This window comes from Prinia subflava, chromosome 5 (genome assembly GCF_021018805.1).
Source record: "Prinia subflava isolate CZ2003 ecotype Zambia chromosome 5, Cam_Psub_1.2, whole genome shotgun sequence".
In the NCBI taxonomy this organism is placed as follows: domain Eukaryota; kingdom Metazoa; phylum Chordata; class Aves; order Passeriformes; family Cisticolidae; genus Prinia; species Prinia subflava.
In genome coordinates, this window is record NC_086251.1 from 60,927,559 (window position 1) to 61,049,454 (window position 121,896).

The 121,896-nt window shown below is 47.3% G+C and overlaps 2 protein-coding genes across 4 annotated transcripts; both read left to right on the forward strand.

Moving 5' to 3' along the window:
- The first annotated feature begins 55,849 nt into the window (after positions 1 to 55,849).
- Positions 55,850 to 121,526, forward strand: DDHD1 (DDHD domain containing 1). Of its 3 annotated transcripts, XM_063399664.1 has the most exons (13): positions 55,850 to 56,614; positions 70,085 to 70,258; positions 74,374 to 74,475; positions 81,759 to 81,887; positions 83,645 to 83,792; positions 96,550 to 96,656; positions 96,971 to 97,077; positions 107,255 to 107,517; positions 108,863 to 108,938; positions 113,592 to 113,741; positions 115,503 to 115,755; positions 118,163 to 118,342; positions 120,459 to 121,526. In XM_063399664.1, the coding sequence occupies exons 1-13, from the start codon at positions 55,933 to 55,935 to the stop codon at positions 120,638 to 120,640; spliced, it is 2,553 nt and encodes an 850-aa protein (XP_063255734.1). In that variant the 5' UTR covers positions 55,850 to 55,932; the 3' UTR covers positions 120,641 to 121,526. The 3 variants fall into 3 exon arrangements, with proteins under 3 accessions (XP_063255734.1, XP_063255736.1, XP_063255735.1); XM_063399665.1 differs by lacking the exon at positions 74,374 to 74,475 and having other exon boundaries at positions 55,851 to 56,614; XM_063399666.1 differs by lacking the exons at positions 70,085 to 70,258; positions 74,374 to 74,475.
- LOC134551722 (uncharacterized) lies at positions 115,763 to 118,156 on the forward strand. The gene is made up of 2 exons (XM_063399667.1): positions 115,763 to 116,199; positions 116,240 to 118,156. The coding sequence occupies exons 1-2, from the start codon at positions 115,813 to 115,815 to the stop codon at positions 116,864 to 116,866; spliced, it is 1,014 nt and encodes a 337-aa protein (XP_063255737.1). The 5' UTR covers positions 115,763 to 115,812; the 3' UTR covers positions 116,867 to 118,156.
- Positions 121,527 to 121,896: the final 370 nt, after the last annotated feature.

Below are 121,896 nucleotides of genomic sequence, written 5' to 3' on the forward strand. Positions count from 1 at the left end.
CCCCACACCACAATTTCTCCATCATCTTTCTGCCCCTCCCTTCAGCTCCATTCCCCTTTCATCTCCTGTTTCTCCTCCCTCACGGGCTACCTTTGATTTTCAAATGCTCATATTCCAGTCCCTCCTTCTCTGGTGGAAACTTTAACAAATGCACCAACATCTGCTACAGTTAGTCATCACACTTAATGTACAGGATATTCCAGCTGGCTTCACTCTCCTTTTATTATGTATTGGAAAGAGGTTTCATCTGTGCTGCTCTGGCTTGGCCAGACACACACCCAGACTCACCTCCACGTGGTGTGGACACAGCTGGGGTAGCATGGGGTGTCCCTTGGCCACCTGCCCACGGCTTCCCCCAGTCCAGCACCCCACCCGCTCTCCTGTTGCCCACAGTGGGACGTGTTTGGGTTGTAAGGACCCTCTTTGAGGAGATGTGATGAAGGCAGCCTGGGCTGGAGCAGCAGTAGAGAGAGATACCCACTGTTCAAGCAATTCCTGATGGCTGGAGATGGCACCAGCCTGCGTGGCAAGAGCTCCTGGATTGGGGTTGGGTATGGAAGTTTGTGATGCCTGCAAGCTCTCCAGGCAAATCATTGAAAGCTCACGTTAGCAGGAAATCAGTATTTTTCCAAATCTGAGGGCAGAACAACCACCCTCCATCCCTAACCCAGGGAAGATGTCCCGTGTCTCCACGAAAGAGATCCAAAATGGAAGAAACCCCAGTCCAAAGGCCTCATTTCATGGAACAAAATAAACAAGAATGACCTCAGACACCACCACAGGGACTTCATCCACAGCAGACTGAGAACACAAAAACTGCACAGCTGCATTGTTGGGAGCTGGGGTTGCCTGGAGCATCAGGCAGGTGAGGGCAGATGGGAGGACAGCAGAACAAATATCTTAAAAAAAAAAAAAAAAAATCTGGAGTTTGGGTTAAAAAAACCCCATATGCTCCCCTTTTCCTTCCAGCAAGTGTTCACCAGTTTTCTTACGGCACCGTGGTTAAGCACTGGCAGCCATGGAATGCTGCATGAATTTCGTTCAGAAAAACGCATTACTAAAGGAAGTTGCCCCAAGATAAGAGCAGAAAGCAGAAATTAAAACACAAGAAGGCACTGAGGATTTAAAGACTTCAAGGTGCACGTCCTGACGTGGGGGCCTGGCTGGAGAACGAGCAACTGCAGAGCCCTTGAATGACGTTGGTCCCATCAGGTGTGCGCTGAAGAAAAACACAACAGCAACATGCTGAGGCCATGAACACCCCAAAACGGGGCTTGCAGCTGACTTCACACATGATTTCTGTCCTTGGGAGCTTCCAGCTAATTCCCTTTGCAAGACGAGCGGTTTATTTGCTTTCCTAGATAAATACGGACCCACGTCATGCACTTGTTCCCCCGACAACACTTCACAAAAGGAGCATTTTTCTCCAGCGTTTGATCGTCCTCAGAAAAGAAATAGCAGATGGTTAACACAGTTGTTGGCTCTCTCTAATTGTAGGTGAAATCCCCGGGTCAGGAGGATTTCCAGCTGCTAATGGATTTTCCTCATTTTGGTGTGAAATCAGTAAGCGTAGAAACTGTGCTGGCAAACTTCGCTCTATGCCTCGGTCTGGGGTCTCTAAATGTTATCCTGGGTAAATAAAAGCTGTGTTTTTCAGCAGATTTGATGGCAAATCTGTATATTCCTGCTATAAAGAAAAAATCAGTCATATTTCCTTTCATTGCCCAAGAATTTCTCATCTCCTTCAGAGACCAGCTGGTTACATATTCTTCCCTGTGAGGGCAGGGAGGCCCTGGCACAGGGTGCCCAGAGAAGCTGTGGCTGCCCCTGGATCCTGGAAGTGTCCAAGGCCAGGCTGGATGAGGCTTGGAGCAACTTGGGATAGTGGAAGGTGTCCCTGCTATGGCAGGGGGTGGGACCGGGTGGGCTTTAAGGTCTCTTCCAGCACCAACCACTCTGGGATTACATGATAAAATCAAAGACAAGGGTGATAAGAAATCATTATTTTTAGTTACCAGATACAATTCAACCTGCTGAAAACGAGCAGGCAAGAGAGAGACTCCTAGAATTGTTAAAGTTGGAAAAGATCTCTAGGAAAATTAAGTCCAGCCGTCCCCCCATGTTCACAATTAAACCATGTCCTCAAGTGCCACATCCACATGTGTTTGGAACATCCATTGCAGGGATGGTGACTGCAAGACTCCCCAGTCTGTTTTAATGTTTTACAACCCTTTCCATGACAATTTTTTTCCTAATGCCCAGTCTAAACTTCCCCTGGCACAACTTAAGGCCATTTCCCCTTGTCCTGTCCCTGTTGCTGGAGCAGAGCCTGACCCCCCTTGCTGCACCCCCTGTCAGGAGCTGTGCAGAGCCACAAGGTCCCCCCGAGCCTCCTTTTCTCCAGGCTAAAACATGTGGTGGGATCCCTGTGAGGTCTGGGCTCACACCCTGGATCTGTGCTGGGATTTGGGGTGCAATGGACGGGTACAAAGGAGGAATTTCTTGGCTGAGCTCAGACTGACGTGCAGAACGGAGCTGGAAGAAATCCCATTTCTTTATTCCAGAAGACTGAGCCTGTGGGACAACAAAATGATGGAGCTTATCTCTGTGATCGATGAGAAAGGAATCCAAGTGGAATCCATTTGAGGTTGAGCTTGATACTTCCCATTTGAAATATTGACACTAAGTGGAGGAGTCATTCCATTTAGAGAGAGTGACATCATCACAAATGGGGCTTGGGATGTGCTCCATAAATTTCTCTGCTTGCTCCAGGTGACAGGCATTGTCTTCTAGGAAATGGAGGGTGTTCAGGGAAGCTGTAAATAACTCCTGCACTGCTATAACCACGAAGTTTGACATGACAAAACATAAAAGAGTCCAGAGAAAAATCGTTGGGAAATGGCTGATTTACCCATGAAGAATTCTAGATACTCCTTCAAAAGAGGAAAAAGTGTTTGAAACACGTCATGGCAAAGAAGATCTTCCAACACATTGAAATTCAAAAGTGAGAATAATTTCCATGTGGCTAAAAAGATGTGGGAAAATAAAGAGAATTCCACCAGAAGAAAGATTTATCTGTTCTGAACTCATCTGTACTATGAACATTGTCTGACACTTGAAATTTGGGAAATGTTTGGCAATTATCCAGTTTATTTTGGAAAATTCAGGATATTAATAATTCAGGTGTGCTGCAGTAGTGCTTCAGGTGTCATGATGTGCTTCACTTAATTTCCTGCTTTAATTTGGTGCTGGAATATGCAAATAAAAGCAAAGAGAGTTTTATTTTTACTTCATAACACACTTGAAAACAGGTTGGTGACTTAATGCTGTGTAGCCAAAATGGATCTATTTAAAAAAAATCTTAATATGCTTAGTCTATATCACTACCTAAGGTCTGGTACATGGTAGAGCAAATCACAAGAATATGAAGATTTCTAACTTCTTAAAAAAATAGGAAGTTGATAAAACGAATGACAAGTGTTCATTTGAATCTGTTACTACACAAGTTGACAGATTAGCTTTGCTCCTCTCCAAAAAGAAATATTAAATCTTATATAGAAGGAAGCCTTGCTTATTTAAAAAAAAAATACTGTAAAACTTAGCACTGTAGAATTAGTTTCTTCTTTTAGCAAAAACTGCCCAGTGAGGCCTGGGAGAATGACAAACCCAGGCAGGTTTGGACCAGATGAGCTCTGAAAGTGCCTCCCAAGCCCAACAATTCAATTCCAGGTCTGGAGGGGCAGCAGAACGGGCTCGGACATTTGCTGGTGTAAATCAGCTGCTGATCTGCACCAGCTCCTGCCTCCTCCCTGCACTGCCATTGTCTGCACGGACACGCTGTAATTTAAGCCAGCATGTTACTGTAATTAAAAAAATACACAAATGACAGAATTTGACTCAAACCCCGCCATTCTTCATGGTTTACATTTCCTACAGAGGGAGTTAACTGGTAAGATGTACATGTTTATTGGTTTCCTTCTTTGTGCTTTTACAAGTATTTTTCTCTTTGATGATCTAAACCATATGGCGAGGTACTTTGGAGGATTATTTTATCAGTTTCTCTGCAGTATGAGAGAAATACCAGGGCAGAGCCCATAGGTTTGCACACATCCAGGCCACTAAATCATCCCTCGTTCCCGAGCAGCCCAGCTGCCATATTGATAAATAGTCCGTGTCACATTAATTTAATTCTGAATCACTCTGAGGCATCGTTTTGTTACAAATATAAATTTTGTGGTGTAATGGAATGTGTTAAGCCTTTAACAAATGAACGTTTAATGGCCGCCCATGAAAAAACATAAATAATCAGGAGTAAAATTAGCAGGGTTGGTAATGAGAGGAAGGAGCAGCGTGGCCTGGCCCTGGGACCTGGGATAGGTGGGAGCAGCATCCGTGTTTGCTCCTTCCCCTCGGAGGCTTTGGCAGGGATAGAAATGCCTGAACTTGACATACAAAGTTTTTTTAACGAACTAAAATCTAAAAAATAATCTGCCACCCCTTTTTTGGTAATAACTGAAAATTTCTGTCCTTCCCTTGATTCCTCTCTACCTTTATTATACTGTACATATTATTGTATATTATATTATTATGCATTATTTTAATATACTTTCCAATAAATTCTATTATGTTATTGCATTATTATTATATTATTACTTAGGGATATGGTTTAGTGGTGGGCTTGGCTGTGCTGGGTTAATTGTTGGACTTAACAACCTTTGAGGGCTCTTCCAGCTTAGATGATTCTACGATTCTACAATTCCATGTTGCCTTTCAATTATTCCCATCCACTGAACCCTGCCAATATCCCACAGTCAGAAAGAAATTAATATTCTCGTTTTATATATATGAATACATATATAGGTATTTACTCTCTTTTTCACTGGATAACCTATATCAATCTTTTTTTATTGAATAATGATTATTTTTTATTGAATCCTTGCAGCCAGTACCTGTTAGAGGCAGTGGCCTCCCAGCTGCTCCAGCTTTACTGGACTTACCCACACACCATTTTTGGAGGAAGCCACAACCTCAGCGGGCAGGAATGGGGATCCAGTGGTCCCTGGGTCAACTCGAGGGCAAGATGTTAAGCACAAAGGTGTTGCCTGATTAGTGGCAGTCACTGGAAAGAAGTTTTAGCATCTGTGACTGTAGGCAGTGTGTGGATTTCAGCCAAAAGGTTCTCTTTAAATATCAAAAAAGTATCCCTAAAATTGCAAGCCTTCAGAGACCATGGTGCTGCACAAAGTGCCAAGAAAAACAACACATAGTGCATAAATCTGGAACAATCACTTACTCCAGCCAGGAAGGGACCCAACGACAAAACACTTACCTAAATGCTTTTTATTTGCATTAACATTTATTCAGGAATGATCCAAGAGCCTCGGTCACTTTGCCTTTATATGTGTGTGTGTGTTCAGGGTTCCTGGACGCTCCTGGATGGGAATTCCCATCTGTGGGATGGTGGGGTTGGTCAGACTCATCACTTCTGGGGGTAGGAAAAAGGGACAAAAAAGGGGACATTAAACCACCCCTTGGTTTCTCTGCTATTTCTCTTCCCACCAGGGATGGCAATTTGCATGTGGCTGAATCCATTCCCTGGCCTTAAACCTGAACATCTGAACACTGAGGAGATCCCTCCTGGTTTTTAATTCATAATGATGAAAATTCACATGTGTTTGAGTTGGAAATCACCCCGGTTCTAATTCCAGCCTCTGTTTGTTTGGTACCATCCTCCTCTGTAGTGACCTGGCCAGAAAGGTGGTCCTGGTCCTGGTCCTGGTCCTGGTCCTGGTCCTGGTCCTGCTCCAGGTGAACACCCCCAGCTCCTGCTCTGTGTTTTCCTCGCTGGAAGCACGGGATGGTGATACGTTCTCAAGCTCCACTGTAAATCAGCGAATCTCTCTCCCAAGGATTTGCTCACGATTTGAAAATCTGACTTGAAACAATCCCCTTTCCCCCAGGGTACCATATGCAACTCCAATATATTGGTGGCGAAGGAAAATATGCTGTGCTTGGCATTTACAATTCCCACTCCAATTTACCAGACAGGTGTTTCTGAGGAACAGCTCATCTGGCAAGGAGAAGGAGGGTCACTGGGTTGGGGATTATTCTTTCCTCCCTCGTATTTTCATTAAGGGGGCAGGCTTGCAAACAGTTGGTAGAAGGAATTGCTCTGGGGAATGTTGTCCCCCCACATGAATGGAGGCTCAGGAGAAGATGGCTGTGCTTGCTCAGAAAGGGCCCAGCCAAAATTCCTGATTTTTTATGAAACATCTCCCTCATTATCAGAGGTGACTAGTGAACCAGACTGGCTCCAGGGAGCACCAGGATCTTGCCATTCTCCTGAGAAGCAGCCATTTCTTGAGGTCCTCTCCAGGATGAGCAACAACTTTACTGGTCCCGAAACTTGTGACTTGCATTCCTGTCAGCCAGCCAGCAATTTCTTCCTTAGAGAGAAATTAAAAAAAAAAAAAAAGAAAAGGAGGAGAAGAAAAAAAATTCAGCTAAACTAAATGAATCCTGTTCTGAGAGCTAAATATGGTTAGGACATCTGTGACCTCCCCCGACTTCACCCTGGCTGAGCGAGGACAATAGCTGCCATGTGCCACCCTTTGTTGTTGAGCCTGGAAAAGATTCCTAATCCCAGAATAACACACGCGTGGACCCACGCACGTAGGCACACACAAACACACACACCAGCGCTGCTAAAACTTGGATTTCTCATCCAGCAGGGAAGAGCTGGCAGCAGGGCAGCGCTGGGGGGATGAAAGAGCCCCCCCTTTGCTCCATAAAACCCGTGTGTACACCAGGGGTTTCCTTTCGTCTACAGATGTCCATTCCTAGTGTTACAAGGTGCAAATTCCGAGGTTGGGCAGGCGCTGGGAGCTGTGTTCTCATGTTGAAATGCCGGTATGTGGTCCGCGTGCCTCTGATCTCCAGAGTTTCCTAGCATGACATCTTTCATCATCATCATCAAGCCGGAGGATGCGGATACATGTGGCCACCAGATTCCCTTCCAGCGGGAAGACAGGCCGCGTCCTTCACCTCCCTTCTTTCCCCCGTCCTTCAAAGCTGCTCTTTCCCGACTTTGCGGGATACCTGGGCTCACGGCACTGAGCCAAAACCTCCTCTGTTAAGGGCTGGAAGGAGGTGGCTGGGGCCAGCACAGCTCTAACCTCTCCCTGCTCCTTTGAAGGGGATGGGCAAGGGTCTCCCCTCCATCCCCTGCTGCTCAGCTCGCCTCCTCTTGCCCCATGTCAGGAAACGGTGGCCTTTTCCTGGTTTTTTTTGGAAGGAAGTGGTTAACTCTTCCTTCACCGCCCCACGATGGGATTCATTTGCAAATGCCCTCTTCAATCGAGAGCAAGGCGACCACAGAGATGGTTTGTGTGGGAGGGAACCAGGCTCTCTGGGAAGCCTGTGGAGCGCGGCCGTGACCGCCCGCAGCGATGGCCCCCTACCATGGGCACTCCCTGCTAAACCATCTCTGCCACCCCACTGCTCCTGGTCCCACAGGTGCAGGGTTCCCTGTGTGGGAGATCTCCCTCCAGGGCTATCACTTGCGTTCAGGGAATGTTTCTGATTCACATCAAAGTGAAAGCTGCAGCAAGCGTGCGTCAAGTCAGCTTTGGCAGGACTTGTGGCCCTCCCTTTTTTTTTTTTTTTTTTTTCCCCTTCCTTTTTCTTGTTGCTGCTCAGCTCTGCAGAATGTAATTAGAAAATGAGCCATTTATAAAACAAATGTTTCCGGGAGAAACTCCCCTGAACGCCCGTGTCATAAAATTATTGAACACAGCGTCTGAGAGCGTTCAGGATCCAAAATTTCCTCGGGGCTCACCCTTATCCATTATTCTGTCACTGCTTCAGCTGGGCGGTGACATTTTACTGGCGGCACCCTGTTCCCCTCCGAAAGAATTTGGTCTTTTGGCTGTTCTGCTCAACCCTCGGTGTCCTCCTCCATCTGCTAAAACCTTGGTGGGGATGCAGCGAGCCTGGGACCGCCTGGTTTATCTCTCACTCCCCTTCCCAGAACATCCAAAGGGAGAGAGAGGGATGATGTTCCCCCCTCCACCCCACATAATGGTGGCATTTCAAGGGCTGAGCAAAGCAGCGTGACATCCAGCAAAGCTGGGATGTCCTCTCCTTTTAAAAATGCTCATAGCTTTTGCTCAAGGTAAACACTCTGGGCTGGAACATCCCATATTTCACCCTCCACTGGGACCGGTTTTGCCCAACGCCTCAGTTCCCACCGGAGCACCATATAACTCGCCAGAATTTCCAACACATTCTACAAAGTGCTTTGAGATCTCTGCCAGCTCCCTCTCTGGTCCTCTGGCTCAGTCCAAGCGGCAGATATTAATCTTAACAGCTATATGCTGGCTGGGCCCTGGTTGCCTAAGAGATTCTCCCTGAATTTATTTATTTGGATTTATTCAAAAGAGCATAAAAAGGAACACTCCTCCCAGACTCCAGGCTCACCAGCCATAAATTACAAAAACAACTACAATGAAACCACCCACAGCACCTCCCGCCCCTGACACGTCTGTTTTCCTCCAACACCCGGCCCTGCAGCAGCAGCGTCCAGCTTCCCTGCAAGCCTCAGCATTCCTGCCTGGAGATGTTGACTGCAGGTGGCCCAAGAATTGGTGCTTTGGGAAGCCCCGTCCTCACTCCTTCTTCAGAGCTGCTGGGGTAGCACTTATGTGAGATGTGGAAGAAGCTGTTGATGTGATTTCCAGAGGATAGGATGAATCCCTGGCACTTTCAGATGTCCCCATGGACAAAGCAAGAGGGAATTCACATGGGACAGGGTTTACCAGAGAGACTTCAAGAGGTCCAATCCCTGCAGGTCTCATCCACCAGTCTGTCCAGACACATGGCTAAATAACTTGTTCTTGAAAACCTCCAGTGATGGAGTTTCCACCTCCTCCCACACTAGGAATCCTGGTTCTCACCCTTGGAAAATGTTTCCCAAAGTCTGACCTTGGTCACCCTTGCCCTTAGCCTAATCATTTTATCTGCTGGCCCCAGCAGACACAGAGGAACTGCTTCCTATCTCCCATCCAGTGGGGAAATCCAAAATACTTGAAGGCTGTTATCATATTTTCCCTCAGTTTTCTCCTCTCTAGACTAAACAACCCCAAATTTCTCAGTGCCTCCTCACAGGTCATGTTTTCTAGAGCTCTGTTCCCCTTTGTTCTTCCCCTCTGGATCCTCTCCAAGGACTCCGCATCTTTTCTCAAGTGTGGTGCCAAAAGCTGGATTCAATATCCCAGCCGAGGTCTTCCTGGAGCTGTGCGGAGCAGATGGATAACTCTGCATGTCCTCCTGCAAGCCTGATGTGTGTTTTGCTCACAAAAGGCAGAGCACTGCTGGCTCCTCTTTATCCTGTGATAACCTAACTCCCTTCCAGTGCACCCCAAGAGGGTCTGGACTGTTCTTATCAGCAGGGTCCTCTCTGACTGAAGGGTTTTTGGCTCTTTTTGCTGCTCCTGCTGAGCTTTGGCACTTTCAGCGATGTGGGACCAGTCCCTGGACGTTGAGTGTCCCAGGGCCATGCTCCTGCTGAGGGAGGGAAGACAGCCTTTAAGCATATTGTCACAGATTCCCATCAAACATTCCTTGGAGCAACCTGGTTTAGTGGCAGGTGTCCCCGGCAGGGCAGTGGAACATGATAGTCTTAAGGTGCCTCCCCACTCAAAACAGTTTTTTGCTTCAAAACCCAAAAAGATTTGGCCCAAGAGGGTAAGAATTTTCCCAGGCCTGGTTTCCTTCCCTGGTGCAGCTGTATCCAAATCCCAGAGAGATGCTATGGATGCTATGCTGGCTTGATTTTTGAGGCTGTGCTCATCCAATCCAAGTTTTCCATGCCAACACATCTCAAGGACTACCTTCAGCCCTGGGATGTGGAGACCCTTTGGATTCTGTCAGCTCTAGGTGGGCATGTGGTCTGGAAAATTATGGAACCAAAAAATCTTTTAGGTTGGAAAATACCTGAAGATCATCGAGTCCAACCCATTGTCTGATAAAAACAAGAGCATCAGGAGGTCCCTAATCTGAACTCTTAGCTAACCCAGACCTTTATCCAGTCAGTCTTAAAAACTTCCAAGGATGGAGACTGCACAACCTCCTTGAGTCACGAGCACCTGACTCTCCTCGTCATGAGGAAGGTCCTTCTGTGTATCCAAAAATTATATTCGTGGATCACAGTGTATTCTCTGTGTGATTTATTCAGTCCTCAAACCTAGACACAGGCCTAAATGACTCCTAAGACCTCAGTTTTACCTCTACTGACCCTTCTGCTGTCACTTTTATGCAGAGCAGAGGCACAAAGTGGGATTTAGTGACAGGTGGGGTGGGATGTGCATGGTGCAGTGGGATCCAAGTCACCAGAACAGCAGAAGGATGAAGCAAAGAGAGGACACTGAAGGGATGCTGTGCCTGTTCTTCCACAGTGGGGTCTGTTCCTGGGGGAGGTCTTTGGATTCTGGGGCCCTGAGCAAATTGATCAAGTGGGAGGCACCTTTGGCCATGGCAGGGGAATTGTAACAAGACAACCTTTATGGTTCCTTCCAAGCCAAATCGTTCTGTGATTCCCTAATTTTGTTGCAATTTTGAAAAATAAGTGGTGTTAAACAGAGATCCAGGCTGAAGTGGAAGGTGCAGGTGGAGTAACACCATTACAGAGATGTTGGACTCATCCCAAGCCCCAGGAGCTAGGGTCAGAAAAATCAGAATTAAATTGCAATGGGAAAGAAATCCAAACCAGTCCAGGGTGTGTTCATTCAGGATATTCTTTCTTTAACTCTGCCCTACAGTCAAGAAATAATGACGCAGTTATAATTTGAGCATGGTTGTGTTTGTAGCCCTTGATTAGATTCAACAAATTAGATTCCACAAAAATTTTTCTTTCTCTCTTCTGTTTTCCTTTGTGCTCTTCTAAGTTACAGTGTCATTTTGGGCAGATGAAGGTTGCCAAACTGCTAATAAACCAACCAGCAAATTCTCATAAAGATCAGCTTATTCTGCTGTTCCCAGAGCTCTGGGGAGGTGGAGCGGGGCAGGAACAACCTCCACCTTCTTGCTGACAGCATTGTCTAAATCCCCTGGATTTGTGTCTGGGTTTAATGATGCACCCAGGAAGTTAATTGCTTTTTTTTTTTTTTTTTCGTGCTATGTGATGTTGTTACCCATTTTTGGTACCAGAGTCCAAGAAGCTCAGGGCTGGAAATCCCAGCCCCACTGGATCCAAATGCAGAAATTGCCTGACCCTGTCTGACCAAGGTCTCACCTTGGTGAAATTAAAAAGCAAAACATGGTCCATAAGATAGAAAGGGGAGGATACTGTCTCAAGAAAGCCTCTTAAGCAACCGTGGCTTCACTTTTTATTCAAGAGAAAAGCAAAGTTCAGGAGAAAATAAAAACACCTCAGTGTTTTGCATAGCTGATCAAATACATCTGGAAGATTTAGAAGAAAACCCAGCAAGCTGCTGTGATTGATAAAAAAAGATTAGTGCAGAGCAATTTTCTTGGAGATAGCCAGGAAACAGCAGAATACCAGAGAGCAGAGGAAGGGATCCACCCTGAGGTGTCCCGTCCATATCCATGACTGACTCCAACAAATCCAAGAATATCCTGAGCTGGAAGGGACTCACAAGGATCATGAGTCTGACTCATGGCCCTGCACAGGACATCCCACCACATGTCTGAGAGCCTTGTCCAAACACTCCTTGAATTCCATCAGCCTTGGAGCTGTGACCATTCCCTGGGGAGTCTGTTCCAGTGTCCAACACCCTCTGGTTCAAATCTGATGAAAACTTCACCAGGACAGAGTCCAAACTCAAACACTAAGGAAAGTCAGGAGACCCCTTGGGAATCAGAGGGTAGCTTCATACACCTAATGTCACAGCAATAGATCCATGATTCAAAATGGGCAGTCATCAATGCAAGATAAACTAATTATGGGAGACACAAATAAGTTGAAGTGATATAAATTGAGGATTTTGATCTCACTGAAAGGTGCAATGTCCACAAGGTTTCAATTCAGGATTCACAGGAAGAAATGTTAGATTTCCTAAAAGGCCAGTTAAGGTTTTGGAGGAGGGAGTCCACCAAGACCTCCAGAAGTAGGAGAGGGGCTGAAAGGATGAAGTCAGCAGGGACAGAAATGGGAGAAAAGCTGTACTTGCCAAGGAAATTCCAGAAGCAGTGATGGCAACAGCAGCACTGGCTCCAGCTTCCTCAGCTACTTCTTTAAGGTGGAAAAGGAGGAAAAGGGGGAGAAGATGTTCTTAGAAGAAGGGAAGGCTTTGTACTAATGGGGCTGTGGACCCCTCACCTGAAACTCCCTAAAACTGTGACACTGGCTCAAACAGCAGCATTTTTTAAAAGCTAATTTCCTGGTCTTGATAGCAAAGTTTTAAGTCTTGAAAGTGACCTCAGGCTTCACTCCTTATCTGAGAAAAGTTTTTACACAAACACTGAAATTTGACACAAACACAGTCACATGACTCCAAGAACTGAGATATAAGGATAGGTGTTGAGCACTCCTTGATTCCCCTGGATCATAATGTATCTTATGATCAGATTAATAAAGGAGGAATGGATTTAGGTCCTGGCTTGAGGTCAAAATTCATTAATATTTTTGGATGTGGATGTTGTTGCTGCCCCATCCCTGGAAATGTTCAATGCCAGGCTGAATGGGCATGGAGCAACCTGGGATGGTGGAGGGTGTCCCTGCCCATGGCAGGGGGTGGGACTGGATGAGTTTCCAGGTCCCTTCCAACCTGAATCATTCTGGGATTCTGTGATTCCATGAACAGGTCCACACCCACCCTTACTTCAAACAAATCAAGTAGGGACAGGGGTTGGCAGTCCCCAAACAACAGTGGGCATGAAGAGATGAAGCTGGCACAGATGAATTGAGCTGCTTTTCCCAGAAAGAGCAACGAGGGGGATTCTCAGCCAGGACCAGCCACAGAGGGACGCCAGGTCCTCCCTGGACGAGAGGGTGAATGCAAACAAGAGGCGTCACACATTCCTCTGTGCATCCCTCACCTACAGCTGGGCCCGAGGAGTGGCCAGCTCGCCGCCAAAGGGAAGGGTGTGTTTGTGCAGCATCCCAGCTTCCATGAGGGCCATCCCAGAGCCAAACTACTGTTTGATTAATCAGCCCTTCGATCCAGCTCCCTGCCTCCCTCCGCGTGCAAGGAGCACGATCCGAACAGCACGCACCGCTGGCCTTCGAGGGCTGGCTGAGGCAGCTCCTGATAGCGCTGTTTATACAGCTTCCCGATGGAAACAATGTGGATTTTATTAAATGATCCCATTAGTGTTTCTCCATGCTGTCATTGCAGACTTCAAACGATGATTTATGTTGGCTCGTAGGTCTTTGTCCTCGCACCGAGAGCGGCATCCAAGGACAGAGTGTTCCGGGACAGGGCGGTGGGAGCCCCGCTGCTCCGGCTGCGCGGCCGTGCCGGGGTCTGAGCCCCCTGTGCCACACGTCAGGCAACAAAGGGGACAGCTGGCCAGCCAAGGACAGTGACACGAGGCACACGGACACCTGGGACTGTCCTTTGTGGTGTCAGTCTCCCACACGGATGGCTGAAAGGGGGAAAGGCACAGCCCGTGGAGTTCCAGTCACAGGAAGGTTTTTTACGCTATTTGAAGTGGGACAGATCCTTTTAGCCCAGAAAAATTGCACCTGTTTGTCACCTGCTGGTTCTTAGCCCTAAGAATTATATTTATACTGCCAGGCTGGTTTGCCCACTATTTTTGCCATTTTCCCACCCCATCATTCCCTGGCTGATTTTATCCCCCAATCCAATTTTGGTCATTTTGCATGCATGCCGGTTTTCACCTTGGGAGTGAAGCAAATAATCCACTCTGTGAAGAAAGCACAGCTATGGAGTGGAGGACTGTCCCCTTTGGGACACAAAAGCCACAGACATTCACACTTGGACAAGGCAAGCAGTGGCAATGCCAGGAGTGACTGTGCAGTCAGAATGGATGGAGCCAGGAGGACATTCCCCAGGGAATCCTTTACATGAGCTTTGAGAGGTGTCAAAAATGCAAAGCCCATTCTTTTGAGAATGTTGTTGCTCTGGTGTGTGCTGAGTTTGTGCTGAGGCTGTGGGAATGAGGCAATCCTGAGATGTATCTTCCCATACTAAAAAAATCCAAGGTTTTTGCTGGCAGGCACCACTTTTGTGTGTGTGTGTCCAAGGGCTTTGCTCTCAAAGCTCACCCTGAAGATCCACCAGATGACTTGGCCACTTGTGCCTCTGCCAAGTGGGCAGAGGGCTCAGTGGCCTCATGCTCATCACCTCTGGGTGAGGGGGTCACAAAAACACATCCAGCAACTCCATGGCCCCGTGAGCTGCTGAAAAATCAGGCAAGAAGTTCTGAAGCTGCTTTTCATGCACATGGGATGGCCGAGTGAGCCTGCTCCTCACCCTCCTGTTCAAACACAACCTCTGCCCTCAGCTGCTGCGAGAGTATTTCACCCTGTGGGAGTCTCCCAGGGAAGATCTTCCTCTTTGGGAAGCTGCAGTTGGAGTGGATATTGTGAAGAGGTTCAGACCTCCTCTCTCTCACCCAGTAAGGTCACTGTAACCACTGTAAAACAGAGCTTTCAAGTTTTTGGAGCCTAGCCTGTGACTTTCCCACTGTTTTTGTCAGCACCTGCACACACCAAATGTTTCTGTGCCTAAAACAGCACTACTGAGAGCTGCAGAGTGATGTTGTAGAGAGGATTTGGGGAGAGCCTGTGCAGGATAGCAAAAGTGCAGCTGAGTTTCTAGCATACTTTTGGTTTAAAAATCACCACATGCTAAGAGCAAAAGTCAGAATTAAAGCAAACAAAAATGCATCTTATCATCCACAGGTAAGTCTAAGCTCCTGCAGCATCAAGAAGCTTTCCTTGCCCAGCTTTGGAAAGATCACATCTCTGGGCTAAAACCCTTCTTGTGCTTTCTGTTTCTTCTTTATTTCTTAATTTCTTTTTTTTTAAATTCTCCTCAAGTCTTCCATTTCCCAAGCCATCATCTAGCCAGGCAGGATTTGACATCCATAGCACTGCAACAAAGCTTGGAGCAAACTCCAGGAGCTTGTGGCAGTGCCCAGAGCAGCTCTGCAGGGACTGGCTCACAAGCACTGGAGCAGGGCTGTCACCTTGCAGAGGACAGTCACCAGCACAGAGCTGCCCTGCTGCCCTCCGTGCTGGCCACTCAGCTGGGTGATGTGTTTCTGCGCCTGGCTGCAGAGAATGAGGGTCCAAAATTTGGCAGCAGTAACAAGAAAACGGAACAGCCTTGCCTTTCTTCAGGATGAGGCCTGCTGTGTCTGGATTTCAGCAGCACTTAAAAGACCACCAAGCCAGCACATTTCCTGCCACTCCAGCGGGAAATGGAATGAAAGCCTCAGGTGTCCACATGGACATGCCTGAGCAGGGACAAATCACAGAATCACAGAATGGTTTGGGTGGGAAGGGACCTTAAAGATCATCTCATTCCAACCCTGCCATGGCAAGGACACCTTCCACTATCCCAGGGTGCTCCAAGCCCCATCCAACCTGGTGTTGGACATTTCCAGGGATCCAGGGACAGCCACAGCTCCTCTGGGCAACCTCTTCCAAGAGCTGTATCCAAAAAGGTCACAGAGGTGTTCACTTGCACTTTGCAGGTGAATCTCTCACCTGGGCAAGGAGATGAGCTCTTCTCTGGTGGGTCATGCAGGGAAATGTTTCCCCAAAGACAGCATAAAGTCTGCCTATGTTACTACAGGCTAGAGAAACCCCTACAACAGCGAAATACAGCTGAAAGGGAAGAATGTACTGGGAAGGGAATCATATGGCTGGCTGGGAAACGCAGGGCTTTGAACGGGGATGGGGCGGGACAGGAAGAACATTCCTTTCTCACTACAAACGCCTGCAGCCGCTCGGGAAGCACCCGCCGAGGCCGCCCGCCCGCAGCCCGCGGCCGCAGGCTCAGCCCAGACCTCCACCAGGGATGGAGAGGGATGAGGTGCCCGAAGGAGGCGGCCTGAGCCCCAGATGCCCCGGCCGGAGATCGCCACGTGTGTCGGGGGCAGGTGGCAGCAGGGTCACCCTGCGCTGTGGCCGCCGCGCATGGAGAAGGAGGGAGAGGGGAGCGCTGCCGCAGGGGGTGTTTGGCAGTTCCATGCGGTGCTCGCTTCCCTCTTCCCTCGGAAGATGAGGAAAACTGCGTTTACTTCGTGCTTTCCGCTCAAACGTAGCTTTACAGCCCCCTCCCCACCTCGCCGAGTGGCACTGAGGACCAGCCTCAGAGTAGGGCTCCTTTCCACCACCCCGTTGCTCATCCCCCGTCCCTGCATCTGCTTTGCCACGCTGTTTAATCGATTTGTCTGTTCTTCCCCAAATCTCTGAATTATTATCAAAAGCAGGGCTTGCGGACACATGGAAGTGAAGAATTAAACCCCTGCATCTGCTTTGCCACGCTGTTTAATCGATTTGTCTGTTCTTCCCCAAATCTCTGAATTATTGTCAAAACCAGGGCTTGCAAATACATGGAAGTGAAGAATTAAACCCCTCTTCTGCACCTCAGGCTAACAAAGCCATTGCTTGGGATGTCAAGGCCAACCCAAATGACCAGATGAGAACAGGAACTGCTGAGCCAGCCCCTGGCTCCCCCTTAAGCAGCACAACCCCCTACACTGACTTCTGCAGACACCCAAAAGAGGGGACCAACCCTGCTCCCCCACTGCTGCATGTAATGCCACCAAAACTGGCACCAGGACAGACCCCATCCTGCAGTGGGTTGTTTTTTCTGATTATTTACAAAGTGCTGGCTCTTCCTTTTGATAATTATCAGCCACCCTTTGAAGTCATTTTTCTCCACAGATGTTTGCTGCTGCCTGGAGACGCGTTACTGTCCCAAATTGCTGAGGACACCCATGAAGAGTCATGGTAGGGAAGTAAGCCCACTGCCTCCTCCCTGGCACTAATCCACATGGGAAAGGTCTCCGCTCCTTCCTGAACTGGGACAAAACTCCCAAGTGCCAACAGAGTTTGTGTCCTGCAGCAACAATATTGTGAGTTCTTCTTGTTGAGAAAACATTAATGTCCTGAGCCCCAGGAGACCCTGAGGGAGAAAAAGAGCCTGATTGCAGCAGGAGTGAGAGCAGGGTTTCATGGATCAACACCAGCTGGGGCTGAGCTGGGTCCAGCATCCCCAGAGCTCAGCCTTTCCCACATCTGGAAAAAGGCACTGCAGAAGGTGCAGCAGCCTCCAGCGGGGAAGCAGACAGAGCACATCTCACCCTTGGCAGGCAACAGGTAGGGCGCAAATTTCTCCTTTTCTTTACTCATCCTGACCAGAAAGGAAGATTTTTGGAGCTGGTAGGAGAGGCATGATAGTCTAAATCAACAGTTTGCTGTTAGCACTGCAGAAGCCTGCTCTGCACATTACCTGGTAAACAAACTGTGCTCTGAGAAAGAAAGGGCTGTTTATAAAAGCTCCTCTTGACATTTGCCTCCTCAAACATAGCAAAACATGTGCTAGGAATAGATGCATGAATGATCGTGTCTGTTTTGAGTCTCCTCTCTTCAACAACCAAGGAAATCCCTATGTACAAACATTTAAACTGGAACATCTGGAGCGCAGTAATTTTATCTTGAAGATCCACATCAAACAAACCTGCAGCTCAGCCCAAGAAGATCTACAAATACTTCCCCAAGGAGACTCCAGTCGTACAACTTGGGTACCAGGAGACCTCAGATTTGAAAGAAAGATAATTCAGCATCTCTTTATCCACACCTGACAAGTATTCCTTAAGAGGGCATTAGCATGAAATTATCTCTCTTAGTCAAACCCAAAGTGAAAGAGATTTGTCCCAATTATCTGATGCAGGCCTTGAAATACCTGCTTTTAAATTTACAACCCAGAAAGCCCCATGCATCATTTGCAGGCAGAACTTTACCCGAGAAATCTCACTTTGGTTGCACTTTTTCTGTGCAGCTGAACTGCTAAAATAAGCACCCAGCCATATATAGCACAGTACGTTGGCACTCACAGCGGTGGGGAATGACTGGATTCAATTTTCCATGGAAGACGACAATTAAAATTGCTTTCTTTGGTATATCCCATCCTTTCTGTTGTTTTTTCTGTTCCCTCCAAGCGCAGAGTAAATTTAGGACTCCGAGCTCCTTTTCCTTCAAAATCTCACTTCCAGTTTCCATCTTATTAAAGACATGACTTAACTTTAATGTGTGTAACATAAACGGCATCGTAAAGAGGAAGAATTAAAACAGCATGGGAACATTGGTGGTTTCAGGAGGGGGGAGATGGCACAGCTTCTTTCCTTTTGGGTTGTTGTTGTTTACCTAGTGGATAAACCTCGGCATTCTCGCTCCTACCGAATACTTTGCCTTGCAATAATTGGGAATTCCACGTTTTGCAAAGTTGTTACATTATATCCACAAATAATCCATCTTGTCAAGTCCATCTCGTCCGTCGAAGATAAAGTTGGAGCTGAGTCACTGCAGACATCTGGAGAAGGTTCATTACTTGTAATTGCGAGCCCCTCTGTTAATGCACCCCATGAGAAAGGAGCTGACAGGCTGCATATTTCTGCAAACTGTTCCCAGAAAGAACCAATTTCCTGACTTCCATGTGGTGTCAATAATATAGGCATGAGATGGAGCAGTGCTTATGAAATATTAAATCTGCTTACAGGACCCAGCTATAAGCAAATTCAGACCACCTGGGAGATGGAGGTTTGCACTGGGTATGTGGAGTTTGGCACTCACCTGGTACATGAGATGGGCTCTAATCTACACATTTTGGCTTGTTTACCACAAAATTTCCTGACAGTAGTGGGGGGGGGAAGGGAGAAAAAAGGTAGAGGGTGGAGGGGGTAAAACACATTTCTTCACGTTTAGGACTCAAAACTTTCAAATCACTGACATTATTAAATTTACTATCACTTGCAGCCAGAGATCTTATTATTCATCGGCAAAAAAAAGGCTGATATTTCATGGCTTTTGAGTTAGATCATTTTGGTTCATGCCAATGAAAACAAAGCATTAGCGTTTTGATGTTTTAATATAATGATTTAATTCTCTCATTGATATTAGAATCCAGAAACACAACAAACACGAAGACCCCTTCAAAATCCTTGAGTCAGAGCAAAGGCTCTTAAATCACTTCAGCACTCTGATCTCCTGTTTCACAGAGTGTATTTTATGCCAGGCACTTGGAGAAGAAGGGGTCCTTCCCAAACGTGCAGCATGACAGTGCTAACCTGCCTTCGGCGAGCTCGCCTGTGTAAATTGAAAAACATCTGGGCTCTTTTTGCTGGCAAAAGCAGCAGGTCCTTGACCTCAGAGCAGAGTCGTCAGCTTGAGCTGCAAGCGGAGCCTTTTCAACAATTCACCCCCAATTTTCCACCCCCTGGGTACTGCTACCCAGGAGGAAACCCAGCACCCCTGGGCTGGGAGCAGACATGGAGATACGGGCATGGGGACAAAGAAATTTTCATGGCATTAGTCCATCACCTGTGTTTCACTCCCCAGTGTTCAGGGCTGGGGATGAAAAGTGGTCTCCATCTTCTCCAGCAGGTAATAAAAGATAGTTTTCCTCCAAGGAAGATGAAGGGAAGAAGCAGAGCAGGAGCAGGCTTTCAGCAGAGCAACAGGAAGATGCCAGCAGGCCTAATGGGGACATTTTGCTCTGTGCTACAATAGAAAATCATAAAATCTTAAGATCATGATCACAGAATGATTTGGATTAGAAGGATCATCTCGTTCCAACCCCTTACTATGGGTAGGAACACCTTCCACTAGCTCAGGTTCTTCCAAGCCCCATCCAACCCGGTGTGGGACACTTCCAAAGATGGAGCAGCCACAGCTTCTGTGGGCTCCCTGTGTCAGGGCCTCCCCACCCTCACTGGGAAGAATTTCTTCCTAAAATCTAACCTAACCCTGCCCTCTGTCAGTGTGAAGCCAAAAATAAAGGTAAAACATCACAGGGGAATTACTAGAAACACCTTCCAGGAGGAGAAACTCTCTGAGATGATGGGGGCAGGCCCCAGGCCCCAGAGGTGGTGGAAAAGGAGAGACGCCCATGGTGCTGCAGGCGAAGATCTGGGACATACAGTGGATAGATACAGGATCAGGACAGGTTGGAATCTTTGCAGCAGCCTTGCCACATCCACCCCCTTCCTGGGAGGCCACAGGGAGCGCCCCTTTCCTGATGCTGAGCTCCTCTGCTGGGGCACAGCACAGCACACAGAGGTGTGGGTGCACGTAGGCCTTCCCATCTATTCATTTCATGTGTGAGGGAAGGGGCTATTTTTGGGTTGCAGCCTCTTTGCTGCAGCCAGGATCTGTCAGCGGGACGTGACGTACGGCGCCGTGGGACAGCTCTGCTCCCTGTGCTCCCCTCACACAGCAGGAATGTCTCTTGTTTTCTCTCCTCCAGACCATGTCAGAGCTGAGAGCATCCAGCCGGGACAGCTCAAGGCACGGGGAGATCAGGCAGCTGCCCAAAGCAGCCAGGGCCTCCCTGCCTGTGCTGGAGTGCTGGAACACCGCTGGGCTCCTGCCACTGAGGGAGGGCTGGGAATGAGCATCCATCACTTCCTGCACCAACAGCCACCAGGGCAGCACACAAAGGTCTTCTCCCACTCCCCTTCCTCACCCTGACTCTCCTCCTGAAGGCCAGCAGCCACTGACTGAGAAGCTCTGAGCTGGATTTGTCCCTTGCCACACTGCTTAGACCTAAAGGTCTGGTGCTGCATGGTGGATTTTTGGGGTTTTCTACCATGTCCATGTCCTTCCTCCTCCATACACTGGTCATTTCTGGATGTAAAGCATAGAGTATGTTTGTGATGAGCAAGGCTAAAATCTCTCCTATGTCACATAGGCTGAGCCTGGAGTTGGACCCTACTCTTGGCCTGGTACAACTGGGTTAGACAGAGCTGGTGCAGGACCTTGTCCAGCCCCTGCCTCAGGCTGTGCACAGGAGCAGGCACAGGTCAGGCTTTGCTGGGGCACTCTGGTCCCCTGGGCTCGAGGTGGTACTGGAGTGAGCACCTGCAGCTTTGTAGTCACTGGCATGCTCTTCTCGCTTGCCTCATCCCTGGGTTTCCATGGAAATTCCACTGACATCATCCAAGACCTGCAGTGAATGGCGCTTGCTGGGGCTTATCCACCAAAGTCTCCTCTTTTTCTATAATGATCATCTCAATCCAAATGACCAGCGTGTTCCCCAAAACTGGATTTGTTTCCATATTTGCCTTCACCCTCCTGCCACCACATTTTCCCAGCAGGACACAGGTGATTGTCCCAGCCCTGCCTCCAGCCCTTGTCTGCCCAGCAGGGCTGTCTCTGCCCAGGCCTCAAAACCAAACACTTCTGGCCCAAATTCCATCCGAGGTGGTGATGCCTCCTACAAAGCAGAGTTTTATCTGGTGAGGACCAGCACTGGTACCTGAAGTCTGGAATGGATGCAACATACTCATGGAAACAGTCTGTCCCAGCCTGTATCAAGCCAAAGGTAGAAAACACAGGAGCATGGCTTTGCCTCATTTTGTGTTTTTAAAATCAAAACATGTACAAGCAGAGTTGCTTTTACCCAACAGGGAAGCTCTGGCCATGACCTCAGTCACCTTCTGTGTCTGTGCAATGCCTCCCTCTCATCTCTTGCTGGTCACTAAAGAACCTGAGCCTGAGACTCCCACATCTCCAAAAGGAGATTCAGCATTTACATCTCATTGCAGGTGCCACACTCTGGTAACATCTAATGTTTCATGCTTCTCATGCAATGGGTGTCCTGCACTACCTAAACAAGATTATTTTAAAATGCTAATAAAATGAACGAGTAAGGTCCTTTATGTTCCTCAAAATAATAATAATAATCAGAAAAACAAGTTCTGGTTTAATGAAAGGTGGAATCTGTTGCTTCTGAGAGTGAGTATTCATAGCTGGAATAAAGAGTGATAAAGAGTGTTGAGCCCAGCTGTTTCTACTATGAGGCCGTATTTCATCTCCCCCTGAAGGTCCTTCATGTTTCCACAGACAACTGTCCTTGTACAATCCAATAAATTCCATCACCTCAGCTGGCCAAACAACCACCATGGTCGGGTGGGGTCTGACCAGCTTCCAGGATACCAGCCAGCTTCGGGAGCTTCATTTTGCCTCCTCTTCTCCCAGTGAATACCCAACACAACCATAACTATGGATCACTGGCCTGGCCAGCACAGGGCTAATTTTTGCATCAGCCAGGAGGAGCTGCTGTGCCTGGCTGTCCATCTCAGCCTCAGCACTGTGACCCCAGACCCCTCCGTTCTGGCCCAGTCCTTTGGTGCTGAGCATAAAAAGTTGTGCAGACAGAAATAGGGCGGGAATCTCGCCAGCCATTTATCACCTCAGCAACACGAACTTGGCAACAGGCTGTTATCTTTGGCAGAAAGCAGTGGCAGAAAGGAGACACCAGATCACCAGCCCCAGGTCATGCCCCTGCCGGGTGTCCTTACCAGTTATCAGTGTCTGCAGCTCTCCAGGAGCTCAGGGAACAGGGATGCTCCTCACCACCTGCAGATCATCGTACCCATCCACTCAAAACCACAGCCAGCTGCAGGGCCAGGAGTTGGACTTGATGATCCTTGTTGGTCCTTTCCAGCCCAGGATATTTTGTGATTCTAAGGCTTTGGCCAGCCCAGGTTTGAGCCAGCTCCCTGATCCATGCTGATTTACCCCAAAACAGGGCTTTCCTCTGTCCATTCTCCCAGTGCAAGGAACGTGTTGCATCAACCCCAGCCCCCCGCTTGTATTTGATGGATCATGGTGACCTTTTCAACATATTTCTTGGAGTATCATAAAGCATTATCTGACAAATAAAAAACAACAAACTAGTCCAAACCAAAGCAATTTGGGTAACGATGGCCTTTTGTTCCAGTTTATCCTGCACCAAACTCCATAGATGGCAACTCTGAACATTTCCCAGACCTTCACAGTAGAGCTTGGAACTGTCTCTCTGATTTATTGGTTGTTTCATGACACATGCATTTCTCCTATATAATCCCAGTGTTTTGCTTATAAGCCATATTATAACTGTGAATCAATCTTCTTTATTTGAACATCTAGGACAGATTCACACATCATTTCCCCATTAACTAGGATAGACTCAGCCTTGCAGATCTTTCAGGTTTCAGGCCTGGCTGTGTTGTTTCAGTTCTTTGCTGCTGCCTGTGTTTTGTGGAAAAAAAAATTTAAAAAAAAATTAAAAGCCAGACTTTGGGGCTTTCTGTTGCGGCTTCAAGAAGAACACAGGTTGTTTCATCACTGGTTGTGAGACATGTGTTACCCGGCTCATTAATTCACAACAGTTCTTGTTTTCTCTGCCTTTTTCATGCTGATGTGATACATTTGTGAAGTCCAGGGTTGTACTGCAAGTGATTAATGCTGCAGTAAAGTCTAATAAACTGAGATTCCAACAAAAAAGTGTGAAAAATGTAATCTCTAAAGTTCTGAAAGCTCACATATGACAAAACCCATAAATCACCCCAGAAGCAGTCATTATGGTGAGTTACTAACTAGATTATACATTATACATTTGTCATAATTTCCCATTACGTAGAGAATAAACCTATCAGGCTGATTTATGGCAGAGGGCTCCACAATATGGGAACTGGGACCTGTGCTGTTCTGTGGAAAACGATGAGAAATGTTGTGTCTACTCAAGTGCTGAATGGAAAAGGAAGGAGGGGAGATAACTGTCATTTGAAGGCACTGATTCAGGGACAAAGACTTCAGAGAGGAGTCAGGCTTACAGCCATGGGATGGCAGGAAGAGTATCCACCAACCTCTCCCAACACCACCAGCAGCAGCAGAGTGCACTGTCCACAGTTTGAGGGAAGAGAGGAGATAGGTGTTTTGAGGGGACCAAAGTCAGTCATGGGGAAATCATAGAATCCTAGAATGGGTTGGGTTGGAAGGAATCTTAAAAACCATCTCGTTCCAACCCCTGACATGGGCCAGGACACACTGAAGAGCTGAATGCCCGGCTACTCAAGGGATACTCAAGGTTTTGGATTCCATGATTGTAGATCTACCTTGGAGCAGCCTGGTCTGTTGGGAGCAGATGGCATCCACCTGACCTCAGACCACAGGCAAAAAGATGGGCAGATGTGGGACACAGCAAGGCAAGGGACATCCCTGCAGAGCAGCCCTCTGACAAGAGCAGCAGTGTCCTCCTCTCAATGGTACTGCAGCCACTGAAGACCATGGCAGCTACACAGATGCTTTTTGCTCTGCAATCCCTTTGTACTCAAAGGCCATGCTGGGCATTTCAGCTGGGCTGGCAGGTCTGGCTGGGTAGGGAACAGGCCAGAGGCACTGCTGTTGTGACCTCCATGTGTTCACTGGAGACCCAATTAAGATTCTGTTCATCCCAGACACAACAGGAGTGGCCAGTCCCTGCTAACACAGCTGTGTGACTCTTGTGCAAAGCAGCTCAAGTTCTCTGCCAGAATCGCCCCTCTGCAGCTTCTTGGTCTGAAGTAGACTGGAGGTGGTTTAGCTACACTTCCTTATCTCTGATGTCCAATAATGGGAAGGTTTCACAGAGGTCTTGGAGGGACTGGAACCAGGCATAGTCAATCAGGAAAAACTGAGTGACCCTCACCCAACCTCACTCATAGAAGAACCAGTCCCATTTCAAAAGCAGCTCTGGTGCTTACATAGTTCATATTCATGTACCATGTTCAACATTATTGATTGTATTCTTTTCTCTTTGACAAGAGGTCAGGGGGCCTCTGCCTGCACTGGGGCCCAGTCCCTCCCAGAGGGAATTTGTGAAGTAACTTGCCACGTAATTTGCCACGGCTTTCATTGCTGGGCCCACTCGGAGCCCCTGAGCTGGGGTGAGGACGAAGGGCAGGGCTGGCCTGGCTGTGATGCTTCTGGCATCTGTGACATCAGGGGAAGGTGTCACAATGGGGGCAGCTATGAAAGGTCCCCGCAGGTATCGCTGGCCCAGCACAGCCCGGGGAAGTGGTGAGTGTGCACGTGCTGGGGAGCCTGGGCTGGGCCCTCTGCAGGTGTCGCTTCAGCCACCACAAGCTCCCTTGGCAGCCCCACTGAAAGCCTTGTCTCTCTCCTCCTGCAGACCATGGCGTACAAATCAGTCCTTGCCCTGGTTGTGCTGCTCCTCTTCCAGTTCCCACAGCCCGTGGAGAACGGTTTGGATGAGGAGGAGCAGATGAGCGCTGAGAACCTGGAGCAGGCGACCCCGGAGCCAACTGAGCCTGGATGGGGACCCGTGCTGGCGGCAGCCCTGCAGCAGGGGACCTACTGGGCTGCTGCTGAGCTGCTGTTCCTGCCTTTGTACCTCTGGTTCAGGCACACAAGGACAGCCGTGAGGCAGAGAGCAGTGGCCCGGCAAGCTGAAGCAGAGGCGAGAAGGCGCAGGAGAGAAATCGAGCAGAGAAGGCTTCGGTTTAAGAGGACAGCCAGAGACTTGAAGGAAATGTGGAGGATCGTGAAAATGATGAAGAGGAAAATGTCAGGCTGATTGGAATGAGTAGGAAGGTGAGCAGGATGGGGAAGGTCAGCTGGGCACGCTTTTGGAGGAGCACAGACAGCGGCCTGTGTGAAGAAAAGCCTCCTGCTGGAGATGCTCTTTGGGCTGGCCAAGGCGAGCCGCACATCTTTGTGAGCAGGCAGCGCACAGAGCTGTGCCGGGGCAGAGGCTCAGGGCTCCTGCCAGTCCCTGCCCCTCTTCACTGCATCTCTAAACTGTATCTAAAGTAACTGCATCTATTACTGCTTTTCCATGCAGAGGCCTTGCACTTGCTCAAGGATGGAGCCATTTGAAGGAGGATTGGGCGGGATGGATGGAAACCGATTGAAACTCTTGATTAGTTTAGAAATCATTTAGATATTTTAATTACTTTATCTGAAAGTCACTTTAGGGTATAGTACAACTATTGGACAATATAATTGTTATCATAATAGGAACTAATATTGATCCTATTAGAACAATTCTACATTCTACGATATCATAATTAGAATTCATAGTAATAATTACTGCAAATTCTGTGGATGAACCACCGTTGAAGTCTGTTAAATTTTTATCAGAACCAAGTAATTTTTCATAATCTTCTGTATTCAATAATCTTCATCATTGTATTAATTAATATATCTTTTCTAACAGTATAGAAAAGAATTGTTAATATAGGGATAGTTCTAATTATTATTTTTATTGGAAATTATTCAAATACATGATTGTCTTTACAAAATGACATTGACTGCCCTCCCTTCCTGGGAGACTCAGTTCCCTCTGGGACCTTCAGTCAATGCAAAGTTCCAATAAAGGCGGTGCTGGAATAAACGCTGTGTCTGAGTCTCCACAGTGACCTCCAAGGCCATCCAGTTGTACCCCTCTGCCATGGGCTGGGACACCTTTGGCTAGGCCAGATGGCTCCAAGGCTCATCCAGCCTGGCCTGGAACACTGCCAGGGCTGGGGCAGCCACGGCTTCTGTGGGCAGCGGGGCCAGGGCCTCATGGCCCTCCCAGCCAAGGCTTCCTTCCCCACAGCCCATCTCAGCCTGCCCTGGGGCGCTGGGAAGCCACGGGCCCTGGAGCTGTCCCTGCAGGCCCTTGGACACAGCCCCTCTGCAGGGCTCTGCTGGGCCCCTGCAGGGACTGAAAGGCCGCAGGAAGGGCCCCTGGAGAAGGCCTTGGAGAGCTCTGGGGCCAGGAGTGGCACCATGAGGGCAGCGAGCGGGGCCTGGCGCCTCCGTCCGTGCACAGGGAGGGCACAGGGCGGGCGCTGAGGCCCTGCCAGCCGGAGCAGGGAGCTCTGGAGAGCGGGCGGCAGAGAGCCGTGGGCTCCCGCAGCTCTGCACCCCTCAGGGCTGAGGCAGCTGCCCAGGCACAGCCGGCTGGGGACACGCGGCCACCCCGGGGCCACCCGCAGGGGACCCTGCTCTGGGGCCAGGCCAGGCTGCAGCAGGGAGCGCCCCATGGGCTGTGCCCAGGGACAGGGCTCTGGCAGCAGGGACAGCAGGGACAGCAGGGACAGCAGGGACAGCAGGGCTAGGCAGAGCCAGAGAAGGACACACGGCTGCAGTCACAGTCAAGGGCAGAGAGGAGACTTAAGGCAGCCTTAAGCATTACACCAGGGCCACTCTGAGTGGCTGAGCCAGGGTGGGGACAAAGCGTGGGGCTGGCTGGGTTGTGATGTGCTGTGACACCTGTGACATCACGGGGGACATGTCACAATGGGGCAGCTGGAAAAGGCCCCAGCAGGTAACGCTGGCCCAGCACAGCCCGGGGAAGTGGTGAGTGCGCACGTGCTGGGGAGCCTGGGCTGGGCCCTCTGCAGGTGTCGCTTCAGCCACCACAAGCTCCCTTGGCAGCCCCACTGAAAGCCTTGTCTCTCTCCTCCTGCAGACCATGGCGTACAAATCAGTCCTTGCCCTGGTTGCGCTGCTCCTCTTCCAGTTCCCACAGCCCGTGGAGAACGGTTTGGATGAGGATGAACAGATGAGCGCTGAGAACCTGGAGCAGGCGACCCCGGAGCCAACTGAGCCTGGATGGGGACCCGTGCTGGCGGCAGCCCTGCAGCAGGGGACCTACTGGGCTGCTGCTGAGCTGCTGTTCCTGCCTTTGTACCTCTGGTTCAGGCACACAAGGACAGCCGTGAGGCAGAGAGCAGTGGCCCGGCAAGCTGAAGCAGAGGCGAGAAGGCGCAGGAGAGAAATCGAGCAGAGAAGGCTTCGGTTTAAGAGGACGGCCAGAGACTTGAAGGAAATGTGGAGGATCGTGAAAATGATGAAGAGGAAAATGTCAGGCTGATTGGAATGAGTAGGAAGGTGAGCAGGATGGGGAAGGTCAGCTGGGCAGGCTTTTGGAGGAGCACAGACAGCGGCGTGTGTGGAGAAAAGCCTCCTGCTGGAGATGCTCTTTGGGCTGGCCAAGGCGAGCCGCACATCTTTGTGAGCAGGCAGCGCACAGAGCTGTGCCGGGGCAGAGGCTCAGGGCTCCTGCCAGTCCCTGCCCCTCTTCACTGCATCTCTAAACTATATAAATGTATCTTGTGCATCTCTAAACTGTATCTAAAGTAACTTCATCTATTACTGCTTTTCCATGCAGAGGCCTTGCACTTGCTCGAGGATGGAGCCATTTGAAGGAGGATTGCGCAGGATAGATGGAAACCGATTGAAACTCTTGACTAGTTTAGAAATAATTTAGATATTTTAATTACTTTATCTGAAAGTCACTTTAGGGTATAGTACAACTATTGTACAATATAATAGTTATCATAATAGGAACAAATATTGATCCTATTAGATCAATATTTGATAGAACAATTATTAGATCAATATTAGATAGAACAATTGTACATTCTACTATATCATAATTATAATTCATAGTTATAGTTACTGCAAATTCTGTGAATGAACCACCATTGAAGTCTGTTAAATTATTATCATAACCAAGTAATTTTTCATAATCTTCTGTATTCAAAAAACTTCATCATTGTATTAATTAATTTATAATTTAGAACTGTATAGAAAAGAATTGCAAATATAGGGATAGTTCTAATTATTATTAGTATTGGAGATGTTGCAAACACATGATTGTTTTTACAAAATGACATTGACTGCCCTCCCTTCTTGGGAGACTCAGTTCCCTCTGGGACCTTCAGTCAATGCAAAGTTCCAATAAAGGCGGTGCTGGAACAAACGCTGTGTCTGTGAGTCTCCACAGTGACGTCCAAGGCCATCCAGTTGTACCCCTCTGCCATGGGCTGGGACACCTTTGGCTAGGCCAGGTGGCTCCAAGGCTCATCCAGCCTGGCCTGGAACACTGCCAGGGCTGGGGCAGCCACGGCTTCTGTGGGCAGCGGGGCCAGGGCCTCATGGGCCTCCCAGCCAAGGCTTCCTTCCCCACAGCCCATCTCAGCCTGCCCTGGGGCACTGGGAAGCCACGGGCCCTGGAGCTGTCCCTGCAGGCCCTTGGACACAGCCCCTCTGCAGGGCTCTGCTGGGCCCCTGCAGGGACTGAAAGGCCGCAGGAAGGGCCCCTGGAGAAGGCCTTGGAGAGCTCTGGGGCCAGGAGTGGCACCATGAGGGCAGCGAGCGGGGCCTGGCGCCTCCGTCCGTGCACAGGGAGGGCACAGGGCGGGCGCTGAGGCCCTGCCAGCCGGAGCAGGGAGCTCTGGAGAGCGGGCGGCAGAGAGCCGTGGGCTCCCGCAGCTCTGCACCCCTCAGGGCTGAGGCAGCTGCCCAGGCACAGCCGGCTGGGGACACGCAGCCACCCCGGGGCCACCCGCAGGGGACCCTGCTCTGGGGTCAGGCCAGGCTGCAGCAGGGAGCACCCCATGGGCTGTGCCCAGGGACAGGGCTCTGGCAGCAGGGACAGCAGGGACAGCAGGGACAGCAGGGACAGCAGGGAAACAGGACAGGAATCACAGCCGTGCTGCCCTGGGACAGCCCCGACATCCAGACAGGATGCAGGGCAGGGCAGGGTTCCCCATCCTCTCTGCTCACACCTGAACACAGGGACATAAGGCGCAGGGAGAATAGGGACATAGCAGGCACCTCTCCTCTGGGAATATCCCACCTCCCCAGGGGTTCTGACAGAATGCAGGGAATGAGAATCTGCAAGGGAAACCCAAAGGTGGGGAGGATGACACCGAGGTTATATCAGGCCCACACTCTGCACACAAACAGCTCCATGGAGGAGAAGACCAGAGCGGCCTTGCCACAGCACATCCCTTCTGAGGGAAAAGTATGTTTATTCCTGCACATGGGTGTCCCTTCTGCACTGCTACTGAGGTGCTACACAACAGAAGCAATGAGGCAGAGAGCCAAGGCCAGGAGAGCTCAAGCTGAGGCCAGGAGAGCTGAAAGCAGAGGACACGAGAACTCAAGCAGAGGCTTACAGGAGGAAGTATGAAACAGAGGCAGGAGGACTTTTGCTGAATAATAACTTACTAGACAGGGTGAAAATGTGAAGGTACAGGCCAGAAATAAGACAGAAGGCAGCAAACTTTAGGCAAATAATCAACAATAAGACCACAAAGATGAAAAACATCTTTCCTGGTCTTTCAATAGCATGTGCTCTTACAGAATCTAGATTGTGCAAATTCTTGAACTTGATCAGACCTACGGTGCTGAATTGCTTCTGATCTGAAATTAAGCCAGTTTGCACCCAGCCCTTCTGCTCCCTAAAGAGTGGAAAAAAATTGGCAAAGGGAGGTGGAAGTGAGACCATGCTGCCACTCTTCTGAAAATAGGAGAAGGTCTTTCAAGAACAATCCCTGAAGCTGTGACTCGCTCTAGTGACAGTGAGACCAGCAACAGGCAAGTGTAACCTGAGCAAAACACCTTACCCCTGTGACACCTGGAAGGCGACTTGCGAGATGTTATCACTGAGCAATACTTTGATCTACCAGGTGGGAGCAAAATGAAGTGATGCCACTTGTTTTTCAGGAGATTTCTGCACTCCAAGCTCTCCTGGCCCACCCGAGCCCACCTGTGACATCCAGCTCTGTCTCAGATTCCCATCCCAGCCAAGCAGCTGTGGAGCTGAAATCTACCTTGAAAAACAACTGAAATAAGCTCAAGCTGAAGAAGAAACTTTCTTTTGTGGCAGGCAGAGAGGTTTGGCCAGACAGCAGAGCCCTCTTCAGTCCAGTGATGGGTAGTGAAGAGCTGGTTGAACCAAAGTGACCTTGCAGGCACTGGCAAGCTCCCAGCTGGGCCAAACTGGGGTTTATCTGGTATAAATTGGGTACAACAGGCACCAGTGTGTACTAGACAAATGCACCCAGTCATTGCAGCTCTCACTGTAAGTAGGAGACAAGGATCTGTCAAAGCCAGAGGGTGGGAAATGCATCATATAACTACAGATAGCAATTCTTGGAAGAAGGATTTTTGCATGGAGAAATTTGGGGTGGAGAAGGACAAAAAGGGAGGAAAGGGAGGGAACTCACACTGTAAATCTAATAAATAAAAAAAGAATCAAGTGATTTGGCAAAACACGTTATCATGTGACAAGGTAGTTTCTCTTACAAACAGGTGCACCACAGTTTTAGAAATATTAAATCTTGAGAGGTTTGCATTGCACAATAGATGGCAGCCAGAAAGCATGTTGATGTTTTTTGGCAGTGTTTCATATGTCATGGTATTTTTTTTTTTCTTTAAAGCTTCCATCAGCAGGAGGCAAAGCCGTGCCAAGGAAAAGGAATCAAATCTGGATGCAGCAAGTCTCGCATTCAGACAGAGGCTCCCTGCCAGATGCTACGGGGCCAAATCGGAAACAACCACACTGAGTTCATTATGAAAACTGCATAATCAAAAGCCTGCAAAAAGGCAAAAAAAAATCAATTTAATACTTAGCTAAATTCTCAACTGTTGAAATAGATTTGAAGAAAAATTCATCATAATCCCCTCTTCCTTTTGAGGAATTCCTCCCTGTTCATGAGATGTCCATGAGATGGCAGGAGTGCACTGTCTTCTGGAGGTCCAAGTGCCATCACAATGGTGACATTTCCACACTGAGAATCTCACTTTGGCTGTGGGCACTGCAGACAAAACACTGATTTATATTTCTGTTTATTGTTCATGGAAGGAGAGAAGGAAATGGCATCAATGGGCACATCCTCAGAGAAGAAATTGACTGGTCTGGTTTCCTGAGGGTGAGAACGACTGTTTCACAGAAAGATTTGGATATTGGAAAGGACCTTAAAGTTTATCTCATTCCAAGTGGAAGGGTCATCTTCCACTTGCCCAAGTTGCTTCAAGCCCCATCCAGCCTGGCCTTTCACTCCTCTTGCTTTCAGCAGCCTCTTGCTTTGGTTGACAGAACCCTGCTCACTGCAGACCCTGGATCTACAAACTCATCCCATCTGTGCTCAGGAATTTGTGACCAGGCACTGCAAAACTGAAAGAGTGCAATGAGAAAAGGACCCAGACATCTGCCAGAAAAAAAATCTGGAGGATGGGATTTAGAAATCATAGCCCTCATATTTATGGCTGGTGATGACTGTGGAAACAAACCCTCAGGGGTGTCCCAGTTTTCAGCTCTTTTGATGATCCTGAGTTCTCCACACAACTGGGGCACAGCTGTGAGCCTGCTCCTGGTCAGACAAGGTCCATGGCAGCCCAAGTTCTGTGAGCTGGGCCAAGGGATGGGCTGGCAAGTTGTGCAAGTGCTTCCCTGAGCCAGACTGCAGAAGCAACATCCCAACAAGAGATGGATGCTCGTGTCTGAAGAGGTCTCAGCTGCCTCAACAGCTTCAAGAGAGCAGGTTGCATGATGGAGCTACTCTTTGCATGCTCCTGGTCTTAAGCCAGGACATCTTCCAAGCTTTTGTCCACACTGCCTGGGCAGGAAAGCAAAAAGAATCAGAATGGTTTGAGTCAGAAGAGATGTTAAAGATCACCTAGTTCCAGCTCCACTTCCATGAAGCACTCCATCAGTCTCACACTGGATCTCTAGCAGAGGTTATAATTGGGATGTTACAGCCCACAGCTCTTCCCACTCGCTGCCTCTGCCCTGGGGGAGCAGAACTGGAGCAGTTTTGCAGTGCTGGGAGCTCCCACCTACAGGCACTGCTGTGATGGAACAGGTCTGCCTCATACTGAGCAGGGAAGGGGGGCTTAGGAGCTGCTGAGGGACACCCCAAAGTGTCACTTGATGTTTTAGCACAGCAAAGGCCTTTCCACAGTGTCCCACCCCACAGCAAGCCAGGCATTCCCAGTGACATCACTGGAGCCTGCAAACAGCTCTGCTGCAGGGAGACACTGCCCTCTGCAATAACTTTTCTCAATGCATCCTTTCAATTTCTTGTAGATGTGGCACTTGGGGACAAGGGTCAGTGGTGGCCTTGGCACTGCTGGGGAAACCGTGGGACTCAATGATCTTAAAGGGCTTTTCAAACTTAAGTAAGTCTATGATTGCTTGCTTTCAAATTTTCAAAGCTTTACTGGCTTTCAAATTCTGCAGTTCATAATCTCTGATGTGATCTGTAAGATCCCTTTTCTGTTTTTTAATTTCCTTCTTCTCCTGCATGTGACATCAAGGGGTATCCCAGCTCCTGATTTCACATCAAGACACACAGACCCAATGCATTCCATTGCACAGGTGAACTATCTCCAGAAGCTGAAGTTTGTCTGCATCCCTGGGCAGTTGATGGTTACGGACAATGCTCTGAAAGCAGTGGGACAGGAACAGAATGAATCCATCAGTGTGAGACCTGATCAGAAAGAAATTTTTCCCTGTTAGTGTGGTGAGGCCCTGGCACGGTGTGCCCAGAGAAGCTGTGGCTGCCTCAGCCCTGGAAATGTTCAGTGCCTGGCTGGAGCAATCTGGGATAGTGAGAGGTGTCCCTGCCCATGGCAGAGGGTTGAAACAGTCTTTAAAGTCCCTTCCAACTCAAACCACCCCATGATTCTGTCATCTGACTACCGAGAGCCCACAGAGCCCCAGGGACAGCAAGGGATGTCACTGGGATACAAAAGCTTTGAAGATGAGGGGAGAATGGGGTGGGAATTGTTCCTTCCTCCTGAGGACTGCAACATTCCAAAGGTTAGTTCCCTGTTTCTAAACTACATGTAAATCCACAGGTCCTGGCATTCTTTTTGAGTGCTAATCTTGAACCCCTCAGCCTGACTTGAATCGCTGCTGCTCTCTCCAGTGTTGAAATAATTAGAAAACCTCTCCCAAATGCATAAATCCCATCCTAATGCCCTCTGATGTCAGAGGGAAGGAGCCTGGTAACATTGCTAGTCCTTGGATCAGGCCTCAGAAAAGCAGCTGCAAGATATAAACCCGCAGGCTCTGAAATTCATCTTTGCTTTAACTTGGTCTAAACCTTTGTAAATGACTCACAATGGGTCAGGGGAAAGAGAATTGAACAGCTCTGATCTGGCAGTGTTCCCCTGTCCTATAAAATCAGCTTACGCCCTTCAGAAAGAGGAAAGCTCACTAAAATTCACCCGCAGCAGTGGCAGCTCCCATCCCACAAACCAAACTGTTTGAGAAGTGCAGAAATCATTGTGAGGTTTCTTCACCTTTTTCCAGGACCCATAACAATTTCCTCCTTGCTCTGCTCAGCATTCCCCCTGCAACTCCTTCCTACCGCCTCCCTATTGCCAAGAAATCCCTCCTGCTGCTGTGAGAAACATGAGAGTTCCTAGGAAATATCTCCTCATGGCATGTGAAAACAACAGGGGAGAGGAGCAGGGAGGTTTTCTTCTAGCAGGAGACATCATGGGCATTGTGGTCATCTTGGGGGCTATCAGGCTTTAGGGGTTGGGTCTGTCCTAGCTTGGAATGTGGGTAAATCATTCCATCTTCCTCTAGCTCCAGTTGTGCCAAACAGCACAATAACAGGAATTACAAATTGAATACCATTTTCCTTTGTTCTTTAAGGTGGTTCTGAAGTGGCAGGTGCTGTTACCTGGCTCAGCTGAGAAACTGCTCAGCTTTTGTCATGATTATCAACTCCTCAGCTGGGAGAACAACAGCTCAATGGGGAATTACAGAGCTGGAAGGGAGTAAAGATGGGCAGTGATGGCTGAACACCATGTGAAGATCTCCCACAGGCAGAAATATGGAAATTTTAGCATGTTTTCCATTATGCAAAGGGCAGAATTCCCGTGCAGCATTGGCATATGCAGAACAGCTGGGGAAGGTGGGGATGGAGTGCACCAAGCTGTCACTTCTGGGGAAAGCAGCCAAGTGCCTTGACACTTCTCATGTAGGCTGGCTCCAAACCAAATGGCTTCACAGCAGGATTTCCAAATTACTACCTTGACCACGCCGTGTGCTTCTTCCACGGTCTTAAAATCCACCTATGTAAGTGATCATTCCTTCCTTCTTACGGGATAATTAATTTCTCCCTGAAGTGCCACTTTCCAGTTCACATTTCTCTGGTCCCTGTGGGGACCTTAACAAGGCTGAGAAACCTCAGGCCTCACAGTGCCTTCCTCGAGGTGTTGTTCAGCTGCTTGTGAATCCTCTCTCAAATCTTGGTGGGGCATCTCCACCAGAGCTTTGCAGAGCCCAAGCAAATTGCATTGCAGGGAGGAAAGGCATCCAAGGGCTTAAGATGCTGCTGAAATGTGGTCACACATCATCAGCTATTTAAATCAGCCAGCTCCAGAAGAAACTGCAGGCAGGAGTGGTGGTGGCACGAGGTGGGCAGAGCATCTGGCTCTGGCTCCTTGTTGAATTAAGTGTTAGGGCAAACTGGATCCTAACAGCAGTGTCAGACCAGAGGCACTGCTGTTTTCACATCAGCAGGGATTATGTTGCTTAAAACCATTTATTTGATACTGACTAATTGAGGAAGGCTCAGAGGAGCGGGGAAATGAAAGGGGTAATCAGATATTCCAGAGCACACCGGCAAAATGTTCAAAGCCTACTCGGTGCAGGTGCGTATTCCCAAATGTGGACTGGGTTGGCAAGTGGCTCGGTTTTCCATAGGAGCTACTGTGTCTGCACAGGACTTCCCAGGCTCCAGCTGCCATCTCGTGGTCGCACAAGACATCTGCCTATTTTTTTTTCCTGATTACCACCATTCACGGCTCAAGCAGTACTTTTTCAAGATGGTAAAAAATTTCTGGGAAATGTTTTTCCCAGGAAAGCCCCGGTCGGAAGCATTATATTCCCAAATTGCAGTGGGTTTGACCTTTTCACCACGCATCAGAGAAGATACTTTATTTTCCATTGTGTGGAAAGTAGTGATGTTTGGAAAAGGGAGACATCAAGGGAGGGGGCGTGTTTAACATCCCTCGTCATGCTTGAAATCTCCAGGGAATTTCAAGCAGTGAAACACTCTCAAGTTTGAATTTTGCTGCTGTCTTCCCCTGCCTCTTGCCCATGCCCCAGGCAGGGGGGCTCTGGAGGGGTGGAGGATCTGCAAAGGCAGCCACAGCAGCCCCTCTGAGCTGGAGTTCTGTCTGTTGGCTCCTTCCTCTGAGCACTTGCTCCAGCCCTGCTCCAGCAGCACATCCCAGAGCCATCTGCAGCCCCAGGAAAACCAGCGGGGCTTTGAAGAAGATCAGAGGTGCATCTGCCCGGAACAGCTTGCGATACAGAGAGTCCCAGGGTAACATCCTGGCTCTGGGGAAGATGATGGGAGTTTGGCTGGGTTTGCAGCAGGACCAAGAATTTTCTTTTTCCAGCTTTGTTCAGTGTGACTCAGAGTGTCAGCAGGACCTACAGCTGCTCTGGGCATAAAGCAAGGCACGTTCCAAAAGCTGCTCTGGTCCAGAAATTACCTAGTGTGAGTAAACACCACGTGGTACTCTGCTCCCTTGTCATGGAGTCACAGAATGGCTTGGATTGCAAAGAACCTTTAAAATCCATCTCATTCCATCCTCTGCCATGGGCAGGGACACCTTCCACTAGCCCAGGTTGCTCCAAGCCCTGTCCAGCCTGACCTGGAACACTTCCAGGGATCCAGGGGCAGCCACAGCTTCTCCGGGCAACCTGTGCCAGGGCCTCTCCACCCTCAGAGCCAAGAATTCCTTCTCAAAAGCCAAGCCAGGATCATGTCCTGGCAGGACCCCTGGACCAGCTGTTGTTACAAAATTTTCATGGCTTGTTGTGCAAGGTCCTCGGAACAGAAAAGGCCACTTTCTTTTTATACAGTGTTCTTGTTTAGAGTAGATTTTGGATCAAACCTTCACAGCATATGATAACAATAAAATCCGAACATTTTCCCTTGTAAAATTGGGGTCTGACAATAATAAAATTAATGGGACCCACTGGCTGAAATAGGGCAGTAAATGTGTAAGGTGAGAAGAGGTCACTTAAACTGACTTCTAACGCCCCAGAGAGCTGGACTGGGTTACATGTCTTCAGAATTGGGTCAAATTTCTTCACACAAGAGGGTGGTTGGGCACTGAACAGGCTCCCCAGGGAAGTGGTCATGGCCCCAAGGCTGCCAGAGCTCCAGGAGCCTTTGGACAACACTCTCAGGCACACGGTGTGGCACTTGGGGTTCCTGTGCAGGGCCAGGATTGGACTCGATGATCTTTGTGTGCCCCTTCCGAGCCAGGACATTCTGTGGTTCTAGAAAATTTCATTGTCCAGCTCATGGGGGCTGGAATAGGACAGATAATGAGGTATTTTGATTTGTTGATTTTATTTATTGATTTTATTTTGGTATTTTGTGTTTAATCAAAACATACACACACGTTAAAAAAAGTGCCAGAGACTTAGTCCCATCAAAATGCACATCAGGTACACCAGATATTCTGGGGTGAGTCCTGATCATTGCTTCTCACAGGCTTCATCAGCCACCTTGTTTGTGCAGGAGTGATGCAAAGTCCCTGTAATCTCCTTTGCATCTCACACTGGCCAACCAGCTCCTTCTTATCTCTTCTTATCCTTCTTACCTGCTTCCCGAGCAGATGAAATCATATTTCATGTGCTTTGCTCAACTCAGAGATAAGAATCACCAGTAAGAAAGGAGGTCAGATGCCAGGTAAGCAAGATTTGCTGCAGGAATGGCTGAAAAAACCCTAATGACAACACCAGTGAATTTGGCCTCAGGAAAATACCTGCAGGGAGGAGCTTCAAAATACAAAATATCAGCAAAAAGATTTCGCAGGGCATTTCTTCCCTTTGGTTTTTTTGTTCTGCCATTGGTCTTGGCCATGAGACCTCATCCTCTCCTGGTGATTTCCAGCCACTACAACAGCTCCAGCAATTTCTGAGCTGCCCTCCTGCAGAACTGAGGGGCTGCTGAGCTGTGAGGAACCTCTTGGAAGACAGAATCATGGACTCGTTATGGTTGGAAAGCCCTCTAACATTATGGAGTCCAACCATTCCCCAGCACTGCCAAGGCCACCACTGACTCATGTCTCCAAGTGCCACATCAACACAGCAGGGATGGGGACTCCACCACTGCTCTGGGACGCCTCTGCCATGGCTGGACAAACCCTTCCGTGCAGAAATGTTTCATAATATTCAATCTAAACCTCCCCAGGCACAACTTGAGGCTGCTTCTCCTTGTCCTGTTCTGTAGGAGCAGAATCTGAGCCCCCCGGCTGTCCCCTCCTGTCAGGAGCTGTGCAGAGTCACAAGGTCCCCCCTGAGCCTCCTTTTCTCCAGGCTCAGCCCCTTCCCAGCTCCCTCAGCCTCTCCTGGGGCTCCAGACCCTTCTCAGCTTCGTTCCCTTCTCTGGACAAGCTCCAGCCCCTCAATGTCCTGTCATGAGGGACCCAAAACTGCCCCCAGGACTGGCGGTGCCTCAGCAGTGCCCAGCACAGTGGGAATGTGTGGGTGCACATCTCATCAGCATGTTTGGCTTTGTGCACCTTGACCTTGGCGTTTAAACAGATGGCGGAGGGAAAATCTGCCTTTTTCCATTTTCTGTCTGACTTGGTGTGAAGGTTTAACCAAGTTCATCTCTCTTTCAGTGCCCTCCAAGTCAATGCCAAATTTGGGCACTGGCTCAGCAGTTGCTGGGAACCTTTGCCCTTTTCCCAGCAGGGTTGTGCAATGGCACTGGTGTTTTTCAGCACCACTGGTGGGGAATCTCCTCCTTCCTCCAGTCAAAATAGACTTTTCCTGAGACATGACCCAAGATTTTATTGTAAAACCATGGAGGAGAGAGCCATGTGATCGGGGCTGTATGAATGAAATTCCAGCCTGTAAATGCTCATGCTGCACGCTCCCCACGCTGCTTTATGAGCTTCCCTACACCGTGACCCCGGTGCCTGGCTGTGCTGGCCAGGGCCACAGCCAGCTTACTGCACCAGGCCCTGGTGTGCAATTCCCTTCCTTTCCTACGAAGGTTTTTACAGCAAGCTTCATCTTGCCAGGTGCCACACACTCCCAGTTCCCAGGAATCGGAGAGGCAGCTCTTGGCAGCCTGCAGGGCTTGGCTCATGCCGTATGAAGGAATGTTTCAGCATCTCTGGCACTCGGATTAACGGGCTCTGTGCTGCCAAGCACAGCCAAAGCCGACTCCTCACACCTTTGATTGAGCTTGATTAGTGTTGCCTAATAAAATAATTTCAATCTGTGGTCACTGACATTCAAGAAATTCCAATTTTTGCACTGAAATGCATCTAGGTGTCCTTTGTGAAGCGAAGATCCAGGTGCAATGCCAATTCCTCAGGACTACAATGTATTCCTCATTATTCTATGCTGTACACGATGTCTTCAGGATGGATTATTTTAGTAAAAAACCTCCACAAAAAGAAGGGTTCTAATTGCTTGTATATTTCTTTCATTTAAAGTCAGACTCCTGCAGAGACAAAGAGCACATCTAAAAAGCACAGATTTGTACATGAGACGCAGAAAAGTGACCATTTTTCATAATTATCCCTACTACTGCAATTTCTGTACCGATTTCTAAAGGCTGGAATATCTCCTGTTTCATAGAAGCTGCATGGCATTCAAAAAATCAGCATTTTACCAACAGTGAGGCAGGACTGTCTTTCCATGAGGAGTTTTTTCTCCCATAGGGCAGATCTGGAAATGAAAATGTGGAGATTGGATGGGAAAAAAGCAGTGTCTCATCATCACAGGATAAGTTTGAAAACCCTGCTTTTAATGACTCTTGTAAGGAGCCACAGGGGATAGGAAGTTTAATTCTCTGATCCCTCCATCACATCCTTTTGGATGTGCAGTTGCTGCAGATGGGTTCCAAATGCTCGGGATGGTCTTGCTGCAGAAAAACCAGCAAACTCCAGTACAAAAAAAAGAAATAAACCAAAAATGAAATGGACTCCTATGGCAGTCATTTAAACAGTTGGCAGCTTTTTATCAATCACTGTTTATCTACCATAGGAGTGCAGCCAGCTCAGCTGTACTGACACAAGTCTGAGCTTGGTTTTTGTGGAGCATGGACACAGTTCCAACCAAAACCAACCAAACCTCGAGCCTGAGCTGGCTGGAAGGTCTGTGCATCCATCTCCTGTCTCCCCAGCATTAATGTTCTCCTCCTGCCAAGAGGGGAGAGGACAGGGCAGGAGCAGGGCTGCAGGAGACACGAGCCCTTTCCCTCAGCCCTTCCTTGCAGTGGTGTTTTCAGCACGGTGATTTTTCCCTAGTCCTTCTCTAAGAGGGGCCCTGAAGACAGATGTGAGAGAAGGAGCTGCTGTTACTTGGCTTGGGGTTACCTTCTGAACTGGATTTACATCCAGACTCTGCCAGAGCCCCATGTGCCCTCCCACAGACCATTTGATCATTCAGTGTTTCACTTTACTTTCTGCCAATATGTTTAAACACTTCTTTTTTCTTGATTTTTTCAGTTTCTCCTTGGAGTTGGTATATTTTGTGGAGCAAACAGGGTTGCACTTCTCTGTTTGGCACCACATCCAGGCCAGCAATTCTCTGTCTTGGTTAAGGCCTTTATATCATACGTCATCATATTTCTTAAGAGTTATTAAAGCCTCCTGAACATTCTAGATATGTTATCACTTGAGCAGGTATATCTGGATCACCAGCTATGTTGTTGCCAGAAAAAGGGGGAAAGAATGATCAGAAATAAATAAATATCACCTGTACAAATTAAATTTGACACGAAAGCTATTTCAGATCTTAAAGAAGAGTTAATCCAAGCTGAAATGAAGCCAGAAGGAAGCTGAATTTCCAAAATTTACTGCCTTACACATCTTTGTAGTTGTGTTGGGTTGCTGTGGGGTTAAGGAGGAGGGTTTGGATAATTTGGGCTGCTCTGCAGCATCAAGGGGTTTGTTTTCAGGTGGCTGTGTTTGCTCTTTGCACTTCTGTGTCCTTCTGGTCCCTGGCTCCAAGGACCAGCTTGGTCCCTGCCAGCTCCCAGGGGAACCCTCCTTCCTCCAGGAGTGGGAGCAGGGAGAGCTGGGTGCTTGTGGGGCAATCCTTCCTCCACCAGGGGAGTGGGATGGGTGCTTGTGGGGCAATCCTTCCTCCACCAGGGGAGTGGGCTGGGTGCTTGTGGGGCAATCCTTCCTCCACCAGGGGAGTGGGATGGGTGCTTGTGGGGCAATCCTTCCTCCACCAGTTTCGTGCCTCCAGGGCACTGGATGGGACATGGCTGCAAAGGGCCAGCGCTGATTTTTGCAGTGGGTGTGGAGGGAAACCCACAGCAAGCTTGGATGAAGGCAAAAGACTCCCATGTCATCTTCCCATCCCTGGAAATGTCCAAGGCCAGGTTGGGCAGGGCTTGGAGCACCCTGGGATAGTGGAAGGTGTCCCTGCCCATGGCAGGGGGTTGGAATGGGATTGGGTTTTTAGGTCCCTTCAAACCCAAACCATTCTGTGGTTCTGTGATTCTGTGTTTCTGTGATTCTGTAATTTCAGGATTCTGTGATTCTCTCTTCAGGGTGCCAGAGGTGCCTTAGGTACCAAGAGCTGAGTAAAATAAAATGAAGCAAGAGCACGTGAAGCTCCTGGAGAGGCTCCTGCTTCCTTGACTGAACCAAACCCTCAGAGAATGGATTTGGAAAATGGAATCCTCACTAATGGATCCACCTCAGGCCAAAGCATCTTTCCACTCGAGTGCTATCGACTGATTCATAACAGGCACCTGGTGGTAACAAGGAGCTTCTTGTGTCTGTTGTGAGCAAAATGTTTTCAAACTGAGCTGATGGAGTGACCCCAGAGGGGATGAGCTTCTTGTCAGAGGATGAGGCCACCCCCAGAACCAGGAGCAGCAGAGCTTTATCAGGAGCATTTTGTTGATGACAAGGAGTCACAGAGATGGTTTTTGTTCCCCAGTACATCCATGAGCTGAAGCATCCTCAGGCCACGTGGAGAGGAAAAGCTGGATGTGAGGGAAAGGGAGGCAGCATGGCCTTGGAGAAAGTCACAAGGCAGAGGGATGTTTTCCCTAAGCATAGTGTTTAGTTTGGATAAAATAAATGGGCAGACTAAGAAAATGAGGAAAAGTTAATTGTCCAAGGCCTTTTGCACCAGTGTTTGCTGTGAAATGACCAATAAAGGAGGAGGGATAATGTGTTTGCAGTTTCCTTGTGTAACTGACAGGGGATCCATGGAAAAAAGCCCAGATCCCTGCTTTTCCTCAGACAGTACTTGCAATAGGTTCTTCCTTTCTTTCTACAAAAAGATTTGGTGAAAGCAAGGTAAAGTAAAGAGAAAAGGTGAATAAAAATAGAAATCACTGCTTGATTTCAACTGTCATTTATGATTTGGCTGCCGGGGAAACAGATCCCTTCCCCATCTTATCAGCAGCCCTGAAACCTGACACATTTTTGCTAGCTTTGGCCTCTTTCCTGGAGTATTGCTTTTCCAGCATCCAAAACAGTTACAAAAGTTACAACAGTTGCAAAACGTGGATTCTTGGCTGGCTTTGCCTAGACCTTGAGAAAAGAGAGAAGGGAAGCATATGGAATTGATGGAGAATTTTTTAAAAATTCACAAGACCAGTAGCAAGCCTAGAATTTGAGAGTGGTGGGGCTTAGAAGAGACCTTAAAGCCCATCTCATTCCACCCCCTGCCATGGCAGGGACACCTTCCACTATCTCAGGTTGCTCCAAGCCATGTCCAACCTAGCCTTGGACACTTCCAGGGATCCAGGGGCAGCCACAGCTTCTCTGGGCATCCTGTGCCAGAGCCTCCCCACCCTCCCAGCCAGAAATTCTTTCCCAATCTCCCACCTAACCCTGCCCTCTGGCAGTGGGAAGCCATTCCCTGTGTCCTGTCATCTCAGGCTCTTGTCCCCAGTCCCTCTCCAGCTCTCCTGGAGCCCCTTTAGGCACTGGAAGAGGCTTTAAGATCTCCCTGGAGCCTTCTCCTCTCCAGGCCAAACAATCCCAATTCTCTCAGCCTTTCCTTGTGGGAGAGGTGCTCCATCCCTTTGGTCCTCCTTGGTGGACTCACTCCAAGATCTCTGTGTCCTTCCTGTGCTGGGGACCCCAGAGCTGGACACAGCACTGCCCTGAGGAGGGAAGGGCTCTCCTGGAGCCAGAGAAGTTGTGCCTCTCATTTTGAGCCATGTTCAGGTCATAGAGAAGGCAGCAGAAAGGCAGAACCTTTTGCTGGGTGACTCTTACTGGGGTCTGGCTCAGGTGTGAGGCAGTGAAAGGTCCGATCTTCTCTCCATTTTCTTGAGAACAGAAAGTGATGGACAAATAGACGCTCTGGGTTTTCTCTGCCCACAGAGCTCCATACCCACCTTCTCTGACTGTGCCTGACCTCCCCAGGCCACAGCCTGTGATCCTGGCTGCCCACTCAGGACAGGGTGGGAATACACAATGTGATTTTGGTTTTATTCTCCCCTCATCTGGAGCTGCTGACTTAAAATCAGTGTGAAAAGAGAGCGGACACCACGGCCTGGGTAAGGATGTTCACTTCACTGAACCTGTCATTGCTCGTGCTGCTCATCAGGCTGTGCTGACACCAGCTCTGGATGTGGCACTGTGTCACCAGAACCTCCCTCGTGAGACACCAATCCCAGGTAACAACCCAATGACAAAAGTCCCGTGGCACAAACAAACCCTCAGATCAGGGCGTGAAATCAGCTGCAGTGAGAGTGACACCAAACTCGTGCTCCTCCCTCACCCACCCGAAATTCCACACCTCTGCTGAGCCAGTCTGAGAGGGCAGGGGCCTGTTTGCCAGAGCAAGCACCTCTTTAGGGAGCAGGGAAATGATCCTTAAAGACAACACCTGCAGACCCACCCTGCTGTACAAACATGATGTACATGACTGAAAGTTTCGAACTCATATATTGCCCTGGAGGTAGAGGGATATTGTGACCCAGGGTTTAAATAAACAACCAGCCTTTGCTTGGAAGCCTTTGGGATAGTTTGGGGTATGATTTAACCCGCTAAAGAAGGGGAAAATACTCTGAAAGGTTGTGGTTACTGCATTTGAGCCAGCCCAGGGACAAAAGCAGGAGGAGCTCAGTCCTCTGAGTGGCCACACATGTCCCCATCCCTGGCACTCAGACAGGAGGTGCTGGAAATACTCTTGGATGTCACTATTAATTATATAAATGAGAAATTCTGGGATGGAACTGAATGCAAGTTGTTGGGAAGCAAAAGGTTTGTTTTGTGGTGGGATGATTGTCTGCCCCTGCAAAGAAACAGGGAAGAAATCTCCTCAAGTGGCCTTCTCCACAATCTGAGTCCTTAGAAGTTTTCCAGCACAGTCAGGTTTCCTACCAGAGCCAGATTTTCTACCACAGGAGGATTTTCCACATCAGATGCTTGTTCTTTCTCTCTTTTATTTTTTTTTCCCCTTTTTGATCCCTCTGTACCATACAAGCACAGACTGCCTCAATTCAGCCCATGGGATCTTGGAAAATGTGAAAGTTAAATAAGTTTAACTGGAAGGAGCTCACCTCTCCTGACTTTCCTTGCCAGGCTCTTCACTATTGCTAAAATAGAACTTCCACTATAAATAGAAAGGAGGCCTCCTGCCTGCTCCACTGGCCTGGCTGAAGGAACAGTTGGCCTTCAGTCCCTCTCAAAACTACATCTCAATCCATCTTCCAGCTATGACATAAAAGAGGGGACCTTTTAACAGTGGAAGAGAAGTGAATAAAGTGGCACTGGAGGCAGAACAAAGCAGCTGGAAATTCATCAAAGAGCAAAACTGGAGCGTCCTGTAGGAGTTGGAGGCTTTGGATGGAAGCACTTCTAGGTAACAGGTGAAATATTTATAGCTGGAACGTGGTCCCAGCCACCACCTGATGGTTCAGCAGCTCAGGACAGAGGACAGCACGGTGGCTTTGGCTGCACAGAGTGACACACTGCAGCCACAGGCAGCAAAGGTCCCACTCTGCCTCCTAAAGCAGTCACGAGGCCGTTCCCTCGGGGCAGGGTGACAGTGTCAGATGATCCAGGGTCACTCACCTGCTATCAGGTGACACCTCACAGAGACTGCAACATCTTCATCTCTGCAGCTTCGTGCAGACTTAAAGGTCCTCTCCATCAGGGGCTATTTCAGTCGGTATTTAAGTCATACCTGGCTTTATGTGGGTATTTCCAGTGCTGGTCTCATGCTGGGAGATATTTCCCTCAGTGATTCCATCAAGGATGGGATGACAAGCATTGTTACCATGCTTTCCTAGAACAGAGTGTACCACGAGGGCTGGGAAATACATTTAATATCTTTTATGATTCACTGTGCATAACAGTCACGGCAGGCTTGAGCCAGAAATACATCCAGTGCTTTGGGATCAATTGGCAATAATAAAAGTTTGGGAGGGGAAAGGATGAACCCCAGGGAGCAGGTGAATTTTTAACCCTGCTGAAATCAATGGAAATTCTCACACCAGTGACAGCAAAGCCAGGATTTCACACATGATCACGCTGACAGTGACCTCAAAGTCACTTTTAGTGCCAAGTGTTCCCAGGGTCCTGCAACTCCAGCACCGCTTTTAGGTATTACTGTGAGATGAACTATTCGTGTGTAACCTTCCAGGCCTTGTGACTCTGGCCCTGAGGGCATTAAAATGTCATTTTTCCTCATCTGACCCTACTCTCAAGATCCTCAGCTGTGAACCCTGGCACAGCCCCACACCCCTACAAACCCCTCCTCACCCTGGCCCTGTGTATTCCAACCCTGTGCCAAGGGAATGAGGGAGTAATTTTTGTTTGTTCCTTTTTTAATCTGTCTGTGCAGGAGCTCTTCACAACTTGTAACCATGTCTTGTTCTTGGCTTCTCAGCCACTCAACAGACAGAGGGTTTTGTGCAGGATAAAAGGGGTTTTATTTTTCCTTGTGGTGCTTCTAGCTCTCGCTGTGTGTGTTGTGTCCTTTCAGACACCCAACAAGCAGCATGAGCAGGAGAGACAGTGACCTCTTACTCTTTAATTCAGCATCTACAGAAAGGATCCAGCTTCCCATTTTCCCAAAGTTCTGGGGTGGTTTGCTCTGGAGGATCTCGGTGCTTTGTCTCCTGGCTTAGTGGTTGGCACTGTGAAAATAAAGCCTTTGTTTCCAACCTTGAACCCTTCAAGTCCACAGGAATGTTACACAACACCTCTCTCTTTATCCCTAAAAAGTATCTGTGTCACCTTCATTTATGGTTCTTGGACCTACAAAACTAATTATTTGCCCTCTTTGTGCCCAAACTCTCAGTATCTCCTCTGGAAATAAAGATAACAGAAAGAAAAATAAATACGCAAAGAAGTAAGTTTACTCTCAGATGATAAATTAAGGGCTTTGGCTAAATGAAAGACCTGAAGAAAATGAAGCTTTCAGGAATTTCTGCATCCTGTTCCAACTGGTTGGAAACACCAGAACCACCTTTTCTTTATCATTTTAATGCATCTATTCACCATCTCTAGCATGGAAGGAAAATAAATCAGTGATAACAACCCCTCTAACACTGGCACAGTGGAGATATCCAAGAGGCACCTGGACACAATCCTAAGAGGCTCTGGGGAGGCTCTGCTTGAGCAGGGGCTTTGGACCAGGTGATTTCCAGTGGTCCCATCCAGCCTGAACCAGTCTGGGGTTCTGTGACCCCCTGGTGCAGGACATGCATCTGGATTGCAACCCCACTTATGGGAGAGGTATTTTATCCACCTCTGTGAGCCCACCTTGCAATCGACTTTTCTGTAGAAAAAATCCTCAGAAAAATGCTCAAGGGGTCTTGGCTAGAAGAGTGAGTGCAGCCCCAGATTTGAAGCTTTTATACTTTTCACATCTTTGTCCCCTTCTTTCCAGTGGGACAGTGCAGGACCTTTTTTTAGAAAAGGAGAGAGCAATAATTCATGTCCCACATCCCATTGTTTTCCAGGCTCACGGTCAGAAACTCTTCCTTTATCCCATCAACTTTGTCATGTTGGTCAGGTTACCTTACTCCAAGGACAAAATCCACAACCCTGGAGATCCAGGATGAGGTAAGGAGGAGCCTGGAGTGGTGGCTGAGCCCACACCAGCAGCACATCCCCACTTCAGCCCTTCCTTGGCCAGGAATCTCTCTGTGCCTGGCTTTCCATGAGCCTCACCTGCACAAAAGTGAACTCTTAACACCAGGATTTCACCAGATCAAAGCCTGAAAGGTAAATATTCCTGTCAAGGATCATTGCTTTCCTCCTTTGTTTGCCTTGGAACAATGGAGAGGGGAAAGAAGGAAGAAAAAGCCTGTACAATTTAACAAATCTGCATTGAGAGAGACGGGATTTGATATCCCAGGAATGACCCTCTCCTTGCCCCCTAATCCTGTTTTTTGGAGCAAGGGGGATATTCTGCTGCTGCTTGGAGCAGGAGTAAAGGAATGTGGATCTGTGGCTTTGGAAGAACGTTTCATATCCAGCAAAAGGCACTTTGACCTTGGCCTAAGAACAGTGCCAATAGTGCTGGTGTTCAAGGAAAAGAAAAACATTAACAGACAGAGAAGCCTCACATGTCTGGCAGCAGAGAAAACACCCACAGAGGGGATTTTTACACTGGTTGACCAACACCCCTTCTAAACCAGCCACACAGTTAATGTTCCCTGCGCAGAAATTATCACATTGTATGCAAAGATTTTTGGGAACTCTGCCTTACTTGATGAACAATATTTTAGCAGAGTCCAGTTACCAATACTCTCTGTGTATCCAAATATAGTTGGATAGCTGTGAAACAAAGCAGAACAAAACAAAACAAAACAACAAAAAAAGCAGAAGTGTTCAATAAATATTTCCTGCCTGTATTTGGGACAAGGTTGAATGCCATTTGCACGTTATATAATGATGATGAAATGCTTCCTACCCAAGCAACTTAAAAAAGAACATCAAAAGGACAACTAAAGCTTTAAAGGCAGCGAGTCTAGAGGACATGTGTGTCATCATTTGCAGAGCTGGCTCTTCAGACGGCTGTTCTCACACCAGGTGGGAATGTGAGAGTCTATGAACAGCCCAGGAGAGCATTTCCAAGAAGAAAAACAGCACTGAGTCAATATTTGAAGAGCGTGACTCAGGTAAGTCCACAAAGTTTCAGGCTGGCTCGTCCAGCATCGCTCCCGACCCTGGGATGATGAAGTGGTTTGTACCAGCTAAGAAGGAGATGGAGAGTGGGGATGTAATGGAACAGCAATCCAGTTTTCATGGCAAATGGTTCCTGTCACTGAACAAACTTCATCTTGTTCTTTAATAAAATCACAAGCACAGTTGTTATCAGGAACGGTGTTGACTCAGTGCTGTGCAATACCCTGATTTGAGGGGGAAAAAAAATAGACAAAATCAATGTGAGTGCATAACAAATGGTTTAAAAATAGCTAATGGAAAGATCTTAAAGTGGCTTGGAAATAAAGGATTCATCAATGAATAAAGGCTGTTTCTAATGGACTCTTGCAAGCACTCTCACTCGTGCTATTCATTGTGCTTTATGTAGGAACTGCAGAAAAATAAAAGTTGATCACATCATGGGAGAGTTTCCAAACTGTAAATATTTTCACTACTTAAAATTGCACTGCTCAGAGCAGTTTATTTGTAAACAAAGTGCTGCAATGAGGAAAATGAGAAGAATGTGGTAAAATGAGTTCAGAGTCATGGAATCATTAAGTTTGGAACAGCCCTCTGGGATCACAGAGTCCAACCATTCCCCCAGCACTGCCAAGACCACCACCCGTGTCCCCAAGTGCCACATCCACGTGGATTTTTAATCCCTCCAGGAATTTACATACTTCCTTTTTAAAAGTAACATTAAAAATCAGTGGATATTCAGAGATGATTTGCAGAGCATTATTCTTTCAGTTACACACATCCTCACTACTTTTCCTCTTCCTCTTGGACAAAGGGAGATCCCTTGGAGCTTCTCATGGACCTCCTTACGTCTTTCCCAGGAAATTCCCAAAATTCCCAACTGTATTGAGTCTGCAGAGAGAAAACATGGATACATACATATATATTTATGTTTATATAGCTATGGAAGTCTTCTGTGGAGGTCTCATTATAGAAGGATCCCAGTATCCACCACTCTTAATCATAGGATAGAATATCCTGAGTTGGAAGGGACATGCATGAAAATTCACAGTGCTCTATAAATGATTTCTCAAAATAAAGGGGGCTTGATTTTAAGATTTCCACATTTGTTCCACTCAAAGGAATTTTTTCTCCTCTCATGGTAAATGAAATTTATACTTTTGGTGTTATTTTTCCTTTCATGTAACTCAGCGCTGATGGAACCTGAGTCCCATGTCATACCAGAAAGTTTCAAGCTCCTCCACATCTGTGAGCTCAGAGCTGCCAGAAGTAAAAATGGGGGAAAAGTCCATTTTTGAGCTCAAACGAGAGAAGTCTGGGCTTCCAACATCATTCATACCCGCCCACCCCAGCCAAGACCTCCCAAAATCAAAGTGAAATCCATCAGAAATCCTTCAGGAGGGGCTCCAGGCTCTGGAGTTCCCTTAATTTTGCCTTTAACAAACTGGTTTTGAGGCCATGTGTCCCCAAAGGGCTCCAGGGAAGAACAGTCACATCACAGCCCTCAATGCTGTGATTCAGTTTGATGATGATGATGATGATGATGATTGTGATGAACATCTGCTGCTCAGTTAAATCTAAGGTTCTTCATCCTGGAGAAGTCTCCAGGGAGAGCTCAGAGCCCCTGGCAGGGCCTGAAGGGGCTCCAGGAGAGCTGCAGAGGGACTGGGGACAAGGGCTGGAGGGACAGGACACAGGGAATGGCTCCCACTGCCAGAGGGCAGGAATGGGTGGGAGATTGGGAATTGGGAATTCCTGGCTGGGAGGGTGGGGAGGCCCTGGCACAGAGCAGCTGTGTCTGCCCCTGGATCCCTGGAAGTGTCCAAGACCAGGCTGGACAGGGCTTGGAAGAACCTGGAACAGTGGAAGGTGTCCCTGCCCATGGCAGGGATGGAACTGGATGAGCTTTAAGGTTCTTTCCAGCCCAAACCATTCCACGATCTGAAAGAATACATAAGACAGGTAAAGTACTTTTGGAGTGCCCCTTGTTCATTTTCCAAATCTTCCAAAATCTGCTTGATCTCAGACAAGGAGAAAAAGGAAGGAGAATTTGAGTAGGATGACGTGAAGGGTGAAACACTTGTCAGAGGAGAAAAGATGTTGAAATCACACTGGCATTGATGGAAATGGGGATACAAAGTGAGAATCCCACAATCTGTGTCTAAAAATCAATCTACAGCATAACGAACATTCCCTTCTTCCCCACTGTGGAAAAAAATCTGGGACAAGGCTTCAGGGTGAGGTTACCTCGTGCAGCTCATTAGAAATGCAAAAGATAAGTTAAACAAACAGATCATGTCCCCGTTGCTAAAACAATGGGGCCAAACACCAGCACAGCCTCCTCCCCTGGCTTCTCACTTGTTCCGTGTTTGTCTCCTCTCTTTTCCCTCTTTCTCCATTTGAAAAGCTAGAAGAAGCATGCTCAGAGCTCATTCCCCTGAATTCACAATGTTCTTGGAGCTTTTAGGGCTGGAAAGCGCTGCTGATCCATCCAAGGATCCATGTGCAGCATTTCAGCAGGATTTTAATGACTCAGGGAAACGCCACGCCAGCAGTGAACATTTTTAAAAGCTTCACCTCCCCTCCCAGCCTGAACTCAATCTGGCCTCTCTCTGGGTTTTAACACACTCCATTAACAGGATTCCCCGGCAGAAAGGGAACGTAGGAGGTGGAGCACGAGCCTATTTTTGGACATCCAACACCATGCAAGGCACAGAAGTCCCCTTGTCACTGCAGACTGGAGGCTGGAGACGAGCAGGACGTGTGGGAGAAGGGGGAATTGGGGAACACATGCTCTGTACCCTGGATTGTTGTTTTTTTGGGTTTTTTCCCCCACAACTGACAGTGGGGTGCTGTGAGAGGGCTTTTGTTGAAACTTCAGAAGGAGAATCACACACAGAGACTTTTAGGGGTGGGGGCACAAGAATGTACATGACACTCACACATAAATTGTCTTTTTTAGGTGGGGAAAAGCCCCCTGTCCACCACAGGCCAGCACAGGGTGAATTACCCTGTGACAGGCAGGGGTGACATCCAGTCCTGCCCTTTTCCCTGTTCTTACCCTAGAAAAGGTGTGCAGGGGGTGAAGGTGGGGCTGGGGCTACAATCTGTGCACAGCTACAGCCCCTGTGTTGGTCACAACAACCCCATGGAGTGCTCCAGGCTGGAAAACTGCCCTGTGGAAAAGGACCTGGAGGTGCTGCTTGAACCTGAGCCACTGTGCCCAGGTGGGCAAGAAGGCCAAGGGCACCTGGCTTGTACCAGCCACGGTGTGGCCACAGGAGAAGAGCAGTGATTGTCCCCTGTGCTGAGCACTGCTGAGCCACCTCCAGCCCTGAGGACAGTTTTGGGTCCCTTGGAATAAGACATGGAGGGGCTGGAGCATGTCCAAGGAAGGGAATGGAGCTGGGGAAGGGTCTGGAGCCCCAGGAGATGCTGAGGGAGCTGGGAAGGGGCTGAGCCTGGAGCAAAGGAGGCTCAGGGGGACCCTGTGGCTCTGCACAGCTCCTGACAGGAGGGGACAGCCGGGGGGGTCGGGCTCTGTTCCCAGGGAACAGGGACAGGACAAGGAGAAGCAGCCTCAAGTTGTGCCAGAAAGGGTTTAGGTTGGATATTAGGAAGAATTTCTCCACAGAAAGGCTTGTCAGGCATTGGAATGGTCTGCCCAGGGAGATGTTGGAGTCCCCATCCCTGGAGACGTCCAAGGAAGGACTGGAGGTGGCACTCAGTGCTCTGGGCTGGGTGACAAGGAGGGGACTCGATGGTCCTGGAGGTCTTTTCCAACCTAGGGGACACTGCACACACAGAGGGGACACTGCACACACAGAGGGGACACTGCACACACAGAGGGGATATGGCACACACAGAGGGGACACTGCACTCAGGGGACACTGCACACACAGGGGGGACATGGCACACACACAGGGGGACACTGCACACACAGAGGGGACACTGCACACACACAGGGGACATTGCACACACACAGGGGACACTGCACACAGGGGGGACACTGCACACACACAGGGGACACTGCACACACAGAGGGGACATTGCACACACACAGGGGACACTGCACACAGGGGTGACACTGCACACACACAGGGGACACTGCACACACACAGGGGACACTGCACACACAGAGGGGACACTGCACACACACAGGGGACACTGCACACACAGAGGGGACTGCACACACAGAGGGGACACTGCACACACAGGGGGGACACTGCACACACACAGGGGACACTGCACACACAGACGGGACAGAGGTGCAGGTATCATCTCCCTGCCCATCCAGGAGTCAGGATGGGCAGGGAGTATCAGTATCACTCTGCCCTCCTCCCTCCCGGGCATGTTGCAAAAAGCGGGGGGGTGTCTCTGCAGGTGACCCCACCCCAGTAAACCAGGGTGTGTTTCTGGGAGTCTCCCCCTCCCACACCAACCCTCAGCCCATGGGAAAGGGTGCTGGGGGGGACTGGCACCCTGGAGGTGATCCATGGCTGCCCCTTGTCAGCTCTGGGGTGTGTTGGGACAGGAGTTGTCCCACACAGCTGTAAATCCTGGGAACCCTCCCTCATCCTTTGGGACTGCCAGGTATTTTATCACACAGATAAACATTTCAACACCCCCTCCTGCTGATTACCAGGTGTGGATTGGGGGTGGAAGCAACTTTCTCTGTCTCTCACACACACAAACAAGCACAGGTGAACCCCACCTTTTCCAGTTTTGGGGGCACAGAGAGAAACTGGAGCAGTGGGGTTTCTCTCACAAAAGGGTGACTGCAGGTGGTGGAGCCTCTGTTCCTGTGCAGAGTGACAGCAGGAGGAGTGCTGGGGTGCCAGGAACCCCCCTTGGCATCAGGGTGAGTGCTGGGGGTGTTTGGTATCCCCCACGAGGCAGCAGGATGAGTTTTGGGGTGTTTGGTATCCCCCACGAGGCAGCAGGATGAGTTTTGGGGGTGTTTGGTATCCCTCACGAGGCAGCAGGATGAGTTTTGGGGGTGTTTGGTATCCCCCACAAGACAGCAGGATGAATTTTGGGGGTGTTTGGTATCCCCCACGAGGCAGCAGGATGAGTTTTAGGGTGTTTGGTATCCCCCACGAGGCAGCAGGATGAGTTTTGGGGGTGTTTGGTATCCCCCACAAGACAGCAGGATGAATTTTGGGGGTGTTTGGTATCCCCCACGAGGCAGCAGGATGAGTTTTGGGGGTGTTTGGTATCCCCCACGAGGCAGCAGGATGAGTTTTGGGGGTGTCTCACCCCCTCCTCAATCCCCCATGGGGCTGTCGGATGTGGTCCCTTACACACACACACACACACAAGGGCAGAAAATGTGCTTTGAGAGCATCTGTCACCCTCATGGGGACACCCCCGTGTCCTGGGGTCGTTGTGGGTCACAGAGGGTTGTGTCAGGAGCCATGGACACCCTGAGGGTGGGCTGTGTTTCAGGGCACACCCCGGGCTGCAGGGTGTGTGTCGGGGGTCTCGCCTGCCGTGAGACCACAGGTGTGTCCCAGGCTCTGTGACACTCCCCTGGCCCCAGACCCTGCTGCAGTGTCAGGGTGTGTCACCCACACAGGGCTTCGGGCCACCACCACGGCCACGGGGCAGCGGGGTGGGATTTAGAGTGACACCCACACAGGTTTGGGGTCATTCATGGAGCCAGGGCTGTGTCTGAGGGTGGCACACACAAACCTGGGGGCTGTTCACCCTGACTGGGGGTGTCACACACACAGGGACACAGGCTGTGTCTGAGGGTGTCACACACACAGACAGGGACACAGGCTGTGTCTGAGGGTGTCACACACGGATTTACACGCTGTGTCTGATTGTGTCACAGTTTTACACTGAGCATGTTACACTGTGTCTGAGCACACCACACTCAGTGTCACACACTGTGTCACACACAGGGTGTGACATCCTGTGTCTGAAGATGTCCTACACTGAGTGTTACACATTGTGCTTGTGGATGTCACACAGTGTCACATGCTGTGTCTGAGTGTGTCACACTCTCAGTGTCACAGTCACACTCACTGTTACACACTCTGTCACACAGTGTCAGTGTCACACAGTGTCTGAGCATGTCACACTCTGTGTCACACTGTCACACTCACTGTGCTACATGCTATGTCACAGTGTCATCATCACTCAGTGTCACACACTCTCACACTCACTGTTTTACATGCTATGTCACACAGTCAGTGTCATTGTCAGTGTCACACACTGTGTCTGAGTGTGTCACACTCAGTGTCACATGCTGTCTCTGTCACACTCGCTGTTATGTGCTGTCACACACTGTCACTGTCACACAGTGCCACACACTGAGTGTGTCACACTCTCAGTGTCACACGCTGTCACACTCACTGTTTTACACACTGTCTCACACAGTGTCACCCGCTGTCTGTGCCACACACTCTTCGGATCACGCTGTCTCTGTCACATACACTGTCACACACTACTTCACATGCTCAGTGTCACACGCTGTGTCACACATTCTGTGTCACATGCTCTGTCCCACAGTGTCACACGCTATATCACACTCAGTGTCACATGCTATGTCAGCGTCACACATGGTGTCACACAGCGTTACACTCAATGTCACAGAGTGTCAGAGGCTCTGTGTCACACTCTGTCACACACTCAGTGTCACACACTATGTCCCACACTCTGTCACACAATATGTCCCACTCTCAGTGCCATCCACTGTCCATGTCACACACAGTGTCACACTCAATGTCACACACTATGTCCCACACTCAGTGCCACCCACTGTCACACACCCAGTGTCACAGACTGTGTCACACACTGTGTCCCACAGTCTGTCCCACACTCTCAGTGTCACACATGCAGTGTCACACTCAGTGTCACACTCAGTGTCACACACACTCAGTGTCACTGTCAGTGTTACACACTATGTCCCATACTCTGTCCCACACTCTGTACCCTGCTCTCAGTGTCACACACTGTGTCCCACACTGTCCCCCACTCTCAGTGTCCCACACTGTGTCCCACGCTCTGTCCCCCGCTCCCGGTGTCACACTCAGTGTCACTCACTCAGTGTCCCACACTGTGTCGCACACTCTGTCCCCCGCTCTCAGTGTCACTCTCAGTGTCCCACACTGTGTCCCACACTGTGTCGCACACTCTGTCCCCCGCTCTCAGTGTCACTCTCAGTGTCCCACACTGTGTCGCACACTCTGTCCCCCGCTCTCAGTGTCACTCTCAGTGTCACTCTCAGTGTCCCACACTGTGTCGCACACTCTGTCCCCCGCTCTTGGTGTCACTCTCAGTGTCCCACACTGTGTCGCACACTCTGTCCCCCGCTCTCGGTGTCACTCTCAGTGTCCCACACTGTGTCCCACACTCTATCCCCCGCTCTCGGTGTCACTCTCAGTGTCCCACACTGTGTCCCACATTCTGTCCCCCGCTCTCAGTGTCACACTCAGTGTTACACACTCTGTCCCCCGTTCCCAGTGTCACACTCAGTGTCCCACACTGTGTCCCACACTGTGTCGCACACTCAGTCCCATACTCTGTCCCCCGCTCTCAGTGTCACTCTCAGTGTCACACTCAGTGTCACACACTCTGTCCCACACCCTGTCCCCCGCTCTCAGTGTCACTCTCAGTGTCACACACTGTGTTGCACACTCTGTCCCCCGCTCTCAGTGTCACTCTCAGTGTCACACTCAGTGTCCCACACTGTGTCGCACACTCTGTCCCATACTCTGTCCCCCGCTCTCAGTGTCCCACACTGTGTCGCACACTCTGTCCCCCGCTCTCAGTGTCCCACACTGTGTCGCACACTGTGTCCCCCGCTCCCGGTGTCGCTCCCGCTGTCCCCCCGCGTGTCCCGCTCCCCCCGCGCCGCGCCCGCCCCGCTCCGCCCCCGCCCGCGTCGCGCCGCGCGTGACGAGGCGGCGCCGCCCCCGCCCGCTCGGAGCCGGCGGCGGCTGCGGCAGCGCGGCCGGGCCGGGGCAGCGGCGCGGGGCGGGCGCGGGGCGGGGCGAGGCCGGGCGGCCCCGCCGGGCAGGGAGCGCTGCGGCATGGATTACCCCGAGCCCGGCTCGCCGCAGGGCGCTCGCCACCTGCCCGGCCAAGCCGGCGGCTACGGCAGCGGCGGCTACGAGCGGCCGAGCCGCGGCGAGGAGGAGGAAGCGGCGGAGGAGGAGGAGGAGGAGGAGGCGGCTGCCCGCGCCCGCCCGCCCCGCCGCCCGCAGCCGCTCCGCGCCGCGCTCTCCACCTCCTCCTCCGAGGGCGACCCCGAGCCGGCGGCGCCGCCGCGGGAGCGCAGCCTCAGCGACGAGGCCGCCGCCGGCGACTTCGACTCGGCCGAGTCCGGCGCGTCGCTGCGGTACTCGACGGGCACGGGCGGCGAGGGCAGCGAGGGCGAGGGCGCGGGGCCGGGCAGCAGCGACAGCGGCGGCAGCGGCTTCTCGCTGGCGGCCAGCGCGCTGCCCGAGAGGCGGCGGCCGGGCGGCGGCCGGCCCCGCTATGAGGTGGTGCGGGAGCTGGGCGCCGAGGAGGTGCGCTGGTTCTACCGCGAGGACCGCAAGACCTGGAAGCCCTTCATCGGCTACGACTCGCTGCGCATCGAGCTGGCCTTCCGCGCCCTGGGCGGCGGCGGCGGCGCGGGGGAGCCGGCGGCCGTGGAGCCGGTGTGCGTGCGGAGCGGGCTCTACGAGGTGGATGTGGCCAGCGCCGAGAGCTACCCCGTCTATTGGAACCGTGAGTGCCGCCGTGCCGGCCGGGGGGGCAGGCGGGGGGTGGCCGGGGTGCCCCGTGCTCCCGACGAGGGATGCGGGGCATCCCCGGAGCGCTGGGTGACCCCGCCGCGGGGACACCGGGAGGGACACCGGCTGGGACACCGGCTGGGACACCGGCTGGGACACCGGGTGGCCTTCGCTGCCCCGGCGCACGGACCCGGCCGGTGTGTTCCTTTATAAGGGGTACAGGATAAATTATCCAGGGAGAGAGGACCCGCGGTGCCCATCTCCGGCACGCAGCTGAGCGAGGAGGGACTGGGAATTCCCTTTCCAAGGCTCAGGGGCGCGGCGCTGGGCATCGCACCAAGGGAAAAGACTTGGGCATCCCTGGGAGAGGGGGCACTGGGCCGTCCTCCTCCCCGGGGATGAGCGGTACCCCGCAGTCAGGGTGTGCTGAGCACATCGACCACTTCCAGCCGAAGGGAACTGAGCATCTTTCTTTCCCCATCTCAGCTCCCCGTGCACACAGACCTGAGGGAGGTGATCTGGGGCATGCACACTTGGCACCAGAACAGGGAGGTCTGGGCATCTGCTCCTTTCTTGGCATGTGTGCAAGAAAGTGGGAGGGAAGGTGGCTGAGAACCTTCTTATGCTCTGCTGTTCCTAAGCAGAGGGTTGAGTGAGGGTGGATATTTGCCTTCAGCACTCTCCCAGTTCCCTCCCTGCACACCCTTCCTTCAGAAGGAGCAGAGTAGAAACATCAGTTGTTTGTCCACTCACTCCTCCCCCACAGACATGTCTTTGATCCCTCATCTTCAGTGAGGAGTGATGGAAGAGGGAGTTGTCCCTGGCTTCCCCTTTGTGACCCTTGTCCTCTCCACTAGGGAAATGATGATCTTTTCCTTTATCTTTTTCTCATCACCTGCCCACTGGGAAGAGGCATGAAGTGGGATTTCTCCTCCTTTCTCTTGGAGGAGTTGCAACAGGCATCTTGTGCATATATAACCCTTAATTCCTACCCTTCCAACAGAAGGAAATTGGTTTCACTCCCTCAACTTCAAAATGAGATGGGAATACACCCCCTCTGCCACCCTTCCCCTTGCATTCCGTGTCCTCTGCTGGAGGACAGGGAACCTTGAGGAGCAGAAGTGAAAGAGGGGCAAAGACCCCAGCTCCCTGCACTTCTCCCCTGGTGGGAAGGGCTCCCAGGGTCTTGCTGGACAAGTGAACCTCTGCTTTCCTGAGGCTGACAAGCTGTGCTGCTGCTCACCTGCTGTTCCTGAGCACTTGTTTCCAACTGCATTCCCTTAAGGACAAGGGAGATGTTGTGGAGCAGAGTGAGCTGCAGAGGAGCTGGGCATGTCCTGGCATGGGCTTGGCAGAGGGGCAGGCAGGTCTCTCTCATCTTGAGACTCAGGAGAACAGCAGAGCTGTTTCAGAGGTGAAAATCAGGGCTTTTTGTTGTATTCCCTCTCTATTTGTCAGCCTCTTTACAGGAGGGAGGTCCATAAATGACAATACTGTGTGGTACAGCATCACTTGTGTGACAATTTGTCTTTCAAATCATCACCCCAGCCGACAGACACTGAGCTCCAGCAGCGAGCAGAGCTCTCAATCCGCACAAGTTCTGAGCTGCAGGAGCCTGGGCACAGCTTCTTGAGCAGAAACTGGAGCTGCTTCTCCCTGTCACCCCCCTGAAGCCCCTTGCTGCTGGCACTCAGTGCACCTGCCACATCCTTCCTGAGAGGAGGAGATGCAGGACATCCAGGGGAGGAGGAAACTGCTGCCATCCCTGTGCCACAGGGAGAGGGAAAGGAGAGAGCAGAGCTGTCAGGTGAGGCAGGATTGCTCCTGGTAATGGGAGCAAGGAGACTGCGCTCGTCAGCAGCTTAAAGGTTTAATTTCTTGACACTGTGCCTTGTCCATTTTGGAAGCTGATTCAGTCTCATTAAGCTCGAGGAGCAGATGTTTCAGATGACAGCATAGGCTGTGCAGAGACGACTTCTGGTGCTGGGAAGGAGAGATTCCCAGAGGTTAGCACCAGAGGCAAGGAGGAATAAACTCCTGGGCCTGAGCAGACGAATGACGGGGATGATTTCTAGTCCTCAGAAAGCTGATTAGGGGAGTGCTCAAGTCTTTTCTTATTAGCAGTCCAGTCCTTTGCAAGGCTGAGATCAACTTTTGGTCTTTCAAGCGTCTTCTGGTGCCTTCTGGTTTAATTTCCTTACTGCACAATTCCTGGCCTCTATTCCCTGTGAGTGCCTTTCTCCCATTCTTCCTGGCTGCTGCATGCTGAGAAAACAGCAAGGTCAAATCCCAGGATTCAGTCTTACCTGTGCCTTTGAAGGCCTTGGTGGAGCCATAATTCCCATATTATTTCCATTTGGTAGCGTGTGTGTAATTCTGGATCCAAAGGGTGGCTGCTGCCCTGACGTGGAAATGTCAAACCAGCTCTGAGTAAGGCAGGAGAATCCTCCTCTCTGACCACACAAGCGTGAGGCACGATGAGTACAACCGACTTAAAATGTGCTGAGGTGCCTGTTGAAGGGTACAGAAACTGCTGGCTGCTTTTGCTGACTCATGGTTCAGCTCAGAGCAAAGGTCAAAAGCTTTTTCTCTTTGTTATTTTGCCCTTTTTCCTGTCTCTGCTGGCCTCCAGGGCAGGCTGCTATCACACAGCCACCACGCCGAGCAGTTGGTTCCTCAGCTGGCAACTCCTGAGGCATCACAATGCCAGGGAAATGTTGGTTAGAGCTTGGCATGTGCAGAAATACTCTTTTTTTAATATCTACATTTTAAGTTCACTACAGGATTTGTAGGTAACGTCAGGAATATCAGCCTGAGTTACAATTTGAGCAGATTAATTACTGAGAATTTTATCCTTACCTTGTGACCTCTGGGATTTATTTAATTAGTGCTAGTAGAACCAGCAAAAAATGGTTCAAGAGGATGAAAATTATTAGTGTAGGCTTTCAGATCAGTCAGTCATTTGGAGCAGAACTGCTTCTTGTTTTCTGTGGATATGACAAGTCATACTTTATACAGGGGTCTTCTGTTTAAATCTTAAATTATCCAGCCCTTTTGAGCCCTCCCAGTTGAAGGAGGCTGCTTTACAACCATTTTGCTCTGGAGTTTGTTAGTGGAGTTTTCAAAGTCCTGTGTGAGTCTGTTAAATCCCTGGCCTGTGAACTTCTGGGTGACTCTCTCCTGTTTTTTGCCTTGTGGGTTTGTCCCATGCAAACATTGTCCTGTCAGGTATTTGCTTTTTCCAGGCTTTTTTTCATGGGTACGTTGTCAAGTTGCCTGTATTTATTTAAATTACTCCACTCCCAGACACAGGGTTGGTAAGGTTGGGGGGATTTTTGTTTGGTTGGTTTTTTAATGTATATTATTTTTCTACTAACAGTTGTTAACGTCTATTAAGTAAAAAGCCTATTTTTATATTAAAAAAAAATTGTTCCTCAGAACCATCCCTGAGTGAAGATGTACTGATATAACAGATATTTTACTGACTTTAATCTGGAAAGACCTGTGAATACGGAGTGGACCACTGGGTCTTCAAATTAAGATCTCTCTGCTCAGGCTGGAATTGGGCTCCTTTAAAAAAGCATTTTAGCTGCCTTCTTAATCAAGATGAAAATTAAGGGTATGGAATCAAGAATTTATCATTGTTTGTGACTTTCATTTGGTTGAGTCTGGTTTTATCAGTGCTTTAAGTCATTTTACAGCACACTTAGGATGTTGGTTTTGGTGTGTTGGACAATCTTTGAAGTTGGCTGATAACAATTTTTTTATATAAAGGACCTTTTGATTGAAGGTTGAATTCCTGAATGTATTTTATGGCTTTTTTTTTTTATCTCCAGGTCTGTAATCCTTTTCCAAATAAAACACTTGACAGTTTACTTTTGTACAGGTGAAACGTTGCTTTCACTATTCAAAATCTTTCCGGGTTCTCCTTTTTTGCATCTGTTTTTGCTGTACCAACCTTTTAAAAACATCTTGTGGCTTAGTTTTTGGCCAGTTCCTTCCTGGAAGTGTTCCAGGCCAGGCTGGACAGGGCTTGGAGCAGCCTGGGATAGTGGAAGGTGTCCCTGCCCATGGAAAGGGATGTGGAATGAAATGGGCTTTAAGGTTCTTTCCAACCCAAACCACTCTGGGATTCTGTGACCTAACACATCTAGATGAAATAACTTTCAGATTTACAGTGTTCCATGTATTAAATCACTTTTGTTCGTATGTTTGTGGCCTCTCAGCAGAGAGAGCTTGGGATTTTTGGGATGCTTTCACTAGGTTGCAGCACTTAGGATGTGTTTCTGAAGGCAGGTTTCTTCCCTGCCCTCAGCTTTTATGTTTTATTTAAGCATATTTAATCAAAATTAATCTGTTGTCTTTCTCCTTTAAATGGGACCAAAATAATTCTCCAGTGGATGGTTCAGCTGCAGCAGAGTAGCTAAGGGTGGACATGGCTTAGGAAGTTGTGCTGGTCCTTTGATGTGGTCCAGCTCTTTCCCTGCTGGATTTGGTCCACAAGGACAAAGGCAGAGATGTAGGGAATATTTCATTACAAGCTGTGGGCTGTTTTCTGCTGTAACTGTGGCAGCAGGAAATGTTTATGCGATGAGGAGGATGAGAAATTCTGCTCTGACTTCATTCAGGCTTGACCATGGGGTGGACAGTGTTGAGATCAAAGGAACAGGATGACATTTAATTTGGAGGTGACAGAGTTGGATCTCTGTTATCAGAGATGATAGGTGAATTTTTTGTGTGATACTCTTTTAGGGAAAAACAACACTGAAAGCAGAGACCTTGTCCAGAGCTCTTGGAGGAGCACAAGGATGTGTAAGAGCTGACACTGTGCCAGTTAGTGAGCAGAAGGCCTAGATGGAAAAAAACCCAAAAAAGCTGCAAAAGAGCAAGAAATTGAAATAAGAAGCACGAGCAGTTGTCTCAGAGATATGTATAAGGCTGAAAACAGTGAGGGTGAAGGAGGGGTTTGAGTGTTGGCCAGAGAAAAGGTCACTGGTGTGATGTGATCTGTTTTGAGTGGGCTGCGAGTGGCTGCGGCCGCTCTGGAGCGTGGCTGGTGGAGAGGAGAAACTCCACAGACAATAAATGTAAACAGCAGGGTTAGTGAGCACTCGGAATGGAACAGAGGTGCAAGTGGGATCCCAGGCAGTGAAATTTACAGTGAAATAAACTCAATTTTTTGCACAGAGAAGCTATGGGTGCCCCTGGATCCCTGGCAGTGCCCAAGGCCAGGCTGGATGAGCTTGGAGCAGCCTGGGACAGTGGAAGGTGTCCCTGCCATGGCAGGGGTGGCACTGGGTGGTCTTCAAGATCCCTCCCAAACTAAAACATTGTGAATTTCTGTGAAGATCACATGGGTATTCTGGTAGGAGAAACCCTACAGGGTTAGAAAAAAAATGGAAGGAAAATTGAACCATGGGGATGAAGGGGTAGGGCGTCCTGGAGTTGGCCTGGAAGAGATGGAAGAAGGAAAAGAAGGAAGTGAGTTCAGGAGGACAGCACAGAAAAATAATCCCAGTGGTGGCAAAGGGAGGAGTTGAAGCCATCCAAGGGCATAATAACCTTTACTGTCATCTTGTTCATTAGTGGCAGGACTGAGGTGTGCACTGAGACAATCCTGCTCTTCTTTATTTTGGAAGATATTCCAGGAACCCGTTGTTCCAGCTGCCGGTCCGTGCTGGTGGAGCTGGGAACACAGCAGGGTTTTCAGGAGGGCACACTCGGGGTGTGAGGGTGGCATTGTGCAGGAGCCCCGGGCTTTGAGCACACACTCACTTTTGGGAGGTGCTCACATGTTGGTCATGTGGCACAGGAGTTGTTCTTTTGTGGTTTTAAAAAAATGCAAGTCTCCCTGGGGGAAAAGAGCTGATAAGGGGAAAACTCAGCGGTTCCAGCAGCAAATAGAAGCGGTGGAAGTGCTTCAGAGCACTAGGCTGAAGTTTAGTGAACTGTTTTAATGGGTAAGAATTCAATAAAAATATAATTCTAAGTTTAAAGCTGCAGCCCATTTCATGTTTTGACAGTCCAGGGTTTGTTTGGTGTTTGGGTTGTTTGTGGTTTTTTTGTTTGTTTTTGTTTTTGTTTGGTTTGGGTTGGGTTTTTTTGTTTGTTTGTATTTTGGTGTTTTTTGTTGTTGTTGTTTTGTTTGTTTGTTTTGTTTTTGTTTTGTTTTGTTTTGTTTTTTTGATGAGTGCTTCCTGCTTGACATGGCTTGTAAAGTGAGCTTTAGGATTTTGGCATGGATCACCAGGATCAGGTCTGTGGAAAGAGCAATTGTGGATATGGAAATTAAACTGTTACCCTAAACCAGGAAAATCCCACCTGAAAAAGTCAGGTCCTGAAGCCAGGCTGGGAGAGCTGGGAATGTTCACCTGGAGAGGAGAAGGCTCCAGGGAGAGCTCAGAGCCCCTGGCAGGGCCTGAAGGGGCTCCAGGAGAGCTGGAGAGGGACTGGGGACAAGGGCTGGAGGGACAGGACACAGGGAATGGCTCCCACTGCCAGAGGGCAGGGATGGATGGGAGACTGGGAATTGGGAATTCCTGGCTGGGAGGGTGGGCAGGCCCTGGCACAGGGTGCCCAGAGCAGCTGTGGCTGCCCCTGGATCCCTGGAAGTGTCCAAGGCCAGGTTGGACAGGGCTTGGAGCAGCCTGGGATGGTGGAAGGTGTCCCTGCCATGGCAGGGGTGGAATGGGATGATCTCAGATTTCCCTTCCAACCCAAACCATCCTGGGATTCTGGTTTTGGGATGATTTACAGCATTGATGACTTGGAGCACATTCATCATTTTCTGTGGAGTTCCTTCTGTGTTTGACTGGAAGCAGCCCCTGAGAGCCCCTTTCATTCCTGATTGCTTGATTCATAGTGTAAACAGATTGAAAACGCTTCAGGGAAAAACAGTTTTAGGCTGTTGCTGGAATACTTCAGGCAGTCTTGCTAAATCAGAGGCAATTCCATGTTGGCAGCAGAGCAGAACTTCTATTCCTGCCTCTGGAGCAAACACTGAGGCTCACAGGTTTAGCTGCTCTGGAAGAAAGATCTCACCTGTGCCAGTGAGATTGCTGTGAATGTGCTTAGTTCTCCATGAAACTCAAATGTAACTTGTACCTGGAATTTATTTATTCAATGAAGCAACTGGGTGAACCAGCAAAATGATGTTTTTTACTACTCAATGAATGAAATCTCTTTTCAGCTCAGTCTCAGGCTCTGAGTTTGTGTCCCTCTGAAGTTTTCTGAGGCTTCACCCTGAACTTCTCTGCAGGACTTGTTCCTTTTGGAAGGGCAGGACAGGTCACACGTGTTTGTGGTTGGACAAAGGGAAGTCACCAGGCTGGGATCAAACAAGTGGTTCCATTTATTTAAAAGTCAGTCACCTGCTGTGTTCTGAAATAACATGAGGGAGAGCTGGAAAGGTGTGCAATGTTAAGCTCTTTTTTTTTTTTTAAAGAAAAAAGTTTAAATGTGTTATGTTAGGTAGCAAACATGAAATAATGGAATTTTAGTTTGGGGCTATTTTATTGCAACACCACCACTCTCACAGACAAGAATTCCTTCTACATATCTAAACTAAATTCCAGTTCTTTCAGTTTGAACTCATATCTCCTTGTCCTCTCACTAAAATGATGAAATATACCCAGAGCATGATTTTAGGCTTGATATAATAGGAGTGGATAACAATTTTTTTTTTTTAATTCTCTAACAGCACCCTTGATGATATTCTTGAATATATATTTATATAGATAGGCACTGCCCCAGGTTGCCCAGAGAAGTGGGGGTGCCCCATCCCTGGAAGTGTTTCAGGCCAGGTCCTTGGTAAATGTATGAGCACTTCGTTATTTAATTAACTTTCAGTTTTAGATGTCACATTTGTAGCCTCAAAGTTGCCTTCAGCTTGTGCAGGTATTATTCTTACATGCTGCAAATTATTTGCTACCGTAGTAAGAAGGAAATCAAATTTAAGGAAGTATTACAGCACCAAAAAGCAGGAATCTGAAATTGCTACACTGAAAAACGTCTTGACCTAGTAGTGTTTTATAAACTTGTGTTTCTTGCCTAACTTCTTGGCTTTGGGCTTGGAGAGCTGGGAATTGTCACTTTGAGCAAAACACCAGCTTTAATTTAAGTTTCTGAGCCTCTGAATATTCTATGAACCTTTTAGATCTCATTTGTGGGTAAATCATCATAGGTGTCTTGGGACTGATGGCTGCAGAGTGCCAGGAGTGCCTGGCCTGGGCCAGCAGTTGAGTTCTTACCTTGCATTATCTCAGTTTTGCCCCAGTTTCGTGCTCCTGAATCAAGGCAGGTGAAAAGGGGTTGTTTGAGCTGTGCAAAATTGGAATTTAAGGCTATGCCCTGCCCAGCAATGTGGTGGCAGGAAGTGAATGATGGAATTGATGTGTTGGAAGGGCAATTAAAGCAAATTCTGCTCAGTTGTGACTTTGTTGTGATAGATTAGCCAGTTTTTTTGTTCCAATTTTTATTAGATGTGATCACACAGTTTTAAAGATCTTTATGAAGAAGGAGTAGCTGGGTTATACACTACACTACACTACACATACATGCATATGTTGCATATAGTTTTTATTTTAACATAATTCTTGTTATTCAGAGGATTTTGGTGATTATCATAATGCAAATCACTGATGTTCTTATCACACCATTAATTACAGCACTTGTATTCTTTTATTCTTTGGATTTTCAGGGGGGAAAAAAGAACCATTTGTGCAAAAAATAAATAAATCCTTTGTTGCAGAGTAAATCTCTTAAACTGATTTCCCCTACAAGTGGTAAAATACGTGTGACTAATTAAAATTAAGTGGTTTTCATCTACTTTTGATCTCCACCATTCAGATTTATTTAGAAATTCTTTTATAAATAAACCATGGAAGTGTATAACCAGTCAAATATGTTGATATCTCTCAGTCTGAAGCACTGCCAGCTGCAGATTATATGGTGTAAGACTTAAAGGCAGTAAAGAAATGAAGGCAAATCCTTTCCTAGGGATTGAGATTGCAGGGATAAGGATAAATAACACTTCATTTATAGGTTTGGAATTTTATATTGACAAAAAATAAATGAAATTACAACATGATGTAATTCTAGTGTCTTTAACCCTTCCATAAAACAAAAGCAGCTGAAAGAATGTAGTTTCAGCTTTCTGAAATATTTGAGTATGCAAGACATGAGTGAATTTATTGAAGGTGGATAAGTAAGTGCTGAAAAATTGGTGAAATTGGGGGCTGAACTGGCAATCAGGTTCATCACTTTTTAATGCTATTTGCTGTCATAAATTTGCATCGTCTTCTGGATTAAACATCTGGATTAAAACTGTAATAGTAAGAATTTAAATAATATTATACTTTGGGACTTAAAAACCTCAACTTGGAGAAGAATATTATTTTCTTTTTCAGTTTATCTCACCTTTCAAATAATGTTCCAGCTCTTCAAGGAACACTGTGATATTACTGTGCCTATGGACCTGGACCTTGCTTTCCCATCCCATAGTGATCATCTATAATAAGGCAGTATTAAAAATACTTTTTTCAGTGACAGCCCCCGTGCAGGATCAAACAGAGGAGCTGTGGTTAGGAACCTCTTTCCCACAGTCAGAGATTTTACTGAAAAATCTCTTGTGTGAAATTATTTCCCCACCCCATCCAGAGTATTCCATGGAATTGTCACTGATGCACTCTCCTGTCTTCATTTACTGAAGTGACACTTGCTTTTGGAGCTGGTGACCTTTACAATTTGGTTGTCATAGAACTGGAGGTTGTCAGAGGGTCATGGGATGGTTTGGATTGGAGGGATCTTAAAGTTCATCCTATTCCACCCCTGCCATGGCAGGGACACCTTGCACCATCCCAGATGATCCAAGCTCCATCCAGCCTGGCCCTGGACACTTCCAGGGATCCAGGGGCAGCCACAGCTGCTCTGGGCACTGAATTGTGCACCTTGAATGCAGTGTGGATGGTGATTGCACATCTCACAGGAGTTACTCTGCAGCCAAGGGAGAAGTTTGGTGCTGCTGAAGGTCACTGCCACTTCCATGTGGTGTTTTGTTAACAGCAGACCAAATCTTTAAGGATCTCTTTTGAAAGTGTTACTGAATGTGCAGAGAAGTAGTGCTGAATATTCCCTGGAATCCCAGAATGGTTTGGTTTGGTTTGGAGGGGACCTGAAAGCTCATCCAGTGCCACCCCTCTGCTGTGGGCAGGGACACCTTCCCCTGTCCCAGGCTGCTCCAAGCCCTGTCCAGCCTGGCCTTGGACACTTCCAGGGATCCAGGGGCAGCCACAGCTTCTCTGGGCACCCTGTGCCAGGGCCTGCCCACCCTCACAGATGAGAATTTCTCCCTAACATTCCCTCCTAATCTCCCCTCTTTTAGTTTAAAGCCATTCCCATGTCCTGTCCCTCCAGCCCTTGTCCCCAGTCCCTCTCCAGCTCTCCTGGAGCCCCTTCAGGCCCTGCCAGGGGCTCTGAGCTCTCCCTGGATTTTCTCCTCTCCAGGGGAACATTCCCAGCTCTCCCAGCCTGGCTCCACAGGAAATGTTTTTTTGTGTGCTGTGATCACAGATTTGATGATCTCGGTTCTGCAGGGCCGTGTTCAGTTCTCTGAGAGCCAAACCGTGCTGCTGATGGCAGGAAATGTCATTTTCTGCCTTCCTCTTCCTTCCAGGTGGTTTTCTCTTGAGGTTTCTCTGTAGCTCAGTGTTCAAACCTTCCCCCACAGCCTGTGATGGGAAATAAAAGCAGTTTGTGGTTCAGGCTGGTTTGGCTGCTCTGAGAGTGTGCAACTGTTTAAAGGAGGGAATGGGGGGAAAAAAAAGGCAATTTGTTGGTTCCCCCAAAATCCCACAGAGCTGGAAGACAGGACTGCCTCACTCAGGTTTTTCAAACCTCCATAATTGTCTTTGGATCTGAAAATAATTTATATTTGCCTATGAACACCCTTTCCAGAGCCAGATATATTAGTTTATTCCCGAACTCAAGTGCTCTGCAGAGATTTTATGTTATAATTTTTCTTACTTCAAACAGTTTTTCCTGGCTGAGCCTTTCTGGGAAGGGCTCAAGTTATGTTTGAGAGCTGCTGTTGAGTGCTATAGACTGCTCTTGTAAGGAAAGTTTCTCTCAGGCAAAAAGAGCCTGAAAATGTTTATTTTAATACTTGATGGTTAGAATCTTAGAAATCTGTAGGTGGAAATTCCCATGTGAAAAACTTGAAGCCCTTCAAAACTGAAAAAGAGGTGTCTTGTATTCATTTAGTTCGGAGTACAAAATAGTATTCATATGATTATTATTTTATATCTCTGCCTGTGGATTCAGTGAATGGAGCCTCATCAGGCTGCTTAGTCAAGAATTAAGGAATTGCTCACAGATTTTCCCAGTGAGGATTAACATCTGACGTAGCCCTGTCATTGCTGCAGCCACAATGGGAGCCTTTATCTCCCCTCACATTTCATTTCTTCCTGCACACAGAGCTTTGTCTGGGAGGGCAAAGCCTGACTGGATCTGTGGGGATTGGATGGGCTGGAAAATGTGGATTTCTAGCAGGTGTTAAATGTGTGGGAATACAGCAGAGGCCAAGGAAAGAGGCTGCTGAGTGTGGTGACTCTGCTGTGGTTGACTCTCAGTTCACGAAAGCTGAATCCTCATCTTTCACCTTCCATTGACAGGATGTAGACTCCAAAGTTAGTCTGAATTTTCACGAAATAATTGAATTTTCTGCATAACTTCCAGGCACTGTTGACTTCTGCATTTTACAGCCACTCAGAACTTTGATTTTTCTGGTATTTTTGAGGATCATTTTCCACTACACAACCGCACCCTTGGACCCCTCAGGCCTCTTTATTCAAGCTGGTGGCTCATGAACACCCACAGCATGAGGAGTTCAGAGCTGATTGTCACTGCCAGGGCTGTGGAAACAGCATTTTTTCCTGTCAATCTGTTACAGCAAAGGTTTCAAAACTGGCTTGGGAGCCTTTGGAGTGTTGCTTGCCAGTGGGGAGATGATTTCCTGGTGATTCTCCTTTTATTTCCGTGGCTTGTGCGTTCAGTGGTCCGAGGGATGAAAAATTCAGAGTAGTTCAGAGGTTCTAAGTGAATTGTGGAGGTGTTTGCAGTGCTCTGTCACACTCTCATCTGCCATCTGGTGTGGAAATGACTTTTGGGCACTCATGGTGTGTCTGTAGTGGAGGGCAGCACAGAACCAGGGGTTTCTGTGAGCCACTGCTGGTGCTCACAGAGCACTGGGACCAGGCTGAAAACCACTGCCCTGCCTGGGTCACCTCACCCAGCTCTGGTGACAGATCAGAGAGATCCCTTCTGTGCTCAGTAACTCAGAAATCTACTGCTTCATGTTTAATTTGCACCTGAATTTTATTGACTGCATCTATTGTTTCTTTTCCAATTTGTCCCTTCCAGCTTTTTTCCCCACCCTCCAGGTTGGAGCAGATCCTGGAGCAGTGAAGCCTATTTTTTTTCCCTCATTTGTTTTTTAAGACTCTTTTTGTGGCTGAGTTCTTATTTGCTTTGTAGAGCTAAACCTTTGTGGTCAGAATAACACATACAGAATATTTGCTTTTAGCTGAGTCAGTCTATACATACATACATACATATATATATACATATATATACACATATATATATATATATATATATATATATATACACATACAATCTCAGGGTGCACTGGAGGTCACTGGTCTCACTCCTCTGTGCTATCAGCAGACCCAAATCTGTGTTAATCCCATAAAAACTTGGATTTGGGATCTTGGAGGCTTGTGGGGCACAGGCACACACAGTTTTTCTCCTTGATTTTCCAGATACAGGAGGAGAAATTCAAAGCTGAGTTACAACAGATGTCACTGTCCCAGCTTGCTTGCAGGGATGGGTATAAGAAGGGAATTTTTGCTCCCTGTAGTTAGTGTGGACAACAATTAAGCACAGTTTGGTGCAGAATAAGCAACAAGTTGCATGTTTTTTTAAGAGATTCTCTTTTGCCACTTGCACAGCAAATGCTGATCCCCCCCTTCCTGGTTTGGAGAACCGAAAGTGAAATGAAAACAGCAGTAACCAAAACCAGCCCTCAGTAAAACACTGATTCTAATTAAAACAAACAAACCAAACCCTTGCATTTTTAAATACCACCATTTATGCTACTTGATGTGTAATTTGGGTTGTTGGAAGTGCCCTGGAAATGTCCAAAGCCAGGTTGGACAGGGCTTGGAGCAGCCTGGGACAGTGGAAGGTGTCCCTGCCCATGACAGGGCCTGGCACTGGGTGCATTTTAAGGTCTCTTCAACCCAAATCATTCTGGGATTCTGTTCTCTGTCCACCTCTCACATCCTCACACACAGTTGGAAAATCCAGCCTCGTTGGCTCAGTTTTTCAGATTACCCTACATCTCCTGCTCTCAGTCTGTGATTTGTTGCATTAAAAACCCCTCTTTTGTGTTGTGTGTTTTTTTTAGAAACGGAAAAGATCCCTGTAATGCGTGGACAGTGGTTTATTGATGGCACTTGGCAACCTCTGGAAGAGGAGGAAAGTAACTTAATAGAACAGGAGCACCTCAACCGCTTCAAAGGCCAGCAGCTGCAGGAGAGCTTTGATATGGAAATATCCAAACCTGTTGATGGGAAGGAGGGTAAGATTGTTTAGAATCACTATAATACATTTTTGGACACTTGGGGTCTGCTTTTCCTAAGTAAGAATGTGATCTGCCTTGGTTTTTCATCCTATAAAGTTGAGAACATTAGTTTGTTCTCCCGTTTTGCAGTGTAGGATTTCCTGCTGCAGCACATTTGGGGGATGCTGTAAAAATTATAATCATGTATATAATTTTGTTAACAATTGTTAACAAAACATCTTGTTCCCATTGTGTTTCACATCTTTTAATTGTGTTTGAAATCTCACCTCAAACTAAAATCTCTTGGTGGGACAAGAGGAGTGAGTGTCCAAAGGCAAACTGGCTGATGGCTCTCAGCATCCCTAATTCTGCCCTGAAGGGAGTAGGATCATTTTTACAGATCACATTCCATTTTCCATTTTTATTCAGGCTGCATTTATTAGTTTTCAGCTGCAGTAAATCCTGGGCATTCATTCTGTTGGGGAAGCCCTCACATTTTAATGAGCAGGCTGAGGATGTTCAGGTGGGAATCTTGGTCTGCTGCAGGGAACATTTTTGAGAACAGATTTCTGAAATCACTGGTCCATTATTTAATGCACAAAGTTGAATTGATTGCTCAGAGCAGGTATTGCACAGCAAAATTCACTATTTTTCCCCTTCACTCTTTGGGCTGTCACTTCCTTGAACAATCTACAAACCACAAGCTGCAAGTACAGAGGGCCCTCACGATATTTTAGCAGGGATTTGGCTGTGTTATTCTTTACAAAGAAACTTTATTTTTCAAGTGCAGCTGTGTGCGAAGCAGTTCCACAGAGTGGGGATGGCTGTGTTTGGCCATGAGTTCTGATGTGTGAACTGCACGACCACACAAATAAAACCTTGTTAATAAATTGGAAGCCCAGCAATACTCAGGGTAATTCTGTAATTAGGAAAACCAAAGTGTCATCTGTTGATTTAGGGAGTTTTTTCAGCATTACAGAGAGTTTCTAACCCCCCTTTAAAACTAGTGAGGACTTTATGAATATTTTTTTCCCTATTCATGCTACTTTAAAAGATCTTTTCACCTGGCCAAGGCTGCAGAACAATCTCCTGCTTCAACAGCTCTGTCAAAAAGGTGCATGAAGTGGTGTGACCCACTGTGCCTGTACAAACATCCTCTGCAAGGCACTTCCACCTGTATTTCTGATTTATTGTCCCAGAGGCACAAGGCTCAGGGTTGTTAGTGGCAGGGATTTATGGTTTTTTACATGGAAAGCAAATCTTTGTGGTTCCTGAGTGCTCCCAGCATTTGGTAATTTAATTTTTGAAGGAAGGAAAGGTGGCTTCAGTGGTACTTGGATTCTCCTTATACGAGAGATCAGGTTTGGATTTCTGATAAAGTCTGGACTACGGCACAGAAATTTTCAGATTTGATGTTGGATGGACTGGGGAGAGTGATAAGAAAGATAAGAGCACTGATATTTCTAAAAATGTAAAAGATCAGAAAAAGAACCTCCAAATTCAGGTGCCAGTGCCTTTTCTAAAACCAAAGGTAAAAAAAGAAAAAAGGCAATAACAAAAACCAAAAAACCCAAACAAACAAAAACCCCAGGAGGGAAAAACCAAAGAAACCCAAAGCTATGTCTGGCATCACTTCAATGGAATATATGTCAAGTCACCAGTAGGTTTCAGCAGGGTTTTTGGTAGTAATAGGAGACTTTCAGGACAATCACAGCTGACAGTGTGTGAAAAGGGGTTTTGTCTTTCTAATTTGCCTCTCAAAACCTCTTGGATCCTCTGGCATCCACAATTGCCATCTGCTGTTGCACTGGGAGAAGCTCTGCAGCTTGCATTATTGCTGGTGAAGTAAACATAATTAGCTGAATTCAGTTTATAAATTTCTTAAATGCTCCAATTTGTTGTAACTGCATCCTGTATGAAGCAGTTTTTGGTGCCATCAAGGTTTACAGGTGCCTGTTATTTATGATCAGTGAAAGCTGAAATAAATCTGTAAATATCTGTTGGGGAGCAAAGTTCCCAGTTCTATAACAAAGCATCGTGAGGGATGAACAACTGGCCATATCCTCTGATTCCTCAGCAAAATTAATACTGTAACAGTCCCTTTGTACCAAGAATTACTGCAGTGATTAAATTTATTAATTCTGCTCCTGGATTGCAGCGTGTTAACAAGGAAATAACCAAGCTGCATCCAGGGCTTTTGGTGGTGATAGGAGGGATAAATGGGCCATGAATAAATCTTAATCCAAGCCAACCTTCCCCTGAAAGTGCAGAATTATTCAGGAAAGGAGTCTCCAGCCTGCAGCCTACAAATAACATCGTGCCCATGCTGACGTGCTGTGTTTTTTGGGAGCACAGCCAGCTTTAAATGCAGAAGGGAACAGAAAGCACAGATGACAGGGAATGATTCCCCAAGCCCTGTATTCCCCAGGGCAGCCTGGAGATCTCTCCTGTGCTGAGCAAACTGGAGCTGCATTTTGATTTTCATCCTTAAAAATGAAATTGAATTTGGTGCCTTGCAGAATGAACTTGGTTTATGATGCCTGTGGCTCCTCTTGGTGCCTGATCCCCTTCAGTGCACCAGATAAATTATTATTATAATGGCAGGATGCACAAATGGGGCACTTTATGATCAAAAGGAGCTTGGCCAGCAGGTCAAGGGAGGGGATTCTCTCCTGTGCTCTGGTGAGACCCCTCTGGAATTCTGTGTCCAGCTCTGGAGCCAGGCTGGGAGAGCTGGGGGTGCTCACCTGGAGAGGAGAAGGCTCCAGGGAGAGCTCAGAGCCCCTGGCAGGGCCTGGAGGGGCTCCAGGAGAGCTGCAGAGGGACACCTGTAGCAGTGAATGAGCTTAAAATTTACAGAATGACAGAAGATTTAGGAACTGCCTTTTCTTCATACTTAGGCAGAGAGTGAGTTCAAGACCTATCTGAAGTAGCCCATCAAAGGAGCAGCATTATCCAGAGATTTCTGACATATCCAGGCTGTTTTAAGATAAAACAAGACCAGTTCAGTTCCTCTCATCCATTGCTCCATGGCCTTCTTCAGTTATCTTCATTCAGTGATGATGAAGTGAAGCTGAAAGCTTTATTTATGTGTTAGGAAGGTAGGAACAGAGACAGTTCTTTGTATTTGCACAGAGAGATGCTCAAAATTCAGCTGGAAATCACCCAAGCAACCTGATTCAAACCTGAAATTGGATCTGACTTTGAAGTTGATCCTGATCTGTGGAGAGGATTGGAATGGATGAACCCCAGCATATCCTCTGCCAGAAAATATTCTGTGATCAAGTCTGTGATTCCATGATGGAAATACAGGAAAAAAATCCTAATATAAATACAAATATTATATAGAACAGATAGAATTATATCAATAAACAGAATTATTATTTCAATGCATTGATTTTGAGACAGCAGAACTCTGTTGGGTTTTTTTCTTACGGAATTTCAACGTGTGGTCAAAGCCACAAAACCTCTAAAAATTGCATTTGGAAGAGCTGGTTCTTTCTGTCTTAGCTTTCAAATAGTATTTTCTCACTGTATATAAAAAGTTCATGTAGATTTTTGGCACAGCTAAGTTAACCTTTAGATGGGAAAGTCCTGTTTATTTATAGAATTGGAGAGTTGTGCAGGTCAGGAGGGATCTCTGGGGATGCTCAGAGCCACAGCTCTGATGAGAGCAGCTTGCTCAGGATGTTTCCTGTGGGATTTTCAGTATCTCCAGCAGCAACCTCCACAGCCTCTCTGGGCAGCCAGTTCAGTATTTTACCACCCTCACCATGAAAAGCAATTTTTCTTCTACTTCCCTTGGATTTCCTGTGTTCATTCTTCCTGAGGGCTGCCTTCCCCCAGCCAGTAGAATATTTCAGATTAAATTATTCTGTGGAATCCCAAATGCTGTAGCTCTGAGCCTGATTTTCCTCACCCCCAGAGTGTGGGACCTGACACTTCTGCTACAAAATCTGTGTGTTTTTTAAATTTTTTTTTAATTTTAATTTTTTTAATATATACATTTTAGTTGTTTCTAGAAAATGTATCTTCTTTTTCTTTTTTTTTCCTGAAAATGGTGATACTGATGAAAAGAAAAATGACACCCCTTTTAAAAATTTTACTTTGAAGCTCAGTGTTTTTACTTTTAGTTCTCTACTACCTCCCTCCCTTCTCCCTCCCTTCTTTGTTCAAATGGAGAGGATATAAGGAGAAATCAGATGCTGCATGTCTTAAGCGAAAGCATTCCCAAGGTACAGTAACTGGAGATTTTTTTTTCTTTTTTAGTGCTCCTGGCTTAGGAAACTTTAAATTCTAGTTTGCTTGTCTCAGTTAAATGTTAGATTTACATGCTTCAGTTTTTTTGAGCTGTATCCATGCCATTTCCTTCCAAGGGGAAGGAAAAAGCATCCTAAAAATTAAAGGAGAATTAGAAATGTTGTGAGTCCTAGAGAATAGTAGATGCTGATAGAGTCATGCAGTAATTCTTATTAGAATTGTTTGTGACTGGTGAAAACTGTAAACATTTGTTTTTTGCACTCTTTGTGTGTGGTCTGGCTTTTTCAATAAAATAAAAGTGATTTTTTTTAGGATTGCAGCAGGCCTGGTATGAGATTAATTCTGTCAGAGAAAGAATGGAGGATTTCTACCCGATAATGTTTGCTGTTTTCTTTTGGATAATAATCTTTAATTTTATGTTATAATTCACTTTTGCTGCAGCTTTGGAGTGAAATGAGTCCCTGGACATGGGAAAGCTGTATGGAATACAGCTAAAGGCTGCTGTGCTGCAGAGAACCACCCTGACCTTTGCAGCAGCTGATGTCGTGCAAATTTATTTCAGAAAGTGGGGGGAGATCCTGCAGGAGCCATTAATGATTACAGAAGGCTCCAGAGTTCTTGTCACTGGCCTCTCTCTGCCACCATCAGAGCCAGGAGTGATTAAACTTTCACTGGCTGCAGTTATTATGGAGCCAGACTTCTAAACCCTTTAATTTAAAATGTAAATGCACATGGTAGGTTTAGAGTTGTTCTTGTCGTACCTTGTATTCTTGTAGCTGCTGGGGATGTTGTGAACCCTCAGAATTTATTTTGACATGCATAAATATTTGTCTTTTGACTTCCTTTAATTATTTTTTTACGTGATTGGGTCCAAATGGAAAATTCCTGAAATCAAAACGTTTCATAGTAAACATTTTCCTGCCTCTTCTCTCACAAGGAACCCAAAGGTGTTAAAGGTGAATCAGTGTAACTCGAGCAATAAGAAAGGACTTGTGCCTTTTCTTTTGTAAATTGAAATTTTGCAATTAATGTCGTGCCTTTTCCCCCTCAAATCACGTTCAGTAGTGGTAATGAATGTGCTTGAATTGAAAACTAAAACTGAAATTAGGTGGTTGTGTGACAGATAGTGACGCTGATGAATTGAGAGGTGGTGAAGTGCAATGTAAAAATGACAGCAACGTGAGGCATTTTTAATTAAGAGCAATGGCCTTTTTAATGGCTCTTTTTTTACAAAAATAAGTAAGGAAAGGTTATTAAATCTACAGGTTTGTGTACCAGAACCTGAGAGTCATTTCAGAAGGAACAACAGCAGCCAAATTATTCTCTCAGCTCCCTGTACCATGTGTCAGGCTTTTGTGTGGCACCTGCTGCTTGCAAGACAGATGAATTTAAAAATCCTTGGGGATAAAAAAGAAGGCAGGAGAGGTTTGGAGACGGTCTGTATCCATCCTCTGGTCTTTATCCTGACTGGAATGACAGTCCCTTTGTCCTCGGAGGCAGTGTCAGCCCTGAGCACTTCAAAGATGCTTTTCCCTGCATTGATTTTGGCTTGAGCACCGTCAGACTCTGGGCAGAAAAGATCCCACCCCCTGCTTTGGTCTTGGCAGGTGGATGAAAGCATCAGGTAGAGAAGCAGGTATTTAGCTAAAAAAGGTGTTTAATTGTGAGCAGTTGGCCCCAGGAGGTGTCCAGCTCCTCGAGGACGTTTCCATGTGCACATCCCTGCCTTCTCCACGGGTTCCTTGCCATGAGCATTAACACAGTGCAGGGTTTCTGCTCCTCAGTTATTCTCCATTCCTTTGACTCAAGATGAGTCAAAAGCCTAATTGTGATCAGCTTCTGCAAGGCTTTAGGAATATCTCTTCTGTGTTTTATGGTTCATTTTTCATATTTCAGCTCTTCACGGGGGATTTTTTTCCCTCAGTGTTCATCTGTCTTGGTGAAACTGGAGGTTTGTGTGACAGTAACCATTGATTTCTTCAGCTGAAAGAAATCTTTTCTTGATCCCATCTTCTGTCTCCAGCAGGGTTGAGCTTTTCATATGCCCACAATGTAGGAATCTGTCTTGGTTGGTATTCCTGGAAAATGTTTCATTTCTAAGTTCTGGCTACAAAAGAACCCAACATTTGGCCTCATCTCCAAGGACTTGGCCTTCAATCCCAAACTGACATCCTAGAAGGGCTTGGGCTGGAAGGGACCTTAAATCCCATCTCATTCCACCCCTGCCATGTCAGGGACTCTTTCCACCATCCCAGGCTGCTCCAAGCCCTGTCCAGCCTGGCCTTGGGCACTGCCAGGGATCCAGGGGCAGCCACAGCTGCTCTGGGCACCCTGTGCCAGGGCCTGCCCACCCTCACAGCCAGGAATTCCTTCCCAATATCCCAATATCCCATCTAAACTATTCTCAGCAGCTGTTTCTGAGATAAAAATATGAGAAATGCATGAGAGGCTGCAGATCCAGCCTTAGAAAAAGGTTTAGAAATCAGGGAAGGTTAAAATATTCCCATACTTGGAGCTCTGTGAAGGCTCTGGGCTTGGGTTGGGATGAATTCAGGGTGCTTCACTTTGCAGTTCTCCTGCAAGTTGAGCAAAATCCATGCTTTCTGTGGAAGAGACCCTAAATCCCATCTCATTCCTCCCCCTGCCATGGCAGGGACACCTTCCACTACCCCAGGCTGCTCCAAGCCCTGTCCAGCCTGGCCTTGGACACTTCCAGGGATCCAGGGACAGCCACAGCTTCTCTGGGTAACCTCAGAGCCTCACCACTCTTGAGTAAGGAATTTCTTCCTTATATCTAATCTAAATCTCTCTTCCTTTAATTTAAAACCTTTCCCTGTGGGTCAGGGGTTGCAGCAGCCCAGCCCAGCCCTCCTGCAGTGCAGCTGTGGCTCTGTGGGAGCAGAGATGATCCTGGAGCAGGGGCAGTTTCCTCTGGAGGTGCCGTGGGGTGAGATGGGGCTGGTGTTCCTCTGGGAATGCAGAGCACACAGGCTGTGCTGGGCTCTGGATCCCAGGGTTTATCCAGGTGGGAATGCAGAGCACACAGGCTGTGCTGGGCTCTGAATGCCAGGGTTTATCCAGGTGGGAATGCAGAGCACACAGGCTGTGCTGGGCTCTGAATGCCAGGGTTTATCCAGGTGGGAATGCAGTGCACACAGGCTGTGCTGGGCTCTGAATGCCAGGGTTTATCCAGGTGGGAATGCAGTGCACACAGGCTGTGCTGGGCTCTGAATGCCAGGGTTTATCCATTGGGAATGCAGAGCACACAGGCTGTGCTGGGCTCTGAATGCCAGGGTTTATCCAGGTGGGAATGCAGAGCACACAGGCTGTGCTGGGCTCTGAATGCCAGGGTTTATCCAGGTGGGAATGCAGAGCACACAGGCTGTGCTGGGCTCTGAATGCCAGGGTTTATCCAGGTGGGAATGCCGGGCTCCTCCCCTGGGTGCAGCATCTCCTATGGATGATGGAATTGGATCAGCCCTGCAGGGAGCCTCGATGGCCCCTGGACAGCAGAGATCCCCTGGAGGGAGGATGGGTCCTGGAAGGGATAAAGAGCCCTGCCCCAGCTGGGTTTAGCAGCTGCACATTCACAGCAGACACCCCCCTGGAGTTATGAGCAGTGGATTATAGGAGAGATGAAGAAAATTCCTCCCCAAATGGTTTCAGCAGATGGTGATAGAACACAGACTTTTGGTTACATCTCTCACTGCAGCCCAAGACTGCCTCATCTCATTTCTGTGCCTGGCTCCCTCAGCCAGGCTGTGCTGTGCCCTGTGGCTCCCTGGCACGCTGTGACACCTCCTGGCGTGCACAGCCCCAGGCTGAGCCCCTCTGGAGCTTCCCGGGACACCCACTGCTCCTTCTGCACTGGGAACGTGAGTGCTGGTCTCTCCCCATCCTCAGAAAATATCATTTTCCCTTCCTCAGGTTTAGTTTCAAACCAGCACTGTCAGTCCTTGATTTCCTATGCCTGCAAAGCACAGTTTGAATATTTTTCTATTTTTTAAGCATGTTTCTTTTCAGATTGCTGTCAAATCCTCCCCAAAGACACATTTTTGTGTTTCCTGTCTCCCTGTTAACACCCCCTGAGGCTGTCAGCAGCAGAAGCTGCTTTTGGTTGAATCCTCAAGGGTTTTAATATTCTCTTCACTGTTCAATAATCACAGCATCGAATCCCAGAAATGTTTCGTTTTTAAGAGCCCTTAACTCATTCCAGCCTCCTGCCATGGGCAGGGACACCTCCCACTAGACCAGGTTGCTCCAAGCCCCATCCAGCCTGAGGAAAAAGGTTTATGGACATCACATCCAGGGTTTGAGGATGAACAGGCATCATGGTGTTTATAGGAATTAAAAAGTGAAGACAAGAATCTCACCAAAGATTCTTGGTTAAAAAAAAAGAGGAAAAAAAAAAGGGAAAAAAAAGAAGCTCCAAAGCAAAGCAGGGAATGTGTTGGTGAGCAAAATTTACTGAAGAGAATCAAAATGAAATATAAATATGTCAATTAAAATTGCAAAGTTTATTACCTTATTGGCAAATTGGTAGATTCTGTGGAAAACATTGTCTATATGCCTCTTCTAGATCCTGTCACTTACCTAAAAAACTCCTGATATTTTTTGGCTAAAGGAAAACTGAGAAGCAAGGACCAATACATGAATTTTTTTTGGTTTTGTTCTGTTTCTTTGTAGAAGGGAAGAGTTCATAGTCCAAGTGCTGTAAGAAATTTATCTCAGCTTGAATGCAGTGTGGATGTTGATTGCAATTCTCACAGGAGTTACTCTGCAGCCAAGGGAGAAGTTTGGTCCTGCTGAAGGTCACTGCCACTTCCATGTGGTGTTTTGTTAACAGCAGACCAAATCTTTAAGGATCTCTTTTGAAAGTGTTACTGAATGTGCAGAGAAATAATGCTGAGTATTCCCTGGAATCCCAGAATGGTTTGGTTTGAAGGGGACCTGAAGTAAGAGGGTTTCATCCCTCTGCCATGGGCAGGGACACCTTCCACTGTCCCAGGTTGCTCCAAGCCCTGTCCAGTCTGGCCTTGGACACTTCCAGGGATCCAGGAGCAGCCACAGCTTCTCTGGGTACCCTGTGCTAGGGCCTGCCCACCCTCACAGCCAAGAATTCCTTCCCAATATCCAACCTCCATCTCGTCTTTTCCAGTTAAAAGCCATTCCCTGTGTCCTGTCCCTCCAGCCCTTGTCCCCAGTCCCTCTGCAGCTCTCCTGGAGCCCCTTCAGGCCCTGCCAGGGGCTCTGAGCTCTCCCTGGAGCCTTCTCCTCTCCAGGCTGAGCACCCCCAGCTCTCTGCTGGTGACATTTCTTTGGATGCAGCCCAGGACACATTTGGGCTGCAGACACACGTGGCTGGGTCGTGTTGATCTCCTCATCCACCAGCACCCCCAAATCCTTCTCCTCGGGGCTGCTCCCAATCCCTTCTCCCTCCAGCCTGGATTTGTGCTTGGGATTGCCCTGATCCAGGTGCAGGACCTCACTTTTGACCCTGCTGAACTTAAATTTGAAGTCCTTTGGTGCTTCCACATCTTGTAGTTGATGTTGATATTCCTTCATTGTCCATGTTCAGGAAGAGCAGCATGAAAGTGAGGGCTTTGTCCTTCCCAAGTGGGAATAATTAATGGGAATAATTAAGGGCAGGGAAAAGCCACTTGTTCTTTTATGTTCCTTCCAGCAGAGAGGCTGGACTCGCTTCCAGAAGGATTTTGAGGATCACTCCTCCACAAACTGCTCTTATTTTCCAGTGGTAATGAGAAATTCAACCATGCCTCTTCCTCTTCTTGTTTTTGGACATTGAACACAACATCCTCCAAATGTTTGGACATTGGACACAACACCTTTGATGCTCCAGAACCATCAAACTTCCATCCCTCCTCTGCCAGCTTCCCCAGGGTCATACTCTGAGAGGGATTTTGCAGAATGCAGATGGAATAATTCTTGAAGACCTCCTGGACAGAGCATTTCTGCTCTTCAAAGTCAGGCTAATTTCTTTCCTCTTCTTGCTCTGTCAGTGTAAAACAACGATGTAATTCCAGTTATTTTGGTGAATCAGTTGTTTACCACAACACAAGGGCTAATCCTCTCATAATCCCTGTGCTCCTTACAGATTTCATTTAGTTTTTCATCAGTCTATGTCAAGTCTGTCTGCTTTGGCAAAGAAACAAAAACTATTGCAGGAGAGAGGTCACAGTGTCTGGCTGAGCGTGGCTGGTTTGTGCTGTAGCAGAGTAAAAATTGGAAATTGTGACGGCTCAGGCTTTCTCAGAATGTTTTTAGAAGAGTATAAAAAATTCGTTTGGGTGATTCAAGGAGGAGACAGGTTAGAGCTCTGCTTGCTATGGCAAAAACAACCCCAAAACAGCCCTTCTGGGAGTTTTCCATGACTTTGGACTTTCCAGCAAGAGCAGTGACAGTAAAATCACCATTTCTTTGGTCACAGGGCTATTGCTGTTGTCAGCTCTCCAAATGCTGTGCCCCCCACTTCCAGCAAGACCTGGCCAGCACATTTTGGTGAAATCCAAATTACTGCAGCTCAGCTGTGGCACTGCTTGGCTCCTGCAATCTCCCAGCCCGAGATGATTTTGATTTGCATCACAACGTGCCTGTTGTTTAATCCTGACAGTCAGGCTGTGTGTCATGAGGTCGGGCCCGGGCTCAATCAGCTCCAAATCTGGAAAAACACAATCAGGCACACAGAAAAAACCCAACGCCGGAGCTCTTAGTGGCTTTTGAAAGAGCTGGATTCTGTTGTGTGCCAGAAATTGCTCATTCAGAGGCTCACTGAGCTGCATTTCCAGCTCTGAGATATTTCTGAAAGGGAAGAAATGCAACAGAGCCTTTTAGCAAGGGAGCCTTGAGAGCCTCTGTGTTAGAGCAGAGCAGCTCTCATGGGAGAGAGGGATGAAATTCCACTTTTTTTAGTGGTGAAAATACCTGGAGCAGCCACCTGCTCATCACACCCACCTCTAGGTGTTTCAGGATCCATTACCTGCCCCCTTTAAGGGAATATTTTGGGTACTTGCCACCCCAAAACGAGGGTAGGAGGGGAATGATGTGAAGGGTCCTGCTCAGATTAAACCCAGCTGTAAAATTCCCTCAAGGTAAGAAATAACACAAATGTAGGCATAATGAAACTCTAGATTTTAACCTGTGTGTAAATCACCCTTTTCTCTCTCTCTGTCTTTATTTAAAGAGGATTTTTTCCCCCCTCTTCCCCACCTGAATTGAGTGTTGTTCCTTTTTGCTGCAGCTATTCACAGTCTAAAGCTGAGCCGCAACCACGTGGACTGGCACAGCGTGGATGAGGTGTACCTGTACAGTGATGCCACCACATCCAAAATTGCAAGGACTGTTACACAAAAGTTGGGGTTTTCCAAAGGTAAATCTTTCCCAGGCTTTGTAAAGAGTTTTGGAAATGCCAGCGTTTGTTGTTTGTTGCTTTAAGTCCAAAAGGATATTTCAAGTTTTAGTGTGAGTAGCCCAATTTAGCCGTTGCATTTTTTACTTTATGTGAGTATTCAGAGACCTTAGCCTGTATAAATAATTGTAACTAGATGTGAATATTTTTAATTTTGTTCTATTTACATTACATATTTAATATATTTTTATTTTATTCTGTGTTCTGATGGGTTTGGATGCAGCATTAGCACTACATAACAAATACATAAAAATATTACAGTGTCAGTGTCCACAAGCTACTGTAAAAATAGAATTATTCCTGTGATGGTAATATAAGTATTATAATATATAAGTAATATAAGAATTACAGTTCCTTTAGCAACGCTAATTTTACTGCAGGGTACTTACATATTGTGATGCATTCCTTAAATACATGACCATCCCTTCCCTCTCCCCACCTCCATCCAGCCTTTTTTCTGTTCATGAAACAGAAGTATGAACTGACAGGAAAGGGCATTTAGACAGAAATTATTTCCAGTAGGAATTCAGGCTCATTTAAGCTCAAAACTCCCAGTCAGAAAGGCAGCAAAGCTGAGATGGTTGGAAGAGAGAGTGGTGTCTGTCAAGGAAAAAGCAGATTATTAAAAAGCCAGCCTAGAAAATGGGAACTTGTCCTGTGCAGGACACCAGAACAAGAACCTACACATCTGGTTTGTTCCTTGAAGAGACAAGGTCAGGTTGTAGGTCTGACTTCAATCTCCATCCCTCTGCCCTGTAATTAATGCCCTCTTAACCCCAGGACTCCTGAGTGAACACTTAATCAATGTTTCCTAAAAAAATAATATCATCCAGTGCTTCAGTTCCAGAAGAACTGAAGTAATTTATCCAGAACACCATTGGGATAATGTGAAATAAATAATAAATCTGTCCCAAACGATTTGTTGGGGAGAAATATCAAAGAGAAGCTCACTTGGTAAACAAAACCTGTCTTGGGTACAAAATGCCCTTAGTGGGTTTGGGGTGTTTTCCTCCTCTTTAAAACCAAAATAAGTTGTTAGTTCCAGTTTTTGAGGCCAGCACTGGTGCCTGGTGTGGTCCCCTGCGTGTCACTAGAGGGGGATGGAGACACGTTGTGCTCATGGGTTTGTCAGCACAGCAGGGAGAAAATGCCCACATTTACCCTGGGGAACTGATTTTGGGTTTGGCCACTGGGCTGGAGAAATTTCAGCTTGGATCAGCTCCAAATAAAGCAAGTTTTCCCCATCAAAATGGTCAATTTTAAAGGTTTGCAACCAGCTCTCTTAATTGGGGTGGATAAAGTGACAACACTTAATCACTTGTGTGGCCAAGTCATTTCCATGATTTCCATGCTGTGGGAGTGAGGTGGAGACAGAAGGAATTTCACTGATTGTGACACCCAGGGGAAGGATTTTGTGTTGAAAAAGTGGGTGCACAGTTACACAACTGTTTTTTTGAAGAGTTGTTCTTCAAAACAGACCTGAAATGAATTCCCTTTGCAGTGGAAATGGCTGTTGATATCACCTGGCTGCTCAAATCTTTCAGCGGTTTAAAAGTGCCTGTATTTAAAAATAGATGCTAATCCCTTAATTTCATGATTCTGTATTATATAATCTGGTTTTCAATGTGTTGGCCTGGCAAAAGCCAAGCTTCTGTCAGCAGATGGGGGCCCTGCACTTGGCAGAATGTCACTGATGTGGGACAATGTTCTTTCTGCAGCTTCCAGCAGTGGGACAAGGCTACATAGAGGCTATGTAGAAGAAGCCACCTTGGAAGACAAGCCACCCCAGACTAGTCACATTGTGTTTGTTGTGCATGGCATTGGGCAGAAAATGGACCAAGGAAGGATCATCAAAAACACAGCCATGTGAGTGCTCTGGAATGTTGGAAGCAGCCTGTTGTTGTGAGTGACAGCAGAGCTTTTGGGTTGGGCTGAATCTTTCCCTGTTTCTCTTCTCCTCCTCTTCTCCTGAGTCATTAATTTTTGTGCTGTGGGTACACTATTTTTTATGTTTGTTTGGATGTATGGACTTAGGGAGAGCAGCTGTGAGCCAGCAGAGCAAAGATTTATTCTGGTTTTATCACCAGCAATTGTGACTTTTAGGGAACTGGTCAAAAGCACCAGGGGAGGTTCAGCTTGGACATCAGGAGGAATTTCTCCATGGGAAAGGTTGTTAAGCACTGGAAGGGGTTGCCCTGGGAGGTTTGGAGTGCCCATCCCTGGAGGTGTCCAAGGAATTCCTGGAGGTGGCACTCAGAGCTCTGGGCTGGGGACAGGGTGGGGATTGGGCACTGCTTGGACTCGTTGACCTTGGAGGTCTTTTCCAGCTTAAAGGATTCTGTGGAATTCTGGCTCCTGTGGTGGCTTTGCTGAGCAGGAAGAGGTTTCTCATTTGGTCAGGAAGGTTTTTTTCCAAGTGATACCTGGGTGAATTAAGTGTGTCACAACTGGGAACCAACTGAGCAGAACATTTCTGAGTAAGTGGTGTGGGAGGGTTAATCTTGGACTGGAATCTCTCAGAGCTGGTTGTTGGGATAGTGGACAAGCAAACTGCATCCTGTAAAAGAGGGGGATTGGGGAGATACAGGAATGTTGTCATTCCTAACAGGGCAGAAACCCTTCAGGGATGAAGCTGTTGCTGTGACACTGCTGGTGGAGTTGTGTGCACACACTGAAAAGCAAAATGTGACCAAAAGGCTGTGAAATCTCTTCACTGGATGTCTTTTGTGAGAAGTGGTTTGCAAATGGCTCTTGGGCAAGGTGTTTGCCCGGAGCTGTGGCTGCTCCATTCCTGGGAGTGTTGAAGGCCAGCTTGGGGCCCTGGACTCGTGGGTGCCATCCTCACTCATGCCAGGGGTTGGGACTTCTTGGTCTTCAATTTCCAACCCCAAGCAATCTGTGATTTCATGCACTGCAAAGATGGTTTTGAATCTTGGAAAAGCTGTAAAGTCATGACAGTTGTGGGGGGACAAGGGGGCATTGAGGAACCCTCGTTAGCTGAAAGAGGAGGCTGGAAAGGTGTTAATTACAGATGTGGATGGTTCCAGAGGGGTGTCCCAAACAGCTCCAGGGTCCATCAGCACTGGCAGAAACACTGACAAACCCAGTGGCTCCTCTGGGAAGAGCTGGGATTTTGTGGTGGGAGCTTTGTCACCCTCCCTGTGCCTCCAGAATGACACTCCAGGTCAGTGCTGTGTGCTCTGTGCCATCATCAGCCTCCTGTGTCCCCACAGCTCTTTGTGCCACCCCAGTGTCCTCTGGGGTGCCAGGGTAAACCTTTTGATGGCACTTGGGTGTCATTTGTCACCTCAAAGCACCAACCTGCAGCTCCCCAGCCCCTTTCCTGCCACTTCACTGCTCTGTTATTCACATTAAGAGCCACCAATCCAAAGCAGAGAGAAAAAGGATCCTCAGCCCTTGTTAGTCACCAAAATAAATGTAAAAAAACTATTTTTGTGGGGTGGAATTACACTGGAAATGCAGAAACCAGCTCAGTATAAGCTGCTGTTTCAGCAGTGACCAGAAATAAAACTTCACCCTTGGAATCATTAAATTTTTCTGCTTTATCTTTCTCCCTCCTCCACTTTCCATAGATACAGGGGTTATATGGGTGGATTAACTTCAGCTCAGGTCACAGTGCAGAGATGTTCATTCCATAAGTCCTGCTCTAATTGGCAGCCAAGCATATGAAATATTTCTTCCAAAGGAGACACAAGACTTTATGAGCTTCAGTAAATCTCACTCACATCCTCAAGAAATACCAGACAGCATTGCATAGCCTTTTAAAATGCTAATTATTGGCATAAATTGTGCATTCTGCACAAAATTTGCAAATTAAAGCATCATTTTAGATTGAAGTATCTTTTTTTTTTCTTTTTTTTTTTCTTTTTTTTTTTAAATAACGACTTAAAACTTATCAGTGAGGAACATCCCATATGTTCCAGGGAGAGATTTCAGAAGGAATGTCTGCCAAGCTCTCACAAACCATACTGGCACTTTCTGTTAGCACCTTCATCCATGATATTTGTGTGGTGTTTGGTTTTGGGGGTGGGTTTTTTTACATGCTTTTCCATTAGGGACACAGTGGTGCCTTTTGAAAAAGAAAATAAATAAGGAAAAGTGGTTTTTGAGCGTTCACATTTTGAAGTCAAAATTAAAGAGAGATGATGTCAGTGGTGGGGGAGTTTTTTTGGTTTTTTGGTGGTGGTTTTTTTTGGTTGGTTGGTTTTTTGGGGTTTGTTTGTTTGTTGTGTGTTTTGTTTTTGTGGTTTTGGTTTGGTTTTTTTTGGTTTGGTTTGGGGTGGGTTTTTTTGTTTTGTTTTGTTTTGTTTTTTGGGGGTTTTTTTTGGTTTTGGTTTTGGTTTTTGGTTTTTGGGGTTTTTTTTTCTGTTTGTTTGGTTTGGTTTGGTTTGGGGGTTTTTTTGCCTTTTAAATGCACATTTTAGTAGGAAACCTGTAGCTGGACCCCACCAGAGCTCGTTTGACACATTCTGTCCTCAGGTTACCACCTTGACACGATGCTGCAGCATCATTAGGCAGATCCTGCTGCTTACAGAGGTGAAAACAGAGCCCTTGTCCAGGCAAATTCCAAATTATCCCTGCTAATTTCATTAAGGACAGGAGCTCAATCTCCTCATTAGAGTGGCTGGATGCTGTGGTTGCGGGGTGTCCTGTGAGTAGGTAAAAGATGCATTTTATGGACGCTTGGATGAGCAGGTCTGTGGTGGATGTGACATAATTTCGTTTCCTCTCTGTGTGGTTAAACACATTTATTATCTAAATGCAGCACGGCAGCTGGTGCAACAAGCTGCTCCTGTCAGCACTGATATTCTCTGGGAGCTTGTCTGGGAAGAGACAGTCCCAGCTCCAGGCTGGAGCAGGGATTCAGCTGCCCCAGCATGAGCAGAATAATGTGCTCTGAGCTGTGCTGGTACCACGGGGATGGTTATTTAAGGGACAAGGCTTTGGAGTCTGTATCTCTGCCCAATATAAACCAAAGTTTTATGGCAGAATGTACTTAATTGGAGGGGGTTTTATTTGCCATCAGGTGCAGGATCATGGAAATCCTTGGTTTGTGATAAGGCAGAGTGTTAGTTTTAAAATAAATGTCTTTGGGATGTCTCTGTACTGCCCACAGTCACATATTGTTATTTGGAATGTGTTTCTTTCATGGAAGTTCATCTCTGGCTTTGCTGAATTTGTGGGTGAATGGGAGGGAGAGATGATGTTACACATGTCAAGCATAATTTAGAATTATGGAATGGTTTGGGTTGGAAGGGAGCTTAAAACTCATCTCATTCCTTTGGCAGAGGCATCTTCCACCATCCCAGGCTGCTCCAAGCCCTGTCCAGCCTGGCCTGGGATGCTTCCAGGGATCCAGGGGCAGCCACAGCTGCTCTGGGAATTCTATTCCAGGGTTTCCCCACCCTCCCAGCCAGGAATTCCTTCCCAATCTCCCATCCCTCCCTGCCCTCTGGCAGTGGGAGCCATTCCCTGTGTCCTGTCCCTCCAGCCCTTGTCCCCAGTCCCTCTCCAGCTCTCCTGAAGGTTCCCTCCAATGCCACCTTTATGTCACCCCAGAGCCTTCTCCAGGCTGACCAATCCCAGGTCTCCCAGGCTTTCCTCACAGGAGAGATCATACATCCCTTTGGTCATCTTGGTGGCCTCCTCTGCTCACCTAGGAACGTTACTGTCCATGTTCCCAACCCCCTTTTGAAAGCTCCTGTTGTTTTTCCAAAGCTCCTGTTGTTTTTCCAAAGCTCCTGTTGTTTTACCTGAGCCAGGTGAGGGTCAGACCTTTCCCCTGCCTTAGGCGGGGCTCACACCTTTAGGCTGAGCTGAATTTCATCAGCTCCTGAGCTTGGGGGGTGAGTGAAGACACTCTCCTGTGTTTTTCCATAACAGCTGCAGTCTTGTGTCACTTCTGGGCTGATCTCAGCCTAAAGCTGGGCTCTGCCCTTGTCTGAGTCTGCTGTTTGGATTCCAAAATCACATTTGTCTGTGCTGCTGTTCACAGCACAAGAATTGCTGCCTGCACCAGCATCTTCTCCTGATCACCAATTACATTTTTATTGCAAATCCCCTTTAGAAAGCATTTTAATTGTGGATTATCATTAGGATAATTACTTTGGAATGGCTGTTTTGGTTCATTTCCATTGATATGCAGAGCCTCTCTGAAGCCTTTCACTGCATTAATGTGTGCTGCTGGAATCTCAAATGAAGATTTTCCTGTAAAATCTTTTCTATAATTTTAGCTCTTCGGGTATTTGGTAGCTTTATGATCCATTTAAATGCTTGCATTGTATTAAATACATATTAGATGCTTGTTTTTCATCCTTTGGTGCAGGTATTAACTCCAAATTAAACCCTCAGCTGGTAAATATTGGCTTACAGGTTTCAACTTGAGCTTGTCTTGCAAGAGAAGTTCAGGCCAAGAGGTAAAAGGTGATTGTCAGGGCATGAAATGCTTTTGGAACAGCTTGTTTTGTGAATATTTATTACCTAACCCATGGCTGAGTGTTGGACAGGAGCTGTAGCAGCCTGCTCAGGATTTGGGTGTATCCCCAGGGCTGTTCCCATTCCCAGTCTCCCCCCATCCCTTGGTTCTGCCCTTTCATATCTCAGCTGTAAACTGGATCACTCCAGTCGGTGTAAAAATGTGGGATTCCATCTGTAGGATGGGAGTGAGGGCTGTGGGGTTGGGAGAGGGCAGCGGGGACAGGGAGTGCCTGCAGTGCCCTGTGCCAGCCCCTCCTGCTGGCCAAGAGTGCTGGTTTGAAAGCAAAACCAGTGAGACTCCAAGTCAGAAAAACAATTTAATAGAGAGAGAACGAACAACAAGAAAGATAAAAATAAAACAAAAATAAAATAAGATAAATGCAATAGCACAAAGGAGCACTGGCAGAGTCAGAATGCAAACCTGACACCCTGTTGGTCAGGGTGTTGGAGGCAGTCTGAAGTGAGTGCTCCCACAGTGACAGATGTGGCTCTGTTGGAGCAGAGATGATCCTCAGGAAAGGCTCCAGTCATCCTCTGGGAATCCAGTGGGAACGGCTCCCTTGGGGTCTGGGATTGCTGTTTTATCCCATGGAAAGGCTTTGGCTCCCCCTGCTGGGTGCAGCATCTCCCAATGGGATGAGGTGATGTTATCAGTCCTGTGAGAGCCTTCAATGGCCCATTCACAGGGGATGTCCCTGGGAGGAGGATGGGTGCAGGAAGAGATAAGGAGGCCCTGCCTTATCTGGTGTTATCAGGTGTCCCATTAACAGAGGGCATCTCCCCTCTTTCCACCCCTAGATTTACAAGAGATAAGGAACAATATCTCCCAAACGGCTTCAACAGATGAAAACAGAATACACACTTTTGGTTACATTTCTCAACCCAGGACAGCAAGCCTTCCTGCCCCTTGGAAAGAGAGTCTGGAGCACCTGGATCTCCCAGGATTGTCCCGGGCTCCTGTGCTCAACCAGCAAAGCAGCCTCAGTTCCTCTGATTGTGCAAAATCCTGTCCCTCTTCAAGAGGACGAAGCGTGAATCCCCATCGAGTCTGTCTGTAGAGCATTTCACTCTCAATCCCAGGGTCGTGGGTTCGAGCCCCACATTGGGCACCAACTGGAATAATTCTCCCTGTGTTACATTCTCCTGTGGGAATGGTTTCTCCTCCCTCAGGGACGCCTAGAACTTGTGCCATGCAGTTTAACCCTTCCTCCCCTTTCTGACCCCATTGTCTGTGTCCCAAGCTGCCCCTCCCTGGCAGGAGCTAAGAAAAGACCTTCTCCCTCTGTGCACGCCCTCTTTTCCCCCGGACACCACCTGGAATAAACATCTTGAACTGCAGCTGGGGGTCAGAGCCTCTTTTGGGGTCCTCATCCTGTCCATGAAATATTCCTCCTAAGCCTTCTAAGGCCTGAGTTAGTATTGGAACTTGGGAGGGGTTAAAGGAGGATTTATTTCATCCCTGTAGCCTCTCCAATGTTCCAGTGCTAGCTCAGACCTTAGAAGGCTTTGGAGGAATATTTCAGGACAAAGGATCCAAAAGAGGCTCTGACCCCCAGCTGCAGTTCAAGATGTTTATTCCAGGTGGGTTACCAGAGGGGAAAGAGGATGAGTGTGGAAGAAGAAGGCCTTATCTAGGCTTCTGCTAGGGAGAGATAATTGGGACACAGCCAATAGAGTCAGAAAGGGGAGGAAGGGTTAAACTGCATGGTTACAGACTCTAGGCGTCTCTGAGGGGGGAGAAACCATTCCCCAGGGGAATGCAACATTTGTGCATCCTTTGTTTGCATCCCAGAGTTTCCATCCCTCCTCCAGGCAGGATGAGTCTGCGTGTGTGTCATGGAGCAGCGATTTCCTCAGCAGTTTTCTGAGGGCAGCAGGGAGCAGCAGTGGCAGAACAGGACTCGTGTCTCACCATGGAGGTTTGAAACCTGCCCGTGGCGAAGCTGGCGTTGGCATTTCTGCAGCTCAGCTTTGGGAGCTGCCACCCTCCCATGTGCTCATCCCTCAGCACAGCTCCCTTCTCGTTACTCGCGGCTGCTGCTCTCCCCTCAGCTTCACAAACTGAGCCCAAGCCAGCTCTAAATTTCCTCAGTAAAGTGGAATTGTTTCCTCAAAGAGGCAGTGAGCACTGCCCTCTGTTTGAGGGGACCCCAGGGCAGTGAGAGCAGCTGGGGAATGATTCAGAACATCATTTCTGTCACCAAAATCCAGGAATGGATGCAGGGAAAAGTGAGGGTTGAGGTGTTTTATTCAGGGTGCATCCCATTGCCCTGTCTCTTGGAATCAGGGTGGAGGGATAAAGGGTTGTGACTCTATGCTGACACAAAGAGCAGGTTTAGATGAACTATTAGAAAGAAATTCCTCCCAGTGGGGATGGTGAGGCCCTGGAGCTGAAGAAGAGGTTGCCCAAGTGGCTGCCCCATCCCTGGAGTGTCCAAGGCCAGGCTGGAGAGGGTTTGGAGCAGCCTGGGAACGTGTCCCTGTCCATGGCAGGGGTGGAACTGGATGAGGTTAAAGGTCCCTTCCAACCCAAACCACTCTGGGATTCAAGGATTTTATGGAATCAAGAGTTCACAGCAAGTGGTTGGCACGCTTAAGGCTTGAATTAAAGACCATTCCCTGTTTCTCTCTCATGGATCATCTGACTGAAGAGACTCTGCAAAGATAACTTGAAATTCAAATTAATAGTTTCTTCAAGGCATTTCAGGCATTTTGCTCTGTTAACATCAGCATCATCCTGCAAAATTTGGGAAGCAGCTGAAGCTAACTCAGTTTGCAACTCCCCCATTTTAATGGAATATTTGTAAATCCTACACAGAACTAGTAGCACGAGATTAAAAAAAACCCCACAGTAATAATTCTAAATATGTTAACATATCTCTGGAATATACTTACTTAAGCAAGGCTGTATATCTGTGAGAATATGGGTTTGTTATTTATTATTTTAATCAGGGAAAGGCAGTCAGGCACATTTTATTCCTGGTGAAAGTTCCTATTTTCAGGCCATTACTTCTTGCATGGAAAATAGCAATATATCAGAATTCTTTCTAAGGTGTGCATTGCATCTGTGCATGAGTGGATTTTTTCATAGAAAGATCATAAATTAGAGTTGTTTCCTTGTGTTTCAATGCATGGCTTCAGGTAATTGTTGCTCTGGGGTCAGTATTTCAGCATGCATTTGTATCAGGTGAATTCTCTGCCTGTTTAGACGAGGATTTATGACTTCAGTTGGTGTTAATTTAACAAGTGAGTAGAGGGATTTGCCATCTAATAAAATTTAAAAAAGAAATTTATTTTTAAGAGCCAGAAGAAGAAGAAAAAAATAATAACCTCATCTTTCTAGCAGAGCAGATAGGCAGGTGTGTGCTGAGGGGTTGCCTGTGTCTGTAGCTGCATTGCCTGGAAGTTACACCAAATTTTCTTCAGAATTTCTGCCAAATCAGGATCAGTTGGGGATGTGGTGCAGGGCCACTGGATGTAGATGGGGTGGGTTGCCCTGGGAATTTCAGTGATTCCTGTGAGCAGGAGATGGATGTGCTGGGAGGTAATGAGAGGAAAAGTGCAGCTCTGACAGCCTGTGACACCCCTGAGGTGGCAGGTGACAAAAATGGGTTGGAACAGAGCTTTGGCGCACTTGTCCCAGGATGGGTTTTGGAAGGAATGTGCAGAGCTGGGGTTTGGTTTTCTCATGGACCTGAGGGATTCTGTTTGTTCAGGATCATTCCAGCAGGAGAGAAGGCTCCAGGGAGAGCTCAGAGCCCCTGGCAGGGCCTGAAGGGGCTCCAGGAGAGCTGGAGATGGACTGGGGACAAGGGCTGGAGGGACAGGACACAGGGAATGGCTTCATTCAGATCAGGATTGGATGGGAGATTGGGAATTGGGAATTCCAGGCTGGAGAGGGTGGGGAAACCCTGGAATGGAATTCCCAGAGCAGCTCTGGCTGCCCCTGGATCCCTGGAAGTGCCCAAGGCCAGGCTGGACAGGGCTTGGAGCAGCCTGGGACAGTGGAAGGTGTCCCTGCCATGGCAGGGGTGGCACTGAATGACTTTTTTAAAGTCCCTTCCAAACCAAACCCTTGTGGGGTTTTACAAGTTCAGGACTGTTGTGCTGGAGGCAGGACCACAGCTGGACAACCTCAACCTCCCTGAGGTGAACCTACATCTGAGTAAAATCAGGTTTTTTACATTTCCAAGGTTCTGGATAAGGACACAAAGCCAGCCCAGTTTTTAGGAGAGGAGACCCAAAGCTTTTCCCAAAGGGTCTGACAGAATTGCAAGGCCACATTATTTTCCCCAAACTCCTGTTTCTTGCTTTGATTTTTATTAAAAAAAAAACCCTCTCAGTCAGTTTGTGAACAGCTTTAATAAGAACTGGACCCTTTCAAACAGCAGAAAGCTCTGTAGTTGTTGTATTTAAAGATTTAGGGATGTCTAATAACTGTTCCTCCACAGTATTTCCAGCTGCTACTGATGTGTAAATAATGTGGTTTTTTCCTGCTCTAATAGGACCAGGTTATTTACCATTTCCTTCACTTCAAGCAGCTGTTGCTGTGTAAAATTCTGTGCTTTGTTCATACAATATTTTGATGCTTTTACTGCTTTTAAGCAGAGTAGCTTTCATTTGCTGCTTGGCCAATTTCCTCCTAAATTTAACTGTTTCTGAATTCCACTGTGGTGGTGTCAAGCTTTAACCCCAGCCTGCAGTTGCAGTGGGATAGGGAGGAGAATTGGGAAGAGGTAAAACCCGTGGGTTGAGATGAGAACAGTTTAATAATTAATAATTAAATAATAAGAAGAATAATGATAATTATAATGGTAAGTTTAATAATAAGAAGAATAATGATAATTATAATGGTAAGGATAATAATAATAATGATGATGATGATGATGATGATAATAATAATAATAATAATAATAATAATAATAATAATAATAATAATAATAATAATAATAATAATAATAATAGGGGGAAATCCAGAAACAAGTCTGGGTCAGCTCTCCTGTTGGCAGAGCATGGAGACACTGAGAAGTCCCTAATTTAGGGTAAGCACAACCAAAACAACCAAAATATCAACATTATTCTCATCCTAAATCCAAATCATGCTGTACCAGCTACCAGGAGGGAAATTAACTTTATCCCATCCAAAACCACCTCCTTCATGCAGGGAAAGTGAAGCTGACTTGGCAATACCAAGGAGCTGTGGGCATTTTCAAAGATCTCCTTTATTTCGCTCACTCAGGAATGTTCATATATTCATTGGAATTTTATCTTCCTTGTAATCTGGAAATTCCATGCTGCAGCTGGACTCTCACATGTCCTGTTGTGTGTGGGGGTGGCAGGGAGGGTTTTGTGCCTGGGGAAGGATGGGTCAGCTCAGGCCTTAAATCAACCCTGATTTAAGCAGATCCTCTTGCTGATTTTTTTTTCTCCCTCAGCATGGCAAGGATATTCTGCTTTATTGAAACCTTTGCCATCTCGCTGGACAAGAATCCAGGAGATTAGGAGTGCAATCACACCAGGCTTGAAAAATAGAGATGCTGAGCAGTTGCATTTCTTGGCTGTTTGCACAGGCCTGCAGTGACTGCTTTAAAAAAAGAGATGTAAAGGATGCTACTTCCCTTCTCCATTTTTTTCTCCCTTTCCCCTTTTTTCCTCTACCTGATTTTTTCCTTCCCCTTCTTTTTTTCCTTCCCCTTCTTTTTTTCCTTCCCCTTCTTTTTTTCCTTTCCCTTCTTTTTTTCCTTTCCCTTCTTTTTTTCCTTTCCCTTCTTTTTTTCCTTTCCCTTCTTTTTTTCCTTTCCCTTCTTTTTTTCCTTTCCCTTCTTTTTTTCCTTTCCCTTCTTTTTTCCCTTTCCCTTCTTTTTTTCCTTTCCCTTCTTTTTTCCCTTTCCCTTCTTTTTTTCCTTCCTGTTTTTTCCTTCCTCCCTTTTCTTCCCCCTTTTTCCTCACCTTCTCCTTTTTCTCCCTTCCCTGCTTCTCTGCTTTCCCTGCTTTTTTCCTTTCCCTCATTTTTCCCTTCCCCTTTTTCCTTCCCCCTTTTTCCTTCCCCCTTTTTCCTTCCCCCTTTTTCCTTCCCCCTTTTTCCTTCCCCCTTTTTCCTTCCCCTATTTTCTCACTTTCCCCTTTTTTCCTTCTCCTGCTTTTTTTTCCTTCCCCCTTTATTCCCTTCCTTCTTTTTTTCCTTTCCTCCCTTTCTTTCCCCTTTTTTCCCACCTTCCCCTTTTTCTCCCTTCCCCCCTTTTTTCCTTTCCCTCATTTTTCCCTTTCCCTTTTTCCTTCCCCTTTTTTCCCACATTCCCCTTTTTTCCCACTTTCCCCTTTTTTCCTTCCCCCCTTTTTTCTTCCCCTTTTTTTCTCACTTTCCCCTTTTTTCCTTCCCCCATTTTTTCCTTTTGCCCCCTTTTATTCCTTTCTCCTTTTTTTCTCCTTTCCCCAACTTTCCTTTCCCCCTTTCCATTTCATTTCCCTTCCTTCTTTTTTCCTCCCCATTCCTCCTTTTTCTTTTCTTTCACCAGAAAATAAGTGTCAGTGATGGAAAAGTATTTTCACTGCCTCTCTCAAAAATGTGTACATGATTAATCTGCTTTTTTAGTAGCATAATGAACTTTTCCTGGGGAAAAAAATGAGAGAGGAGATAATTGTAGAAAATATTTTAGGGGTTTTTTTTCCCAAACCATTGACTTTCACACCCCTTCCTACCCCATTCTTCTCAAGAGAGGGTTTTGGCAGAGTTACCCACACAGGATTTTTGGAATTTTGTGCGGAATGCCCAGCACAAGGAGCAGCTGAAGCAATTCCTGTCCCAGGTGTGGGTAGTGATTTATCCTGAGCTGTCTCCTTCCTCCTGAAGAACAGAGGAGCATTAATACACCCAAGGAAAGTGCCTCAGCTCAGGGATTAAACTCACAAAAAGCATTTAGACAGGTGAAAGTGCAGGTGGAAGAGAAATGTCATCGTGCCTAGGGTTGTAGAATTAGCTAAAAGGAGTTTGCTTTGAAAATAGGGGGAAAAACACATCAAAACGCTGAAGTAAATAAAAAACTCTGAAATAAATAAATCAAAACACATCAAAACACTGAAATAAATAAAAAACTCAATGCCTGCAACTGCGAACCAAGTGCTGGAAACCCAGAGCTGGAGCTGGATTTGGTTTGTTGTGCTCATCTTCAAAAATGGGAATACAGTTGGGGCCAGGATTCAGGTGAAGGAAAGAAAGGAAAATAAAACACTTCCTCACTTTGGATGCTGAGTGACATTAATATTTAATATGATAAATTGATATTATATTTGATTACATTATATTATATTACACTTGATATTATATACCTGGATATTTAATATTTTGCCTGATTTCATGCCAGTTTTCCTTTTTCAGTGATGGGTTTTTCATACAACACAAAGTCATGTTTTTAAAAGAACATAACTTATCATTATTCCCATTTTCCCCCCAGCAGCAGAGAGGGTCAGAGAGACTTTGGGGTTGAGGTATTTTAAGTTTTTCTCATCCCTTGAGAGAGGTGCAGCAATGTTCACCTTCAGCTATGCTGTAAAAATGAAAAGTCTTTTAAAAGCCTCTCCATCTGCTCCTGCAAGTCAAAACACTCATAAGTGATCCTGTTTCTCACCCTTGGAGCTCTCAACCCTTCCAATTCAGTGTGTAAATTAAAACAAAATTCTGTTCTTTCAAGCCATATTTTTATGAATTTTCTTTGTGTTTAAAAGCACTGAATTGTCTTTCTTCAGTACTGATCAAGTGGTTGATTCCAGTGGATTCTAGATTTCAAAGCAGAGGTGAAATTCTTAGTTTTCTATTTTCTGATTTTCTAATTCTTTTCTATTTTTCCAATCCTTGCCTTTCACATCCAGCCCCAAACCCACCAGAATTAACAGATACATTTGAATTGAGTTTAGGTGGATTATGTTAAGCCCATACTGTGATACATTCAGACTCTTTTGAGCATGCAGTGCACAGAATTTGTCCACTGTATGAGAGTTTAAGTAATTCATAATAAAAGCTTGAAATTGAGGGAATCACATGTTTTAGTAGGGATGGAAAAGCAGTAATTCAGGAAATGTGATGTGCCAAGAGTAGTCTTTACAGGAAAACATTCATTTCTTTTTGTAGGATGCGAGATACTGCAAGAAAAGTGGAAGAAAAGTATTTTTCCAACCTTGCAACACACGTGGAATTCCTTCCAGTGGAGTGGAGATCAAAGCTGACCCTCGATGGAGGTACAGCACTTTGGCTGCTCCAGCAGCTGCAGAATTCTCCCCAGAACTTTCATCTGTGTTCTCTGCTTGTGTCTGGCTTGGATTTTTGTTTGGTTTTGTTTGTACAACTTTGAACATTTCCATCTCTGGAAGTGTCCAAGGCCAGGCTGGACGGGGCTTGGAGCAACCTTGGGTGTAATGGAAGGTGTGACCATGGCAGGGGGTGGAACTGGATGATCTTTAAGGTCCCTTCCAACCCAAGCCATCCCCTGATTCTGTTTTATCGTTCTCCTGGATGTAATTTAAGCCTCCTTTTGTTTTATTTCTTTCCCCAGACACTGTGGACTCCATAACCCCGGATAAGGTGCGGGGTTTGCGGGACATGCTCAACAGCAGCGCCATGGACATCATGTACTACACCAGCCCTCTCTACAGGGATGAGGTGAGCCTGGAAAACCTGGGTTTATTCCAATCCCATCAGGGCAGGGCACAGAGGCCAAAAAAATCCGGGTTTGGGAATGTCAGGAAGGTTTCCCTTCCAAGGAAAACCTGAGCAAAGGGTGTTAACACTTTGTAGGTGTGCCACCATCACCCACAGAGTTTTAAGACTGAGAGGAAAGACAGCAAAAAGTACAATCCACGTCATTTATTTACAGCAGAAATGTCTAAAATGGTTCTGTATCAACAGCTGGGAAACGGGGAGGGGTTTAATGATGTTCTTAATTTCTGCATATTTTAGAGCAGTGAGAGCCCATAGAGCTGAGGTTGTTTTTACCTCTGATAAAATCCATGGATATTTGTCACTTCATTCTTGCTGTTTCTGGAGACAGATGGGATGGCAGCATGAGCAAACATGCCCAAGCCACTCTGAATGCTTTTGTGTGCCCTTGCCTTGCAGGGAAACCAAAATGATCCCCAGTTCCTCAGGTTTTTAGGGGATTTTTATATCCTGAATGCTCCCATCCTACCTTGACCCATCTGTGTAGCTGTTGAGTGACCCCATTAATTAGAGGAGAAAAAGCCAGGAATATGATCATAAATTATAAATAATGGCCTGTAAATAACAATAAGCCTTGAATAAATGATAATGACCTGAATAAATGAAGTATCCCATAAAACACAGACAGTGCTTCACCCCAGTAGCATCCCTTGTGTATCAGACTGGAAAAGTCCTATGGGGCTGTTTTAGGGTTAATTTCTGTAGGAATTGGAGCTTTTTTCTGTGTTGGCTGTGTTATGTATGGAGAAGTGTTAATCCTTGGTACCCTGGGCATGGTTAGAGTGAGGCAAGGTGAGACTTTTAAGTCTTACCCTGGGTATTTGATGCTACTTTCAGTGAATTTAGGTGTGTTTAAGTCCTCTAGACTGGCAACACAATTTTCAAACGGAGATCTGCACCTCCCTTCCTGCTCAGTAATGCAGAATTCATTGATCAGGGCTCTCCAGTGTCTCTCAGGTTTCCCTGCCTGTTGTGTACCTGAAGACAACCAGTGAACTTTTGTGGCAAGCCATGGAAATTTCTCTGGCAGCTTGAAAACAGATATTTTTAAACTGCATCAGAGGCTTGGCATGTCTGTGGGCATCTTATGGGAAATGGGTTAGTGAGTAAAGTTCAGGTGTGCTGGCCAGTGGTGCGTGAAAATTTAATTCACTGCTCAGTAGAACTGCAGTTTTACAGGTTTATCACCATCCCCTGGGTGTGAGAACTGGCACAGAAGGAGATCTGATTACAAAATACTAAGTTGTTTTCTTCATCAAATCAAATTAATTTCCTTGAAATGTTTGCAGCAATACACACAAGTTAGTCCTCCTTATCGCATATTATTTTCTGTGACCTAACTTTGCAGAGTTTAACACAACAGTGTCAAATGGAGCATTCTTCTGGATGGTTTTCCATCTCCAGTGTGTTTTTCTTGTGGAACTTTGCTCCTTCCAGCTCAGACATGAGCCTTGTCTTTGAGCATTCACGTGGTCACACATTGCTCAGAATTAATGTCCCTGCTCACTGCTTTCCCACCCCAGCAGAATTCTTTGTGTACTCTGAGCACTTCCAGTGCTTTCTACTCAGAAATCCTCACAGGATCCCAAAAGGAGCTTATTAAACTTTCCTTTGCCCCTGGGAAATAAATTGAGGAATGTGGTGAGCTCTGTAGAGAAGAGTGAAGCTGATGGCTCCCAGCAGCCTCAAATCCCAGCCTGGTTTGGAAAGGATCTGAAAAACCATCTTGTTCCACCCCCTGCCATGGCAGAGACACCTTCCACTGTCCCAGGCTGCTCCAAGCCCTGTCCAGCCTGGCCTTGGACACTTCCAGGGATCCAGGGGCAGCCACAGCTGCTCTGTGCCAGGGCCTGCCCACCCTCACAGGGAACAATTCCTTCCCAATATCACATCTAACCCTGAGTGAAGCCATTCCCTGTGTCCTGTCCCTCCAGCCCTTGTCCCCAGTCCCTCTCCAGCTCTCCTGGAGCCCCTTCAGGCCCTGCCAGGGGCTCTGAGCTCTCCCTGGAGCCTTCTCCTCTCCAGGGGAACATTCCCAGCTCTCCCAGCCTGGCTCCAGCCCTGGAGCATCTCCGTGGTCTCTCTGGGCTCTCTCCAGCAGCTCCTTCTGCTGTTGGTGGCCCCAGGGCTGGCAGAACATTCCAGGTGGGCTCTGCTGTGACCAAGGCAGGGACAGGATCCTCCCCCTCCCCTCAGTGCCAGGGTTGGCATTTTGGGCTGTGAGCACCCAGGGCACAGCGCTTGGGCAGGAGTTTCCTTTCCCCTCTCGAGGATTTTCCCCACACAGAAGTGTCACAGCTGCTTCTTTTGAGCTCCTGACCCCTCTTCAGGCAGCTCTTTAAGGGGTTTGCAAGTGGCAGCCCCTCTGTCCTTCCAGGGGAAGGGGCCTGGTGCTGTTGGTGTCACAGGAGAGCCCAGAGCTGTCCCAGGGGCACTGGATTGCTCCTCTGAGCCCTCCCAGAGCCTGGGGGGTCACCCCCTCTCTGATTTCAGCTATTGTTTCTTCTTCTCCAGTGTGGAGAATATCCAAAGGGTGCCTCTGACTTGTGGCATGTGACGTGATACCAGCCAGGCATGAATAATTCAGCACAGCCCCAGCAACATCCCAGTCTGGTCTCAGACTGCAGCCAGCAGATTCACCCGGGGTGTTTTTGTGGCAGAGAGCAGTGCTGCATCTCCTCTGTACCAAATCCCCCTTTAAACATTACCCAGATGTAAGAAAAAGCCATAAATTGATATTCTGATGCACACAGGCCTCTTTCTAAATGAACAGTCATTTCACATTCTGCCCCTGACCTTCCTGGCCCATCTGTGGTAATGTAATCTTGGGTTTTAGTGTCCTCCGTGGGTGACTTTGTTTCACATCTGTGTCACTGTAGCTTCATATTTCTTTAATAATAAATGCTTGCAACACAGATAAGAAAGACTAATTGTTGCATAGTGAATTCAGAGTTGTCACCTTCATCATACTGTTACGTGCCTTTTTTTAAACTGATCTTCCCTGTGCTTACTTGCAGGCTAATTGTAATTCTGTAAATTATTGACACATGTCTTGGCAGAAAATGCCTTTAGTGCAGGATAAATATAATTTACATCTGTCATCCCAAGATTTCTAAGGATTTAGTGTAAATATTGCACTATAAAAGTGGAGAAGCTTCAATGTCCACCTTGGAATCATGGAATAGTTTATGTTGGAAGGGAAATTAAGGATAATCTCATTCCAATCCCTACCATGGGTTTGGAATGGATCTTCCACCAGAACAGGTTGTTCAGAGTCCTGATCTTGGAGTGGCTTCATGGATTTGCCCTTATACACATATTTAAAAGGAGAATTAATGACTAACCTCTTGAAATTTGGGACAAGTATTAACTTTTACCAGAGCTTTCATCCCTCTTGGGTTGTTTTGCAATGGAAATCCCATTCTCTTGTGCACTCCTTTCAGCAATAAAAGGCAGCTGGCTCAGGTGTGTTTGCAAACAAGAGGGGAAGCAGGGTATTTTGAGCTGAGACTATTTCAGGACTGGTTTTGCATATCCTGTTGAACCTAATAGTGAAGGAGCTGCCTGGCAGCACTTCCATGGCTGGTTTAATTCATTTGATTGCCCTTGAATGTATTCTCAGCTTTATAAAGTGATTGTTTAGTGGCTGTGCCCAAACCTAAACTTCATCTTGAGCACAGTGACTTGTTAGAAGTGGGTCAGACTCAGCTTTTCAACAGCAGGAGGGGTCCTGGGAGAGACACTCAGGCAGATCCTCAGATCCTTTTTGTGTGTCACCCCAAGAGACAGAGCCCTTCCCGTCTGTTCCACAGCCACGGCTCGTTCTGGCCTCTCATCTGTTGTTGTGACACTCCCCTGGCACCCATCAGCGATTCCATCAGGGAATGTGACAGCTCCTGTCTCCTTGGGGGTCAGCAGCCTCCCCAGCTCTGCTGGCACCTTCTCCTGGGCCACGTGGAGCCAGAACTCCTCATCTTCACTCTCCCCATCCTCCACGATGCACCCTTGAGCTGCAGCTCCCCCCTTGCCTTCCAAGGACCCTCCTCCCCCTCCAGCTGGCTCACACTTCTGCTGCCTGCTGGCTGAATTTCAAACGAGTTTGCTGCACTTTCTCCTGAAGTTCTCTTGACGTTTGGAGGGAGCTGCTTGCAGAGCTCACCGCTCCTCAGATCTCCTTCACGTTCCTCTCCCACAAAGCCTGCAGAAACAGTCCTGCTCTTCAGGCTGCAGAGGGTGCAGAGCTCAGCTCTCCTGCACTGCCTTTCCATAGGTACCTCTCTGTTGTTTTATTTTTCATGGGCTTCCCACTGTTCATGTGGGGAGATTGCCCAGTGGGTGAGGATCCTGTGGAGACAGCACTGAGAAAGGAGCAGCACTCCATAACTGTGTTACTGCTGTGCTCAGGTGCCAGCAGGGGGTTTCTGCTCCCTGTTTCCTTAAAAAAAAACCCTCATTTCCTGGATATTGAGAGGAAAATGTCATTTGCTACACTGGTGATTTTGGTGTGCACTGAAAAGCCCCTTCAACTCCAGGGGGTGTTTGTCCACACACTCATCCCAATTTCCTTCTGCTGTGCCAGGAACATGCTATCCATGCTTATTTATGCTGGTGTCTTCAAGGCTTCTTTCCCTCAGAGGAGGCTGAACAGTTGCTTGGGATGCTGGTGGTGGAATTTAGGGGTTGAACAGCTCTTTGGGATGCTGGAATTTCGAGGTTGAACAGCTCTTTGGGATGCTGGTGCTGGAATTTCGAGGTTGAACAGCTCTTTGGGATGCTGGTGTTGGAATTTAGAGGTTGAACAGCTCTTTGGGATGCTGGTGTTGGAATTTAGAGGTTGAACAGCTCTTTGGGATGCTGGTGCTGGAATTTAGGGGTTGAACAGCTCTTTGGGATGCTGGTGTTGGAATTTCGAGGTTGAACAGCTCTTTGGGATGCTGGTGTTGGAATTTAGAGGTTGAACAGCTCTTTGGGATGCTGGTGCTGGAATTTAGGGGTTAAACAGCTGCTTGGGATGCTGGTGGTGGAATTTTGAGGTTGAACAGCTCTTCGGAGTGCTTGTGCTGGAATTTAGGGATTGAACAGCTCTTTGGGGTGCTTGTGCTGGAATTTGGAGGTTTGGATTTTTCCAGCTCAGCACAGGATGCTGTTCATGCTCTGCACAAAAGGGCAGCAGCTCTGGATGTCTCACTCCTTCCACAATTTCTTGTTCCCATCTGGATCAAGCTCAAGCTTGCCCAATACCCAGGAGGTGATAAAAAACACGATTCTGCTGCCCTTTTTGTCAGTGTTCTTCAGCCTGAAGTGACAGAGATGTGTCACCGTCTTATCTTCACAAAACCCAGGCCTGTGCCACCAGGATTCCTGAATGGATGGGGCAGGCTGTTATTTTTTGATTTCTTGGAAGCCATGTGCCAGGCAGGCACATAACTGGGAAAGCAAAGGGCATTTTTGGCCTCATCAAGCCCAGCCTCCTGCTCCTTGGTCAGTGCTCTGGTTTTTGGCTTCCCTCTGGAATTGCATGGCCCTCAAGCCAGCTCCCCATGAATGTGCAGAAGGACCATTCCTTGCTCTGCCTTTAATTTGGTTTCTGAAGGGCAGGGAGCTTTTAACCTCAGTTAGTCTGAATATGAGCTGCTGCCTTCTGAGCAACTTGATCCTGCAGGCTCGAGTTTCCTGCCAGGAGGATTTACTGGCAAAGCTTCAGCTGATAAAGAGGGAGAATCTCAGAGTGGTTTGTGTTGGAAGGGATCTCAAATCCCATCTCACTCCAAACCTGCCATGGCAGGGACACCTTCCACTATCCCAGGCTGCTCCAAGCCCTGTCCAGCCTGGCCTTGGACACTTCCAGGGATGCAGGGGCAGCCACAGCTGCTCTGGGCACCCTGTGCCAGGGCCTGCCCACCCTCCCAGCCAGGAATTCCTTCCCAATCTCCCATCTACATTCCCCTCTATCTGTGGGAAGCCATTCCCCCTTGTCCTGTCACTCCAGGCCCTTTTTTTGAAATATTTCAGTGTCCTCAGGTGGTGCTGAAGGAGCACCGAGGTCGGAGGGCCAGCTGGGAGGATGGGATTTGACACAGCTTTTCTGGAAGAAACAGGAATTGTTCCCCTTGTTACAGTGTTGGATCTGCTCAGAAGCAGGCAGGTGAAGGGGCTGCATTCCCCTGCTCCCTCTGGAAGAGCTGAGGGTGATGGAGCAGCTGACAGGGAAAAACATCAGCTCAGTTCACTGCTGCCTCATTTATTCCTGTGGGAGCTGTGTGAGGTTGTTTGTTCTGGGGGAGAAGCCTTAGGAGGTGGCAAAATGAGTCGGGCAGAAACTCTAGGAATCTCTAGGCTTTTTGTAATGGAGACCTGGGATGGAGAAACAGCTCCCCAAAATGTGCTGGGAACTGGGAGGGAGGATGGAAGAGAGGACTTGGACAGAGAGAGAGGAGTCTGGTCATGCTGCATTCCACCATTCCCACCATTCCTGGGATTTTTGGGGGGTGATTCCTGCTCTCCTGTTTTCAGGCAGAACCAGCAGGTGCTTTCCAGGCACATAATGGAGCAGCAGGTGCTGCTTTGTGCCAGGTTTGGGGCTGGCAGGGAAAGCAGTGGGAAAAGGGCAAATTTCAGCAGGAATTCCTTGGCTGGAGGGGCAGGGAGAGCAGGAGAAGCCGTCAGCAAGCTCAGGGTGAGGCTCCTGTCACCTGCAACCCAACCATGAGATGCAGACACGGAGCAGCCTCTTGAGTGTCCTGGGTTTGAGAGGCTCAGGAGGGGGCTGTTATTTTGTTGTTTGGGGTTTTGCTTTATTTAATTGTGAACTTTTAATTAAGGCCCTTTAGAGGGAGTGGAAAGACAAGCTGTGCATAAAAAGATCAGCTCTTAAAAAATTTATTATAGTGATGCCATTTAGGAGAGAAAATTTGATAAACATTTTTCATGTTTAACGAAAAAAAATTCACTGATTTTAGGCAATATAAAGCCACTTAGTGTCTTTAGAAGATATTTTTACATGGATTTTTAGAACATATCAAGCTGTAACTACAAAAGATTCAAAGGCAGTTCATGTTGCATTTACTGGACTAAAACCCTGTTCAAACCAAACTTTTCTTTCACAAGTTGGAATATTTTATGCTTTTTAAGACTAAGAAAGCGAATCAGGATTAAATCATAGAATGGCTTGGATTGGAAAGGACCTTAAACATCACCTAGTTCCATCCCCCAATAAATATTGCCTTAACTTCATATACTGCCTAACCAAACTAGTTTTAAGCTGGGACTTTAAATGAATATTTGTTTTCTTTTTGGTCCGTTTTGTTTTTCTTTTTTTTTTCTTTTTTTTTCCTTACTCTGCACCACAAAGGAAATCTGGAGCCTCTCCCACAGCAGAACTTCCACTCCATATTTACCTTAGAGTTTTGGAGTTTAGGAATGATCTCCATCAGATGATTTGGTTGAATTCAGTGCTTGGACTCTGGTGCACCTATTTGGAAATTTGTGAACCAGTTCTTAATTATGTCCATGTTTGTGCCTGACTTCCCAGTTACAGCAAGTTTTTAAGGAGGAGGAGGATTCAAAACAGGGCTGGACTCAGTGTCCAACCAGAATTTTCCAAGAATATTCTGTTTTATGCCCTCAGATTGCAAGATCAGATCTTTATCATGGAAATGCCACGATGACAGATTATTTACCTGGCAGATGATTTGATTTCAGCTGATTCTTGCTATTTTTTTCTGGGTTTTAATCAAAGCCTTTTTAAATTGAGAAAACACCAGCCAGCCACAGCTCATCCTCAATGACATTTTCAGCTCCAGCTCTTGCTGAAACCTCTGCCTGTTTGTTCATGTGTGAAAGTTTGTGCCCACAGTCTGTGCAGACCCAAATGGAAGAAGAGGCAGCATCACAGTCAAAAAATGCTTGAAAATGAATGTTCTGATACTCCTTTCTCCAAGCTGCTGCAAGGCTCTGCTGATCATTTCCCAGTGCTCCAGGCAGCGGGTTTGTTGTGTGGATTCTCACTCAGTGAAATGTGTATCAAACACTGGCACTTCTGGTGCCATTCATATTTATATTCAGTAATGACTCAGGCTCTTGAAAAATCATGTTGAAATTATATGTTCCATGGCTTTAATTTCCCCTTGCTAACAAGGGAATGATTTGCACTCTCTTGTTTGTCCTCCTCCCTGCCACAGCCTGGAAGCATTGCTCAGTTTCCATGCTGAGTTTCACAGGCAAAGCTGCTTTTTTATCTTTTTTTTTGGTATTGGCCAGTTCCCAAATCTCATGGTTTCCAACATTTCTCTCTAAAATACTTTCTTGGAAGCTGTACCTTTTTATCCTGCAGTGTAGGGTTTGGAGCAGATCAGCTTCTCAGAGACTCCATGAACACAGGACCAACATTTATTTATTAATTGCTGTAGTATTATGGGATTAGTCTGTGATCTTTAAGAACCATGTTGCGCTCCTGCTTTTCCCCAAAAATCCCTCCTGGAAACCTATAACCAGAAAACTGGGGGTTTTTTTAAGCACTGTTTATATCAAATGTTCAAATTCTGGCTCTGTTTGTCTCTTTTTTTGCCTTTTTTTCCTCCTGTATCCTCCTCTTACCTGAGATGAGGCTTTTTTTTATTTTTTAGCAGCATCATTTCATTCCGATTCCTTGGGAATACTTTCCAGGTGTAGGAAGGGAAGGAGAGGAAGCTGCCTCTCCTTTCAGCCAGGCAGTGAGGAGGAGAATGAAAGGCTTGATGAGTTCAAGCCTGTTTTACTGACACCCAAAAGCAATTTGAGGATGTTTTCCCAGAGCCCACCCAGGCTCTCCCTGCAGAGTCTGAGCACATCCATTTTAGTGGATTTCTCTCTTCCCAGCCCCCTGTTGCTCAGTGAGGAAGGGAGAAGGGGATATGAGCTGATATGAGGTGCTGCCGAGGTCATGGCAGAGATCTGAGTTGATTCCAGGTCATGTGTGGCTCAGACTCCTTCCACCCTCCTTAAATTAAAAAAAAAAGGAGCTCTTGATACCAGAGGAATGCTGCAGGACACGGAAGAGAATCCAGCAAGAAGGGAAATACAACACTGAGTGTTGTGCCAACAATCCCCATTGTGCCAGTGAAAACCAGGTGCTGCTCACCTCAGAGGGTGCTTCAAGCACAGCTGCCATTTACTGAAGTGTTTATTTCAATTTAATGCTTTGAACAGTGGCAAGGCAGCTGTTTCAGGGTCACCACGTGTCCTGGGTGGTGGCTGCTGGTGGCTCTGGAGTCAGGGACCCTCAGCCAGGGAGTCGCTGCTGGCCGTGGCATTGAGCTCATCTTCCCAGCCTGGTTTGACAGGAATGGGGTCAGTGTGGGATGGGATGATCCTGACTCTCAGGGTTGCTGTTCCCTGAGATTCTCCTCAGGGTTGCTGTTCCCTGAGGTAATCAGGCTTTCGAGCTTCTCTTGCCTAAAAGGTCTCACGTCAGAGCCAGAGAAGACAAGCTGAGTCTGCCAGTCTGTGTTTCCAAGGTTGTTTATTCTTCATTATCTCAGTTCTGTCTCAGCTCTGCCAGGCCTCCCTGGCAGGGTACCTTATCTTAGTTCTGTCTCAGCTCTGTGAGGCATCCCCAGCAGAGCAGGACACGCGGCAGACTGGGCCGATCAGAGGATCCTTTGTACCATTTCTCTGACCCAACCACCATCCACAACAAACTTTTTATTTACAGAATCTATTTACAGAATTTACAATACTCACTCCCTATGTTAACATGTCATTTCTACTCTGAACCAGTCCTTGTGATACAATTCAGCAGAAAATGGGGGACGAGAACAAGAACAAGGAGCACAGGGGCCACTCCCCAGTTCCTCCATCTTGCCTCTTCAAACCCATGTACTAAAAATCCTAGATTCCACATTTACACTGTGTGATAAACTAACTACTGCTTATTTTGAATTCTCTCAGCTTGTGATTCTTCATACAATGTGGGCATTCACTGCCATGGCAGGGATCAGAGGCAGTGTCCTCCTGGGCTCTGTGTGAGGCTGGCTGAGCCCGTTGTACAGATCCCAGACCCCCCTGTCCGGTCTCCAGACCCTCCAGGGTGGCCAGAGGGATGTCCTGGGCTCTGACCCCTGACCCCTGTCTCCTCCTGCAGCTGGTGAAGGGGCTGCAGCAGGAGCTGAACCGTCTCTACTCCCTCTTCTGCTCGCGGAACCCCGAGTTCGAGGAGAAAGGAGGGAAGGTGTCCATCGTGTCCCACTCCCTGGGCTGTGTCATCACCTACGACATCATGACGGGCTGGAATCCTGTCAGGCTCTACGAGCAGCTGCTGCAGAAGGAGGAGGAGGAGCTGGAGGAGAGCTGGATGAGCTACGAGGAGCGGCGTCTGCTGGAGGAGCTTTATGTGACCAAACAACGGTAATGCCCCCGCCCCAGGGAGATAACCACAGACCTGGGAACACCCAGGGGTGCTGCCAGGACCCACCAGGGCTGTTATCTTCAGGGGATGGTGGTGTTCTTGTGCTGGGGCTGGGTGGGGAATGCTAAACTCAGGGCACAGGGAGCTCTGAATCCACACAGACTCATGGAAGGGTTTGGGTTGGAAGGGATCTTCAAGACCATCCAGTCCCAACCCCCTGCCATGGGACAGCTTCCACTATCCCAGGTTGCTCCCAAGTCTCATCCAACCTGGCCTTGGACACTTCCAGGGTTGGGGATATTGTGGTGCTGTGAGACACCCAATCTAAAATTAGCAGCTTCGGTCGTTCAAGGTTTTTTTGCCATGATTCGTGATTTGTCATGAATCACAGGTTTTTGGTTCCTCCCTGAAAGCAGTCTGAGTATTTGTGGTACTTGGGAAGCATTAATATAGCAGCAGCCCTGCTGTGGTGGGGAATCAGGATGTGTCTCACCAGGGATGGGTGCAGGATGTGTCTGTCAGCTGCTGGGCTGGACTGGGTGCAGGATTTCTGAGAAAAGGGAAGTTTAGAAATGTAATGAAGTGTTGCAGTGATAAGATGACCCTTCAGGCGTGTCACAAACACATAATCAGGTAGAAATGGCCGTTTTCCCACTTGTGCTCCAGCTCCTTAGGCATCCTCTGAAGTGCTTCCACAGAAATGCCAAGTATCATTTGACACTGGCACTTGTGCAGAGAAAGAGTGGCTCTCCCTTCAGTGAGCAATTCAGTGTGAAATGATGGAAAATAGACTGCTGACATCCCGTAACACCTGGAATTTACTGGGGCTGGGAACAGTTTTACCCAGCCATCTGTGGGCTTTGAATTTCAGCTGCTTTCTAAATTCAGGCCAGCTAGAAAAGCAGGTGAACAACCTTCAGTTGAAAGGGTGGGACAGCATCCTCCAGAAATTCCACCTCCATACAGAACTCCATAATGCCCAGAGCATTTCCTGTGGCTTTGTTGTTATTTGGGGGGTTTAAAACAAAATAAAGCAGGTGATTTGGCTGCAAAATCACCAAGGAAACAAGAGGTGAGTCAGCTGCTCCTGAGGAAGGAGGGTGGGCAGATGCTTGGGTGGTGAACAGGGGAATTGTCATGTCTTGATTGATTCCTTCTGTGGCCAGAGAAACAGGATTTGACAGACATTGATTGTTAATCAGTGGAGCTGCTCCAGGAAATACTGACACCATCACTCTCTCTTCCCAGCAGACAAAACTGTTGGACCCCACAGGAATGCCTGTTTGGATCTGAGAGGTTAAAGCTGCATTTTTAATGGATCTCAGAAAGATCTCTATTTTCTAGGTTGAGAGAGATAGAAGAGAGGTTACATGAGTTAAAGGCATGCACCATATCAAAACCACCTGTCTTAAAATTTAAGGTATGTATGTCTAAGAGGTTTCTACTGCATTTTTCTGCTTGCTGTAAAAATACACCTGTGGTATGAGTCATTCTGCTTACTTTTATTTTTTTCCCATGTCCCCAGACATGATTTTGGCAGAATAATTTGGATGTCAGATGAAGTGTGTGTACACGCATGTAAAAATGTTGTTGTACTCATAGGTTGTTGTTATTTATTGCAATTCTATATTTGTGATATATTTTGAGCAACCTGGTCTAGTGGGAGATGTCCCTGCCCATGGCAGGGGTTGGAATGAGCTGAGCTTTAAAGTCCCTTCCAACCCAAACCATTCTGGGACTCTGTTACATATGCTTATATGAAATTATATGTAAACATATATGTAAATATATAGATTAGAAATATATTTAATAGATAAGCCTAGTTATTATATTACACACACAATTCTGTGGGAAGGTAAAAACCATTTGGCAGACTACATCAATCACATATTTTAAACAGTTTCACTTCTACTTCATTGAATAATCCATCTTCCTTGGGGACTCCTTCTAACATGTCACATCTCTGAGCAGATCTGAGCGAATTTCCTCCAGGAGTGGATTTTCTTTCCAAACGAGTCTGCCCTGACAGTTAGCACACTGTCAATCTCATGAAGCAGATTGCTTGCTAATCAGCTGTACAAATTGCTAGAATTCCTTATCTTTGGGAAAAGGCATTTTCCAGCTCCTGGGTGGGATGTGCAACACTTTCCAGTTGCTCAACTCCATCCTGAAGTATTAAACCATAAAAATGTGACATGATAGATGAGAGTAAAATGGATTACTGTTTCTTAACTTGCCATTTTTATTTCCTTATGAGTTCAGAAGGGCTCCTGGAAGCCAAGGTCAATGTTGAGCCATAAAAAAAGAGGAAACCAACCATAATTCATGCTGTCACACCCTTCTCCTTTTCATCACTGCTTGAAAGCATGTGTCAGGCTATTATCTCTCCCATCAAGGAAGCTGGAGTCAGGCTGGTCCTCCCCCAGCTCTGGGGAAGATTATTCTTCACTCAGTTACATATAAACTGAAGGGGGTTTGGACCCCCCTTTTGGCTTTTTAGATGGAGAGGAGAAAAGAAAAGGGAGAAGAAATTTCAGATAAAGAGGACTTTATCTACCTAAATAGATGGGATAGATCAGTAATCTTCAGGTGACATTTCCACTGCAGCTCATCCATTTTCTTGCCCTTACTGACAGGGAGATGTTTTGTTTGTGTGAAGCTTCACGCTGGTGACTCCCATGACTTGAGACAGAGCTCCAGAGGGAGAAGCTTTCCATGGAAATGATGGCAAGGGAGGATTCCAGCAGGGTGACTGAAAGAGGATTGCTCATCAGCAGACCAGTCCAGCTCACCGGGGGTGACTGGTTTGCTGAAAGAGAACAGCCTTGTTCAGCCACCCGTCCCTTGGCTCTTCATGTCAGCTCTTTTATGGACTGAAAGAAATTCAGGGTTCCCAGGATGGGGCAGAGTCACTGGTGCCACAGGAAGGAGAGTTGAGCTTGATGCTGAGCAAGCACAAAGGTTGCTTTTGGCAAGACAAAATGCAAGAAGAAATAGAGCAGCTTGCTTGGTTTGTGCTTAGTATTAGAGGAAATCAGGTTTTTGACTCCACAGGGAGGAAAAGCCCCACAAAACATGAAGATATAGGGTTTTGTTGTACTCTAATAAAATATTGGACAAGCCAGCAGAGTGGGAACTTGATGGGGAGGGATCTTGGTCTCTCTTCCTCTGCCTGTCCTCAGATGGGGTCACGGGATAACCTGCTAGACCAACAGGAGCTGGGGGGGTTAAAAACAAAGCCAACACCCCGATGTGAATTTAAGATTTAGAATCACAGCCTTCTCCACACCTGCCTTGTAAGAGGAGTAGGAGATAAAAGGGTGAGGGGCTGAAGAACATGGGAACATGGGGAAGGGTCTGACACCAACCCCTTCATGCCCCTGGTGTAGGAGAATAGGAAAGTTTTTATTGCAGGGTGATTTTCAGTCACGGCAGAGGAGAGCAGGAGGTACCTCAGTGGCTCCTTAGGACTGACATGGAAATCCACTCAAATCTTTGCAATGTCCTGGCCTAAAAGACTGCAGGGTTCCTCAGCACTTCTCACTCAGCCAAGGCTGCAGAAACTCCTGTGGAGGAAGGTCCAGCCTGTGCCTCACGTTCCTTTGTGCCCAGCACAGGAGGGCTCTGCTGCCTCACTTCTCTTGGCTCATTCAGCCTTTTTTTCTTTTTTCTTCACTTAATTATGAAAATACTGCAGTGCTAAGTAGAATGGATGACTGCTTGGCTCAGCTTCTGCTTAAAATACAAATAAATTCATTAAGTCTTCTGTTTATGAATCATAACCAGGAGAGGAGTGCTGCTCTCTCAAAGGTCATTTTGTAAACATGTCTCCTGTGTTGTTGAACATTTACAGGAAAATGCCCCACTCCTGATTCCAGGAGAAACACCAAAATCAGTAAATATTTTCCAAAAAGATTTTGATCTTCTATTCCCAGTAGGTTTTATAATACAGCAGCCTGATCTTCAGCCACCTTGCAACAGCACTGACAGTCTAATGGCTGCAGTTTAAAGGATTTGGGGGTTAGAATCGTAGAAGTGAGGTTGGAAAAGACCTGTCCACCACTAAACCACGTCCCCAAGTGCCACATCCACCTTAAATCCCTGCAGGGATGGAGACTCCAGCACTGTTTATCAATAGAGATGGTGGGACAAAAGCCACACACTGTGTAACCACTGAAACCCAATTACCTTTTGAGGGTTTTCCCAGTCTCTTTTGAGTGTCCTCTGCTGAGGACAAGCTGGCAGGCACTGCCTGATTCCTCCCTGAAGCAGAAAAACCATAATTGTGCCTTTGAGATGCTTGACACAGGAATATCAGAGGGACAGGGTTAGAGGTTACTTACTCACTTTAAAGGATTATGGGAGTGTCTCTTTCTGTTGTGTTTGAAGATGAAAAAGCTTTTTGTCCAAGCTGCCAAAAATATGAGATCTGTGTAAAACTTGGGTTGAAGAAAGGAAAGGAGCTTTGCACCAAGTGACAATTCTAACAACAGAGCTGCATGTGACATGGAATAACCACACTGAAGGTCTAGTTTTTTTCTTTTTCCATCAAGTTGGGACCTTTTGGAAGGAAGAGGGGTGGTACCAGTGCCAAGACAGAGGAGGAGGAGGAATGTTTTGTGCAGCACTAGAATCCAAGAGATGAAAAGGACCATTATTCCTGTGCCCTCATTCCATGTGCTGGCATACAGGGAAGGCACATGGCATTCCAAGGGTCCTCCACGTGCCTTCAGCAAAAATTCAGCAATTTCTCTTGCTGGCTGAGCGTCTGATGATGGTAAAATTAATTTTTCAAGTAAGAACATAAAGGTTGAAAGTTAATTTTGACTTGGGGAAATGTCTTTTACCACCGAGTTCTCCGTTTGATGGTTTTAGGAGGCGATGTCTGAGGGTTGGTAGTGGGGGATCAACATTGAATTCTGACCTTGGGTTGGTTGTAATGACCCCAAAATGCAGCTTCAGTGACTTCTCAGATGGGGCAGCTCAGGTTTACTCAGTTGGTGTTGGAGGCAGGACTTGAGAGCGAGGTCACGGCGGCTTTGGGTGACACCAGAGTGTCTCAGTGGGCTGGGACATGGTGGCACTGGTGACCAGCTCTGTTCACTTAACCCCAGCTGTGTGTGGCAAGAAAATCCTGGAGAACTTGGTTAGGATAAGAATGAGGAGGTCTGGCAGGTTTGGGAAGCTCCAGGAGAAATCAGATTAATTTCTTTAACGTCTCCCAAACTCTTCTTGCTCCCTCCTTTCCCAGCATGGACCTTCTCTGAGTTCAAATATCCAACCTGATTTTTGGTTTTAACACCTCAACATGCAGCCAAGAGCAATTTAACCCTCATTTATTGACATTATGGTGTTCTTCCCTGTTGTGTTTTATCTTCTTTTCTTCCAGGGTCAGGATTAAATGCCCAAGATGGTATTTCTTGTTCGGACTCAGATGTTTATTAATTCTTATCTATAGTACAGTCTCACAAACTGTGAGTTCTACAGCACTTCTAGCCAAGAAACTAAAAAAGGGAGCCTTTCTCTCTCTCTACAAGGCCTTTTAAGCACAAACTGTCCAATTATGAAATAAATGACCCCTAAATTATTTTTACTTTTAACCCAATAACCAACCACCCATGGTCTGCAATGCGGACTTTTCTACCCAATTACAAAATACCTGGACCCATGAAGAAGAAGGTGAAAAAGAACTTAGCCTATGCCCTAAATCCTCCATCTTGCTTTATATACATTACTATATTCTAAAACCTTAAACTCTTAAGTTTTCCACCATGTGATATCACACGCTTCTATCCAAACTCCACACCCATCATCCCAGTGCTGTCACTCAATTTTGGAAGCCTTTTCCATGGCCTCAGGTCAAATGTAGTGTTCTCTTGAGGGTCAGTGCCTGTCAGCACAGAAATCCTAAAATTCTCAGTGCCCAGGGTTCCAACACTTCCCTGTTTGGACCAACCAAGACTTTGAGTCCCTTTGTTAAAACCAAGAAATGAGGCAGAGAAAGAAATCAAATCCAGCCGTGTCAGGACTCCTCCTTTCCATCCTCACTGACGTGGGTGAAATCTGTCCCCAGGTTGAGAATTTCTTCTGCATGGGCTCCCCCCTGGCCGTGTTCCTGGCGCTGCGCGGGATCCGCCCCGGCACCAGCGGCAGCCAGGACCACATCCTGCCCAGGACCATCTGCAACCGCCTGCTGAACATCTTCCACCCAACAGATCCAGTGGTGAGTCTCTAATTGCAGCCTCAGGCTTTTACCTGGGCTGGTTTTGAGCTCTGGGACAATGTGGGATCCTCAACACGAGTGTTTTCCAGCAGAGGATTATTTGTTAAGGGTTATTATTACACTGGCTTACAATTTGGAACTGTAGAATAACATTTCCTACAGCTAATTGCCATAAATAACATATTTTTTGCTTCTCTCTTCATGGTAATAAGCATAAGATTTGGGATTATTCTGTTTCTTTCTATTTTTTTTTTCCAAGAAATAATCTTTTTTCAGATAAGGATTTTGTGTTTAACTTCCTGGCTTCCATTGAAACATCATCTGTGCAAAAACATTTTTGCTGTTAAAAAAATCTTCACAAGCAGTTTACAAGATAATATAGAAAAGACTGGGTTTTTTTCTCAAAGAATCCTAAAAGTAAAAGTTTGTTGATAGTATTTGGGAGAGGATTATTGTAGCTTTGCCTTTTCCTTATTCCACAGCAGCCAGTGTTGGCTGTTACCAAATCAGTTACTGGACCTTTGATCTGTATCCCCTTGGAAACTCCTTTGATGCAAGTCTGATGTGGAATTTTATGTACAACAGCAATTTGGGGGTACTTTGCTGTTTAAAGTAGCTGAATTTAAGTATATTCAGACTTCAATCCAAACATGGTCACGTTCAGCTCCAGCTACTCCAGAATTTTCCTGGATTATCAGGGACAATTGGTTCCACACAGTGACTTCACTTAGTGTTGAAATAAAGAAATGCAGGATGCTTTTCTACGTCTAAGTGGACAAAGAGAAATAAATAACCAATAGGAAAATATTTTGTAAATAAACATAACTCATGGTTTGCATGGAGATCAACAAAGAGCCATCAAAGAAAATGTTTACACAGCCAATTCCTCTTTGTTGTGTTAGAATAAGCTTAACTTCACATGAAGTTTGTTCTCTCAGTAAAACCACCTGTTAGTAACCTGTGTGTTGGCAACAACATGTAGTACAAGTGTTGTAACACAGGGGTTGCAGAGGTGTGCAAAAGTGAGCACACAAGCAACTGTGCAGCTGATAAACCTTCCAGGCTGTGAAACTGAATCCAGCCATAACTCTGATGAATTTCTGTGTGAGCCCAGAGTGTTTTTAGCCCCACAAATGTTCCTCACACTCTGAGGTTGCCTCAGAAATGGCTTAGGAAAAATTAGCAAGACAGCTGATGGGAGGTGTTTGGAAAAGCAAAAAGGTTTTAATTGAAGGGAAAATAACAAACTATACAGAACAAAAGAATAAAAGCCATGCAAGCTACACAAAATAAAAGACTAAAAGGATTTTAAAGTGCAGGGAGGTCCCTTGCACCTGCTAAGACACCCCAAAAATCCCCAGAGAATCTCCGTGGTCTCTCTTAAGTATTTAACAATCCAGGAGGGGTTTTTGGCATGCTGCAATAGAAACATTCCTTGAGGAACAGCTCAAGGGTCCAACAGGTGCTTTTGTCCTGACACTTGACAAATTATGGTGAGAAGAGCATGGAAGTTTCTGGTTCTTCTTCCTTGTAAGTTCAGGGGTGAAACTGAAACTCTTTCCCATATGAAAACACCTATTAAAGTGTGGGGGTGCACTGCAGCATAACACCACCACTGTGTCACCTTCTAGGCTTTGTTTAGGACAAACACTCCAGAACTGAGATTGGAGAGAGCTCTGGATGGGAAGGAAAAGTGATTATTCTTTTTTTCCCCCAGTCTGGTCTCCCAGTATTGATCTCTGCCCCGAATTCCCTTTCCAGGCCTACAGGTTGGAGCCTTTGATCCTGAAACACTACAGCAACATCTCGCCCGTGCAGATCCACTGGTACAACACGGCCAACCCCCTCCCTTACGAGCACATGAAGCCAAGTTTCCTCAACCCCAGCAAAGAAGCTACCTCAGCCCCGGACACAGAGAGCGCCTCGGCGGCGCCCAGCCCCACCACGTCCCCGGTGATGGTGCGGCGCCACTACGGGGAGTCCATCACCAACATCGGCAAAGCCAGCATCCTGGGTAATGTCCCCAAGGTGGGAGGGGACAGCCAGGACACTGGGGAATGTCCCCACACAAATGGGACAGCCAGGACACTGGGGAATGTCCCCAAGGTGGGAGGGGACAGCCAGGACACTGGGGAATGTCCCCACACAAATGGGACAGCCAGCATCCTGGGTAATGTCCCCACACAAATGGGACAGCCAGGACACTGGGGAATGTCCCCAAGGTGGGATGGGACAGCCAGGACACTGGGGAATGTCCCCGGGCTGGGAGGGGACAGCCAGCATTGTGGGTAATGTCCCCACACAAATGGGACAGCCAGCATCCTGGGTAATGTCCCCAAGGTGGGAGGGGACAGCCAGGGCACTGGGAAATGTCCCCACACAAATGGGACAGCCAGGACACTGGGGAATGTCCCCAGACTGGGATGGGACAGCTAGGACACTGGGGAATGTCCCCAAGGTGGGAGGGGACAGCCAGCATCCTGGGTAATGTCCCCAAGGTGGGAGGGGACAGCCAGGACACTGGGGAATGTCCCCACACAAATGGGACAGCCAGCATCCTGAGGAATGTCCCCAAGGTGGGATGGGACAGCCAGCACCTTGGGAAGTGTCCCCAGGATGGGATAGGACAGCCAGTACCTTGGGTGATGTCCCATCTGTCCCTGGGCTGGGGTGGGGCATCCTCAGGGAGCTTTGCTGCTCCCTGGGGTTGGGGTACAGCCCTAAGGGAACTCAGCTCTGGGGATGGGAGCTGGGGATGCTCACCTGGAGAAGAGAAGGATCCAGGGAGACCTTGGAGCTCCTTCCAGGGCCTCAAGGGGCTCCAGGAGAGCTGGAGAGGGACTGGGGACAAGGGCTGGAGGGACAGGACACAGGGAATGGCTCCCACTGCCAGAGGGCAGGGCTGGATGGGATATTGGGAATTGGGAATTCCTGGCTGTGAGGGTGGGCAGGCCCTGGCACAGGGTGCCCAGAGAAGCTGTGGCTGCCCCTGGATCCCTGGAAGTGTCCAAGGCCAGGCTGGACAGGGCTTGGAGCAGCCTGGGACAGTGGAAGGTGTCCCTGCCATGACAGGGGTTGAAGCTGGATATTCTTTAAGGTCCCTTCCAACCCAGACTATTCCATGATTCTCTTCCTGTCCCTTGCACTGAATCAGAGAGTGGCTGAGGTTGGAAGTGACCTCTGGACATCATCTACTCCAAACCCCAAAATCCCTGCTGGTTTCAGTGAGTTCTGTAGGTGTCTGGCATGGTTTAATCCCAGCTGACATTTACTTTGAAATAAAAACCAGTTTTAGCTTGGGGGAGATGATGCATTTCATGCAATTGCTGCCTTATTTTTGTCTGCCTTATTGAAGTAACATCCCAGTGATTTAAGAGTTTCCACTCTGCTTCATGGGAAAAAAAAATTAAATTAAAGCTTGTCTTCTGATTCTATTTTCTGTTATTGGGAAATAGCAGAAAAATCACACCGTGTAACCCATTACAGTTACCTTTAACTCATGATTCTACAAAAGGAAATTCAGGCTGGTTTAATATAAAGTCTGTTCCTTTCTGGCTTTCTGAGTCAAAATAAGCCCTGGTTTAAGTGAGCTTAAATTCCCTTCACTGGAGCTTATATTTGATCATGCACTTGCAGTTTTTGTTGACTCAAGGCTTTTCTTTAGCTCTCTGTGTGGGATTTGGGAGAAGCCTAGAGCCAGGAGTCTTCCCAATCAAATAAGAATATAAAAGCAGTTTTTCCTCAAGTAGAAATATGTGGTATTTCAGAGCAGAGTGGCTTTTGGGGAGGGTTTCTATAGTAAAGTTAATGTCTTGTCCATGAGGTGGCAGCAGAGTCGGGATAAAACACGAGAAAACTACTCTGAACTTTTATATCCCTCATCCTGAACAACCAAAATAGTCCTTTTAGAGGATGGTGTAACATTTTTAAAGGTCTGTTAGGGCAGTGGACCCTAATTAAGAGAAATATCTTAAATGTGCTAATGGGATTATTAAGTGCAGAAGGCACCAACGTTGTTAGAAAGCATTTTTTGTCTTAGTCTTAGAATTCATGAAAGAGGAATCACAATATACCCTTCAAAGTACCAGATTTCTCTCTGCAGATGTATTTCATGCCTTTTTTCGCCCCCCTTAATACAGATTCCAAATTACAGCTTTTGCTTGTGCATGGGATGAGTTTGGGGATAAACAGAGCCTGCTCCAGTCAGGTGTTCCCAGCCCAGGAAAGCACCAGGAGTGTTTTCCTTCACTCAGCTCCAATGAACGGGTGCTGCAGTGACTTCTTTAATTTGCAGTGACTTTAATTTGCAGTGGCTTTAATTGGCAGTGGCTTTAATTTGAAGTGACTTTAATTTGCAGTGGTTTAATCTGCAGTTTGACTGACTCACCCTGGGTTGTTTCTCCCCTCTGTGCTGGACGCAGGAGCCGCGAGCATCGGGAAGGGCCTTGGGGGGATGCTCTTCTCCAGGTTTGGCCGGTCCAGTGCCACCCCCCAGACCATGGAGACAGGAAAAGATGGACCTGAGGGTGATGAGAAGAAGGCCACCACTGCTGGGAGCCCACCTTTGCCACGCAGCAGCTCGGGGTTCCTGGAACCCACAGGTGAGTGATGCCCACCCCGTGGATCCGGGGGAACAGGAGTGGGGTGAGGGCTGGAAATGCCATAACTGCACACAACAGGGTTTGCTGTTGTGGGTTTGCCACAAATGTAATAAATGTTGGATATCAAGGCCAGCTTGGACAGGGCTTGGAGCAACCTGGGATAGTGGAAGGTGTCCTTGGCCATGGCAGGGGTGGAGTGAGATGATTTTTAAAGTCCCTTCCAACCCAAACCATTCTGGGATTCTGTGAATCTGTTCCTGGGTTGAATTGGAAGAGACCTGAAATCCCATCCCACCCCCTGCCATGGCAGGGACACCTTCCACTGTCCCAGGCTGCTCCAAGCCCTGTCCAGCCTGGCCTTGGACACTTCCAGGGATCCAGGGACAGCCACAGCTGCTCTGGGCACCCTGTGCCAGGGCCTCCCCACCCTCCCAGCCAGGAATTTCTTCCCAGTATCTAATCTATCCCTGCCCTCTGACAATTTAAACCCTTTTTTCCACCTACACTCCCAATTCCCCCGTACATTTCCCATTCTGAAGCACTCTGGATTTTAGGACACACATGACCAGAAACAGAAGCTGCCCTTGTCCTGATCTGAACTGCTCAGAACAGAAAGTGCAGTTTTAGCAGCTGCGTTTTTTTAAAAAAGCAGAGGTACTTCCTCGCAGGAAATCCATCCTTGGATTTATTTCTGAGCTCCCCCTTGGCACTGCTGCAGGACACAGGGGTTTTTTTGCAACTGAAGGAGTCACAAGTGTCCTGTGACAGCACTCACATGATGGATTGCTGTCTGTTCATACGAATTTCAACAGATAACCTGTCTGAGTCAGTGCTTGAGGGCAGGAAACTTGGGGTTAGACGTGAGGGAAGCAGAGGAGCAGGACAGGGAACATCACGGAGCTGCCCAGGGGGTGCTTTCGGGGAGGGCTGGCACACTGAGGGCTCCCTGCATGGATCCCACATCCCTCCAGGGATGGGAACACATCCCTGCTCCATAGAAGGAGAACGTGGAGCGGAGGCCAGCAGGGCTGGGCTGATGCAATCCCCACCCAAGGCCGTGCTCAGAGGGCTGTGGTGGGGTTTGGCTCCCGCCCAAGCTCCCGTAACGGCCTCTCCGAGCGCCCTTCCTGCACAGCCAGGGGTTTTTTTGGATAAACTCTCCTTCTTGGAAATGACTCTGGCTGTGTGCTGGTGTTCCAGGGCTCTGGCTGCCTGTCCTTGCTGCAGAGTGGGGCGATGCTCCTGGGGAAGCAGGGGATCCGTGCCGTGTCTGGTGCGATGCTCCCTTCCCGTCCTCCTCGAGCCAAGAATTCAAATTCCTTCAAACTGCTTCTGATAAATGGCTGCATTTTTGACTCAGTCTGGGGCTTTGGCTTTTGTAGCTCAGCAGGCTTTTAGGGGTTTTTTGTCCTTTTTATTTTATTGCTCCTCATGGAGATTTTCTGACCGCTGAAGTGCCTTAGCTATAGGTTAACACTGGCCCAGTTAAAATGCACTGGTAATTGCTTTGAATGTGGCATTAATCAAAGCAGCATTGAAATAAAAGGGTAACTGCTGAAATGTACTTGGAATAATCAGGATATTAAAAGGGCAGAGCTGTGGAGGGATGACTTTACAGGAAGGGCTTGGAGTATTGGGTGTAGTCTCCTTGTATGGACACTAAAAATGCAAGAAATCCATTTATTTCAGAGAGTTTCCTAGTGGGGCCTCAGCATTTGCTGGATATTTCTCTGTAGTTATCATAACAAGTATAAATAAATATATTTGTTGAGTTACCATAAGGAAAACAGCTGCTTGGAAAAAAACCTGTCTTTTCCAAAGCTGAGAATCACAGAATCATTCAGGATGGAAAAGAGCTCTAAGAGCAGGTTTAGTTTCCTTTTTTTTTTTCTTTTGAAAAAAAGAAAAACTGAACTCAGCACTCTTAGGTTTGTGCTAAATGCACGAGGTGCATTAAAATGCATTTCTGTGTTATTAAATCTTGATTTAGTTGAATGCCCTGTGAAATGTAAACACTGCATGTGTTGTTTGTGCAAGGACAGGGCCAGGATCTGAAACATTCTGGTATTTTTGCAGCTTTTACACCCCTCTTGTTCTTTTCTCGTTCATTTTGCAGTGGAGCTGGAGCACAGGATCGACTTTGAGCTCAGGGAAGGTCTGGTGGAGAGCAGGTACTGGTCTGCAGTCACATCCCACACTGCTTACTGGTCATCTCTGGATATTGCCCTGTTCCTCCTCACCTTCATGTACAAGCAAGACCAAGAAGAGACTGATAAATCCAATTTAGACACTATTTGAATTTTTGACTGGGGACAGGAAGCTTTCAAAACCAATGGCACAACGCAGATGTTTGACTGCAGAGCTGCAGGACCTGTGGCATGGAGGTTTCAGGTTTAAGTGCATGTTTGGGGGGTTTTCCTATTTCTAAAGAGGAGAGTTATTTGTATTTCAAAGCACTTTATAGTTTTCAACGTTTTGCAGTGCTGAATTAGGCCTGAAAGGACTCCAAATTCCTGTCAACGTGGACTGTACAAAGAGCCAGGACAGCATTGTAGCATCCCGTGAGCAGTTGTGCTTGGGTGACATCCTTGTTAATGACCATAATTGCTGGTTAGTTCATTAAACTATTAAAAAATACAGTGGATAAAAAAAACAAAAACAACAACAACAAACCAAACCTAAATTGATTTCCATTAACAAAAAAAAAATACATGTTCAGTACAAACCTGAACCTGCCATGTGCTGGTGTTTTATGTACCCGTGAATAACAAGCAGTGGTGTCATTTTTCCAGGACTTTATTCAGCTCCACATCCAATTATCCCCACATGGGAAGCCCATTCTGACTGCTGGCTTCTGAGGGCCTATCCTACGTGACACATTTAAAAACTAATGCTGAAGAGAAAAAAAGGAAAAAAAGAAAAAAAGCATGAGGCAAATATTTGAAATACTGTAATTATAATTTATTATTCTCTCTAATCGTTTCATTTTATTCCAGTGTATAAAACATTACTTTTTTACTGGTTTCTTTTGACATAATTTAAGAACCACATTTATTTTCTACAGTGTTAAGACTTTTTCTCAGAAATACATATCTTTGTACTACTATTCAAATGAATATATGGACACTGTGGCACACTTTAAGTATTTTTTCATTAAAAATAAATATTTGTGGTTTCACACAAATGACATCAGTCACGTTCTTCTCAGAGGTAAGTGCCTTTGCTTTTTCAGGTTCCAAGTGTTTCTCAGGCACATTTGGATTGGTTTGCAGAGCATCCAGCTGTCCTTTGTTGACCATAATTAAATCCATATATGTGTGTGTTTGTATAAAAACATATGGATGTGTATATTTATGTGCAGGGGGAGGAGCAGCACCATCAAATAAACTTGGTGAGGCCTGAGAATACCAACATTTAGATTAGGTTTGTATCTGAAACTAATTCAGAAGTCAAGAGGGAAGTGTTGGGATGAAAGGGAAGGATCTCCAAGTTAAACACCGCAGGGTCATTGCTGAGATTTTGGAACAACGTGGAAGGCTCTGGAGCAGAAGTGT

Excerpts from the sequence above, each read along its gene's own strand:
- DDHD1 (XM_063399664.1), top strand. The coding sequence starts at position 55,933 with ATGGATTACCCCGAGCCCGGCTCGCCGCAGGGCGCTCGCCACCTGCCC. Across the intron at positions 56,615-70,084 it reads CTACCCCGTCTATTGGAACC|AAACGGAAAAGATCCCTGTA; the intron begins GTGAGTGCCGCC and ends TGTTTTTTTTAG. Across the intron at positions 96,657-96,970 it reads AAAGCTGACCCTCGATGGAG|ACACTGTGGACTCCATAACC; the intron begins GTACAGCACTTT and ends TTCTTTCCCCAG.
- LOC134551722 (XM_063399667.1), top strand. The coding sequence starts at position 115,813 with ATGGGACAGCCAGGACACTGGGGAATGTCCCCAAGGTGGGAGGGGACA. Across the intron at positions 116,200-116,239 it reads CACTGGGGAATGTCCCCAAG|GTGGGAGGGGACAGCCAGGA; the intron begins GTGGGAGGGGAC and ends AATGTCCCCAAG.